The sequence below is a fragment of the Dasypus novemcinctus genome, chromosome 18, assembly GCF_030445035.2.
Source record: "Dasypus novemcinctus isolate mDasNov1 chromosome 18, mDasNov1.1.hap2, whole genome shotgun sequence".
In the NCBI taxonomy this organism is placed as follows: domain Eukaryota; kingdom Metazoa; phylum Chordata; class Mammalia; order Cingulata; family Dasypodidae; genus Dasypus; species Dasypus novemcinctus.
The window spans coordinates 76,146,966-76,268,861 of NC_080690.1; the positions used below are offsets into that span (position 1 = coordinate 76,146,966).

Consider the following 121,896-nt stretch of genomic DNA (forward strand, 5'->3'; position numbering starts at 1 on the left):
GTCTTCAGGACTCATCCATGTTATCATGTATGTCCCAATTTCATTTTTTCTTACTGCAGCATAGTATTCCATCATATGTATATACCATATTTTGTTTATCCATTAATTGGTGGATGGACACTTGGGTTGTTTCCATCTTTTGACATTGTAAATAATGCCACTATGAACATTGGTGTGCAGATGTCTGTTTGTGTCAGTTTTTATTTCTTCTGGATATAGTCCTAGTAGAGGAATTGCTGGATCATATGGCAGTTCTATATTTAACTTCCTAAAGAACCACCAAACTGTCTTCCACAGAGGCTGCACCATTTTACACTCCCACCGACAGTGAAGGAGTGTTCCTATTTCTCCACATCCTCTCCTGCACTTACTGTTGTCTGTTTTTTTAAATAATGGCCATTCTATGTGGTGTTAGATGATATCTCTTTGTAGTTTTAATTTGCATTTCCCTAATAGCAAGTGATATGGAGCATTTTTAAAATTTTTAAAACTTATTGAAGTATATCACTCATACATAAACATACATAAACAATAAATGTATAATAATAGTTGTGAACTTACAAAACAAACATATATAACATCATATAGGACTCTCATAACTCATCCTACCACCAATAACTTGCATTGTTGTTAAACCTTTTTAACTAATGAATAAAGAACATTGTCAAAATATTACTACTAAACAAAGTATTTTTCCCAACCAATCTAATTATCTTTATATCATTTATATATGAACATACATAAATAATTAAGTGTATAGTAGAAGTTGTGAACTTACAAAGCAAACACGCATAACATCATACAGGGATCCCATACATCAAGCCTCCAGCAACACCTTGCATTGTCATGAGATGTTTGTTACAAATTATGAAAGAATATTGTCAAAATCTTGCAACTAATCATAGTCCTTATCTTATATTTGGTGTGCTTTTCCCCCAACCCACCCTACTATTATTTTTCAAATATATTTTTTATGACAGAAGTTGTAAACTTATAAAACAATCATGTGCATTGGCAGAATTCTCAAGCAACACTCCTCCATCAACACACCACAATGTGGTATGTCATTTGTTACAGATAAAATAATATCATCTGATTGTTACCATGTCCATAGTGTACATTTGGCTCATATTTTCCATAATGCGTCACTATGATGTATTAACACAGTACATCTTTCACATAGATGCAAGAATATTATATTATTACTACTAACCACAATCCATAGGTCACTCCAGCTGTATTTTTCCCATGCTTCTCCACATTCCCAACACCCTGCAGTGGTGATATACATTTGCTCTAGCTAACAAAGGACACTCTTGCATCTGTACCATCAGTCACAATGTCATCTACCTCTTGGTTTACTGTGCTATCCGGTTCCTAGGTTATTCTCTAGCATTCTGTCACTTGGCATTTACATAACTAGAATACCATTTTCAGTCACATCCCCACTAGCTATTACTCACTGTGTGTTACCATCCAATCTATACATATCCACACTTATAGAGTAAAGCTAAGTAAAACTTCTACATGCATTAAACATCAGTAGTCCACTCAGTCCTTCCCTTATCTCCTTTAAGAATCCACCACCTACCACCAGGTCCTGAAGATATTTTCCTACAATTTCTTCTAGAAGTTTTATGGTTCTTGCTTTTATTTTTAGTTTTTTTTTTTTTATCCATTTTGAGTTAATTTTTGGATAAGGTGTGAGATAGAGGTCCTCTTTCCTTCTTTCAGCTTTGGATATCCAATTCTTTCAGCACCAGTTGTTGAATGGATTGTCCTGCCTGAGCTGTGTGAGTTTGACAGGCTAGTCAAAAATCACTTGACCATACCTATGAGGTTCTGTTTCTAAACCATCAATTTGGTTCCATTGGTCTATGTGTCTGTCTTTAGGCCAGTACCATGCTGTTTTTTACCAATATAAGTAGGTATTATGATTCAAAGTCTGGAGATGAGGGTTCACTCTTTCTTTTTATGATGTTTCTGGCTATTCAGGACACCTTACCCTTCAAAATAAATTTAACGATTGTGTTTTAAATTTTTTCTTTAATGGTAGTGGAATTTTTAATTGGATTGCATTAAACCTGTATATCAATTTGAGTAGAATTGACATCTTAATGATATTCAGTCTTCCAATCCATGAGCATGGAATGTTCTTCCAGTTATTTAGGGCTTTTTTGATTTGCTTTAACATCGAGTTGCAGTTTTCTGAATACAAGTGCTTTACATCATTGGTTAAGTTTATTCCTATTTGAGTTTCATTTGTCATATTTTATTTTCACCACTCTTTTGACACTTTTAGTTACTTTTATTGATATAATCTTCATTTCCAGACTCTCTTCCAGGTCCCTCTCTTCTGTCTTTTCAATTCAGGCTCTAGCACACCCTTTTGTATTTCTTGAAAACCTGCTCTCTTGCTTAGAATTTCTCTCAGTTTCTGTTTATCTGTGAATATTCTAATTTCACCCTTATTCTTGAAAGTCAGTCTTGCTGGATACAAGATTCTTGGGTGAAAGTTTTTCTCTTGTAGTATCTTAAATATATCAGACCACTGTCTTCTTGCCTCCACGGTTTCTGGTGAGAAATCAGCACTTAATCTTATTGAATATAACTTATATGTTATGTATTGCTTTTCTCTTGCTGCTCTCAGAATTCTCTCTTTGTCTTTGGCATTTGACATTCTGATGAGTATGTGTCTTGGAGTTGGTCTATTTAAATTTTTTCAGATGGGAGTATTGTTGTGCTTCTTGGACATAGATATTTATGTCCTTCAATAGGGTTGGGAAATTTTTTACCATTATTTCTTCAAATATTCCTTCTGCCCCTTTTCCCTTCTCTTCTCCTTCTGGGACACCCATGACACATATGTTTGCACACCTTTTGCTGTCATTTAGTTCCCTGAGAACTTGTTCAATTTTTTCCATTCTTTTCTTCATCTGTTCTTTCGTATGTTCACTTTCAGAGCCATTTCTTCAAGCTCACCAATCCTTTCTACTGCCTCCTCAAATCTGCTATTATATGATTCCAATGTTTTTAAAATTTCATTTATTGCACCTTTCATTCCCATAAGATCTGCTATTTTTCTATGTATGTTTCCAAATTCTTCTCTGTGCTCATGCAATATCTTCTTAATATCCTTAATCTCTTTAGTCGTCTCATTGAATTTATTAAGATTTGTTTGAACATCTATTATTAGTTGTCTCAACTTCTTTTTGTCATCTGGAGGCTTATCTTGTTCCTTTAACTGGGCCATAGCTTCGTGTTTCTTGATGTGGATTGTAATTTTTGGTTGATATCTTCGCATCTGGCTTGCTAGAACATATTTTCTGGGTGCAGTTTTTCTCTTTAGTTTAGGGCTTCCTATCCTTTCTCCCTTGCTGGTTGTGCAGTAGGAGCCAAGCATGTAGTTAGTGCTGTAAGCTGTGGAGGCTCAAGCTGCCCTCATCGTGCCAGGGACCAATGAAGCTTCTTCCAACTTTCTCCTTTGCCAAGGGTAGGGACAGAGTCACAGCTGTGTAGAATAATCCAAGTGCAGGCCTAGACTGTAGTTGCCCATGGAGACTGATGAAGTTTCACATCATTTTCTTCCTTACCTGGGGCAGGGATGGAGCTGCAGGTCTGGGCAGCAATCTATGCAGTGCAGGTCCAAGATGACCACAGTTGTCCTGGTAGACTTCTGATTTTCAGTCTATGCCAGCCAAAGTTACCTGCAGTTACCTGTATAGGCTGGTGCAGGGCTCCTCAGCCTCCTCCCTCCAGGGACAGGGCTGAAGCCTAGGCTAGGGCTGCAGGTTGACCTGCGTGAAATAAATTGGTTCCCGCCAACACTGAGAGCCTCAGTCAGCCCGGCTTCCCTTCAGGCTGGGGGTGGAGTCAGAATGGTGGCTACTGGCCTCTTTCTGATTTGGGCTGGTTCACACCCCAGGTGTTACCAGGATTATAGCTTAGCCATCTGAGTCTACCAATCAGTAGCTGAAATTGGCAACCAACCATCTCCTCCTCCCCTGTTTCTGGGAAATGGAGCTTCCAATTCCAGCCACAGAATAGCTCCTGGGGCAGCTGGTGCTGCCAGAGTAGGATAATCACCAGCCTCCATGGCTTGGCCAGTAATTTCCCAGAGGCTGGCTCAGGTCCCCATAGCTTCCTTCCTCTGGAGGTGGCACTGGGGCCTAAGCTGAAACTGTGATATGATCTGGATGAAAAGAAGCTGGTCCCCACCAGCACTGGGATTTTCAGTCCAACCTACTTCCCCTCATGCCAGCCATGGAGTTCAAGTGGCAGCTTCCAGCCTCTTTCTGACATGGACAGGTTCAAACTTCAGCTGTTCGCAGGATTATACTGTAGCCCACTGAATTTACTCATCAGTAGCTGAAATTGGTGCCCAACCATGTCTTCCTCCCCTGTATCGGGGAAGTGGAGCTTTCAATTCCAGTCATGAAACAGCTCCCGAGGCAGTTTGTGCCTACAGGGGAGGATGGGCACTGGCCTCTGGGGTGTGGGGCACTCTATGCATGACTCTTCTCTGCAGATGGGCAGTCTCCTCCTCCACTCTTTTAAGGGTGTTGCAAGATGCTCCTCTGGTCTCCTAGAGCCCCCAAGCAGGTGTTTCAGCTAGCTCCAGAGAGCTCTGGGTGTTTGCTAACTGCCCTGTAGCAGGAACTGTCTCTAGGAGCTCCTTACTCCACCGCCATCTTGCTGGTTTTCCTGGAGCATTTTTTCCTTTGCTTTTTGACCATTTGTATTTACTCTTTGGAGAAATGTCTATTTAAATCTTTTGCCCATTTTTTAATTGGATTGCTTGCTCCTTTATTATAGAGTTGTATCATCTCTTTATAAAGATTGGGAATCAAAACCTTATTGGATAAGTGATTTTCAAATATTTTCTCCCATCGACTGGACTGCCTTTTCACCTTCTTGATGAAGGCCTTTGAATCACAGAAATGTTTAAGTTTGAGGGGGTCCCATTTATCCATGTTTTCTTTCATTGCTTGTGCCTTTGATGTAAGGTTTAAGAATCCACCACCTACCACCATGTCTTAAAGATGTTTTCCTACATTTTCTTTTAGGAGCTTTATTGTACTTCCTTTTATATTTAAGTCTTTGATCCATTTTGAGTTAATTTTTGTATAAGTTATGAGATGGAGTCTTCTTTCTTTCTTTTGGCTATGGATATCTAGTTCTTCCTCGTAAAGTTTTAGTAACAGGGAAAACTGTGTTGTGGGTGGAGGTATATGGGAACTCTGTACTTCCTGCATGATTTTTCTGTAAACCTACAAGTTCTCTAATAGATATAAATATATAGTGATAATTATCAAAATTATTTTTATGTGCTACATTGACATCCACCTTACATTGGCTGAGCTATTTGCCTGAACACTGACCCTTGACCCAGTTAATAACCAGCTTTGCACCCCTGGGGCCTAGAAGGCCCAGAGCCCAAACGCACATCTGTGCCCACCACCCACACCACCCACACCCCTCACCTGGAACCCACAGCTGCTGCCAAAACATTAACTCAACACCCCCACCACCCTCAGATGGCCAGTCCCTTTCCCTTTGATCCTGCATTTGCTTTAAACTAACCAGTCCTTGACTTGTGTGGGAAACCTACTAATCTGCACCCCTGGGCCACAATACAGGCACAAGCTCATGGGTGCCTCTCCCTCAGCTTGTTTCCTCCCCCACCAGCTTTTTGAGTCCCCCAAGGCAATCACAATTTCTGTTAGCCCCTCCTTCCCTCCTGTAGAAGTTTGATATGGTTTTGAATTCCAAAAATAGATATTGAATTATGTTTGTAATCTAATCTGTACCTGGGCATGATTGAGTTATGATTAGGGCATACATATAAATATGTGGGGACTCACATATAAAAGGCATGGCCAAGAACAGAGTTGAGGGCTTTTAATGTTGGAGTTTTGATGTTGGAGTTTGATGCTGAAGTCTTAAGCTGGAGCCCTGGGGAGAGAGACAAAGCCATTTGCCTGATAGTCTACAGCTGACCTTATGGAGAGAGGCAAAGCTTAAAGAGCCTCATAGTCTACAGCTGATCTTGTGGAAAAAACAGAGGAGCTGAGCCCAGAGGAACCCAGGAAGCATGACCCTCGCAGACATCAGCAGCCATTTTGCTCCAATATGTGAAAACAGACTTTGGTAAGGAAAGTAACTTATGCTTTATGGCCTGGTGTCTGTAAGCTCCTACCCCAAATAAATACCCTTTTTAAAAACCATCCCATGGTATTTTGCATAAGCACCCCTTTGGCTGCCTGATACAGAATTTGGTACCAAGGAGTGGGAAAGTGCTTTTGCAATTACTGAAATGCTGCAATGGTTTTATAAAGGGGTAAGGGATATTTTTGGGAGGAATTGTGAAATGCTTAATGAAAAAGACCTAGATTGCTTTGAAGAGACTGTTGGTAGCAATATGGATCCTAAAGAGACTTTTTATGATGCCTTGGAAGTAAATGATGAAACTATTATTGGAAACTGGAGAAAAGGTGATCAGTGTTTTAAAGTTGCAGAGAACTTAGCAAGATTAACTCCTGGTGTTTTATGCAAGGCAGAATTTGAAAATGGTGAGCCTGGGCATTTAGCTGAAGAAATTTCCAAAGTAAATTTGGAGAATGCAGCTTGGCTTCTGCTTGCGGCTTTTAGCAAAATACTAGATGAGAGAGATATGCTGAGGACTGAACCGTTAGGCACAAAGAAAACAGAAACTGATTCTAGAAATTCCAAGCCTCTGGAAATCAAACTCCGAGGTGAAAGTGCTGCATTTGAGGACTTAACTAAACTTGGAACTGGTAAGTGAAGATTGAAGATGCAATTATCTAGGAAAGACTTGTGGATAGTTTTACTGTCTGGGCTTGGACCCCTGCTTCCTGCATGCTAAACCAACAGACTTTTGGAGAGAGCTGTATGAACAAAACCACTGTCAGCCTGGAATAAAAGGACATGGAAAGGAGAGACTGAAGGAGAAACAGCTTAAGAGGAAAACCATGGAAGCTGAGATCTAGAATTAAGTCTTCACCTTGAGCCAAGAGAGGAACCCCACCCATGTGTACAGAGAGGGTGAGTTTGCCCCAGCAGTTGAAGAGGGTGGAAGTTCCTCTCCAATGTTCTGGGAGAGTTTTGTTGCTCCAGGGTCAAGAGAGGGTAGAGCACATTCTCCAAGGATTAGGGCAGTTAAGGTCAGCACCCTACAGGTCTGAGAGGGGTGGACCTGTCCCCCAAAGGTTAGGGAAGGCCAGGTGGTCAACTCGTTGCTCTGAGAGAGTTGAGCCTGTATGCCAATGGTTAGGGAAGGCCAGGTGGTCAACTCATTATATCTGAGAGAGTTGAGCCTGTATGCCAAAGGTCAGGGAGAATGTTGTCTTCATATCACTGTACTAGGGGGGTTAATATTCTAACCCAGATTGAGTAAGGTTTGGCAATTACCCCAACACTCTTGAAGGCAGAGGTCTGGAGCTTGGTTGACACCCAAATGCTTGATGAGGGTGAAACCAAGAAAATGGCCATTGAGCAAGACTGTGGAAATGATGGGTCCCCATATGACCCCAAGGAGAAGAAACCATCATCTTAAGAATGATTCTCAGACTGAAATCAAATGGAGGATGCCCTGCAGGTTTACTGAACTGTAGAGGACCCATGATTCATGTTTCCCTCCCAATTTCTCCTTATTGTAATGAAAACATTTATCCTATGCCTGTCCATTTGTGTATTGGAAACAGATAAATTGTTTTGTAATTTTCAGAGGTCTATAGCAGACAGGACTTTGCCCCAAGACAAACTATATTTCTTTAAATTGATTGTGATAGGATTTAGTACTTGCATTGTAAGTGATTTAAGGGTTGTTGTTTTTTTTTTCTGAATGTTGTAATGTCTTTTTGGAATTCAGGGGGTGGAGTGTAGCAGTTTGATATGGTTATGAATTCCAAAAATAGATATTGGATTATGTTTGTAATCTGACTGTACCTGGTCATGCTTGAGTTGTGATTAGGGAACCAAGGGGTGGGGATTCACAGACAAAAGGCATGGCCAAGAACAGAGCTGAGGGCTTTTAATGTTGGAGTTTTGATGTTGGAGTTTGATGCTGAAGTCTTAAGCTGGATTCCCAGGAAGAGAGACAAAGCCGTTCGCTTGATAGTCTACAGGTGACCTTGTGGAGAGAGGCAAAGCCTAGAGAGCCTCATAGTCTACAGCTGACCTTGTGGAAAAAATAGGGGAGCTGAGCCCAGAGGAACCCAGGAAGCCTGAACCCTTGCAGACATTAGCAGCCATCTTGTGCCAACATGTGAAAATAGACTTTGGTGAGTGAAGTAATGTATGCTTTATGGCCTGCTATCTGTAAGCTCCTACCCCAAATAAATACCCTTTATACAAACTAACCCATTTCTGGTATTTTGCATCAGAACTCCTTTTGCTGACTAATACACCTACCTCTCTCTTTCTGGAACTATGAGTAACAACACTATGCTTTCCCATGCATGGTGGCCTTAGTTTCCCATTGTGTCACACCTGACCTCCACCCAGATCAAAATTTAAAATCCTACCTAAGGGAAATGGACTTGACTCAACCAATAGAGCATCCATCTACCATATGGAAGGTCCAGGGTTCAAACCCAGAGCCTCCTGACCCATGTGGTGAGCTGGCCCATGTGCAGTGCTGCAGTGTACAAAGAGTGCCATGCCATATAGGGGTGTCCCCATGTAGGGGTGCCTCATGAACATGAAGTTTGCCCCACAAGGAGAGCTGCCCACATGAAAAACATGCGGCTTGGCCAGGAGTGGTGCCTCACACATGGAGAGCAGATGCAACAAGATGATGCAACAAAAAAGAGATGCGTTTTCCCAGTGCCACTAGATAATGCAAATGGATGCAGAAGACAACACAGTGAATGGACACAGAAAGCAGACAATGGGGGGGGGCGGGGAAGGGGAGAGAAATTTTTTTTAAAAATCTTTTTTAAAAATCCTACTCCAATTTGAAATATATAAAAAACCAATTCAAAAAAGTATAAAGAATCTCTGTGAAATCATGCTATCCAACAAAAGCATGAAGCACTCTTTTGCTGCAAAGAGTATGTTCTTGTCAGTAACTTTAACCTGGAGGTATTTTTTACTGTCCTTCTGTATAAATCCTTTCCCCCCATTCAGATCTGTTTAACTTTCCCTTTTTATATGCTTCTAAATTTAGAAATTCTTCCCTCATCTATAAGTTCGATAAATAGCTTTTCCTGTCATCTAGTCTATGGTTTATTTTTTACTTTCATTTATTTAAGCTGTGTTGCATTTATTTTGGGCTACAGTATAGAGATAAATTGAAAAGCATCTGAGAATCTGTCCCTTTTCCATATATTAATAATTTTGTATGTTATAAAGGAAGAATCACAGATAAACGGGGTGAAGAGGATTATTTGTGCAGTGTTCCCAGATTGATGGGTTAAATTTGGGGTGGGGGGTACTTTTCATTTCTATATTCTTCTCCATGTCTCTTACTTTGTCTTTTCCTTTCAATCTGTAACAGTCCCTTTAGTATCTCTTGTAAATCTGGTCTTTTGGTAACATCCTCTCATAGTTTTTGTTTGTCTGTGATGACTTTAAGCTCACCCTCAATTTTGAAGGAGCGTTTTGCTGGATAAGGAATTCTTGGCTGGCAGTTTTTCTCATTCATTACCATAAATATATCATAAATTCTCATCTCCAGGCTTTCTGATGATCTCCATGAAGATGGTCTGGAACTGTATGTAAAACAGAGGTCAGCGGTCATTTTGCTTTACCTTGTGGCAACATGCTGAGTCAAAATTACCTGACTTTGGTGAGAAAGCATTATCTGACAGTGCCTCAGTTTGGACTTGTCACAGTCTTGGAATTGTAAGGTTTTACCCCAAATCCCCTTTATAGAGACCATTCCATTCTGGTACCTTGGATTAGCACTCCTTTGGCAAGCTAAAACATATACAACAAGTAAACTCATGGAGATAGGATCTAGACTATAGGCTACTGGAAGATAGGTGAGCATTGAAAGGGGAGAGTTAATGTTAAATGTATATAAATTTTGAATAAGTTGATTTTAAGTATTTGGAAATGGATAGAGATGATGGTAACACATTATAATGAATATAAATAACTCCACTGACTTATAGGCATGATTGTGGCTGAAAACTGTAGTCTAGGGACATAAATATCAATAGAATAAAAACTAGAGGATAAACTTTGGACTGTATAATATAGTGAACTCACTGGTGGATGATAAATGTGATTAATAGTACAAATACAAGGAAGTTTTTCCATGCACTTAAACAAATGTTTGTCACTATTACAAAGTCTTGATAATATGGGGATATATGTGGACAACAAGCAATGTAACTTATGGAGCATAGTTAGCATTAATACTATAATATTTTTTCATCAATTGCAGCAAAGATAATTGTATTAGTCTCATGTTGATACAAAATACCAGAAATCTGTTGACTTTCATAAAGGGTATTTATTTGGAGTAGAAGCTTACAGTTACCAGACCATAAAGCATAATTTACTTCCCTCACCAAACTCTGTTACTACTTGTTAGAGCAAAATGGCTGCTGACATCTGCAAAGCTTCAGGCTTCCTGGGTTTTTCTCTTCCCAGGGCTCTATTTCTCTCCATGTTCAGCTGCTCTGCTCTATCCAGAAGGCCAGCTGTAGACTATCAGGCAAATGGTTAATCTCTCTTCCGGTGGCCTCTGCCATGTCTAATGGAGCCCTCTCTCCTTCCTTACATATCTGCTTCTCTGTTGTTTACTTCCTGGGCTCTAGGACCAAAACCCCAAACTCTGTTCTCTGCCGTGTCTTTTCTCTGTGCATCCCTGCCCATCAAGGGGGTGTGGACTCAATGTCTTACTGACAGGGCCCAGTCAAAGCCTTAATCATTATTTAATCAAGTAAAAGTGAAACCTCTGAATCCAATGTAAACTAATATTCCCAGAGGAACAGACCAGTTTACAAACATAATCCAATCTATTTTTGGAATTCATAAACAATATCAAACTGCTACACCCTGCAAAGGCTTTTTCACTGGAAGGATTAAAGTGTTACAAAGGAAGAGGCAGGGAAATAGGAATAACCAGGAACCTTTTAATTCTAATTGATGGCATAGGAGGAGAGGTTTGGTAAATGACCTAGATCGTGATTCCTCATTCACTCCCCTCATTACGAACAACCGAGGCTAGGACCAAATAATTGGCTCACATGTTAATTAAGACGTTAACAATCTTACCTGCCACATCAATGGTCACCCAAGGCCTCCTGGTTGATGGTTAACATGTTGCATCAGGCCCCTTCTCTCTGCTCCTGGGGCAAGGCCCCAGTGGTCTGCCTGCTGAGGCAGCTTGGGGCCAGGCTCCTGCTGACATGGAGCCTAGATTCAGGTAAACTTGAGGTGGTGGTGCCTTTAACCATGGTGGCTAAAAGGTGAGCCTGTCCCGGACCTGTGCCTGCCCCTCCTTATCTTCTCCATCTTGGTGGCATGGTCTCAATTGTTGAAAACTAAGAAAGTTGCTTCTAAAAGGGAGTTAATAGAAATTTGGGGGCCTGGGGAAAGTTTCTGCAGCTTTCTATAAATATCTGAGGCAGACTGGAGTTCCTAGGAAAATCTGACCTTCTCTAGAGTTAGGATCTACCAAGAGGGTATTTTTATTGCCTCTGCCAGCTTTCTTTGAAATAAGTCTGGGTTTCTAGGTTCTGCCTCTGAATAACTTCCCTGAGTCTATTTAAAATTGACTGGTTTTGTAGTGCATTTCCTCAGCCCTTTACAGAGACATGGCCATGTGGTCTCCAGCCCTCAGACCTATCTGCCCTCTCCTTCTATCTTATCCAGGTTTACCTGGAAATCAGGGTCCAATACAGAGCACACTCTCAGCCACACTGCAGCACATGGTGTGACAGGAAAAGATTAGCCTCTTTCTTTTTAGACTGTCCATAGGCAGGTTCTCCCAATTAGAAGCCATCCATTATCTTAGGGGAGGATAAATGCATTCATCAGTGTGAGTGATATCCTACCACTAGACCTGGTCGAACAATTGCTAGCTGAGCTTGCATCCTGGAGGTCAGGAGTCCTGCTCACTGTCCCCACACTCCAGGGTTTGGAAGACTCATGCTTCTGGGCATCCCATAGCCTTAGATGTCTTGGGAGACTTCTGTATCTGGTTCCCAGACCTTAGTTCCCAAACTGGGCTTTCCTGCTAGGAAAGGGACTGACTAGGGACCTTTCTTTTGCTTACTTTGCAGAGATCTTAGGAGACAGCCATAAACAAGCTCATCTATGGCTACTCCCAGGGTCCAAATTCTGCAATTAAACCCAGTATTAAAAGACAATTAAGAAGAAGAGACTGATTTGCCTCTTACAGGCAAACAGCCTATGGGGTCCCTGAGGTAATGAATTAAGAGGAACTTCAGGGCTTCCCAGGGGCTGAGTAAGGAAGGAAACTCCCATCCCAGGGTAAGAATCTTGGGGCCTCACTAATAAAACAAAAAAGGTCACAGACAAGCTTTAATTAAAACTCATCAGTCTCTGGTGGGGGATGGAGAGTGCCACTTGCCTCTCTATCTCCTGGTTTGGCTTGCCAAATAATGTTACCGGATGGCTCTGGTTTCTGGACTTTTAGGTTCTTGCCTTATGGGACATGAAAGAATTTAAGGACATACCATAGAGTAGGCAAAGAAGTAAAGAGTTTATTAAGAAACAAGGGGATGAGAAAAATACACAGTCCATGCCAAGGTATGGTGTTCTGCATGGTGACTTGTGCACATGGGACCCCAGGTGGGGGTTTTTAAAGTCTGCTTGCTGTTCTGATTAGCTGCCTCACCTGTCATTTCTCAGGAGGCCAATGGCAAAGGCTTTTGAGGATATCTGGGCTTTCCTTCTCATTCCTAATGAGAACCTTATGGCTGGGATCTTGCAGAATCTTTCTGGCAGCCTTCTTCTCAGGAGGTTTCCAGGTGGGGTCTCATGGCCATGTTCTGTCAACCATGTTGTCTGCTGGGCTACCTGCCTACCCCTTGAGATCTGATATTGATATTAATTGAGCTTATTCCAAAAGGCCCAGTTTGATGATTCTAAGCTCCATCCTTAAATCCGTTCTGTAAACTCAGAGAAATGACTTCTTCTTATTCTATTCAACTTCCTTCCTCAAATTGAGATATCTGTCTGCCGGGGACCTGGTGGTCTTGCCTGGGTATTCTGCCTAGGACATCACAAGGCTCAACTCAAGGTGCCAGCTGAGTTAGGTCTATTTTCAAGCCTCTGGAGGACAACCCACTTACAGGATCACTTCAGTTGGTGGCAGAAATCATTTTTCTTCTCACTGATTGAATGTGGTCCCCTACTCCCAATATTGAAGATCAACAGTAGCTAGTCAAATCTCTAACTTTCACTTCTGCCACATCTTTCTGACTTCTTTAGAAGCCTGTGTGATTACAGTGAACCCATCTGGCTAATCCAGAATAATCTCCCTACCTTAAAATCAGTGATTAGTGACCCAAGGATATATGGAAATTTCCTTTTGCCATGTAATACAACATAACCCTGTGGGAAACAAGAGGTTGTAGCTCTGCTTATGATATATAAGACCACTTAAGTTTTTGCCCTGAAAATACATTTTTTTTAGGAGGTACTGGGGATTGAACCCAGGACTTCATACAAAGGAAGCAGAGTTCAACCACTGAGCTACATTTGCTGCCCAATAAGCATTGGTTTTTCCATTTGTCTGCTTTTAGGAGATACTGGAGATTGAATCTGGGACCTAGTTCATGGGAAGCAGGTGCTCAAACACTTGAGCTACATCTTGCTCAAAATATATTTTTAAAAAATTGTCAGAGTGTCTTCAGGGCTATGACTATTGTTTTCTTTTTGTGATGGTTTCCTCTGAAAAAGAAGCAAGAAAAAAATCTTTGAAATTTTTCACTGTTTTGTTATGTGTTATTTTCTTATTATAATGCATGTATTATACTTCAATACCACAATAAAGAAAAATATTTTTGTCATGTCAGTCTTAGGCATAAACCATCTTCAGTACATAAGAACAGTATTGGAAGGGAATGGTCTGGCACCTCTTTCCAACATTGAGTGCTTGTTGCCAATACACTGTCCTGCCAGACCTTTCATGGTCATATCTAATACCTGGTATACTGAAAGAAGAGAGAAAATGGTGTGGAGTGTTGTTCACCCATAATCCTCCCTGCATTCCTCAAATCTGCTTTCAATTTAAGTGCTTATCAGAGGGATTTTATATTTATTTATTTCTCTCCCCTTCTCGCCCCCCCCCAGTTGTCTGCTCTCTGTGTCCATTCGCTGTGGGTTCTTCTGTGACCGCTTCTATCCTTATCAGCAGCACCAGGAATCTGTATTTCTTTTTGTTGAGTCATCTTGCTGTGTCAGGTCTCCATGTGTGCAGCACCATTCTTGGGCAGGCTGCACTTTCTTTCAGCTGGGCAGCTCTCCTTATGGGGTGCACTCCTTGCATGTGGGGCTCCCCTATGTGGGAGATACCCTGGCATGGCACAACACTCCTTGCACACATCAGCAGCGCACATGGGCCAGCTCCACATGGGTCAAGGAGGCCCAGGGTTTGAACCATGGACCTCCCATGTGGTAGGCAGATGCCCTATCCATTGGGCCAAGTCTGCTTCCCCAGAGGTATTTTAGATAAGCAAAACTTTTGCTTTATGAGCTCTAACTATAAACTATCCATGACTAAATTATGAGTGAACTGTAAATAAGTAAATTAATAAATGGAGGAATGACTTAGTGGCATCCAATCTACCCTCTGTAATCTTCATCAATCCCCAACCCAACCCTGCCCATTTCCATTCACCTCTTGATTCACTTCTCTCTTTCTGCTGGGACCTCCATGCCTCCAGACATGTGAATTTAGCTATCCACTAGACATCCACCTTTCCCTGCATCACCACCCAGCCCTTCTAGACCTACATTGCTCCCTATCTCCATCTTGCTCGCTTTTTGACTTCCATCCTTCTGTGACTATTAGTCCAGGGAACTTGGCCTAAGCCCCCTTGCCTTCCATCACTCCTTCACTTTTTATTCTCCATGCCACCCTTTCCCCTTCCCATAAGTGTGTGTGAATGTTTCTGTATGTGGAGTGTTCATGAGTGTGCATGTGAAAAAGTGTGTATGTGAGTGTGTGTCAAGTTTAATGTAGGAAAGAAACATTATGAAAGAGTGAAAAGACAGCCATAAGACATCCAAGATGGCAGAGTAGAGAATGGTTGGCTGCGCTCCTCCTATGGAAACTGTGGGAAGGATAAGGAATAAATGCAACCAAGTGTCAAAGAGGACCCTTACAACAAAACAAAATAAAATAAAATAAAATAAAATAAAACACTGGAATTAGAAAGAGAAGCTAACCAACTGAATAAGCCCATCAAGATAAACAGATGCCTAGGCACCAACAAAAAATTACAAACCATACAAATAAATAGGAATATATGGCCCAGTCTATGAACAAACTAAAAATCAGAAGGAGACTCAGAACATGGAACAACTTATCAAAGATGTCCAAACAAATATCATGAATCAACTTAATGAAGTGAAGGAAGCAACAAAGAATATTAAAAAGACACTGGGAGGGAAGCAAACTTGGCCTAGTGATTAGGCACCCGTCTACCACATGGGAGGTCCATGGTTCAAATTCTGGGCCTCCTTGACCCACATGGAGCTGGCCCATGCACAGTACTGATGTGCACAAGAAGTGCTGTACCATGCAGGAGTGCCCCCTGTGTACGGGAACCCCACGCACAAGGAGTGTGCCCCATAAAGAGAGCCGCCCAGCACGAAAGAAGTGCAGCCTGCCCAGGAATGGTGCCACACACACGGAGAGCTGACACAGCAAGATGACGCAACAAAAAGAGACACAGATTCCCATGCTGCTGACAACAGCAGACACAGACAAAGAAGAACATGCAGCAAATGGACAGAGAGAACAGACAACTGGGGCAGGGGGGTGGTGAAGGGGAGAGAAATAAATAAAATAAATCTTTAAAAAAATAACCAATCTGATGCTGATGAAGGGCACAATGCAAGAAATAAAAAATATGCTGGAAGCACATAATAGCAGATTTGAACAGACAGTGGAAAGAATTAGTGACATTGAATATAGAACATCTAAACACACAGCAGAACAGATAGATAAAAAGATAGAAAAGATCAGCAGAGACTCAGGGAATTGAATGATAACACAAAATGCACAATCATATGCATTATAGGTATCTCAGAGAAAAGGGAAAGAGCCATAAGGAGTGCTGGAGGAAATAATAGAAAATTTCCCAACTCTTTTGAGAGACAATGCAGTCCAAACAGTATAAATCCTAACAGGCCTACCCTGAGACATATACTTATCAAATTGCCAAACCTGCAAGACAGAAAATTCTGAAAGCAGCAAGAGAAAAGAAAGCCATTACATATAAGGGAAGCTTGAAAAGATTAAGGGCTTGTTTCTCATCTGAAACCATGGAGGCAAGAAAGCAATGGTAGGATATAGTTAAGGTGCCAAAAACAACAACAACAACAACAAAAAAAAAAACTGCCAACCAATATTTCTGATCCAGCAAAGCTAGCATTTAAAAATGAGGGAGAGTTCAAAATGTTCACAGACAAATATAAATTATAAGAGTTGTCAACAAGAGACTTGACCTTCAAGAAATACTAAAGGGAGTGCTGCAGGTTGAAAGGAAAAACAGGAGAAAGAGTGTTGGAGGAAAGTGTAGAAAGGAATATTATTAATAAGAATAACTAAAAGGATAAAAAGAAATAAAAACAAAATATGACATATATAAAACTAAAGAAAAAAAATGACTAATGTAAGTACTGCCTTGACAGTAATGACATTGAATGTTAATGGATTAAACTCTCTAATCAAAAGATACAGATTGGCAGACTGGATAAGAATATATGACCCATCCATGTGCTGTCTACAAAAAACTCACCTTACACACAGGAATGCAAGGAGGTTTCAAGGGAAAGCTTGGAAAACAATTTTACATGCAAACAATAACCAAAAAAGGGCAGGAGTAGCTATCTAATATTGGACAAAATAAACTTTAAATGCAAAACTATTGTAAGAGACAAAGAAGGACACTATATATTAATAAAAGGGGTAATCTATCAAGAAGAAAGAACAATCAAATATATTTATGCACCTAAGCTGGTACATAAGTACATCAGGGGAAGTGGATTTGCCTCAACAGACAGAGCATCTATCTACCACATCAAAGGTCCAGGGTTCAAACCCAGGGCCTCCAACCCATGTGGTGAGCTGGCCCATGCATAGTGCTGATGAGCACAAGGAGTGCCATGCCATGCAGAGGTGTCCCCCACATAGTGGAGCCCCATGCACAAGAAGTGCACCCCATAAGGAGAGCTGCCCTGCGCAAAAAAAAAAAAAAAAAATGCAGCCTGCCCAGGAGTGGCACTGCACATACTGAGAGCTGATGCAGCAAGATGACACAACAAAAAAGAGACACAGATTCCTGGTGCCACCAAGAATACAAGAGGACATAGACGAGCACACAGTGAATGGATACAGAGAGAGCAGACAACTGAGGGGGGAGGGGCCAGGGGAGAGAAATTTTTAAAAATAAAAATAAAAAGTACATCAGGCAAGCAATGGGAAAACTCAGGGGGAGAAATAGATGCCTCTAGAATTAGGGTGGGGGACTTTAATATACCATTGTCACCAGTAGACAGAACATCACAACAGTGGGTTAATAAAGAAACAGAGACCTTGAATAATATGTAAGATGATCTAGACCAAAAATATATACACAGAACATCACACCCTGGGGTAGTTTGAGATTATTTATGAATTCCCAAAAGATAGATTATGTTTGTAAATCATAAGTTACAAGCATATGAACAGAGTTGAGGATTCTTAATGTGGGAGTTTTGATATCCATACCATTAATCAATTTAATGAGGTGAAGGAAGCACTGGGTTTGATACCTTTTGAGTGTATTACATTCAGCCAAGATGTCTTTGATTAAATTATATTAAGATTAGAGCTTTGTTTCAACCACATCAGTAGATTGTAACAGCTCCTGCCTCCTTGGTGGACTACGTAAATGGGCATTCACTCAAGGAGAACACAGGAGCAGATACATGAGAAAAAAGAGGGGGCTCCATAGACAGGGAAGTGGTCCTTGGAAGAAAGATGAGCTTTTTGTCTGAAATTTTATAGCTGACCTTATGAAGAGTATAGAGCAGCTGAGTCCTGGAAGAAATGAGCCCCAGGAAGAGAGAGGAGATGTGTGCCAGCCTATAGCTGAGATTGGAAGAAGCTGAATCCACAGAGCCTTAAGAGTGAAGAGGGAATCTGAACCCTAGCTGACCTTGCCTGCCATCTTTCTTCAACATGTGACAACAGTAAGGAAGTAACACTGAGTTGGACTCTAGGGCCTTGTAACTGTAAGCTTTCACCACAAATAAATACCCTTCATAAAAGCCAAAAAATTTCTGGTATTTGCATCAGTACCTCTTTGGCTGACTAAAATGCACCCTGTATTAGTCAGTCAAAGGGGTGCTGATGCAAAATACAAGAAATGGCTGGATTTTATAAAGGGTATTTATTTGGGGTAGGAGCTTACAGATACCAGGTCATAAAGCATAAGTTACTTCCCTTACCAAAGTTTATTTTCATGTGTTGGAGCAAGATGGCTGCTGAAGGCTGTGAGGGTTCAGGCTTCCTGGGTTCCTTCATTCCAGGGTCTTTCTTTTCTCTGGGTTCAGGGTTCCTCTCTTCCCAGGGCTTGCTTCTTTCTGGGCTTAGTGTTTCTCTCTTCCAGGGGCTTGCTTCTCTTTCCTTGTGAACTTACTTCCTGGGGCTCCAGTTTAAGAATTCAGCATCAAACTCCAACATCAAAACCCCTCAACCCTGTTCTTTGCCATGACTTTGATCTGTGGGTCCCCACCCATGAAGGGATGGGGACTCAACACCCTAATCATAACTCAATCATGCCCAGGTACAGATCAGATTACAAACATAACCCAGTATTTCTTTTTGAAATTCATCAATAATATCGAACTGCTACACTCCACCCCCTGAATTCCAAAAAGACATTACAACATTCAGAAAAAAAACCTTAAATCACTTACAATGCAAGTACTAAATCCTATCACAATCAATTTAAAGAAATACAGTTTGTCTTGGGGCAAAGTCCTGTCTGCTATATGCCTCTGAAAATTACAATACAATTTATCTGTTTCCAATACACAAATGAACAGGCATAGGATAAACATTTTCATTACAATAAGGAGAAATTGGGAGGGAAACATGAATCACGGGTCCTCACAGTTCAGTAAACCTGCAGGGCATCCTCCATTCTATTTCAGTCTGAGAGACATTCTTAAGGTGATGGTTTCTTCTCCTTGGGGTCATATGGGGACCCATCATTTCCACAGTCTTGCTCAATGGCCATTTTCTTGGTTCCACCTTCATCAAGCATCTGGGTGTTGACCAAGCTCCAGACCTCTCCCTCCAAGAGTGTTAGGGTGATTGCCACATCTCACCTAAATTTTGGGTTAGAGTTTTTTTTTTTAAGATTTATTTATTTATTCATTTCTCTCCCCTTCTTCCCCCATCCCCCCCCCCCGTTGTCTGTTCTCTGTGTCTATTTGCTGCATCGTCTTCTTTTGTCTGCTTCTGTTGTTGTCACCGGCACGGGAATCTGTGTTTCTTTTTGTTGTGTCATCTTGTGTCAGCTCAACTTGTGGGCAGCACCATTCTTAGGCAGGCTCCATGTGGAGCTGGCCCACATGCAGTGCTTATGCATGCAAGGAGTGCTCTGCCACGCAGGGGTGTCCCACGTGCAAGGAGTGCACCCCATAAGGAGAGCTGCCCAGCACGAAAGAAAGTGCAGCCTGCCCAGGAATGGTGCCACACATGGAGAGCTGACACAACAAGATGATGCAACAAAAAGAAACACAGATTACTGTGCCCCTGACAACAACAGAAGCGGACAAAGAAGACGCAGCAAATAGACACAGAGAACAGACAACCAGGGGTGGGGGGGAGGGAAGGGGAGAGAAATAAATAAATAAATAAATAAATAAATAAATAAATAAATAAATTTTTTAAAAAAAGCAAGTGGAAAGAAGGAAATAAAGGAGCACAACTAAATGAAATTGAGAATAAAATGACACTAGATAAAACCAACAAAACCAAAAGCTGGTTCTTTGAGAAGATTAATAAAATTGACAAACCCTTAGCTTGACTAACAATTAAAAAAAGATAGAAAATGCCAATAAATAAAATAAAAAACAAGAGAAGGGATATCAACACTTATCCCACATAAATAAATTGTATCATAAGAGGATGCTTGGAAAAAATGTATGCCAACAAGTTGTGTAACTTAAATGAAATGGATGACTTTCTAGAAATACACAAGCAATATACATTAATGAATGAAGAAATTGATGAACTCAACAAACCAAGCACAAGTAACAAGATTGAATCAGCCACCAAAAACCTCCTTACAAGAAAGAGTCCAGGACCAATGGCTTCCTGGGTGAATTCTACCAATCATTCCAAAAGAACAAATGACAATCCTGCTTAAACTCTTCCAAGTAATAAAATTGGAGGAAACATAATTCATTCTATGATGCCAACATCACCCTATTACCAAAGCTACATAAAGATGCCACAAGAAAACTACAGACTAATCTCTCTAATGATATTAGATGTTAAAATAATCAAAAAATACTTGCTAATCATATTCAACAACACATCAGACAAATTAAACACCTTAATCAGGTGGGTTTTGATCCCTGGTAAGCAAGGATGGTTCAACATAAGAAAATCAACCAATGTAATATATCACATTAACAGAATGAAAGAAAAAAAAATCACACAAACATCTCTATTGGTGCAGAATAAGTATTTGACAAGATACAGCATCTTTTCTTTATAAAAACACTTTGAAAGATAGGAATAGAAGAAAATTTCCTCACTACAATCAAGGGTATGAAAAACGCAAGCTAACGTCATACTCAATGGTGAAATGTTAAAGGCTTACCCTATAAGATATGGCACAAGGTAAGGATACCTACTGTCACTGCTCTTATTTAACATTGTATTAGAAATACTTGCCTGAATGCTTAGGCAAGAAAAAGAAGTAAAAGACATCTAAATTGGAAAGGGAGAATTAAAACTTTCAATATTTGCAGATGATATGATCCTATATGTATAAAGTCCAAAAAAAAACTACAACAAAGTTTCTAGTGCTGCTAAATGAGTTCAGCAAAGTGACAGGATATAAGATCAACATACAAAAATCGGTAGTATTTCTGTACACTTATAATGACCAATGTGAGGAGGAAATCAAGAAAATATTCCATTTACAATAGCAACTAAAATAATCAAATATCTAGGAATAAACTAAAGATGTAAAGGACCTGTACACAGAAAACTATGCAATATTGTTAAGGGAAATCAAAGAAAACCTAAATAAATGTGAGAGTATTTCATGTTCATAGATTGGAAGACTAAACATCTTTAAGATGTCCATCCTACCCAAATTGACTTACAGATTTAATACAATCTCAATAAAAATTACAATAGCAGTTTTTACTGAACTGGAAAAGCCAATTATGAAATTTATTTGGAAGGGAAGGGGGCCTCAAATAGCCAAACACATATTTTAAAAGACAAAGAAAATTGGAGGCATCATGCTACCAGATAGAAAACATACTGCAAAGTCACTGTATTATGATTCTCTAGGAAAACAGAATCAACAAGAGCTATCTGTCAATAATATGTGATTTTATATAAGAATCTTTCATGTGACTGTGGGGATGCACAAGTACAGGTTCCACAGGCAAACTACAACCAGGGGCTCCAATGAAACTCCAATGAAGGTTCTTGATGAGATCTGGGAGACATTGGCTGACCAAAGATGAGCTGGGAAATCACTTCCCCTTTTAAGGCATTCGACTGACTGGATAAAGCATCACTCATTGCTGATGGCAATCTCCCTAACTGATGTAATTGTAATCAGCTATCTATGATTTACTAATGCAGTAAAGTCAATGGTGACTAAAGTCCATAAATGCACTTGTATTACAGTTAGCCCAGTGCTTGCTTAACCAAACAACTGGGCACAATTACCTGGCCAAGTTGACACTACAGCCTTTTCAACTCAGCAACCATACACATTACCTTAAATGATACATAGTCTCTAAGTAAAGGCAATAACAGACATGCATATATATATATATATATATGCATATATATATATTTCTGCCTAACAACATTCAACTCTCCTGCATACAACCAGAAATGCATTAATTCCGTACAGAATAGGGTACAAGTTCTTGGTTAATATTCACTCTCAAACTTGACATCCTCAAATATTATGACATGAAACTGGTACAACTTGTTATATGATAAGGGGAAAGTTTGGAGAAGAACACAAAGAAATTAATTTTGTGTGCATATACAATCATCATCTTAATGAAATAAGGAAGAAAGTTTCTTGACCATTACAGTCCTGGTTTCTGTAACTAGTCACGTAGTCAAAGTTCATGTTTATCACTATCTTCTTCCACTAGCTGTTCCATGTTTCCAATATCTACTTTTAGAATTCATAACCATATCAAACTGCTACACCTGGTTATGGGAGAAAGAGCACCATAGAGTGGACACTGATTTAGAGCACACACAGCCTCCTGGAGAACATTGCCCCAGCCCTGCAAGGTATTGCCATGTATTTGACACCATAATTGAGACTTCAAAAGGCCATTCCACCATTCTATCAATCCTGCTGCTTCAGAGTGATGGGGAACATGGCAAGATCAGTGAATTCCATGGGCATGTGCCCATTCCCACACATTATTTGCTGTGAAATGAGTTTCTTGATTGGAAGCAATGCTATGTGGAATGCCATGGTGGTAGATAAGACCTTCAGTAAGTCCACGGATGGTAGTTTCGGAAGAAGCATTGCATGCAGGAAATGCAAACCCATACCCAGAGTATGTGTCTATTCCAGTTAAAACAAATCACTGCCACTTCCATGGTGGAAGAGGTCCAATGTATTCAACCTGCCACCAGGTAGCAGGCTAGTCACCTGAAGGAATGGTGCCATATCAGGGGTTGAGTGTGGGTCTCTGCTGCTGGCAGATTGGGCACTCAGCAGTGGCTGTAGCCAAGTCAACCATGTTAAAGGGAAGTCTGTGTTGCTGAGCCCATGCATGACCTCCATCCCTACCTCCATGGCCACTTGTTCATGAGCCCACTGGGCAATGACAGGCATGGCTGGGGAAAGGGGTTGAGCATTAGCCACAGAGCAGGTCATCTTATCCACTTGATTATTAAAATCTTCCTTAGCTGAAGTCACCCTCTGGTAAGCATTCACGTGGGACACAAATATTTTCATGTTTTTTGCCACTCAGAAAGGTCTATCTACACATCTCTTCCCCAGACTGCTTTGTCACCAATTTTCCAAAAATGTTCCTTCCAACTTCCTGACCATACAGCCAAACCACTGGCAACAGCCTGTGAATCAATGCACAAACACACCTCTGGCCATTTCTTCTTCCAAGCAAAATGAACAACTAGGTGCACTGATTGAAGTTCTGCCCACTGGGAGGATTTGCCCTCACCACTGTCCTTCAGGGATATCCCATAAAGGGGTTACAGTGCTGCAGCTTTCCAGTTTTGGGTGGTACCTGTGTATCATGCAGAACCATCTGTAAACCAGGCCTGAGTTTTCTCTTCCTCAGTCAACTGATCTTAAGAGACTCCCCAAGAGGCCAAAGTTGTGGGCTGGGAAAGAGAATGTAACATGACAGGGTGGTGACCATGGGCATTTGAGCTACTCTATGTAACTTACTTATGCCTTCAGGACCTGCTTGAACCCTTTCTCATATATACCACTTCCACTTTATTATGAAGTGCTGCTGTGCATGCCCAACTTTATGGTTTGGTGGGTCAGAAAATACCCAGCTCATGATAGGCAACTCAGGTCTCATGGTAACTTGATGGCCATGGTTAAGCATTCAGTCTCTACTAAGGCCCGGTAGCAGGCAAGAAGCTGTTTCTCAAAGGGGAATAGTTATCTGCAGAGATTGGCAGGGCTTTGCTCCAAAATCCTTAGGGTCTGCATTGTGATTCTCCTATAGAGGCCTGCCAAAGGTTCCAGACAACATCTCTATTTGCCATGGAAACTTTGAGCACCATTGGATCTGCTGGATCATATAGCCCAAGTAGTAGTGCAGCTTGCACAGCAGCCTGGACCTGATACAGAATCTCTTCTTGTTCCAGTTCCCAATCAAAACTAGCAGCTTTTCTGGTCACTCGGTGAATGGGCCAGAGCACCACATTCAAATGATGAATGTGTTGTCTCCAAAATCCAAAGAGACCAACTAAGCATTTTGCCTCTTTTTTTGGTCATAGGAGGGTGCAACAGCTTATCCTTCACTCTAGAAGAGATATCTTGACATGCCCCATACCACTGGACACCTAGAAATTTCATTGAGGTGAAAGGTCCTTGTATTTTAGTTGGATTTATCTCCCATACTCTCTCATGCAAATGCCCTACTAATAAGTCTAGAGTCTTTGCTACTTCTTATTCACTAGGTCCTATCAACATGATATCATCAGTAAAATGGACCAGTGTGATGTCTTATGGGAGGGAGAGACAATCATGATCTCTGCAGACAATATTATGACATAGGGCTGGAGAGTTGAGATACCCCTGAAGCAGGACAGTGAAGGTACACCCCTGGCCTTGCCACCTGAAAGCAAACTGTTTCTGGTGGTCCTTACTAATGACAATGAGAAAAAAGCATTTGTCAGATCAATAACTGCATACCAGGTATCAGGGGATGTGTTGATTTGCTCAAGCAATGATACCACATCTGGGACAGCAGCTGCAGTTGGAGTCACCACCTCGTTAAGTTTATCTACTGTCATCTTCCAAGATCCATCTGTTTTCTGCACAGGCCAAATAGGAGAGTTGAACGGGGTATGGTGAGAATCACCACCCCTGCATCCTTAGGATCCTTAAAGGTGGCACTAATCTCTGCAATCCCTCTAGGAAGCTGATATTGCTTTTGATTTACCATTTTGCTAGTAAGTAAGTAGAGACTATTTACTGTAGTCCATGTACTATAGGGACTATAGTTACTGTAGGGACGGTTCTAGTGGCTTCCACTTGGCCTTTCCTACCATAATAGCCCTCACTCTACAAGTCAGGGATCCAGTGTGGGGATTCTGCTGGTTACTGAGTATATCTACGCCCATTACATATTCTGAAACTGGGGAAATAACCACAGAATGGGTCTCGGGGCCACAGGACCCATCATAAGATGGACATGAGCTAAAACTCCATCAATCATCTCACCTCCATAAGCATCTACTCTGAATGGTGGACCACAGTGATGTTTTGGGTCTCCTGGAATTAATGTCACTTCTGAGCCAGTGTCTGATAATCCCCAAAATGTCTGATCATTTCCTTTCCCCCAGTGCACAGCTACTCTGGTAAAAGGCCATAGATCTCCCTGGGGAAATATGGGAGGAAGATGAACAGTATAAACTTTGGGCGGTGTAACAGGATCCTTCCCCAAGGAGACCCGACCTTCCCCTCACTCAAGGGGCTCTGAGTCTGTAAACTGTTCCAAGTCTGGGAATTGATTAAGGGGCTGTGATTCTCTGTGTCTGTAATTTGAGTTAGGGATTTGTTCACTTGACCTAGAACTCTTCTGTTTATAAAGATCCAGAAGTAATCTAGTAGACTCCCATCTATTTCACTTCTAGGTACCCCATGATGTATTATCCAATGCCATAACTCTACATGACTCAGACTATTTTGAGTGTTTTTTGAATCTGCCTTTCATTGTGGTAGCTACGCCCACCTTGACTTTGGCGATTAACTGCTGATACTTGACTTTTACCAGACTAACATCCAATCGTTCCCATAATGTTTAAGATTCTAATTCCATTACAGCCCTCCCTACAGTAATATCTGGACTACAGAGAAGAGCAACCACAGAGCTCTTCAGGGAGGATGGAATTAGTCTTACAAATGTATTCCTCATAGTCCTGGTTAAAGGTGTGTCCTCTGAACACTCCCGGGGTGGGTGGACAGCTCTCAAATTCTCAAATGGTAAATCCATTCTAGCATTCCAATCTCCCTAAGCCTTTGAATTCCCTCTTCTACTGTATACCAGGGCAAATTGGACATCTCAACCTCAGACATGCTAGGCCATCTTTTGGTCCATATTTCAGTCAGCCACCAAAATCAACTGTCAGAGTCCTTTCTAGCCCCTCAAGCTACAGCATTGAATCCAGAATTTCTGCTTAGTAGGCCCATATCAATAAATTCAGCCTGATCTAACTTCATATTCCTTCCACCACTATCCAATACCCTTAGTATCCATTCCTACACATATTCCCCTGATTTCTGTCTATATAACTTGGAAAACTCATGCAGTTCTTTCTGAGTATACTTTACTTCCTCATGGGTCACACTTTGTATTTCACCTTTAGGGGCTTATTGTGATTTTAGTCTAGTCATAAGTCTTGAAGACAAGAGAGGTGGTGGGGTGGGTAGGGGGAAGGATTAGAAATGCCTTGCAAGCTACTGACCTTGGGGCATTCCCTTGCATTTTCTTCTGGTGAGAGAGCATTAATCTCTTCAGGCAGGGGTTGGAAGGCAGCTTCCTCAGGGCAGCCTGAAGGCTCAGCAGTGCATGATGAAGTTTGGCTGTTACATGCCTTGGGTTGGAAGGAGTTCCAGACTCCCTGGGGGAGGCTGGAGGCTGGATAATATAAGGCTGAAAAACTGTGGTCTGGACAGGGCAGGCCATCACAGGCTTATCTGGTAAAGTCTCAGCAGAATTCAGGGTTCCAATGTCACCACCAATATTATCATCATCCCATATGTCTCCATCCAAATTCTCTGGAATCCACTCTTTTCCAATCAATGCTTTCACTTTAACTGCAGAATCCCTGTGGGGTTGAGATTTTAGTTTCCTTTGTAACTCTGCTACTCAAACAATGAGAGTCTGAGTTTGGTTCCCAGATATTTTGTGCCTGTGGCTACAAGAGACAAGATTTTCTTTCAGAGTACACATAGAAACTTTTGCATCATTCATGCAGTGTTTATGTTTCAAATTTGAAGCCTTTAACTCATCTCTTTCTTTTGTAACAGTATCTGCCAATTCTAATTCCAGAGTATCTAGGAGGAGACAGCCAACATCGTTATACCGTTTGGCTCCACAAAACTCTTTTAAGGTGTTGAAAACATTCTCACCCAGATCCTTGCTTCTTATAAGCGTGCAAGTAGAGGAATCCAGTGATGATATTTTGTGTATCTCGATTGCCAACTCACACCATGGACTGTTAACAGCCTCTTTGTATTGGAAAGGCAGTCATCAGTACCCTTGAGTCCAATTAGAGTAGAGAGCCAATTGCAAACCGCCAGAACCATCTCAGATACCCCATGTTTAAGACTCTGTTCCTGAAGAACCACTCCTGGTACCAAGCTGTATTAGTCAGTGTTCTCTAAGGAAACACAATCAACAAGAGATATCTGTCAATAGTTTGTGATTTTATAAGAGTCTCTCATGTGACCATGGGGATGCACAAGTCAAGGTTCCACAGGCTGGCTGCAGACAGTGGCTTCAATGAAAGTCCAGGGAAGGTTCTTGATGAGTCCTGGGAGATGCTGGCTGTCCAAAGGTAAATGAGAAATTCTCACTCAATGCCCTTTTAAGGCATTCAGCTGATTGGGTAAAGCATCACTCATTGCTGATGGCAATCTTCCTGATTGATGTAATTGTAATCAGCTATCTATGATTTACCACTGCAGTATAGTTAATGGTGACTAAAGTCCATAAATGCCTTTGTATTACAGTTAGCCCAGGGTTTGCTTGACCAAACAACTGGGCACAATTACCTGGCTGAGTTGGCACAATAGCCTAACCATCACAGCTACACTGGTCAAAACTGCATGGTATTGGTAGAAAAATAGATATATTGACCTATGGAACAGAATTGAGAGTTCTACTATAGATCCTCACATATATTGTCAACTGATATTCAACAAGGCCACCAAGCCCACTCACCTGGGACAGAGGGCCTCTTTAACAAATGGTGTGGGGAGAGCTGGATATCCATATTCAAAAGAATAAGAGAGGTGGTGCAACAAAAATGAGACACAGATTCTGGGTGCCACTGACAAGAAAAATATTGAGAGGATTGCCATCTCATGCCCTATACAAAAACAAACTCGAAATGTATCAAAGACATAAATATAAAAGCCAAGAGAATAAACCTACTAAAAGATAATGTAGGAAGCATCTATAAGATGAGATCTTATAGCAGGAAATGGTTTCATAAACTTTACACCCAAAGCATGAGCAAGGAAATAAAAACTAGATAAATGAGGTCTCCTAAAATTTTAAAACTTTTGCATTTCAGAAGATTTTGCCATGAAAGTAAAAAGGCAGCCTACTCAATGGGAACAAATACTTGGGAATCATCTAGCCAATAAATGCCTAATATCCAGCACATATAAAGAAATCTTATACCTCAAAAATAAAAAGACAACCTATTTTACAAATGGGCAGGAGGAAAAGGAATGCTCATCCACTGCTAGTAAGAATGTAGAATGGTGCAGCCATTGTGGAGGATGGTTTTGCAGTTTCTCAGGAAGCCAATTATATAATTGCTACACAATCCAGCAATCCCACTGCTGAGTAGATACCCAGAAGAATTGAAAGCAGGGACACAAACTGATATATGCACACCAATATTCATAGCTGCATTATTCACTACTCCAATAGTTGAAAGCAACCCAAGTGTCCATCAACAGATGAATAGATAAGTAAAATGTGGTATATACATACAATGGAATATTACTCAGCTTAAGAAGGAGAAAGTATTGTCATACATGGCAACATGGATGAATCTTGAGGATCTTATGCTGAGTGAAATAAGTCAGTCACTAAAGGACACATATTGCATGACCTCACTGAGGTATGGTCTAAGCATATTGGGCAGCCTCACAGAGATAGGGTCTGGAAGATAGGTTATCAGGAGACAGAAAGGGAGTAGACTGTAATGAGTTGATGCTAATTTGGGTTAAATCTCTTATAAAGTGGGAGGGGGTGGTTTGACAGTGGATGGGGTGATGGTGATGCAGGGATGTGAATGGGGTTCATGGTGGTGAACATGAGGGTGAGCAGTGTGAGGAAGATTGGTTTGGGCTATCCATGGAACTGGGGAGAGGGCTGAAGAAAGGACAAGTGAACTCTGGGGATTTGTAGGTCTTTGAAGCTACAATGGTGAGAATGTTCTTTTGGCAAATAAGGCAAAAGGGGGCCACTGGTGCAGCATGTTAATGATGAGGGGCTATATGGGAAAGGGTGCACCTGAGGCATGCTTCTATGGAATATGAATATGTTCATCTTATCATAGGGTGTCATATCTAGTGGATGGAGACCCACACAATAAACAAGAAAACATTAAACTTCCATCCTGGGAAGTCCTGCTATATTCTCAAATAGAGGGACAAGAATCTCTGAAGTGTACAGGCAGTGCCTAATAAAAGAAAACAGACCAGCATGTCAAGCCCTCAATATTAGTTCATGTAAATGAATGTTTTTCTTGAAAAATTGAAACTTAGTAGTCTCCATAGGTTCTGAGGGGTTGAGGAGGGAAGAATAGGTGGAACATAGAGCATTTTAAAGACATTGGAATTGTTAGGCATGATTTTGCAATGACGAATACAAGTCATTATACATTTTGTCAAAACCTATAAAAGTGCATGGTGGGAATTGCAAACCATAATGTAAACCATTGACCATGGCTAGCAGCAATGCTTTGATATTTGTTCATCAATTTAACAAGTGTACCATAGTCATGTAAGATGTTATTAGTAGGGGAAATGTGAGATGGGGAGGAGATAAAGTACATAGGAATCTCTTTATTTATTTATATGCATATGACAGAAGTGACGGTACAGCTCAGTATTCTAATGATTAGGAAAGGACTTTGCATTGGGTAGAAAAGCTTCTCAGGAAAGCACAGCATCTGGTGAGATATATCACCTTTGCTGTTAGTCCCTCACATGTCAGACCTCAGCATTTTCTCCTCCCCTCCATGTATCTCCCTATCTGCCTCCAGGGATCATGGAGAAGCAGCAGCTTCTCCCAAACACTCTAAGGGGCTCTTTAGAGACTCACTAGAAACATTTGTTGCCTCCCTACCCACCACACACTGGCCATCAGGAGCCACACTGAGCCCACAGTCCTGGCAGCAGGAAGGAGTTGGGTGAAATTTTTCTATTTCAGTCTGAGAGACAAAATCTGTAAGACAAGGAGGCACATTGGGAGTCTCCCTTAAGTACCCATGTTGGAAAAAGCAATTCTTCTGGGTACTAATCAGGTCCAGTGCCAAAGCCACCCAGCAAGAAGGAATCTTTCCTGAAGCCTGGACTGAGCTGGTAAAGAGCAATGGGGTCCCAGAACTGACACCAATCCCTGATGGCTCCTAATGGGATCTAATGAATTCTTCACTGATGATGATTGTTATTTATAATCCACATCATAAAGAAATCTGATTTTTAAAGAGGTTAGGGTCTGTAGTTCCAAAATCAATATGCTATTCAGCCTAGATACAATTTTTCAGGATTACTAGAGGTTTGTATAAAGTCTCTGTGCTTATGATAAGGAATAGGGCAGAGGAAATCTACAGGAGTCATCTAATCCTGTGCAGAAAGTGTGTTCCAATAGCAATTGCCTGAGTGGAAATGTTTTCTCTAACTCTGGGTATATTGTGACAGTTACTGTCTGTATTGAAAAAAATCCGTGGTCTGTTGATTATGGCGGGATTGTTGACTCTCTTAAAGTTAGGAAAGCAATACTTAAGGGAAAGTTCATGTGTTTTTTTTTAAAAGGCTAATTTTTTATTTATTTCTCTCCCCTTCCCTGCCCTCCCAGTTGTCTGCTCTCTGTGTCCATTTGCTGTGTGTTCTTCTGTGTCTGCTTGTATTCTTGTCAGTGGCACTGGCAATCTGTATCTCTTTTTGTTCCATCATCTTGCTGCATCGGCTCTCCGTGTGTGTGGTGCCAACCTGGGCAGGCTGTACTTTTTTGCACTGGGTGGCTCTCCTTACAGGGCTCAATCCTTGCGCATGGGGTTCCCCTACACAGGGGACATCCCTGCATGGCAGGGCACTCCTTGTGCACATCAGCACTGAGCATGGGTCAGCTCATCACACAGGTCAGGAGGCCCTGGGTTTGAACCCTGGACCTCCCATGTGGTAGGCAGACGCTCTATCTGTTGGGCCAGATCTGCTTCCCGAAAGTTTATGTTTTAATTCTGGCTTTCAGATAGCAGCTGTCATATTCATATGTATCTTGGTTTGAAACATATTCTATTATCAATCCAAAAATCTATTAGTCCAGTTTATAAAATGCACAAGATATCAAAGCTTACAAATTCCATTTTCCACTTGTGTTTTCTACTTTAAGATCTTCATAAATCTTGCCTCATTGCTAGTAGATTCACTTAATTCAGGTTCTAATAAATAGATAAGTATATGAACTTTACAATATGCTCACTGTCACCACTGTTATTCAATATTACGCTGTAAGTTCTCTAGCCAGAGCAATTACACAAGAAAAAAAATTATACAAGAAAAATAAAAGTCATCCAAATAGGAAAAGAGGAAGTAAATCTCTCACTATTCATGGGTGACAGGATCCTATATATGGAAAATTCTGAAATGTCTGTGACTAAGCTATTTGAGCTAATAAACAAGTTCAGTAATGTAGTAGTTTACAAGGCAAAAATCAGTAATGTTTCTGTACACTAGTATTAAACACTCTCTGAGGGGGAAATCAAGGGAAAAAATTTCATTATTATATGGGTATGACAGTGGTGGAAAGGGAAAGTTTAAGGTAATGCATATTCCTAAAAGGAAAGTTTAAAAATCTAACATGGGACTGTATAGCATAGTAAAAGCTCATATGAAACTCGAATATAGGCAACGTTGCATATATAAGACTTTTTTCTTTGAAACTGAACAAATGTTATATATGTTAATGTTACAAGAAGTTAATATCAGGAAAAAGCAAAGCAAAATATGCTAAGTGAAAGAAATCAGACATAAAGTACTACATACTGTATAATTCAATTTATATAAAACATTTTATAATTCAATTTAAATTAAATGTAAATATAAATACATTTATAGAGATGGAATTTTATTAGTGGTATGTAGGGCTGGGGAAGGAGAGAGGGATTGAGAGATGACTGCTAAGGGTTATTGAGGGTTTTTTTTGAATAACGAAATTATTCTAAAATTTTTTATGGTGATTAATGAGCAACACTGTGATTATACTAAAAGTCCTTGACTGTAAACATTGGATAGATTATATGCTATATGAATATATCTCAACATTGATATAGTACCTTCACTGCAATTGAAGAAAAAATATTACAGTATTAATATTAACTATAGTCCATAAGTTACATTAGCTGTTTTCTGCATATATTCCCATATTATTAAAAAAATTGTAATAGTGACAAACATTTGTTCAAGTACACGGAAGGAACAACCTTGTATCTGTACTATTTATCACATTTATAATCAACCACTGAGCTCACTATATTATACAGTACCAAGTTTATACTCTAGTTTTCATTCTGTTGACATTTATGTCCTTAGACTACACTTTTCAGCCACAATCACATCTATTAATCAGTGGAGTTAATTTTATTCACTATAACATGTTACCATTATTTCTATCCATTTCCAAACACTTACAATCAAACTTCTTCAAAATTTACATATGTTTAGCACTAGCTTCCTCTTTTCAACCCTCATTCTATTTCCCAGTAACCTGTAGTCTAGATCCTATGTTTATGAGTTTACTCATTGTATCCATTTTAGTTTGCCAAAGGGGTGCCAATGCAAGGCACCAGAAATGAGATGCCTTTTATAATGGGGATTTATTTGGAGTAAAACCTTAGACAGTTTCAAGGCTGCACCAAGTCTAAACTGAGGCACCATCATTGATGCTTTCTCACCAAAGTCAGGTACTGTTAACCTGGCATCTTGCCACATGGTAAAGAAAAATGACCACTGACGCCCTTTATATATACAGCTCCAAACCACCACACCATCTTGAGGAGATCATCAGAAACCATGGAGGTGAGAAGTTAGTGGTATAATATATTTATGGTACTGTATGAAAAAAACTGCCAGCCAAGAATTCTTTATTTGGCAAAACTGTCTTTCAAAACTGAGGGTGAATTTTAGTCACCACAGCAAAGAAAACAAAACAAAACAAAACAAAAAAAACAACTGAGAGAGTATGTTATGAAGTGACCAGATTTACAAGAGATACTAAAGGGAGTGCTACAGCCTGAAAGGAAAAGTCAAAGGCAAGAGACCTGGAGAAGAGAGTAGAAATGAAGAGTGCCCCCTGCCCCATATTTATCCCATCAATCCAGAAACACTGCATGAATAACCCTCTTCCATCCCATCCATCTGTGATTCTTCCTTTATAATATACAATATTATAAGGAAGAGGGACAGTTTTTCAGGTGCTTTTCAATTTCACTCTATTCTGTAGCCCAACATAAATGCAATGCAGCTTAAACAGATGAAAATAAAAAACAAACCAGAAGGAAGTAGATTTGGCTCAATGGATAGAGCATCCACCTACCACATGGGAGGTCCAAAGTTCAAACCCAGGGTCTCCTGACTCATGTGATGAGCTGGTCCATGTGAACTGCTGATGCATGCAAGGAGTGCTATTTCACACAAGGGTATCCCCTGCATATGGGAGTCCCATGCACAAGGAGTGTGTCCCATAAGGAGACCTGCCCAGTGTGAATAAAGTGCAGCCTGCTCAGGGTGGTGCCGCACACACAGAGAGCTGATGCAGCAAGATGATGGAACAAAAAGAGACACAGATTGCCAGTGCTGCTGACAAGAATACAAGTGGACACAGAAGAGGAGACAACTGGAGCTGGGGGTAGGGGGGTGGGGAAGGGGAAATAAATAAATAAAAATAAATCTTTAAACAAACAAACAAACAAAACCAAAGCAGAGTGAAACTATATGGCAAAAAAAATCTATTTATCAAACTTCCAAATGAGGGAGTAATTTCTAAATTTAGAAGCAACAGAAAATATAAAAAGGGAAAGTTAAACAGATCTGAATGGGAGAAAAAGATTTATATAGGGCAGTAACAAACACATCTAGTTTAAAGTTGCTGACAAGAACATACTTTTTGCAGCAAAAGAATGATTCGTGTTTTTGATGGATAGCATGATTTCACAAAGATTCTTTATACTTTATTGAATTGGTTTTATATATATTTCCAATTGGCTTAGCAGGATTTTAAATTTCAGTCTGGGTGGCGGTCAGGTGTGACACAATTGGAGACTGTGGCCATCATCCATGGGAAAACGTAGTGTTGTTAAAGATTCCAGAAAGAGGGCAGAAGGGCAGGAGGGTCTGAAAGAAAGTGTCATTGGCTTGAGGGGCTCAGCCAGCTATTGGGGAGCAGATGAGCTGAGGTAGAGGGACCCATGAGCTTGTGCCTGTATTGTGGCCCATGGGTGAAGATGAGTAGATTTTCCACACAAGTCAAGGACTAGTTAATTTAAAGCAAATGCAGGGTCAAAGGGAAAGGTACTGTGGGTCTGAGGGTGGTGGGGGTGTTGACTTAATCTTTGGCAGCAGCTGTGGGTTCCAGGTTAGCAGTGTGGGTGGTATGTGTGGTAGCTGAAAGTGTGGGTTTGGGTTCTGGGGAGTCTAGGCCCCAGGGGTGCAATGCTGTTTATTAACTGGGCCAAGGGTCAGTGTTGAGGCAAATGGCTCAGCCAAAATAAGATGAATGCCAAGATAGCACACAAAAATGACTTGACAGTATGACTATATATTTATATCTATTAGAGAACTTCTAGGTTTATGGAAAAATCATGCAGGAAGTACAGAGTTCCCACTTAGCTCCACCCAAAGCACACAGTTTTTCCTATTATAAAACTTTGCATTAGGGTGGTACCTTTGTTACAATTCATTAAACAATATTCTTATTATACCATTTACTATATTCCATAGTTTACCTTAGTATACACTATTCATGCTGTACAGTTATAGTGTATTTTAAATTTTTGATTCATGTAAATTATATACAACCTAAAATTTCTTAACCATTTTCAAATATACAATTTAGTGCTGCTAATTATCTTCATAATGTTGAGTACCATCACTACTGACTGTTACCAGGGAGCAGCCCACAGGGAAGCTCAGAATCAATTAAATACTAATTCCATATTCTGTATGCCCACCCAGGCCCCAGGTAAAAGGTACTCTAATTTGTGGCTCTATGAATTTGCACATCCTAATTACTTTATATTAGTGAGATCCTACAGTTTTTGCCCTTTTGTGTTGGCCTTATTTCACTCACATGGTGTCTTCAATTATCATTCATATTTTTACATATATCAGAACTTTATTCCTTTTCATTGTGAAATAATATTCCATTGTATGGCTAGACCCCATTTTGTTTATCCATTCTTCTGTTGATGGACACTTGGGTTGGTTTGATCTCTTTGTAACTGTGATGAATGCTTCTGTAAATATTGGTGTACAATGAATTTTAAAAAATCAATTTTATTGATACATATTAATAAAATATACAATTTATCCAAAGTGTGCAAACAATAGCATTTGGTATAATCACATAATTGTGCATTCATCACTTCAATCTTATCACAGCATTTTCATTATTTAAATAATAGCAATAATAAACAGAAACAGACAAACAAGAAAATTCTTCATTTCTTAATCTCTCGTGTTTCCCCTGCTGTACATAGCTGCTATTTCTGGCTATTTTTGCACAATCTTTTTTTTTTTTATTAAAGCAGTTTTATTGAGATAATTTCACAGGCCATACAATCTATCCCAAATATATAATCAATGGCTATTAGAATCATCACAATGTTGTTCACTCATCATCACAAAAATTTTTAGAACACTTTCATTACTCCAAAAACTCCACACCCCTTAGGAGTCACCTCTCAATAAAGAACATATAAGATGATTTTTCTTTGAAGCTGAACAAATGTATGTTAATACTACAACATATTAATATCCGACAAAAAAAATTCTACGTATTGTATGATTCTATTTATATAAATGTAAATCTAATTCAATTCATAAAGATAAATTAGTGGTTAGGTAGGACTGATACAGTATTGAGAGGTATTGAGAAGTGAGTTTTGTCTCTCCCCTTCCCCCCATGGCTCCCTCCTCTGTGTGACTGCAGTTTCCGCTCATTGTTTACTCCTTATGTAAGGTGGTCTTCAGGCTGCACCAAGGTAAACCTGCGACCTCCCATGTAGGAGGCAGGTTGAGCCACCAATTGTTTGCACCTCCCAACTGGGTGAGCCACATCTGCTCCCCTGAATTTTGTTTTAATTATAAAGCCACTATTTACTTACTGTAAAAGTCCAAACGAAGTAAAAGCAAAACGGGATAAAAAATGAAAGGTTTTTACTTGACCCCGGATACCGCCAAGATAAGCAATGTTGTAACTTGATGCCTATTCTTCTAGAGCTGCTTCCATCCTTATACAAACATAGATATGCACACATAGGTCCATATAAACATATTCCTTCATGACAAACATTAATATTTCCTTTCTTTCCACTGGTCCTAGGAGCCTGCCATTTCAAGTTCGCTTAAGGACCGAGGGCAAACGGGCAGACCCGGGACTTGATGTACCTAGACCAAGGGGGAAAAAAAAAAAAAAAAAAAAACCAAACACGCAGGTGGGCGTGGCATAGCGCAGCCAATCACGGCGGGGCGGCCCCTATAATTAGGCCGAAGCGCCCCGCCCGGGACATCTCCGCCCCGGCCTGTGACGGAGCTGATGGTGGTGTGACCCAACTGGACTGAGACAACATGGCCGCGGCCAACGGCAACGCTGCGCTGTGCCCCGCGGCTGTGCCCCGCAACCGGGATGTGCAGGTCGGAAGCTACAGAGGGCCCGGGAAGACGGCGAGGGGCCGGGCGGCCTGAGCGGCCCGCGGAGTGGACGCTGGGCGTTGGTCGGGTGCGGAGGAAGGGGTGGCGGCCAATCAGCGTTCAGTTCCCATCCTTCCGGGTCACCGGACTCGATGAAACGACCCTCTGGATTGGGCGTTAGCGCAACAGCGGGCGGGGCCGAGGGCGAGCCTGGAAGGTCCCGGGCCTGCAGAATGGGCGCGGAAACCCTGGGGCTGAACGGCCGGTGCCGGGGTGGGGCGGGGTCTCCAGGCTCGGCGGAGGCCCCCCAGTTGTCCCTGGCGGGGCAGGGGGACGAGTGCGTGGCTGCGCGTGGGGAGGAGCCGCCGGCCTCGCGGCACCTGGCGCCTTTGCTCCTCCTGGGTTCGGCCGCGGGGCCGCCGCGCTGTGGGGAAACCCCCGGCCTGGGCCGCCTTCGCCATTCCTGCCCTTCTCTCCAGGTGCGGCGCAGGCCCCCAAGAGGAGGAGGCGCAGAAACAACACCCCCAGGGGGGAACCAGCCAGTGTTGGGGCAAAGTGCAGTGTTAACTTCCTGGAAATCGCCAGATTTTTACCGGCGGGCGTGGGTGGGAGGAAAAGGCCCGTGAGGATAGCAAGGGATGAGTGAGGGATCTGTTGATGTTGCAGTTAGGGCTGTTTATTTCCATAGAGATGGGTGAGGGATTTATTGAGGTCCCCATCAGGACAAGCTAACTGAGAATGTTTTCTTTTGCCATAATTAGGCCACCTGGCTGCTATAAGGACCAGGAGAGAGGAGGAGGGAGATAAGGAGCTCCCCAGTTAGGAGCCCTCAGGTGCCTGGTAGCCTGGTGAGAGGGAGAGGGGAGAAGATCAGGAGTGAGATTGCTAGTTACAATGGTCAGTGCCTGAAGTTTCCCTTCCATTTGTAGTTGTCTCCCACCTCCGTGCAGCTGGAGTTTTTCCTCTGCAGTCCTAGAGCTGCAAGATAGTCAGGACCCAGGAGGGAGCCGGGAAGAGCCCAAGGAGTGAACTGGCAGCTTGTCAAGAGAAAGGAAGATGGTCTTAGTCAGCTCCTACACTTGGCTCTTTGACTTCTTGCTGATAGACATGGGCAAGCTAGCTAAGCCTTGGGTTCCTTTCCTGTCAAATGGGCACACCTGGAGTCCTCTCACACGGCAGGATCAAATACAGCTAGCTTCTGAGACCCAGCAGGAGGACGGAGACTCACCCTGAGTCACCCTGATGTAGTCCAGTCAAAAGCAATCTCAAGTGATCTAAAGGAAATCTAGTGTCATCAACAAGTATCACCCCAGCAGGAATAGGTTAGTTTACGTACATAATTTTTCTTTTGGAATTCAATGGGAGGGGAGGCCTTGCTGAAGTGACGTTTGAGCAAGGTCCCTGGAGGCAAGGAAGGGAGTCATGAGGCTCTTTGGGCAGAAGGCACAGCAGGTAGAGAGGGGACGGGGAGGGGCCATTTCAGCAGGGACAGCCTCTCGGTGGGTAGGAGCCTTCCAGGGAGAGGAGCTGGACATGTAAGGGCAGGGTTCTCAACCCCATGGGGTGATTTTGCCCCACTGGGAACATTGGGCAATGTCTGGAGACCTTCTTATTTGTCACAAGTGGGGCTGGGGGTGCTACTGGCATCTAGTGGGTAGCAGGCAGGGATGCTGCTCAACATCCTACTATGCCCATGAGGGCCCCCAGAGCAAAGAGAGACCCCGCCCAAGGGGTCATAGTGCTGGGGCTGCCGGCACATTCTAACGGGAAAGCCCTGAGGCAAGAGGGAGCTTGGTACCTTTGGTCACTGAATTTTATCTATTTTTCTTTTTTATTAACTTTTTTTTTCACTTGACATTTCAAAAAAAATTGTTTATTTAGCATTTTTATTGAGATATATTCACATACTATACAATCTAGCCAAAGTGTATACTCAGTGGTTTTTAGTATCATCACGTTATTGTGCATTCATCACCACAAAAAATTTTAGAACAGTTTCATTGCTCTGTCAAGAAAAATTCCACACCCCTTAGCATTCCTTCCCACTAATTTAATTTTATCTTTATAAATTGATTTATATTTATATTTTATATAAATGGACTTATAATGTATAGTACTTGGGCCTGGTGTCCTTCACTTCGCATAATGTGGGGTTTTTTTGTCTGATATTAACATGTTGTATTCATACACTACATCTAAATTTACTCAGATGCTTGATTTCTCTCTCTTAAGGTTTTAGTGGCAAGAGGTGGGTGTCTACTCTTGTTCTTTGATTCTTGGTTCAGCCTGTTCAGGGTCTTTAGGATTGTGCCTGTTAGTTGCTCAAATCTGGGCCTGGACCCAGTAACAGGTTGCTGTCCGGCTTCCTAGGGCCTTGGGGAGGGAGGTTGTAAAGGCCTGAAAAAGCTTCTCTTTATTACTTTTACTATCCTCACAGACACTTCCCTTGTGAGCCGGCAGATGGTGCTCCTTGGCAGCCCTCATTCAAAGCCTGGTTGGAGACTGTTCACTGCTACAGGGAACAGATCGTGATAGAGGGTCCTGCCTGGAGGCTAAGAGCCTCATAATTCAGACTTTCTCAGAGGCAGTTCTCCAACCTTTGCTGGCCACCCCCTCCCTTTTTCCCCAGGTAGGAAATAGTCCCATTCCCCTCTGCATTGTCAACAACCAGTCCCAGGCAGTTGAGAGGGAGATTGAGAGGGCTGGATCTCTTTAGCCCCTTGCTGGCTCCCAGGGCAGACAATGGTATGGCCCCACTTGGCCTGGAAGGGCTCCTGGGACACAACAGACCAGATTTGTGGATCAAAAGCTGAGTCACCCTTAGGTTGTGTCCCTTCTTCTCCCTTTTCCTGGGGAGGTGGATCCCTGAGACCTCCTTTGTCTGTAGCCAGTCTAGATGCTGAGAATTCAAAAGTCTTTATAGTGTGGGAGAGGGTGCTGGCAGCAGCTGTTGTGGCTTTTTTCTTTCCTTTTAGGAGGTACCGGGAATTGGACCCAGGACCTTGTACATGGAAAGCAGGCAGTCAGCCCCTGAGCTACATCCAGTCCCCAGCGGCTGTGGTTGGTTTTTTTTTAATCCCCCCTCCCCCCACCTCGCTCCTTAGGCTTGCTGTCTGCTCTCTGGGTCCATTCGCTGCATTCTTCTGTATCAGCTTTGTCTTTTCTTCTCCTCTTCCCTTTAGGAGGCACTGGGAACGGAACCTGGCACCTTCTGATGTGGGACAGAGGCACTCAATAGCTTGAGCCACCTCAGCTCCCTGGTTTGTCGTTTCTTTCATTGTCTTTTTTCTCTGTGTCTTTCTTTTGTTACATCATTCTGTTGTCTTTCTTTTGTTACATCATTCTGTTGTGTCAGCTTTCCGCACGGGCCAGCTTCCCTTCACCAGGAGGCCCCAAGAACTGAACCCAGGACCACCATATGGTAGATGGTAGTCCAATCGCTTGAACCAGTCAGCTGTGGCTTTTCATTCACAGCTTTGTCTTCCCATCTTTTCCTTTACCTCTCCTCTGGGTGGTGTCCAGCCTTCCCCTGGTGTCCCAAACATTAGAAGGTTTTTTTCTAGGCCATTTCTGACTGTCTCCTAGATATTTTTCTGGGAGAGAAGTGAGTCTTGTGTCTTTCTAGTCCACCATCTTCCTTTACTTTTTTATCTTATCATTCTGTAGTTCAGTAGTCTGACACACAGCTTGCAAGGCTACAATCAAGGTGTCGGCAGGACCGTATTCCTTTCTGGAAGCTCTAGGGGAGAACCTGTTCCTTGCCTTTTCCATCTTCTAGAGGCTTTCTGCATTCCTCAGCTTTCTCCATCTACAGAGCCAGTGACATTCCAGCTCTCTCATATTTCTTCCGTAGCCGCTTCTCCCTCTGACTATAGCCAGGAAATTGTCTCTAGATTTAAGGATCCGTGTGATCCAGTCCTCCCAGATAATCTCTTCTCAGAGTTCTCACCCATGGTCAGTCACATCTTCACTGTCCCTTTTGCTTTGTAATGAGCATAATCAGTGGTTCCAGGGATTGGCTGCAGGACACCTGGGGGGTGGGGTGGCATTAGTCTACCTCCCTCAGTCACTGTGGTTGGAAGGTGAAGATTGAAGGGAAAGGGGTGGGAGCTAGAGGAAGGGAGCCATGTGTTTTGTTTTTTTTTTTACTTTGTCAATTAATTTAGCTTTCTTTTTTTTTTGTTTTGCTGCTTCTAATTTTGCTACACTGAAGTCAGTGAAGGTAAATTGTCCATTCAATAAGTATTGATATCTTTGCAGTACTGGGTGCTGATCTCTGTGACTAGGTTGCAGCAGTAAACAAACCATGCAAAAATCTTTACCTTGGTGGAGCTCATGTTCTCATGGAGGCAGATGAGACAAATCCAACGTAAAGGAAGGTAGATGGTGTCAAGTGCCATGGAGAGGAAGGAAGAAAAGGAGGAGAAGGGGAGGCCCAGGGAGTGGGTTACAGTTTTAGGTAGAATGAACAGGGAAGCCTTATGAAAAGGTGGCATTTGGGCAGAGAAGTGGGGGGAGGGAGCAGGCCCCTTGTATTCCAGGCAGAGGAACCCATTGCAGAGGTCCTGATGCCAGAACATGCAGCCTGTGGTCAGACAAGAGCAGGAGGGCCCGGGTGGTATAGCCAGGAAATGAGCTGTGGATGTTAGGAGATGAGAGTGAAGAAGCATCTGAGGGCAGATCCTGGAAGAACCTTGTGAGCCATTACTTGAACCTGAGCTTGGCAAAGAGACACACAAGGTCTCTAGGTCTGGTTTTGTAAAGAAATCATTTTCTTATGGCCTCTGGCAGTGTTTGTACTACAACATCAGAGTAAAGTTGACTAGTTTCAACAACAGTGGATTGGCCTTCAAAACCTAAAATATTTACTGTTTGGTACTTTACAGGAAACCAGCTGCCAGTCTCTGACTTAACCATCTCTGTAAAATGTCATCCTCCCCACCAGCACCCACTTCTAACCACATCTGTGTGGAGCTTTCTAGAACTGCACCATCATCACTGTAGCCACTTTGCCATATGTGCCTACTGAGCACTTGAAATGTGGCCAGTCTGAATTGAGATGTGCTGAGAGTGTAAAGGTCACCCCAGATTTCTAAGACTTGGTACAAAAGAATGAATGAAAAATAGTTAAAACATTTTATACTGATTACATACTGAAATGATCAATTTTTATATGTATTTGGATTAAATAGTTTACACATTAAAATCAATTTCACCTGATTCTTTTTAACACAAATAAAAGTTTTTAAAGTATACATGCAGCTCACATGTGGCCTTAATTGTTTCCCTTGGATAGTGTTGATTCTTAATGGTCTCGATTTTTGTGTTTCATTTTTCTTTTTAACATTGGTTGTATTCATAGGGGTTGGGGAAGCAGTGAAATAAGAGAGAAAAACCAGGGAGAGAGATGCTGCGGGTGCTGCAGGTGTGGGGACCCCCTCGAACTCCTCACTCTTGGCCTCATTGACCCCACCTCTGGGCCCACTTCTTCATCATCCTTCCCAGGCGTCCAGATTGTGGACTTCCGGGAATGCCCCTTGTCCTGGGTCTTGCCCCCGTCCCGGGGCCTGCTTGGCCTGCATCAGCCGCGTCTGTGGGCCCAGGTCTTGGCAGTGGCTGTGGTATGGCCCAGGGTGTATTCTGTCGGCTGCCCCATGGTGCAGCTGGGGGGCCGGTAGTTGACCCCACCCATGCCAACTGTGGGACACCGTTCACAGGCTTGATGGCGCACTGGGTCTCTTGGCGATGGTGGCGTTCAGATCCTCGACTCAGCACAATGGGGTCACCCTGGACCACATGACTGGAGGGTTCAGAGTAGGCAGTGGTTAGGGGGACACAGGCTGCCATAGACGGTGCATGCCGGGTAGGGTCCAGTTGTTCTGGAGCTCTGTCAGGGAGTGCAGGAGGCGGTGTTGGCGGCACATGTGGCTGAGGGGCCGGCTGGGGGAGGAGAAGTGGGCGCTGCAGTTCCAGACGGTGAGGTCTTACAGGCGGCCTTTGTCTACCCTGAAGGCTGTGTGAGTGCTCCAGGGTGATAGAGAATGGGCGTGGGCTTTCAATTTTATTTGAACGCCAAACCTTTTGTTCTGCAATTTGATATTTTCACTTACTATTTGTTCCAGATCTTTCCATGCTTGTAGCTGTAGATGTGGGCTTGTAAGGAATTGGAGCATTTCTGCAAACATCAGAGAAGGAGACTAAGGATGGCATCGTGTCCTTATCTATGGGTGTCCCAAGGACAGAGCACCAGATTCTGATGTAGGTGCCAGAGACACAGCAGGGAGCAAAAAAGCACAGCAGCTGCCCTGGTGGTGCTTACGTTCTAGTAGAGGAGGCGACCATGGCCTATAGTGATGGGGCCTATAGTGATGGCAGGGGGGATAGGGGCTGACAGGACAAAGGACAAAGGAGGCAGGAGCAGGGGCTGGAGCAAGCCCAGGGCTACTGCTTTTGACAGGGTGGCTGGGGAAGGCTTCCCTGAAGAGGTGCCCTTGAGCTGGCGCTGGAGTGAAATGAGGGAGTGGAGGATTGGGGAGAGCAATGAGGGGGGAGAGCGGCTGGCAGGGGATCAGCTGGGTCAGGGCTCTAGGGGGGAACAGCCAGGAGACCAGTGGGGGGAGCAGGGTGGGAGGCAGAGGCTGGGCCAGGCAGCCGAGCTAATTTAGGAGCCCCAGCATCCCCAGGCCTCATCCCAGGTGCCTGGGGTCTAGGGAAACTCTGGGCTTAGGGTGTCCCGCTCCTCTCGCTCCCTCCCTTCTGGGAAGAGGCTGCCAGGAGGCCCCTGAGCCACTCCCCCTGGGGCCTTTCCTTCCACTCACAAGTCACTTCATTCTGGCCTCTGCCCTGGGAGCCAAGCAGAGAAGGGCAGGCGGAGTTGGACTCCAGGTCTCAGTGCTCGCTTAGGCGACGTCTTTACCTCTCAGCCTCCATCTGTTCCGTGATGAAAAGGGGAGAGGTGCACTCACCTCTAGGACCGGGAGGTTCCCGTGAGGTCCTCGGGAAATGCTTAGCTCAAGACCTTCATGCTCATCAGCCAGGGGTCTTGGTTTCCTGGGGCTGCCCCAAGGCATGACCACAAACTGGGCGGCTCAGAGGAACAGAAATTTGTTCTCGTGGTTCTGGAGGCCACAAGCCCGAGATCGAGGTGTCAGCCCAACTTCCTGGGTTTAGCTCTGGCTCTGCCATTTATGAACGGTTTGATCTGAGCCCTGCATGCTTTGTGGCTCAATTGTCTCCTCTTGAATGTAGAATTTGATCTTCCTGTAATAAATTTTTACATCATTATAGGAATTAACTTAAGTAAAGCATTTAGAGGAATGCTTAGAACATGATATCTGTTGCAAATCTGATGGTCATTGCTTTTGCTGTATCCTAAACAGTATTTAGATTCTGACCTTTCTAAACAGCTTAGACTTTATCATCCTTAAAGACACCACTCCTGTTCTAACTCATCTAAAAATTGACTGCACTTGCTCTGTACAACATCATATCTTGCATTAGCATATAGAGGACCCTGTGTTGAATTTTTTCAATTGTGTGTTTCTTTTATTCACAAAACCTTGAAATCCATTTTGATTTTTTTGTGTATTTTATATCCCTTGATGGAAAAGTATGCTAAAACAAAATAAGCAATATATGGTTTGCTGAATATTATTTCATGTGGATCTGTCAAAACACTCATCAGTAGAGTTGATCCCTAAAACATCCCCTTTCCTTTTGTGGGAGGATGAGAATTCTCCCCATGGCCACTTGGTGAAATGTGTTTTTCATTTCAGGGACTGTTGACATTCCGGGATGTGGCCATAGAGTTCTCTCAAGAGGAATGGGAATGCCTGGACCCTGAGCAGAGGTCCTTGTACAAGGACGTGATGATGGAGAACTACAGGAACCTGATCTCCCTGGGTGAGCATAACTTCCTTCCAGAAGTCAGAATGTGCCCTTGGGTATCTTTGTATTTTTTCTTGTGAATCACTTGGGATCCTCAACCTTGCCTAAATGAGATTAAGTTGTGTGCATTCTAGAAATGAAAAGCATCATACTCTAGTAGCTGGCCTTTAACCACACACGTCATGCTATATTAGTTATAAGGGCTTGAGTAAGCACAAAATCTTATGCCAAACATTTTTCTTTCAGCTTTATTGAGCTACAGTTCACTCACCTAAAATGTATACTTCAGTGGTTTTTAGTACATTTTGAGATATTTGCATCCTCTCAAAATGAAAACCCTTATCTATCAGCTATCACCCTGCTATTCCCCCATCCCCTCCTGCCCTAAGCAACCAGTACTGTATTTTCTGTCTCTGTATTATCATAATTGGGACCTTTCTTATGAATAGATTCATATGATATATAGTCTTTCATCACTGGCTTCTTTCTTTATCTTCATATTTTCAAGTTTCACCCATGTTGTAGCATGTACCATTGCATCATTCCTCTTTATCACTGAATAGAATTCCATTGTATAAATATACCACCCTCCGTACATTCATTGTTTGAAGGACATTTGAGTGGTTCCAATTGTTTGGTTATAATGAATAATGCTGCTATTAAATTTTCTATTCAGTATTTTTGTGTGTGTATATATATAAGAGTGGAATTGCTGGGTTGTATGGTTAACTCTTTGTTTAATTGTTTGAAGGAGTGCTAGACTGTTTTGCAAAGTGTTGCACCATTTTACATTCCCACCAGCAGTGTGTGAGGGTGCCTGTCTTAGTTTCCTGACTGCTAAAACAAATAGCATACAATGGGTTGGCAGAACAATAGGAATTTAATGCTTCATGGTTTCAGAGGGTAGAAAGCTGCTTCCTCCCAGGATTGGAATCTTAAGGCTGACCAGCAATCTTTGGGTTCCTTGGCTTTTCTGTCACATGGCGATGCACCTGCAATGCCGTCTCCTTTCTCCTCCAGGTTCTTTAGACATCTGGCTTCTTTTCATGGCCTTTTGTCTTTATAAAGGACTTCATTAATCTCTTGTTAAGCCCAGCTTGGTTCAGTTGGGCCACACCTTAACTGAAGTAACATCTTCAAGTGATCCAATTTATAATTGATCCACACCCACCAGAATCTGGACCAGGATCAAGAACAAGTCCAAATTGGGGTACACAATTCAATCTACCACAGTTCCAATTTCTCCAATTTCTCATTACCACTTACTGCTTGGCTTTTTGATTCTAGCCATCCTGTTGGGTGTGAAGTGCTGTCTTATTGTAGTTTTCATTTGCACTTACTTGAAGTTGAATGATGGTGAACATCTTTTCATTTGCTTATTGACCCCTTGTATATCTTGGAGAAGTGTCTATTCAGTTCCTTTGCCTACCTTTTAATTAGATTGTATGTTTTTCTGTTATTCAGTTGAGAGAGTTCTTTGTGTATTCTAGATATAAGTCCCTCATCAGATATATGATGTACAGATTTTTCCTCCCATTCTGTGAATTGTCTTTTCACTTTCTTGATAGTGTCCTTTTGAAGAAGAAAAGTTTTTATTTATTTTAAACAAACACTCTACAACCACCAAACATTCAGTCTTCCTCAATCCCCTGGTAACATATAAATGTACTTCTGACTGAAAATTTACTGTTTCTAAACATCTCTTATAGGTGTCCTATGGGTCTCGCTTATTGTGCTGATCATAAGATATTCAAGATTCCAGCGCATCCTAGAATTGATTCTTTTTTTTTTTTTGAAGATTTATTTTATTTTCCCCCCTTCTCCTCTCCCCCTTCCCCCTCCCTCCCGTTTTTGCTATCTGTATCCATTCGCTGTGTGATCTTCTGTATCTATTTCTCTTTTGGTCTTCTCTTCTCATTTTTTTCTCCTTTAGGATTCACCGGGATCTGATCCTGGGGACCTCTGGTGTGGAGAGAAGTTCCCTGTCAGCTGTGCCTCCTCAGTTCCTGGTTTCTGGTTTCTACTGTGCTTCACCTTTACTCTCCCCTTCATCTCTCTTTTGTTGTGTCATCCTCTTGCTGTGTGACTCACTTGCGTGGGCACTGGCTCACCGCGTGGGCAGTCAGCTCGGCACGTGGGCACTGGTTTGCCACGTGGGCACTGGCTCACCACACAGGCACACTTTTTTCTTCATTTTCACCAGGAGGCCCTGGGGATCAAACCCAGGTCCTCCCATATGGTAGGTGGAAGCCCTATCACTTGAACTACATTCGCTTCACTCATTCTTTCTTATGGCTGTGTAATATCCCATTGTGTGTATATAGAACATTTTTTCTATCCATTCATCTGTTGATGGGTACGTGAGTTCTTTCTACCTTTTGGCTATTTTGAATAATGCTGCTATAAAAATTGGTGTATTAGTAACTGTATGAGATCCTGTTTTCACTTTCATTTGCATATATATCTAGAAGCAGAATTGGTGGGTCATTGCTAATTTTGCATTTAATTTTTTGAAACACTACCATATTGCTTTCCACAGTAACTGTACCAATTTACATTCCCAGCGACAATGCACTGAAGTACCAAATATCTGTGTCCTCTCCAGTACTACTTTTTGTTTTCTGTTTTTTGTTTTTTGTTTTTTTTAATAACATCTCTCATTCTACGTTTGCTGTGATATCTCATTTGTGACTCTGGTTTGTAGTTCCCTAATAAAAACTTAGGTTGAGCAAAAGTATTTCATTTTCATGAAGTCATGTTTACCTTTATTTCCTCTTTTGTTTGTTAAATTGATGCCATACCAAGAATCCATTCTGAGTCCCAAATCATGAAAATTTACTCCTGTTTTCTTCTGATAATTTTATAGCCTCTAAAAATATTTAGGTCCTTTTTCCACTTTCAGTTAAGTTTTGTAAATGGTGTGAGGATAGTGTCCAAATTCATTCTTTCGCATGTGGCTATCTAGATGTCCCGCTACCACATGAAGAAACTACTCTTTACCCCAGTGAATGGTCTTGGCAACTTCTTACAATGAGTTGATCTAGGTCTATGGTTTTGTTATTGGGTTCTCAATTCTATTATATTCATTTATATATATATATATATATATATATATATACTATGCCAAGCATACTGTTTTGATTTCTATAGATTTGTCATAAGTCAATTTTTCTTTTATTAGAGAAGATGCAGACTTAAAGAACAATCATGCATAAAATACAGAATTCCCATATTCTACCTAGTTGTTAACACCTTGCTTTTGTGTGGAACATTGGTTACAATTTGACCTCTTCGAGTGTCTTCTTATGTACCTAGACCTGGACACATGTGACCTTCTAGATTCCCAGGAATATGTAGGAGCCTTTCAAAACCCTTATTCCCCAAAACATCTAAGTCTCTAGTGTATTCATTATTTCTCTTTTTTACCTCAATAGTAATCCCTTGCTCCAGATGTCAGCAGCTAATACATGTGCCTTGTAAATTTAAGTCCTGAGCAGTTCTCCCTGCCCCCCCCCCAACTACTGCCACCACCACCATAAACCCACGGCCCTACTGATACTGCTTCTCCTATGGTAGAATTCTGAATTAGGCAAAATAAAGGCAAGCTCTTTGAGCTATTCCTTCAGGAAGACACCAGCCATCAGACAGGTTAAAAAGACCCCCAATTCTTTAAAAGAAAGTTTATGTGCTCCCTGGTACTTGGCACTTCTCTGGGAATGTGGGCTGGTGCCTTCAAGTCCCCTGCCGATTAGGGGAGCATGGGTTGTATACAGGTAAATTAAATCACTTCAGATCTCTCCTACTGAGACTCAGCCGCCTTTTTCTTAACTGTTCACTAACTGCTCTATACCTTGGGTTAGATTCCCAAGTTGTGATAAAATTGATTCTTCCATATTTTGTTAGTTAATTTTCTATATTTGTGATGGGATGCACTTTTTTTTTAGGATTTATTTATTTCTAACTCCCCCCCCCCCCACCTTGTTTTCTGTTCAGTGTCTGCTCTGTGTCCATTCACTGTGTGTTCCTTGATGTCTGCTTGTCTTCTCTTTAGGTGGCTCCGGGAAACAATCCTGGGACCTTCTGGAGTGGGAGAGAAGTATTCAGTCTCTTGTGCACCTGGTCTGCTGCATCTCTTATTGTCTTTCCTCTGTGTCTCTTTGTGTTGCATCATGTTGCTGCTCCAGTTCTTCTCTACATGGGCCAGTACTCCATGCAGGCCAGTCCACATGGGCCAGCACTCTTTGTGGGCCAATTTGCCACATGGTCCAGGTTGCCTTTTACTAGGAGGCCCCAGGAATTGAACCCTGGACCTCCTGTATGGTAGATAGGAGCTCAGTCACTTGAGGCACATCCACTTCCCGAGATGCACTTTTAAGAATTGCCTACCCTGCTATTTTCTTTGATCATGCCCTTCACAGTTTTTAAACTCAATAATTGTATTCATCAAAGATTGGTATGTCAGCAGGCAGTGAGTTGCAACGTATTTTCAATTCTTATATTTTTTGCTTCTTCTGGAAAATAAATCCTTTATTTTGCTTCCAATGACAAACACCTTAGAATTCCACAATATTATAATTGTGATTATTTATTATTTTTCTATTGTCTTTAGCTCTGGCTCTTACTGTTTTGCTTACGAGTTTTTATTATGACTTAGATATGTTGGATTTCCAGAATATATTGTGTAATACATTGTAAGGCACTAACTGTTAATGTTGTAAAATGCTTATACTGCATCGATAAAGTTATATTTATAACAGCTATTCAGAAAAATATTTTGTTATTCTTCCCGTGGTTTTTATTAGATTATACCTGACTTTCCTATTCACATTTTAGTTTTGCAACCCTGAACTACCATTTCTTTGTTTCTCATTACTAATTTTTTGTGTATTATTTAACATTGCATTACATAATGCTGTGCATTAGTATTTATTTCTGTACAGAAATTATGTGGTAAATATGCACTAATAAAATATGTTATCTTTCTCCAAATATCAACCACCCATATGTTTTCTGCAAATTGGTGTGTGCTTTGAGAGGACAGTGGACAAATAGTCCTTATTTCAGGACATTTGTAAGTTTATATATTATGAGTGGTCATAGAGTATTTGAAACCAGGCTTATCTTAAAATAATTTGAATAACATGTGTATTAGTTAGCTAAAGGAGTGCTGATGCAAAGTACCAGAACTCTGTTGGCTTTTATAAAGAATATTTATTTGGGGTAGAAGCTTACAGTCACAAGGCCCTAAAGAGTCCATTCGAAGGTACCAGAAGAGATACTTTCTCACCCAAAGTCATTTGCCACATATTGAAGCAAGATGGTGGGTGATGTGTATGAGGGTTCAGCCTTCCATCTTCCTGTTAAGGCTGCATGGTCCCAGCGTCTTCTGATCTCAGCTGTAGGCTAGCATAAAGCTCTTCTCTCTCCGCGGGGCTTGTTTCTTCTGGGCTCAGCAGCTCTGTTCTCTTCACAAGGTTAGGTATAGACTCTTGGGATCATCTCTCCTCCTTTGGCTTCAGTCATGTCTATGGAGGTGTCTTTTGTCCTCTGTCCTGTCTTTTTCAGTGTGAGTGCCTGAACACCAAGAGGGTGAGGCTCAGCGCCCTACTGACATGGTCGAACCAAGGCCCTAATCTTAGGTAAATCAAGTAAATCAAACCTTTGACTATAATAAAATCAAAGGGTGTCATGCCCAGAGGAACAGACCAGTTTACAAACATAATCAATTATTTTTTTGGAATTCATAAATACTATGAATCTGTCTCAATATGTAAACAAACTTTATTGATGGATCCTGGTCTCTGTGTACTTCAACATTTGAAAACCATGATTGAGAAATTTCTTTATTTGCTACATGTATCAATTTTGGTGTAATATGTTTTCTAATGTAAAATATTTCAACTCTAGTTAATAGGAAGCCAATGGTCTTTTCTGTCTTTCAGCTGTCTCTCCGAAATGTGAGATTAAGGAATTATTACCAGAAGAGGACATTAATATTGGAGAATTATGCCAGCCAGTATTAATGAAAAGGCATGAAAGACTTAGCATTGATGATTTTGACTTCAGGGAAATCTGGAGAGAGATGCATGATTTGGAGTGTCTCCAAGAATATGGCAAAAGAAAATGCAAAGGAGTGCTTATGGCTGCAAGCAAAAATCTCACTTGTATAAAAAATCAACAACACATTAAATCCTACAGTAATTTCCCTTTAACAGAGGTTCTGGTTAGAAAAAATTGTCATTATTTCAAAGATGAGAAGTCAATTTTAAAGAGGACAGGCTATGTAGGGAGCAATTATGTCAAATGTTTTGAAAATACACTTGGATTTCAGTCACATCTGACTGAAATGCAGAAATTACCTACTGAAGAGAAAATGTATGAATGTAATGAAGTGGAAAAGTCTATGAACAATTATTTTTTGGTTTCACCACTTCAAAGATTTCCTCCTAGTGTCAAAACAAACATGTGCAATAAATATGGGGAGGTTTTCATGCATTGTTCATTGCTTGCACAACAGGAGAAAACGCCCATTACAGACAAACACTACAAATGTAATGAATGTGGGAAGGATTTTAGCCAGTACTCCATGCTTGCTAGTCATCATAGAATTCATTCTGAGCTGAGACTTTATAAATGTAATAACTGTGGCAAAACCTTCAACCAGTTCTCAAACCTCACAAGACATCAAAGAATCCATACTAGAGATAAGCCACATAAATGTAATGTATGTGGCAAGGCATATAGTAAAAATTCATACCTCGTAAGTCATTGGAGAATTCATACTGGAGAGAAACCTTACAAATGTAATGAATGTGGTAAAGCTTTTACCAGACGTTCATACCTTTCAGATCACAAAAAAATTCATAATGGAGTGAAACCTTACAAATGTAATGAATGTGGTAAGGCTTTTACCAGGCGTTCATACCTTTCAAATCATGAGAGGATTCATACTGGAGAGAAGCCATACAAATGTGTTGGATGTGGCAAGGCTTTTACGCGATATTCTGGTCTTATGATCCATCGAAGAATTCACACTGGAGAGAAACCTTACAAATGTAATGAATGTGGCAAAGCATTTACGCAATTCTCACACCTCACTAAGCATCAGAATACACATCCTGGAGAGAAAATGCACAAATGTAATTTGTGTGGCAAGACTTATAACCATGATTCAAGCCTTCTGGAACATCAAAAAATTCATATTGGAGAAAAATCAGGCAAATATAATGAATTTTCAGAACTTTGGTGTCCTGAAAAGATTAATACTGGAGAGAAACCTTATAAATGTAATGTATGTAGTAAGGCTTTTACCAGACGTTCATACCTTTTGGATCATGAGAGAATTCATTCTGGAGAGAAACCTTACCAATGTAGTGAATGCGGTAAAGCTTTTACCAAATCTTCATCCCTTTCAGATCACAAGAGAATTCATACTGGGGAAAAACCTTACAAATGTAATGAATGTGGCAAAGCTTTTATCAAACGTTCTTACCTTTTGGTTCATGAGAGAATCCATACTGGTGAGAAACCTTACAAATGTAATGAATGTGGTAAAGCTTTTACCAAACGTTCGTACCTTTGGGATCACAAGAAAATTCATACTGGAGAGAAACCATACAAGTGTGTTGCATGTGGCAAGGCCTTTAGGCAATGGTCTGGTCTTATGATCCACCGAAGAATTCACACTGGAGAGAAACCTTACAAGTGTAATGAATGTAGCAAGGCCTTTGCACGATGCTCTGCTTTCAAGATCCACCAAAGAATTCACACTGGAGAGAAACCTTACAAATGTAATGAATGTGGCAAAGCGTTTAACCAGTTCACACACCTCTCTAACCATCAGAATACACATGCTGGAGAAAAAACACACAAATGAAATATGTGTGTGACGGCTTTAATCTACAGTTCAATCCTTGTGAAACATCAGAGAATTCATCCTAGAGAAAAACCACATAAATATAATGAATGTAGTAAGATTTCTCTGAAATGTTCAGACTTTTGGCATCATGAGGAATTCATACCAGAGTGAAATCTTACAAATGTAGTGCTTGTGCTAAAGCCTTTACCAGACATTCATACTTTTGGGTAATGAGAATTCAAAATGGTGAGAAACCTTAAAAATATAATGAATGTCACAAAACCTTTAAAATAGGTCTCAAGTCCCATGAAAATCAAAGAATCCATACCAGAGAGAAACCATATAAATGTAATGTATGTGGCCAAGCCTATACTCAAAATTTAAACCTTGCAAGTCCTTGTAGCAATCATATGGGAGAGAAACCATACTAATGTTATGAATGTGATAATGTTTTTACCATATATTCTGAATTGTGAGAGAATTCTTATTGAAGAGAAACCATAGAAATGAATTGGATGTGGCAAGGCCTTTAGGCAATATCTGGCCTCAAGATCCAATGAAATTCACACTGGAGAGAAACCTTACAAATGTAATGAATGTGGCAAAGCATTTAAGCAGTTCTCTTGCCTCTCTAGTCATAACAATACACATCCTGGTGAGAAGCCACACAAATGTGATATGTAAGGAATGGCTTTTATCCATAGTGCAAGCCTTGTAAAACAATTCATACTGGAGAAACAGTATGTGGCAGGGTTTTATGAAATTTTCAGACCTTTGGTGTCATAGAGTTCACACCAGATACCTTACAAATGTAATGAATATGGTCAAGTTTTTAACAAGTGTTCATACCTTTGAGGTCACAAGAGAATTCATACCTTAAAGAAACCATAAAAATATAATAACTGTTGTAAAGGTTTTGCTAAATATTTGCACCTTTTGGATCATGAAGGAATTCATACTGGAGAAACCATACAAATATAATGAATGTGGTAAATCTTTAAAGTTCCTACCTTTTGGGTCATGCAGGAATTAATATGGTAGAGAAACCAATCATGTGTTGGATGTGGTAAGTTCATGAAGCAATACTCTGGCCTCAAGATCCTCTGAAGAATTCACACTGGAGAGAAACATTACAATGTAATGAATGTTGCAAAGCCTTTTAAGCAGTTGTCACACCTCTTAAGTATCAGTATACACTTTCTGGAGAAAAGTCACACCAATGTATGTGGCAAAGCTTTTATCTGTGCTTCAAGCCTTGTGAAACATTAAAGAATTCATACTGGAGAAATGCCACACAAATGTAGTGAATGTGGTAAGCCTTTTATCAGAAGATCAAACCTTGAGGAACATCAGATAACTCTTACTGGGGAGAAACCATACAAATGTAATGAGTATGGCAAAACTTTTACTGTGTGTTCAAGACTTAATAAACATAAGAGAATCCATACTGAATAGAAACCTTACATATGAAATAAATGTGGTAAAGCCTAAACCCAATTAGCACACCTGAAGACACCACAATACATACTGAACAGAAACATTGTGAATCTAATATACATAACAATGTTTTTATACAATGCTCTAGCCTTGGGGGGGGGGGTGGTCCTCAGGGAGTTCATAGTAGATAGGAAGTGTACAAATGTAATCAATGTGGCAGATCATTTACCTGGTGTTCACTCCTTAATGTCAAATCTATACAGGAGAGAAAGTATATGAAGGTAACATGTGGCAAGGCCGTTAGTCAAAGTAAGATGAACCTTAAAGTTCATCTGAGTATTCACACTGGAGCAAAATCTTAACAAATGTAATGAACATGGCAAAGCCTTTAAACAGTCTTCATGCCTCCCTAGACATCAGAATATACATCCTGGAGAGAAATCACACTAATGTAATGTGTGCAATAAAGTTTTTATCAAACATTCACACCTTTGCCGTCATGAAAGAAATCATAGAGAAAGCATTGTATGCATGTGGCAAGGCCTTTAGGTAGCCCTGTGACTTGAGGTTTCACCAACATATTTCTACCAGTGAGAAACCATAGAAATGTAGTTAGTGTGGTAAATCACATGATCACTTCTCAGAAAGGACTATCCATCAGAAATTTCCTGCTACAGAGAACCGGTCTGTAGTTCTCCAGTATTATTAACCAACCTTGGATGTTAATTTTTCTACACAGTAATTAAAAATCAGAAATTTTTAAAACACAAAAGGTGTCAAGCAAGGAGGACTGGGGAAAGGAAAATTGTCCTTGTTTTATGAAAAATTATTCTATTTGAGGTTTCTTGAAAAGGCTGTATTGCTATTGGTGACTTTGATCCAGAGGCTTGGAAACTTGATGTTATGCCTTCATCACAGCCCTTTAATGTGTCATCATGAAGGTCTGCAGGAAGAGAGCAGTAAGATACATTAGTGGGACTCATATCTCAGTGTACCTGGAAGAACATGGGTACTGAATCCTAACATGCAATATTGTGTGAATGTGAATAATGAATAAGATCATGGGGAGTGGTAGAGAAAATAAGTAAAAGTGTGGTCTAAGTTATCATAATGTGTTTAGGGTCCTCTTCTACAGATTTGGTAGTACCACAGAGGGCCACTGGATTATTGGAAAGGATTCCTCTACCACCTGACTATGAAACAGAGCAAGCCAGCACTTTGAGATTGAGATTTTCACAGGAGCAGAATGGTAAGTTATTAGAGACTGCATATACGATGCAAAGAACAAGGGAAATGAGGGTCACCCTTTTGAAATGAAATACCTGTTATGTAGGAAGGATTAATCAAGAATTAGTTTTAATGTTGGTAACTGGAAAGAAGTTAATACTGTGTGCACATGTAGGATATGCACACTACTCTGCATATGTTTGTTACCATTTTAAATTGAATATATGATCTCATGCTTCAAGCAATAAAATAATTTTTTAATAGTGTTTCCTTCTATCATCTCAAGCCTTTCCCACCTATTGCTGTACTTCATAACAAACATCAACAATACACCAATAGGCTCCCAAGCTTTAAGCTGCTGTCAAATCAAACAGCATACGATTTGGGGAATATACCTTCATAGTTTGCACTTGAGTTATTCTCTCCACTCTTTCCCTTGGCTATTAATGTGACTGCAATTTAAAAATCTAGCATTGCAATTTCAGACTACCCTGCCAAAACCTGCTTTATTATTCATATGCATGTGCCATGATTGTATTTCTACATGCCCATTTTGTGCCTTAGTAAAGTCCATGGCTTGCATTGGCCTTAACTACATGAGGTAAAAATATATTAATCATATGAAAATATTTGAAAATAAAGGAAAATTTCAGGAATAAAGAAAAAGCAACACCATATTTTTCCTGCTTGGAGCCCTCATTAAATAATGCTAACGGGTCCCTGTTCATGTATTTCTCCTTTTGAATAAGCATACACAATAAAGGGCAGGTTTTTCTTATAGATAATCATGGATTTTATTTATTTTCCCCTCCCCCTTCTTTGTGCTTCCTGTTTGCTTGTCTCTTTCTTTTTTTCCCCTTTACGCAGCAGCGGGACAAAACTTGGGACTTCCTGTGTGGGAGGGAGGCACCTAATTGCTTGAGCCTCCATCACTGCTGATAATCACGGAATTTTATATTCACCTCCAAAGTAGTTTTAGTTGATTTGTACCTCTAAACATCTCACCAAACATAAATTTGATTACAAAAATTTGATTTGGATATTGAGACTGATCATTCCATATGCAAAAGTGTTTGAGAATGTTTTATTAAATAAGTCTTTTCTGGAGAGAGTAGAGCAGATTTCCCAAGCTATTCCAAAAATGACTTCAGAAGTCAGGGTATACATGGTGTTTAGTGCCTGGGGTGAGTGTGCCTATATGTGGTTTGAGGTTCTCTGCTTACCTAGATGTTGAGTAGAAATGGAGGAGGTAGACTTAAAAATCTCTCAGAAATAAAAAAATAAAAGGGGAGTCAAGCTTTCTAATACAAGACTGAATATTTATTGTTCAAACTTCTGGCTCCATTCTTGGGAAAGACCAGTTTTCCTCTTGCTTATAACTTCCTATGTATCCTTTCCTGATGCATAGCTAGGACACTTTGTTCAGTGCAGTGAAAGTGTGTGTGAAATTAAGAACATCTTTATTTCATGAAAGAACCAGAATGATGTAAAATGTTATACTAACATCAGCAGTATGTAATTCCAGAACATTTTTCTCACCCCAGAAAGAAACCCTGTTCCCATTAACTGTCATTCTCAATCCCTCACCCCCACCCCACACTCTTGGCAACATATAATCTACTCCCTGCCTCCTTAGATTTAACTATTTTTGATGTTTTATATGAATGTGCTCATACAATATGGAGCTAGTATGTGCCTTCTTTCACCTATGATAATCTTTTCAGTGTTTATCTGTGTTGTAGCTTTAATCAGTATTCCATTCCTTTTTGTGGCTACATAATAAAAATTCATTATTATTAATGTTGTCAATGTTTTTATCCATCCATTGCCAGACATTTGGATTCTTTCTCTTTTCCTCTTTTGAATAATGCTGCTACAAATGTTCACTTGCAAGTTTTTGTGGGGTATATCTTCACTTCTCTTGGCTGTATTTGTAATTAGGTCATATATTGACTGTTTTGTGTATCTATTTGAAGAATAGACTGGTTAACAAAGCAGCTACACCATTGTACATTCCCACCAGCAATGATCGAAGGTTCCAATTTCTCCACGTGTCAACACTAATTGTTGTCTGTTTTCTTATTACTGTTTTTATTTTTATTATTTTGAAGTCCTAATAGGTGATATCATTGTGGTTTGCATTTGTATTCCCTACCACAAATAATATTGAGCATCTTTTCATGTGCTTGCTGGTCATTTATAAATCTTTTTAGAGAAATGTGTATTCAAATCCATTGCCCATTTTTAGATTGGCTTGCCTTTTTATGGTGTTTTATGAGCTCTTTATGTTGTCTGAAAATTAGAATTTTAGCAGATAAATGATTTGCAAATATTTTCTAATTCTGTGAATTATCCTTTCACTTTCTTGAAGTGTCCTTTGAAGCACAAAAGTTTCTAATTTTGCTGACAATCTATTTTTTCTTTGCTTGCTTGTAGTTTTGGTTTCATATCTATGAAACTATCACCCATCCCAATGTTTTCTTCTAAGATTTTTATAGTTGTACCTCTTGCAGGTAGGTCTTTGATCCTTTTGCAGGTTTTTGTTTTGTTTTGTTTTGTTTTTTTTGTATATGTGTGAGAAGGAGGTCCACCGTCATTCTTTTTTTTTTTTTTAAGGTTTAATTTTTATTTCTCTCCCCTTCTCCCCTCCCCCCATTGTCTGTTCTCTGTGTTCTTTTTTGTTGCATCATCTTGCTACGTCAGCTCTCCGTATGTGTGGTGCCACTCCTGGGCAGGCTGCACTTTTTTCATGTGGGGTGGCTCTCCTTATGGGGCATGCTCCTTGTGCGTGGGGCTCCCCTATGTGGGGGACACCCCTTGCAAGCGCTCCTTGCATGCATCAGCACTGCACATGGGCCAGCTCACCACATGGGCCAGGAGGCCCTGGGCTTGAACCCTGGACCTCCCATGTGGTAGGCAGATGCTCTATCAATGGAGCCAAATCTGTTTCCCCACTTTCATTCTTTTGCATGCCATTATCCAGCTCTCCCAGCTATTATTCTTGGGTCAGGAATAATGTGTATACAGTAACTTTGAGTATAAGAATTATATAAATTTAGGCAGGAATTTAAGAGGAATATGAGCAGCAAAATGTATGGAACACTGCAGCTGATGGCACACATAAATAATATTAACTTCATCCTGAATCTGCACAGTGTGGGTAACAACCAGAGCTCAAGGAGATGTCTGAGATATTACTGCCTTGGCTGCTTTGACTGTGAGGTGAAAGTATAGTATCACTTATCATGTCTATTTAGTTCCTTTAGATGTGATTACAGTTCCACTGCACAGCTTACTTTTGGTATATTTTCCCCCTATACCACCCTAATATTTACATTATGTAGTAGTAGTGTATATTTGTTATACTTCATGAAAGAATGTTCATATATTTGTATTATTAACCACAGTCCATCATCCACCACAATCCTAACCCCATTTTGTTCACTGTATTGTACAGTCCCATGTATTATGCAGTCTATCCAAAGTGTACACTCAGTGATGCTCTAATCACAGAATTGTTCTGTCATCGTAACAATTTTAGAATGTTTTCACTACTCCTAAAAGAAAAATCCCATCTCCCCTTATACTCACCTGTTGTTGACCCTTAGTACTGATGTAATACCTTTGTTGCAATTGATGAAAAAATATTACAGTATAAATGTTAACTATAATTTATAATTATCCTCATATCAACACTTTAATAATAGTGACATACATTTTTCAAGTTCATGGAAAAACATCTTAGTATTTGTACTATTAATCACATTCACCATCTACCACTGAGTTCACAATATTAACAGTGCCAAGTTTATCCTCTGGTTTCTATTCTATTGACATTTATGACCCTAGACTACCCCTTTCAGTCACAATGACATCTATAAAGCATTGTTAATTATATTCACTATGTGTTACCACCACCTCTATCCATCTCCAAACATTTACAATCAAGCTTATCCAAAGTTCTACATACTTTAAGCATTAGCTTCCCCTTCCCAACCCTCTTTCCATCTCCCAGTACCCAGGAGTCTAGATTCTAACTCCATGAGTTTACTCATTATATCTGTTTCAGTTTGCCAGAGGAGTGCCAATGCAAGGTACCAGAAATGGGATGGCTTTTATAATGGGGATTTATTCAGGGTAAAACCTTACTGTTCCAAGGTTGTGACAAATCCAAACTGAGGTAACGTCAGTGATTCTTTCCCTGTAAAGTCAGTCACTGTTGATCTGGCTTGTTGTAAAGCAAGACGGCCATTGATCTCTGCTAAGGTTTCACCCTTCCCCTCTGGGCTGTCTCCCCTTGAGAAGCTCCATAGGCCCAAACTGTTGGAGCTTCATGCTTAAGTGATCCTGTAGTCCTCTCCCTTACATGGCTGGATCAAACATGTTGGCTTCCTTTTCCTGTGTATGTCTAAGTGTCTATCTGTGTTTCCATTTATATCAGACACAGCAAGGGGGTGGAGTCTCAACCTGAACATTGCCTCATTGACATAATGCAATCAAAAGCCCCCAATTTTTTTTTTTATTTAATCCCCCCCCCCCCCCCCCGGTTGTCTGTTCTCTGTGTCTATTTTGCTGCGTCTTGTCTTGTTTCTTTGACCGCTTCTGTTATCATCAGCGGCACGGAAAGTGTGGGCGGCGCCATTCCTGGGCAGGCTGCTCTTTCCTTCGGACTGGGCGGCTCTCCTTACTGGTGCACTCCTTGCGCGTGGGGCTCCCCTACGCATGGGACACCCCTGCTTGGCAGGGCACTCCTTGCGCTCATCAGCACTGCGCATGGGCCAGCTCCACACGGGTCAAGGGGGCCTGGGGTTTGAACCGCGGACCTCCCATGTGGTAGACGGACGCCCTAACCACTGGGCCAAGTCCGTTTCCCCAAAAGCCCTAAATTGATCTTATCAAGTAATCTGATCAAAGGCCTCTCAACTGAATTGAATGCAATCGGCGTATCACGCAGAGGAATAAATTAGTTTACAAGCTCAGCTCTCTCTTTGGGATTCTTACGATTATTTCTAACTGCCACAGTATCTTATATCCTTAGAGAGATGGTAGTTATTTACATGAAATATGTTATGAAGGTAGACTAGCATATTTAAAATATTTTCATATGGAAAGGGTCAGAACTAACTGGGTGACCTGAAGAAGAGTGAAAAACTTTGTTTTAGCTGATTTTCAAAAGACATCCCATGAAATCTTTTTGGTTCTGATGATTTAATGGTCCATATGACAGTAACACATATGGAAAATGATATTTATCAGCATGAACAGGGTCCCATACAAAATGACTGAGGATCCAATGTACTTGGGATCTTTTATTTTAAACCTTTTTCAGCTGGAGTTCCTCGGATTGATGATGATAGCCTGGAAAATATTCAAGAGGTAAGAGGTATCAATGGACAAATCCCTGTCACACTGTGAACATCAAACATAGAAAACAAGAAATTTAATGAACTTTCTCAAAACAGTGTTTTGACTATTCATCCCTGGTGTAAAATTTCCTAGGACCAAAAATTAAAGATTTGTGAAGCTGCATTCTGCAGATTAATTAACAATTCTAGTCATTTTGGAACTATTCCAAATAAATTTTATATATTTTTCTAATATGATATACTTCTCTGGTATTTTATATAATTATATTTAGACTTCAGATCAGTAGCCTCCCTTTTCTTTAGTGATTAGAAGAAGAGCAAACCAAAAGCAAAGCTTGTGGAAGGAAAGAATTCGTAAAGATTAAAGCCACAATAAGTTCAATAGAGAATAGACACAAGAGTCAACAAAACCAAAAATTGTTTCTTTGAAAATCAACACACACCTGTACACAGTTCCTAGACCAGGAGACTGAATATTATCAGGACTGCAGAAGTTTCTTCCTGCCCCTGTTGTCACTACCTCTCATGAATAAACACTAGTCTAATATTTAAGAGAATATATCCCCTTTTCCTGTTTGGGACCTAACATAAATGGAGTCATACAGCATGAACTCTTATATATAGCTTTTCCCCCATGCCATATATTTTTCATGAATGTATCTGTACTGTTGCATGTAATTGTTGACATTGATTAGCATTGCTATTAGGATTCCATTGTGTGAATATCTGTCAAGTGAATCACTTGATGATGGGCCATTGGGTGGTTTTCAGTTAGAGCTATTATGAGTAGGATTGTTACATGAAGACATTTCTATTGGGTATATACATAGGAGTTTTGGGACATAGGTTTATATCTGTTCAACTTAAGAAGATACTACCAAACTGATTTCCAAAATGTCTGTACAAATGTTCACACTCACTGAGCAGTGTATGAGATTTCTGGTTCATCCACATCTTCGCTTTAACTTGATATTTCATGTCATTTTTCATTTTAGTATAGTTTTCTGGTTGTTGTGTGATGGTTTTATTTGTATTTCTTGGTTATTAAGGATCCTGAGCATTTTCACATGTTTATTATCTGTTGAATAACCTCTTTGAATGTATTCTCTATTTGTTGGCATGTGTTCTCCTTGTTTATTCTATTGTGTAGCTTATCTTTTTTATTAGTTTGATAAATTCTTGATGCTGGATATAAAACTTCTCTTTCTTCCTCTCCATCTCTTTTGATGAGAATTAAATCATTTTAACATAATCTCATATATCATTGCACCTGAATGGTTAATGGTTTTGTCCAGATTAAGAAATACTCTCTTGGGAGCCAACACAGCTCAAGTGATTGAGTGCTTGCTACCCATGTACAAGTTCTGGGTTCAATCCCTGGTACCTCCTAAAAAAGCAAACAAATGAAAAAACCAACTCTCATTGAAAAGTGAATGTGGCTCAAGTGATTGAGTGCCTCCTTTCCACATGGGAGGTCCCAAGTTTGGTTCCCAGGGCCTCCTAACAAAACAAAACAAAAAACGATGAGAGTTTATCTGTAGTAGGACTTCCCTATGAGAAATGCTAAAACTGTTTCCTGAGGTGAATTGAAGGGATTTTGCCCAGTTCCTATGTCAGATTCATCAGAGTGGTTGACAGTGTGGTGTACTCATGAGAAAATTTGACCAAAGCAAATACAAGTGAAAAAATGCAAGTGGATATTATTGGGAGACAATCCTTATGTTTCTCATGTATGTACATGTTTCATGAGCAAAGGTACTGACAGCTTTTGGTCTGCACTGTCTTCTCATGAATATTTGTGTAAAAAACTATTGTGGAAGATAGGAATAGTGTCACCCACTGGAGCATAGGACAGATTTAATTGCAGTATGTACATGAAAACAAAGATGTTGCCCTTGGGGCAGAGGGTGTCACAGGTTTGCTAGCATTGCCCCTTAAAATACAGGGTTTTCCTATGCTCTGTTTCCTCAACTGTGACACCATCCCACTGCCTGTCCAGCATCCACCTGACCTGTCTGCACCACCCCTATTGCAACTGGGGTCAAGGGAAACTGAGGCAACCCGGATTTTCATGCTGCTTGAGGTGCTATGACTCATGGAGTTGATATACAGGCAGATAGCATGAGATTGGAATGGCAAATGATTTTACTACCCATCTTGATTGGCTTTAGCTACCATATTATCCAGGGAATTATAGAGAAGAAATGGAAGTTAAGTGATGTAAGCTGACATACCAACAATCCTTTGCAGTGGTGATTTTAAAAAAGCCCTGCCCCAACCTGAGAGGAAGAACTGTAACAGTTCAAGCTGACACCTGCGAGGCCTGCTGACATTCACCAGATGGTTACAACCCTACATCCACATCCTGCTCGCTGATTAATAAACTGGGCCTCAATGACACCCTGCCCAAAGAGACCTCATAGCCGCCATAGCCCACGCAGCTCACAGAACACACATACTAACTATAAATCCTGTCCCTTTTATCTCTTCCCATTCCCCTACAACCTCTCCTTTGTCTCAAGCAGACATATAAGCTGCTTCCCCAGCTCACCCCTTCAAACAGAAACTTCTTTTTGGTGCTGTTCCTGCATTAAATGCAATGTTAACTCAATAAACTTCCACTGCACTCCTTTTAAAGTCTGTTTGTTTTATTTTAGCATTACAATAGATAATAGATCGATAGATATGGATGATGATTGCACTGGATGACAGATAAACATAAAGATGAATACTGTTGTTGCCCCAATGTAATTGAACAAATAATTTAGGTTCCCATTTTTATTCACTCTCAAAGTTTTAAAATTCATCTCCAACTTGGATATCAGTATGTCTCTGCTGCTTTTCTGCACTGTCCTTTGTTCACTACCTCTACCACCATCCCGCTCTAACCCTCGGAGGGGGGATGTTTTCCAGAAGACCCCTCCAGTCCAGTTCTGGTTAAAGATTGCCAGTTACGGAAACCTATTTGTAATTTAGAGGGCAGAAGTCATTCATCACAGGAGACCCTGGTGATCAAATGAAGACTTCCGCTATCCCCACCAGCTTATCCTCAGCCAAAATGCCAGAAGCAGTACCTTCTCAGACATCGCCTTGGGTGCTGGCTTTACTACACTGCAGATTCAGGATGAAGTTAACAATACTATTTGTGTCATCCATCAGCTGCATTCTTCCATATATTTCACTGCTCATACTCCTTCCAAATTCCTGCCTGAATTTATATAATTCTTTCCTTTTTTTCACACCTGCCCTGCTATATAATTTGTAAACTCTAAGTTCCTGTATGACATATTCATGACCTCAGAATAACTGGGAACAGCTGAATATTGGCATACAAAAGAATGAAAGTGGACCTCTAATTCATACTGAAGCAGGCTAGTAAGATAGGGAATCAGTAGATGGATCTGGAACCTGGCAGAAAGTCCACGTGGACATCAGTAACGCCCAAGATGGCTGCTGGAGGAACCCACCCCCAAGATTCTGCTATCCAGAACAAAGACTTCTGGATGCAAGGAAAAGCCCCAGATGTTCCCTAGGGACTTTATCATTGGGCCCTCATAGGCAGTTGATGGGTGGGGTAATCAAAACAGAGAACAGCTGAAATCCCTCCCCTGCTATCAGGAAAGGGGTGGAATAATAAAGAGTTTAAAAAGCATACTGCAAGGCCTGAGCACTCTCTCACCCTGCTCTCTTGCCTCTGGACCCATTTCTGCACTCTGTGCCCGGTTCTTGTCATTTTTCCTCTACCACGTGGCCACTCAAGTAAATCTGGGTATTTATAATCTATAATGGGGAATTGTAGCTTGTAAATCAGCCCTCGTTATCCCTTTTCACCCCCTTCCTCTCTACCTGGGCCCCCTGCTCTGTTATTTTCTCTCATTTCTCTTCCATCCCTATTTGAATAAAGTACTGACGTAACTCACCTGGCATGCTCTTGAAATTCATTTCTGCAGCATAGCCAAGAACCTAAATAAAATCTGGTAACAATACCACATACAAAAAGGTAACTCAGAAAGGTTCCAAGACCTAACTGTAAGAGGTAAAACTACAAAAATCTTAAAAGAAAACCTAGGTGTAAATCTTCAAGACATTGGGGTTAGGTGATAAGTTTTGTAGAGATGATACCCAAACTACAATGAACCAAAGAAAAAATAGATAGTGTCAGTAAAATTAGAAACTTGAGCTTCAAAGACACTATTGAGAAATTCAAGGACAATCCACAGTATTTGCAAATCATATATCTGCTGAAGTTATAAAATACAGAATATATGAAGAGCTCCTCTTACAAAGCAGCAGCAAAAAGATAAGCCATTTTACAGGGAAAGGCTAGAGGAATTGAGGGGTGACTGCTAAGGGGTGGGATGGGGTTTTCTTTTTGGAGTAATGAAAATGCTCTAATATTCATTGTGGTGATGAATGCCTAAGTCTGTGAACTTACCAAAGCCATTAAATGTACACTTTACATTAATTGTATGGTAGTGAATTTATCTCATTAAAATTAGGAAAAGAAACAAAACCTCAGCTAATTAAAAAATGCAAAGTGGGGGCGTTCCTCCAGTCAGAGGAGCCGGGTCTAAGCTGCCGGCGGGGTCTTCCGGCCTCACGGCCTGGCCTGGGGCTGGCGGGGCCCTGGGGCGCGCCGGCGCCTGGGAGCGGGCAGCGGGGGAGCGCGGCGAGGCCTCCAGTCCTGTCCCCCACGGGCCCCGCCTGTCCCCCTGGGGAGGCCGTGCGCTGCCTGCTCGGCTCGAGTTGCTCCAGCACCGCTCTGCGGCCTCCAGCGCTGCCTCACCGTCAGGCCCATGGGCCGCGGTGCGCCTGCGCAGCTCTGCTAGCCCTGAGCGCGCCGGCGGCCAGAGCAGCGCCCCGCAGAACAAGTCAGAGGGACGGCGCCGACCACAAACTGACCGGCGGCCACGTGCTGTCCAGCCGCAAGACGGCCTACCTGCTCCAAACCGCCGTGCCCAGCGTGCACCTAAATCCTGAGGAACACGTGGAGGCAACGGATCGGAAGTCATCTTCTAGTATAATGTTCCTGAGGAGATCCTGAAGGACACAACTGCCCCTAAGAGTGTTACTGTCTGCACACTCACTTGATGGGACACGGGAATATACAGAGGACCTTCCCCAACATGTCACTACTACGGTGTGTGTCGCTGTAAAGGGCACACCTGTGCGAGGAGCCATCTATAAGCTGTTTTCTGAGTCTACAGCATGGGCGACGTAGATGGTGGTTCAAATGTGAAAGCTCGCACTTCTTACAAGGAGAAAACCCCGCAGGTCTTCCTGTCGCTCCCATTCACGGATGGTCAAATAGGTTGCTCTTCAGACATTTGGAAACCAGACTACAACTGTTCTGGCTGGTGGTGCAGGTTGTAAAGTTTTAGTGCTCTTGGATGTGCTTGAGAAGAGTTAAGAAAAAGCTGATCTCTGTAACCATGTGACATACATCAAGAAGTGGAATGGTTGTGCTGGCATTGCCATCTTGAAAGTCCTTAGAGGGCATATGACCACCTGAATGGTGAAGAAATCAGCTATGGGCATATGACCACCCTGAGTGGTGAAGAAATCAGCTACACCAGTTCTGACGGCATCAAAAGACTCTTGCGAGCTGCAGAATGAGCCACTAGGTTCTGGTCAGAAAACTCCCAGATCTAGAGAAGATGAGATATAAATAAGCACATTACTGGTTACAGGGTACAAACTTTCAGAGCTGAAAATGTCCACCTGAAACACTGGAGCTTTAAAGGGTGGGTAGAGACAATGCACTGTTAAGATTATCCCAAACTGTTTTGAGTATTTATGAAACATTAGAAACTTATTTTCCCTGTAATAGGATACAAGATCAGAGACAATGGGTTACTTTCTACTTCTGATATTGTCTTTATTTTTTAACACCATTTTCATACAGTTGTCATATGCATAGGGTACATATATATATTTGTGAATTAAAATCTATAGCTGGGTCTACATATGAGTTACCATTTTCACACAACCTCATGAGTCTTCACTAATCCTTAACACTTTCAGCTAGTACTGGGCTGAAGAAAGGATTGGCTTTGTGTAGATATTTAATGTAACTTTAAAGTTAAATCTCATTGAAAATAAAGTGATAGGGGATTTCTACCCCTAATTTGGATGGAAATCACTGGAATCCACACAGCCATTAATATGCAACAAATGGTCCATTTATCTGTTACTGAATGTTTCTTATGAATTAAGAGAAAAAGCTTAAATTGACTTTTTCCTTTGAAATTTTAATGACAGTTCACCAGCTAGTAGGTAATATAGACAGATGATGGTTTGAATTGTGATAGCAATTTCTTGTTTATGGTTTTGTTTTAATTTGTTCCCTTCCCCCATAGCTCCTTTTTCTGCTTGTTTGTATTTGCTGTCTGCTCTGTGCTCATTGTGTGCTCAGTACATCTGCTCACTGTGTCTGCTCACTTTGCCCACTTGCCCTCTTTAGGAGTCACTGGGAATTGAACCCAGGAATTCCTGTGTAGGAGATGGATACCCAACCGCTTGACCCACACCTGCTCCCTGCTCATTGTGTTTCCTCATTGCATCAGTTGTTGTTTGCTCATCTTCATTAGGAGGCACTGGGAACCAAACCCAGGACTCCCATATGGGAGGCAGGTGCCCAACTATTTGAGCCACATCCTCTCCCAGCCCTAAGATTTTGGCACCATTTCTCATTAGAGATGATATGCTATGAGGGAATATAAAATGATTAATGATTCTCTTAGTAATCAAAAGTTATTTGGCATTACATGGATTGAACAAGCTTTCCCAATTTTCAAAACCACAAAATTTAATTTTAACTTTTAGTTCTTGCAAAAAAAGAAAAGAAAAATTTGAAAATTGTAGTTCCTTAAAAAAATCTCAAAAATTCATGATTAAGAATGCATTACACAGCACCTGTACCTCTGGGGTAGCACTGGGGTTGGCTCCATGACCAAGATCTATAGGGAACATCAGAGAAATGATGTCATACCCAGCCACTTCAGCCAAGGTTCTAAGAGTGTGGCCCATCTGGTCCTCCAAGCCCTGGAGGAGCTGAAAATGGTGGAAAAGGACAAAGACGGTGGTTGCAAACTGACACCTCAGGGATAGAGAGATTGGATAGGAAACATTAGAACAAATGATGCTGGGTTAATAAATTGCCTCATTCATTTAAAAAAATGTGTTACATGGTGCGTGGATGTAGGTCAGTGGTTCAGCAGCTGCTCTGCATGTTTGAAGTCCCAGGTTCAATCTCATACCTCCTAAAAGAAAAAAAAAAAAAAAAAAAAGATGCATTATGGTTACTTTTACCATTTATAAATGGATCTAATCTTTTTTAAAAAAGTATAAATATTTGAACAGATGTTTCTCCAAAAACATACAAACGAGCACATAAAAAGATGCTCATTATCATTAATCACTAGAAAATACAAATATAAACCACAGTGAAATAACCTATTTTCAATAATAAAATAAAAAACAATCAGTAATGACAAGTATGTGCAGAAATTGGAAACGTCATATGTTGCTAATGAGAATGTAAAATGGTGCATCTGCTTTAGTATTCAGTCTGGCAGTTCCTCAAACAGATAAACATAAGAGGCGCCATAAGACCAAGCTATATGACTCCTACAAATATAACCAAAGGAAATGAAAGCATACCCAAAAAACTTGCAAGTGAATGTTCATAGCAGGATTATTCATAATAGCAAAAAAGGGGAAAGAATCCAAATGTTCAGCAATGGATGGATAAAAAAGATGTTCAGTTAATGAATTATTATTTAGACACAAAAAGGAATGGAGTACTGATAAATGCTGTAAAATGGATGAACCCTGAAAAGATTATCCTAAGTGAAAGAAGGGACACACAATACCTTGATATGGTATGACTACATTCAAATGAAACATCGATAATAGTTAAATCCATGAAGAGAGAGATTAAATGTTGCCAAACACTGGGAGTGGGGGTGAGGGACTGGGAGGGATTGCTAATGGTAACAGGGTTTCTTTTTGGGGTGAGAAAAATGTTCTGAAATTACATAGTGCTGATGGTAGCATAACATTTTACATCATTTCAGCTCTATTCTGAAAAAAAAATGTTCATATTTAGAGAGGACCTTTTTGTCTTCATTGTCATAGGTGCATGTTCATATCACACAAGTATCAAAATAATCCCTTGATTTCTGAATCTACTAAATTTTTCACTGCAGTTAATACAAGAAATATATGTGTATATATATAAAGAATTTTGGTAGATGTCATGTAACACACCTTTATCACGAATTGAGATTTTGTTTGAAAAATTATCTTCTAGTAAAATTATTGTATCATATTTATTGCCAAATACTTCAACACATTTAGTTTTATAAAGTTAGTGTAAAAATACCTTAGGACATTTATGTAAACAACATAAGTACTTGCTCCACATTGAACAAAGGATCCTAGCTATGCATCAGGAAAGGGTAGTTAGGAAAAAAAATCCCATTTTTTTTTTGGTGCTGATTTTTGCTTTTTAAGACTCCCTTCTCCATTTCTGCCCCACTTCTAGGTAAGCTGATAGCCTCAAGGGCTCCCTCCTTTGGATTTCAAATAACAAAGCTTGCATAGGTACACTTACACTGGGCCCAGGCACTGAGCACCATAATCAGCCCAAGCCAGTCTTTCCCTGATCTCTGAAACCATTTTTGGAAGTTTGGGAAGCCTGCTCTGCTCTCTCAAGAGATTATTTTTAAAAGATACATAAATCACACAAAATAGACTTATTTAACAAATATTCTCAAACACTTGTGAATGTGGAATTATCCGTTTCAATATCAAATAAAAATTTTGGAACCAAATTTACATTTGGTGAGATGGTTAAAAGTACAAATCAACTAAAACTCTTTTGGGGGTGAATATATGAAGTTCTATGATTATCTACAAACAAAACAAAATAAAAAACCAAACATTTCCCCTTTATTGTGTATGTTTATTCATAAGGAGAAATTCATGAACAGGGAATTTTGGCATTAATGACGGCTCCAAGCAGAAAAATGTGGCTTTAACTTCATTGCTGAAATTTTCTTTTATTTCCTAATATTTTCATATACTTAATATATTTTCTACTCATGTTAAGGCCAATGCAAGCCATGGATTTACTAAGGCACAAAATAGGCATGTGGAAATACAACCATAAGACATATATGAATAATAAAGGTTTTGGTAGGGCTGTCTGAAACTGCAGTGCTAGGTTTTTAAATTGCAGTGACATTAATACCCAAGGGAAAGAGCGCAGAGAGTATAACTCAAGTGCAAACTATGAAAATATATTCCCCAAACAGTAAGTTGTTTGATCCTACACTGGCTTCAAGCTTGGGAGCCTATTGGTGTATTCTTAATGTTTGTTACAAAGTATGGCAATGAGGTGGGGAAGGTTTCAGTTGATAGAAAAGATTCATTCAAAGTTATTAAAAAGGATTTTATTACTTGAAACATGAGAACTATCATACATTCTATACAAAATGGTGCCAAACACATGCAGAGCAGTGTGCAAATCCTATACATGCACACTGTATTGTTTCTCTCCACTTACCAAGATTAGAAATAATATTTAAATTAATCTTTGATATATAACAGCTATTTCAAAGGAGAGGGTGACCCTTATTTCCCATTATCTCCATGACATATACAGACTCCAATAACTTATTATTCTGCTCCTGTAAAAAATCTCACTCTCAAAAGTGCTGGCCTGCTGTTTCATGGTCAGGTGGAAAAGGAAATCCTTTCTGAAAATCCAGTGGCCCTCTGTGCTACCACTAAATCTGTAGAAGAGGACCTTGAACACATTATGGTAACTTAGACCAGTTTTACATACATTCTTTGCCACTCTCCATGTTCTTATTCATTATTCACTTTCACACAATATTCCATCTTAGGATTCAGAACCCATGTTCTTCCAGGTGACAGAGATAAATGAAACCCACTACTGTATCTTACTGTTCTCTTCCTGCAGACCTTCGTGGTGACACATAAAAGGTCTGTATTGAAAGCATAACATTAATTTCTCACCCTATGGTTGAAAGTCATCAATAACAACACAGCCTTTTCAAAAAATCTCAAATAGAATAAAAACGTTACAAAAACCAAAGAAATTTTTCCTTTCCCCAACCCTCTTAGCTTCATTGGCAACTCTCATATCATGTTTTAAAAGATTTTGACTTTTAATTACCATCTAGAATTTAACATCTGAGGTTAATATTGGAGAAGGACTATAGACTGGGTTTTCTATAGCAGGAATTTCCTGATGGATAGCCCATTGTGAGAAGTGGTCATGTGATTTACACACTGTTTCTGACACTTCTCACTGGTGTGACTATGTTGGTGAATCCTGAAATCAAATGACCACCTACAGGCCTTGCCACATATATTTATATGCTTTCTCCATAATATGATTTATAATGGCAAGGGTGTGAACGTCTGATAAACGCTTCAAAGCACACGTTACTTCAGTGTGATTTCTCTCCAGGATGTATATTCTGATGTCTAGTGAGGCTTGAGGACCGCTTAAAGGCTTTGCCACATTCATTACATTTGTAAGGTTTTTCTCCAGTGTGAATTCTCAGATGAATTGTAAGATTTGAATTTTGACTAAAAGCCTTGCCACACACATCACATTTATACGGTTTCTCTCCCGTATGGATTCTTTGATGTCGAGTAAGGAGTGAATACCAGTTAAATGATTTGCCACATTGATTACACTTGTACACTTCCTCTCTACTATGAATTCTCTGATGATCCTCAAGGCTAGCGCTTTGTATAAAAACATTGTTATGTATATTAGACTCACAATATTTATTTTCAGTATGTATTTTGTGATGTCTATTTAGGTGTGCCAATTGGGTGTAGGCTTTACCACATTCATTACATTTGTAAGGTTTCTCTCCAGTATGAATCCTCTTATGTTTATTAAGGCTTGAACGCACAGTAAAAGCTTTGCCACACTCAATACATTTGTAAGGTTTCTCCCCAGTATGAGTTCTCTGATGTTCCACAAGGTTTGATCTTCTGATAAAAGCCTTACCACATTCATTACATTCATGTGGCATTTCTCCAGTGTGAATTCTTTGATGTTTCACAAGGCTTGAGGTATGAATAAAAGCCTTGTCACACACATTACATGTGTGTTGCTTTTCCCCAGAATGTGTATTCTGATGCTTAGAGAGATGTGAGAACTGTTTAAAGGCTTTGCCACATTCATTACATTTGTAAGGTTTCTCTCCCGTGTGAATTCTTCGGTGGCTCTTGAGGCCAGACCATCGCCTGAAGGCCTTGCCACATTCATTACACTTGTATGGTTTCTCTCCAGTGTGAATTCTTCGGTGGATCCTGAGGCCAGACCATTGCCTAAAGGCCTTGCCACATCCAACACATCTGTATGGTTTCTCTCCAGTATGAATTCTCTTGTGATCCCAAAGGTATGAACGTTTGGTAAAGGCTTTACCACATTCAATACATTTGTAAGGTTTCTCTCCAGTATGAATTCTCTCATGACCCGAAAGATAGGAACGTTTGGTAAAGGCTTTACCACATTCATTACATTTGTAAGGTTTCACTCCAGTGTGAATTCTCTCATGATCCCAAAGGTATGAACGTTTGGTAAAAGCTTTACCACATACATTACATTTATAAGGTTTCTCTCCAGTATGAACTCTCTGATGACACCATAGGTCTGAACACTTCAAAAAAGCCTTACCACATTCATTACATTTGTATGGTTTTTCCCCAGTATGATTTCTTTGATGTTTAACAAGGCTTGAACTATGGACAAAAGCCTTGTCACACATATTACATTTGTGTGGTTTTTCTCCAGCATGTGTATTCTGATGGTTAGAGAGATGTGAGAACTGGTTAAAAGCTTTGCCACATTCATTACATTTGTAAGGTTTCTCTCCAGTGTGAATTCTTTGGTGGATCTTGAGGCCAGAACAACGCCCAAAGGCTTTGCCACATTCATTACACTTGTAAGGTTTCTCTCCAGTGTGAATTCTTCGGTGGATCATAAGGCCAGACCATTGCCTAAAGGCCTTGCCACAACCAACACATTTGTATGGTTTCTCTCCAGTATGAATTCTCTTGTGATCCCAAAGGTGTGAATGTTTGGTAAAAGCTTTACCACATTCATTACATTTGTAAGGTTTCTCACCAGTATGGATTCTCTCATGACCCAAAAGGTAAGAACGTTTGGTAAAAGCTTTACCACATTCATTACATTTGTAAGGTTTCTCTCCGGTATGAATTCTCTTGTGATCCCAAAGATATGAACGTTTGGTAAAAGCTTTATCACATTCGTTACATTTGTAAGGTTTCTCTCCAGTATGAATTCTCTCGTGATCTAATAGATATGAACGTCTGGTAAAAGCCTTACTACATTCATTACATTTATAAGGTTTCTCTCCAATAAGATCCCTCTCATGACACCAAAGTTCTGAAAATTCATTATATTTGCCTTTTTCTCCAGTATGAATTTTCTGATGTTCCAGAAGGCTTGAACCATGGTTATAAGCCTTGCCACACACAATACATTTGTGTGGCTTCTCCCCAGGATGTGTATTCTGATGCTTAGTGAGGTGTGAGAATTGTGTAAATGCTTTGCCACATTCATTACACTTATATGGTTTCTCTCCAGTGTGAATTCTTCGATGGATCATAAGACCAGAACATCGCCTAAAAGCCTTGCCACATCCAACACATTTGTATGGTTTCTCTCCAGTATGAATCCTCTCATGATCTGAAAGGTATGAACGTTTAGTAAAAGCTTTACCACATTCATTACATTTGTAAGGTTTCACTCCATTATGAATTCTCTTATGATCCCAAAGGTATGAACGTTTGGTAAAAGCTTTACCACATTCATTACATTTGTAAGGTTTTTCTCCAGTATGAATTCTCCAATGACTTGCAAGGTGTGAATTTTGACTATAGGCTTTGCCACATACATTACATTTATATGGCTTTTCTCTTGTATGGATTCTTTGATGTCTTGTGAGGTTTGAGAACTGGTTGAAGGTCTTGCCACATTTGTTACATTTATACGGTCTCAGCTCAGAATGAATTTTAAGATGATTAGCAAGGGTTGAGTACTGGCTAAAGTCCTTCCCACATTCATTACATTTGTAATGTTTGTCTGTAATGGGAGTTTTCTCCTGTTGTGGAAGTAATGAATAATGCATGAAAACCTCCCCATATTTATTGCACATGTTTGTTTTGACACTAGGAGGAAATCTTTGAAGTGGTGAAACCAAAAAATAATCATTATAAGACTTTTCCATTAAATCACATTCATACATTTTCCCTTCAGTTGGAAATTTCTGTATTTCAGTCAGATGTGACTGAAATCCAAGTGTATTTTCAAAACATTTGGCATACTTATTCCCTATGTAGTCTATACTGTTTTTTAGCTTCAATGTATTCCTTAAAATTGAATTCTCGTGTTTGAAATATTGATTTGAATTTTTCCTAACAAAAACACTCTCCTTCAGAGGGAAATTACTGCAGAATTTGATATGTTGTTGATTTTCTGTACAAGTGAGATTTTTGTTATGGGACAAAAGCATTTCTTTGCATTTTCTTTTGCCATATTCTTGTATACTCTCAAGTTCATGCATATTTGTCCAAAATTCCCTGAAGTCAAAATCATCAATGCCATGGCTTTCATGTCTTTCCAAAAACACTGGTTGGCATAATTCTCCTGTATTAATGTCCTCTTCTGGTAATAATTCCTTGACCACACATTTTGGAGAGATATCTGAAAGACAAACCATAGGCTTCTTATTAACTAGAGTTGGAAGTTTAGTATTTTATATTAGAAAACAATATTACAATAAAAATATAGTGAGTAGAATTAAAAAACTTCTCAAACTTGGTCTTCAAATGTTTAAGTACAAAGAAAGACCAGGATTGTAAGTCATGATTACTGTAATTCAAATTATTTTAAGGGAAGCCTAGTTTCAAATACACTCTGACCACTCATAGTATATAAACTTACAAATGTCGTGAAACAAGGACTATTGTCTACTGTTATCTCAAAGCACACACCAATTTGCAGACAACATATGGATAGCTGATATTTGTAGACAGAGAAGATATTAGTGCTTATTTACTGCATAATTTCTGTACAGAAATAAATACTAACGTATAGCACTATGCAATGTAATGTCAAATAACACAAAAAATTTAGTAATGAATTAACATAAATGGTGATTCAGAGTTGCAGAACTGAAATGTGAATAGGAAAGTCAGGAAGAACTTAATAAAAAGCAATGGAAGAATAACAAAATGTTTTTATGAATAGCTGTTACAAAAATAACTTTTATCAATGCAGTATAAGCATTTTACAACATTAACAGTTAGTACCACAGAACATATTCCACAATAAATACTGGAAATCCAACATGTATAAGCCCTAATAAAATCTGATAAGTAAAACATTAATAACCAGAGCTAAATACAGTAGAAAAATAATAAGTAACCACAACTATACTAAATTACAGTCCACTGAATTCTAAGGTATTCTTCACTGGCAACCAAATAAAGGTCTTACTTTCAGAAGGAGCACAAAATATGAGAACTGAACATATGCTGTGACTCATTGACTGCTGAAATACCAATCTTGGATGAAAATAAACTATTATAAAGGTTAAGAACTGAGAAGGGTGAGATCGAAGAAAATAGCACGGTAGGCAATTCTTAACGTGCATCCCATCACAAATACAGCAAATTGACAAAATCTCCAAGAATCAATTGTTTTACAACTCTGGAATCTAACCCAATGTATAAAGTAGTTAGTGAACAGTTAAGAAAAAGGCAGCTGAGTCTCAGTAGGAGAGATATGAAGTGATTTAATTTACCTGTCTACAACCCATGCTCCCTGAATCAGCAGTGGCCTTGAAGACAGCAGCCCCCATTCCCAGAGAAGTGCTGAGTACCAGGGAGCAGATAAACTTTCTTCTCTAAGAATGGGGGATTATTTTTAACCTGTCTGATGACTGGTGGCTCCCTGAAGGAATAGCTCAAAGAGTTTGCTTTTATTTTGCCTAAATCAGAATTCTCCCACAGAAGAAACAGTATCAATAGGGGGGTGGGATTAGGGTGGTGGTGGCAGTAGTTGGAGGGAAGATAGAGGGGGTGCAGTAATTGTTGAGGACTTCAATTTAAAGGCACATGTATTAGCTGCTGACATCTGGAGCAAGGGATTATTGAGGCAAACAAGAGAAATACTGAGTAGTCTGGGGAGTTAGATGCTTTGGGGAATAAGGGATTTGAAAGGCTCCTACATATTCCTGGGAATCTTGAAGGTCCTATGTGTGCCCAGGTCTAGGTAAATACTGAGAAAACACTAGAAGAGGCCAAAAGTCTCACCTCTGGCCAACATTCAGGCTCTGCACAGGCAGGAAGTAAAAACTAAAGCACAGTTTTAAAGGTTACATCTGAGTGTTAAAGGCATTCTTCAATGCAAAAATCGCATCTGTAAAGCATGGGAGATTTGTTGATGCTCCTTATGTTTGAGGAACTATCCTCCAAATTGTTAACTGACAACTCAGCTAACCACACAGAGATGTCAGTGGCCACACAAAGCAAACAATACAGACTTTACAAAATTAGTTCAGAAAAGTTACCAAACAACAAGAATCACAACAAGAAGCAACAACAAACACTGGTAAGTGGAGGGTGTGGGGGTGCGATCTGATTTCCAGAGGTGCCACATTATAATATTGAAAATGTCCAGTTGAAAAAAAAAAACAATATTATTAAGATGTCTATCCTATCAAAACTGATCTACAGATTCAATGCAATCCCAATAAAATTCAACACAGCATTCTTTAATGAACTAGAAAAGCTAACTATGAAATTTATTTGGAAAGGAAAGAGGCCCGGAATAGTCAAAGATATATTGAAAAAGAAAAATGAAACTGGAGGAATCACATTACCAGACTTCAAAACATACATAAAGCTACAGTAGTGAAAACGGCATGGTATTGGCACAAGGATAGACACACTGACCAATGGAACCGAATTGAGAGTTCTGATATAGATCCTCATATATACAGTCATCTGATATTCAACAAGGCCACCAAGCCCACTCAACTGGGAGAGAATGGCCTCTTCAACAAATGGTATCTAGGGAATTGGATATCAATATGCAAAAGAAGGAAAGAGGATTACCATCTCACACCTTATACAAAAATCAACTCAAGATCGATCAAAAACCTAAATGTAAGAGTCAAGACCATAAAGACCTTGAAAAACAATGTAGGGAAGCATCTATAGGACCTTGTAATAGGAAATGGCTTCATGAACTTCATACCCAAAACACGAGCAGCAAAAGAACAAATAGATAAATGGGACATCCTCAAAATTAAAGCCTTTGCACCTCAAAGGAGTTTGTCATGAAAGTGACAATGGGAGAAAATATTTGGTAACCATATATCTAATAGGAGACTTATATCCTGCCTATATAAAGAACTCCTATATATTGAAAATAAAAAGACAAACAACCCATTTAAAAAATGGGAAAAAGATTTGAACAGACGCTTCTCCAAAGAAGAAATACAAATGGCTAAAAAGCACATGAAAAAATGCTCCAAATCTCTAGCTATTAGGGAAATGCAAATCAAAACTACAATGAGATACCATCTTACTCCTATTAGATTGGCAGGGGAGGAACTCTGGTGTGGGGTGTTATTGCTGGGGGGGCATATGGGTGTGGGGGGGGGCGTTCTCCAGGGCATGTATATAGGGAATATAAATATGTTAGGATATATGTGGGGTATTTTTATAGTAGTTACAGTTACAAACGTCAACTGAGGGAGTGCTGAGCTCCTACCTAGGGAAGCTCTATCACATTCCCCAATAGAAGAACAATCTCCCGATTGCAACAGCAAAGATCAACAAGGATGGTCCAATAATGAGCCCTTGATACTGATGACTATGCTTAAGAGCCTGTGTGCCTGAAATATGAACTAGGTTTACAGCTGTAGGATGCCTAAGAGTTACCTCTTGAGAGCCTCCATGTTGCTCAAATGTGGCCACTCTCTAAGCCAAACTCAGTAGGTAAATGCATTACCTTCCTCCCAATGTGGGACATGACTCCTGGGGATGAGCCTCCCTAGTGCCGAGGAATTACTACCAATCACTAACTGGAGAAGCAACTAGAAAGAGACCTCGAATAAAAGAGACCTCGAATAAAAGGGTCAACTCAGACCAGCAGAATATCTCAGCCTACATGTTGGATCAAGTGTTAAAAACTGCTCTTTGGCCTTCAATAAAAGGTGGAAATGGCAAAGACATATGAATTGATATGGCTAAGAGTCTTCCAAAAAGAGTCAGGAGGTCATCAGAGGGGTCATGCTTAGGCACACCTCAGCAGGACCCCAGAAGAAGCAAAAGTAGATACAACCCTAGATACTGGTTCTCCTGAAGGAGATCCATAGGGTATATAGTCATGGCAGATGGATTTGAAGCTCTGTGCCATGTCAGAGGGCCCCACCTTGGAATTTGTGCTCCTGAGTATAATGGAGCTGGACTCAGATGTGACTTTTCTACACATGCCTCTTCTGTCACTTTTACTGAACCTGTGGTTGGTGCTAGGGATGGTCCATACTCAGGAGACTTGAATCTCTGGACTGCCCATGTGCCAGGTGGGCCCTGAGCCTCAGCAGAGTGGCAACTCCTAATCTCTGGTTTGTTGGTCTTACCCAGGTGAGCTAACAGGGAGGTGAAGATGGTCAACCACCACACCAGGGAATCAAGAGTGCCTACAACTGTAAGCAGAGGAATTGCATCCATCATCCATGTGGAATCTAAGCCCCCTCTTGATCTAGAGGTGGAGGGGACATCACCATCCCAGGGTACACAGAATGGAGAAATAAAATATGGACTAGAGTGGATTTACTAATATTCTACTATAAAACTGTGATGAGTAATAGAAGAAATTTTAGCATCTAAGTGGAGAAAGTGGCCACAGTATTTGCTGAGGGCAGGAAGAGGGTAGAAGAGATGTGGTGTGGGGGCATTTTTGGGATTTTGACCCACTGAATGTACTGGGAGAGAGTGCGAACTACAGGGTAAACTATTATCTCTGTAGTGCAGCAGTGCACCAAAATGTGTTCGAGTGCGATGAGTGTGCTGCAATGATGAGGGAGGTTTTGGTGTGGAAGGAGTAGGGTATACAGGAACCTATTATATTTTTTAGTGCAACTTTTTTTGTGTGACGTATATATCTTTAAAAAAATACAATTTACAAAAATGATGTGGTGGGGGTGGGGAGTGGGTAATATGGGAACCTCTTATCTTACTTGTTTAAGTTTTTTAATGTAACATTCCTTGTGATCTATTAATTTTAATTTAAAAAATTTAAAAAATAAAAATAATTAGCTATACCAAAAAAAAAAAAAAGCTATGTTGATTATGGATAATGAAGTCCTTGGATAGTTATGTTATCAGAAGGCTAATAAAAACAAAGAATAACTTGTGTATTTGTAGTGACCTAGAAACAAAGCCTTCCTGTGAGAACTGCTGAATGTACTGTTTGTACATTATAGAGTACTTACAAGTACTCTGTGCGGGTCGCAACAAGTGGTGCCCGAACAGGGACCTGAGGCAAAGGAAAATTGTAAGGAGTCTGAATATATCAGGAGACAGGATCCTATCCTTAGGTTGTCAGCTGCAGCAAAACTGGTTGAAGGGATAGATGCATTGGCCATGGTCCGTAGTTTAGAGGTAAGTTCGGGACCATTCATCAGGTGTTAAGCATGGGGAATTGCAACTCTTCTCAGCACAAATTTTTATGTTCAAATGTTGAAGGCATTGTTGTCTGACAAAGGTTCTAAGGTAACCACCCAACAGTTAGAACAATTTTTAGATTTTGTTCAATAGATTTGTCCTTGGTTTCCAGAGGATGGAACTGTTAATGAGAAAACTTGGCAAAAGGTGGGACAAAAATTAAGAGACCATTATACTATGGAGGGCCTGAGCAATATTCCAGTAATTACCTTCATGTTGTGGGCTTTAATTTGTGATTCACTAAATCATTTGTGAAAGCGAAAGAGGCGCTGCCTTTTGGCTCTTCTAGCTACCATGGTGCATGGTAATGCATCTGGTAAACCCAGATACTAACAAGAAAGGTGAGAAAGATAACAGCGAGTCTTTCTTTGAAGGATCAACCGGTATTGCAAAAAGTCACCCATCGGTCAACAATGCCTTCCCCCTACTGTGGGTTCTCCTCCCCCAGTGTCTCCTGTAGCTGTTGCCCCCATGTTCTATCTCCTTTATAGGCTGGTCATTGGTCACGAGTCCGTCCGGATGCAGGGCCAAGGTGTTTCTGAATTTACTTTTTTTCTGTCATAGAATGCCCTGATCCCAATAATCCTGGCCAATATGTACATCTGCTTGAACCCATTCCTTTTAAGTTGTTAAAAGAATTGAAATCTGCTTGTAGCACATATGGGCCCACTGCCCCATTCATTTTCTCCTTAATAGAATCCATAAGTCGAAATCCTCTTTGTCACAAAGATTGCATGGTTTTAGCTAACGCTTGATGGGAGGCCACTATTTGTTATGGAAAAGTAATTGGTTTAAAGAATGCAGTGCTCAGGCAGAACATAATTGGGCTCACTATATTGCTATTACTTTGGATGTGCTTACAGGCACTGGAGCCTATGAGCCTTTGCAAAAAGTCCAACGTCCCACACAGGCAAAAGTGCTAAATAAAGTCCTTGTTGGTGAAATCAGGCTTGCAAGAAAACTCTCCATTAAAGTGTTAACTAAGATGAGGAAATTATTCTGGCAGCAACTCTGCAAACCCCCTGCTGTCCATATGATAATGTTGCTGTGGGCTAGTGAGGGTTAATAGAATTAAGCCGCTGGAAGAGGAGTAAAACATAGCAACACTGGTGTTCTGTTTTGTTTCCATGATGATTCTGATTGGGCCTATTTAGCCAAGTTAATAAAATTCGTACAAAACTTTTATCAAGGTGTTAAAAGAAAGTTTTGGTTTTAAATTAATAGCTTACTCCTGAACTTCATCTCAGTGTAGTCTTAAAGAATAGTAATCCACAAAATGTGTGTTAACTGTCTGTCTAAACTGCTAAATAAAAAGCTTAATTACATTTATGCTGCTCAAGTTATTTTTTTTTAAGATTTATTTATTTATCTCCCCATCCCCCCACCCCAGTTGTCTGTTCTCTGTGTCTATTTGCTACGTCTTCTTTGTCTGCTTCTGATGTTGTCAGCAGCACAGGAATCTGTGTTTCTTTTTGTTGTGTCAACTTGTGTCAATTCTCCGTGTGTGCGGCACCATTCCTGCGCAGGCTGCACTTTCTTTTGCACTGGGCGGCTCTCCTTATGGGGCACACTCCTTGCGCGTGGGGCTCCCCTACGCGGGGGACACCCCTGTGTGGCTTGGCACTCTTTGCATGCATCAGCACTGCGCATGGGCCAGCTCCACATGGGTCAAGGAGGCCCAGGGTTTGAACTGCGGACCTCCTATGTGGTAGACAGATGCCCTAACCACTGGGCCAAGTCTGCCGCCTCAAGTTATCTTAACTGGTTGCTGATAACTAATAAAAGTGTTTCCAAAAACAAGCTTGCATGTTCCAGGCAACATGGATTCCAAAAGAAATTTTAAGAACAGTAAAATCTAAGATATAAAATGGAGACCTTAAAAACAACTAAACCAAAAGGGTAAGAATTATGAGTCAAATTGTAAACTCTATATTTCTATTGGTGTGTTGCATGTGTTTTGTGTTTGTCTGTTTGTTCCATGTCAGTGTATATTTTGATACCTCCAGATGGTAATATAAGTTAATAAATAAAAATTTCTAAAAAATCTCTATTCAAATGGCCAAAAATAAATAAGCACTTATATTAATACATAAGTTTAAATGTTAAAGATCTCTCTTCTACAATAAAAATTGTAAGTCCTGATTAATGAAATTACTATAAGTCTCTTCATAAAAAATAGTTCTTGCCTAAACTGAAATGAAGAGTTTTTCTTCACAGGATAAAACGAAGGATGTAAAATTTAAATGAATATTTATAAAGGTAAAAGTTTGTGGGAGTGCTGACTGAAATTTAATAAGTTTATTGAAAAAAGTGTGTTTTAACCTAAAATAAGATGGATAGTTTTCATGAAATCAAAATGGAAATATGCAGGACAAGACTTGAATTCATTTGACAAGTTGTCGAAGGTATTGTGATAACTTTAAGTAAGGGAATGTGTTCTGTGAAGGTGAAATTTGTCTTAAAATAAAATAATTACAGTCTATATGGTTATAAATAATTATAGGAAGTTTGTGGAAGCACTGTTTAATTTAAAGTGTTTAAATGACTAATTCCAAAAAGTCATTATTAAACAAAACCTGAATTAGTAATAAAAGGTAATTTTATAACAGGAAAACTTGTCGGCAGCCAGCTCCCTGCCAACTAGTTTCTAAAAGACTGTTTCTAGTATTGTATGCTTTAAGTATTTAAAGTTAAGAAAAGTTCATTATTTTAACAAGTTTGTTTAGTGTTGATGGTAATTCTATGTTGTAAGAAGTTTGCTTGGAAACAGTTTCCAAAATTGTTTTGCTAACTTATATATGTAGGATGTATAGAATGTGTTTTTATTATTAAGAAAACAAAAAATAATTTTGTCCTAAAATAAAATGATTGGTTATTAAGAAAGAGTAAAATGTGGGACAAAACCCAAATAAATACAGAAAGTGCAAAGGTTTGTGGAAAAAGAAGTTTTATGGTTAAAGTTAAATTAAATTTGATGAGTCTATCTATCTATAAAGTTTTAAAAGGTTTCGTATCAAGTGGTACACTAATGCAAAGTTAAAATTTTGTTCTTCCTCAAAGTTTCTCAGGTCATTGATCTGTTTTAGTAAAAGTCTGTGAGGAGTTTTTATCCTGAGTAATCAATATACAAAGAGGATCTGTTTTATCAAAATAGCTTCTTGTGCTTTAACTTTATCATTTCCTTGGTGTTCTAAGAAGAAAAAAGTCTTATTGCTTTTAAAGGGAAATAATGTTCAAACCTTTCTCAAAAAGTATCTTTTTATTTCAAACTAGTTACAAAAGATTTGTTCTTTTACCTTGAAAGAAAAATTAAAGTAATGAAACAGTTGAGTTCATGTGATATAAGTTGAATGGAAGGTGTTTAAAAGTGTTATAAAAGTAAAAGGATTCTTTAACCCTCTGTTAATTAAAGTTGTATGAATAAAAGGTTCACATGAATACTTAAGAGTGTATAAATTTGTTGGTGAGCTTGCTGGCAAACAACATGCAGCCAGAATGGCTGCTAAGCATACACAATGGCTATCACAAAAGGCACCTTCCTTCTTCCTGACCAGCTTCCCGCCAGAGAAGCCCAAGTGCGCCAACTTCAAAACTACCTCATCCCATCAAGTAGCTGCTTCATATTATCCCACTCCCCTTAGCCCATCTGTAATTGACACATCACCTCAAGCCCCCAACCCTGCCTACATAAGCTGTGCCCCTTCCCCAATAAACCAGACCTGCGCCACGAGCCTGCGTCTCCGGGGTGGTTACTGTGTGTTTAACCTGGCTGTGTGTTACCGGGGCCCCGTCGTCACTCACAACCCGTTCAAGAAGTTCGCCTCACTGAGGCGAAAGCTGTCTAGCTAATGGCCCCAGGGGAACAGCGACATAAATTTACCAATATTTCAGCATAATATTAAGGAAAAGTACAGTATGGTTAATTATGGTTTTAATTATTATAAAAAAGTATGTCACAGAAACAGCCTCTTATCATAAAGTAACAACACTGTAGTATGCAGCAGTCTCAATTACTGCTAGTTTGTTGCAAGAAATTAATATCCAACTGTGTCACTATCACTTTGTTTTAAAACTTGCTAAGACTTTCTTTAGTATCTTCTTAAACAAGTCAAGCCAGCCTGCATTCCCCTATCTGTGAAAAACCCAACAATGGACTTTTGTAGTGCTTCCCCAAAGCTGTGTGCATAGCCCAACCATATGTCTTGGCATGGTGATAAAAAATGTGGCTGTATAGAAAAAAATCTGTGGCTGAAACCTTACTGGTAACATTATGTTAACCAGTAATCCTTTTTCCAAAATTAAAAGAAACATCAGAAATAATAGTATCTTATCTTTAAAGCTTAAAATAGGCAGACAATGAGAACAGGCTGCAAACTCCCTGTTGCTCTATCAAATTCTTAAATGTTTGGTTGGGTAAAACCAACTCTGCTGTAATTAATAAAGTACAAGTTTTCTCATTTTAATAGAGTTTGCAATATTGTTAAAATACTAAAAATCTTTCATCCCTCATTTAGCTAGAATATTAAAACCATTGTATGTACTAATTGGGAAAGGTCCTTCATGGAAGTAGGAAAACCTCCAGCAAGCTGCGTTAAATAGTATTAAAAGGGAGGGAAAAGGTGGACATTAACTTAGCCTGTGAATTGGATGTGGCCAGCACGAATATTGGCGTTGGGTGGGGTTTGTGGCAAAGGCAAAATTCTAAACAAGTACCCCTTGGCTTTTAATCATAATTCTGGAAAGAGGTCAAAATTACAATGTAAAAAAGCAATGTGTGTAGCATAGGAGGCCCTGCTGAAAGTGAAAGGCTTAACCCAATAGTGTCTGGTCACTCTGAAGACTGCCATACCTATCCAGCCATGGACTGCAAATACTAAAAGAAACATAGAAATGATAGATTATTATAAATCACCCTCAGATCTATGGAAAAACATCCGGGATACCTGCTAGTAGTAACAGGTAACTGTCTGTCCTGTCCCTGTCCACTCCTCTAACATCACTTTTCAGGACTATTGAGGCAGATGCTTTTGTAAAAATCTAGAGCCATACCACTGAAACTTTAAACGCTGAGTGGCTCCACCAGTTCATGACTATCACCTGTGAGTGTCCTTTATGCTCATTCCAAGGACTGTGATATTGGGCCCCTCCTACTCTTGGGAGGGATGAGGTATGCTTTTCACTGCTACAGACACTGCATCAGAACACTTATAACAAAACAGCTACTATTTTCTGGTATATAACTGGCGTTCCATACAATCCCCAAGGATAGGCTATCATTAAACATGCCAATAACATTCTTAAAACTTTGCTTAATAAAACAAAAAGGGGAAGAAGTGTGGGAAAAGCTAACAAGCCCATAGCACCACATGATGGCTGTTCACTCTTAATGGCAATGTGGTTATGTTCATAACATCACTGGACTCCAAAAGGAAGTGTATACCTGGGCACAGAGTGTTGATCATAAGCACATGCATGTCCATCTTAAGTCTGCCAGAGGTTTTGTCAGCCATGTTTTCACCAGCCCAGAATGAGTACTCCAAAAAGACCTTTGGCAACTGGTCACTGCCACGTATCATATTAACTTCACAAATACTGGAACTGCAAGCTTAAGGTATAAGTCTGCCTATGAACTTCAGGCCTGTGTGCCCTCCCCATACACTATCAAAGCAGGAACTGTTAACATTTCCAAGGTAGAAGGATATTATTACATTTATCGTTTGCACTGTAATTTAACTGTGTTACCACTGCTAATTGGGATGATGATCTCTTAATAGTCCATCAGCCTACTTTTGTTATGCTTCCCACACGCTTAAACACCCCCTGGTATAGTGACACCTGAAAGAGAGTACTGCAAATTATTCAACAGCAATTAGCCCCTGACACACACACACACCCTCAACCCTTAGGTTTAATTGTGGCCAGCATTATCACACTTACAACAGTCATTGCATCCTCCCTTACTGCCGGACTTGTGCTTTCTCAAAATACTCAAATGGCACATTTTGTTAATTCCTTAGCACATAATACTTCCGTAGGTCTTCAAGACCAGGAAAATACTGATCACAAGTTGGAACAAAAACTAAATGTTTTAGAAGAAACTGTAATCTCCTTGGGTAATCAACTTGATGCTTTACAGTATCGAATGCATTTACAGTGTCATCCTCATATGTTTTTGTTTGTGCTACTCCCATATTATTCAATGATACAAAGTGGAATTGGATTGCTGTCCACCTTCATTTACAAGGGATTTGGGATCATGAAAATATTAGTATAGAGTTGTGGAGCCTCCATGATGAAATCCTAACCCTTCAATTGGCTCATCTCACTACCTTAAATCCTGAAGCTATTGCTAACAGTATGTTAAACAGTTTGCATAATTTTGCCCTTGGGACCTCCTACATAACTACTTTTGGTATTTGTTAGCCCTGGCCAGTTTTTTGGTGCCTACTGCCTATAATTCGTGCACATTTACAATGGCAAATACAGTGCATACAAACTAAAAGACCTTATGGCATAGTAACATGTAAACAGTCCCTGTGAAAAGGAGCTGCCTGGAACAAATTTACTGTCCTCACTGGTAGTCAATGATGGGTAAAAGCCTCAGAGGAGGCCAACCTAAGACAGGCACAGTCATAGCAGGCAGCCTTTTTAACAAAAAAGGGGAGCGCTGCAAAGCAAGACTCCCAGAGCCCTGCAAAGCAGGCTCCAAGTTCACAGGAAGAATGTGGATAAAAAAGAGAGCACATCTGGAGAGACTGGAGATAAAGAAGGAGGCACCCCCGTGCAAAGTTATGTGTTGATCAAAGCTATGTTGATTATGGATAATGAAGTCCAGGAAAACTGTGTTATCAGAAGGCTATTAAAAACAAAGAATAACTTGTGTATTTGTAGTGACCTAGAAACAAAGCCTTCCTGTGAGAACTGCTGAATGTTCTGTTTGTACTTGGGGTATAAAATAAACTGTGTAATCAGGATGGGTGTGTATGGTAGCTGTTGCACTCCTGCAGCTACTCACAGCCCACCTGATCGCTGCTTTTTTGTGTCTTTCATTTCTCCATCCCCTCAACTCGCCCTCCTCCGGACTGTGTAGACCCTGTTCAATTGCGACTGCACTGTGCGGGTTACAACAGAAATTTGGCAGCTGAAATGTACAATAGCTGAAATGAAAAATACATTATATGAGGTCAATAGGAGATTTGAAAGGGCAGAAGTAATTAATGAACTTCACAATAGGTGACTGGAGATTATGCAATCTGGTGATCTGAAAGAAATAATGGCTCTTAGGAGACCAGTGAGACACTGCCCAGTGTCTTAACATACACATAATGAATGAATTCAGCAAAACTGCATGGTACTATACCAACATGCAAAAATCAGTTGTGATTCTATATACCAGTGATGTGCAAACTGAAAAGGAAACTAAGAAAACAATTCCATTTATAATAACAAGGAAAAAAATACTGAAAAATAAATTTGACCAAGTTGGGAAAAGAGTCATACACTGGCAAGCACAAAAATTATTGAAAAAATTAAAGAAGCCCTAACTAAATGGAAAGACTGACAGAAATAATATTGTAAAGATGATAATATTTCCCAAATTGATCTACAACTCCAGTGCAATCTTTATCAAAATCTAAAAGGAGGCATTTTCAGGACCTGGAATTGTCCTGGCTGGTACTGCGGGGACAGTTACTGGACATTGTGTGTCCTCCCATGGCCCACTGGGTGGACTGGGGGATAGTGTAACCTTAAATGTGGAACATTGACCATGTGATGCAGCAGTGCTCAGAAATGTGTTCACCGAGTGCAGTGAGTGTCCCATGACATCGGAGGAGGTTGTTGTGGGAGGAGTGGGCTGAGGAGGGTGGGGGGGGCATATGGGGACCTCATATTTTTTTAATGTAACATTAAAAAATAAAGACCAAAAAAAAAAGTTGAGAGCAAATAAAAAAATCTAAAAGGAATTTTTTGAGGAAATGGAAAAGTTGATCCTAAAATTAATTTCGAATTACAATTACATCTTCAATAATAAAGTTGGAGAACTTGACAAAGCTACAGAAATAAAAATAGCATGCTAGGCCTAAGTATAGATACAAAGATTAATAGAACAGAATTGAGAATCCAAAAATAAACCCATACACCTAAGTCAATTCCTTTTGAGACGTCGTCAAGACCATCCAATGGGGCAAAGTATAGTTTATTCAAGTGGTAGTGGGACACCTAGATATCCACATATAAAACAATGAATCTGTACACTATCCTCAACACCATTTACAAATCTTAAAGTAGATAAAGGACCTAAATATTATTAGAAGCTATAGAATTATTAGAAGAAAACAGGAGTAAATTTTCATGATTTGGGATTGGCAATGGATTCTTAGGTATGGCATGAATTTGACAAAAGAGGAAAACAAGGTAAATATAACTTCATGAAAATGAAACACTTTTGCTCAACAGAAAATTTCATTAGGCAACTATAAACCAAAGTCACAATGATATATCATGGCAAACAAAGATGGATGTTATTTAAAAAAAAAAAAACAACAACAACAGAAAACAAAGTTCTGGAAAGGAATGGAGAAATTGGAACTTTAGTGTGTTCTTGTTAGGAATTGTAAAATGGTGCAGCCACTGTGGAAAGCAATATGGTAGTTCCTCAAAAAATTAAATACAGAATTACCAATGACCCAGCAATTCTACTTCCACATATATACCCAAACAAAAATGAAAACAGGGACTCACATAGATACTTGTACACAAATGTTTATAGCAGCATTATTCAAAATAGCCAAAGGTGGAAAGAACGCTCATGTCCATTAACAGATGAATGTATAAACAAAATGTGCTACATACACACAATGGGACATTAGAGAATCATAAAGAAGAATGAGTTCTAGAATGTGCTGAAATCATCAATACATTATGCTCAGCAAAATAACAAAGATACATAAGGACAAATACTAAATAATGTCACCTATAAGAGATGTGTAGAAACAGTAAATTTTTAGTCAGAAGTAGATTATAGGTTACCAGGGGATGCGGGCAGAGTGAAAGTATATGTTTGGTGGCTATGGAGTGTTTGTTTAAAATAAATAGTTTTCTTCTTCAAAGGACACCATCAAGAAAGTGAAAAGACAATTCACAGAATGACAATCTGTAAATCATATATCTGATGGTGGACTTATTTCTAGAATATACAAATGACTCTTTCAACTGAGTAACAGAAATTCAAACAATCCAATTAAAAGGTAAGTATATTAGTCAGTCAAAGGGCTGCTCATGCAAAATACCAGAAACTGGTTGGTTTTTATAAGGAGTAGGCGCGTACAGATACCAGGCCATAAAGCACAAGTTACTTCCCTCACCAAAGTCTATTTTCATTTGTTGGAGCAAGACGGTTGCCAAAGTCTGCAGGGGTTCAGGCTTCCTGGGTTCCTCCCTTCTAGGGTCTTGCTTCTCTCTGATTTCAAGGTTCTTTTCTTCCTGGGGGCTTGCTTCTCTTTCCTCTGTGTGTTTACTTCCCAGGATGCCAGCCTAAGACTTCATCAAATTCCAACATCAAAACTCCAACATTAAAAACCCTCAACTCTGTCCTTTGCAATGCCTTTTATCTGTATGACCCCACCCACTAGGGGGTGTGAACTCAATGCCCTAATGACGTGGCTCAATCAAAGCCCCAATCATAACTCAATCACACCCAGGTACAGACCTGATCACAAACATAATCCAGTATCTATTTTTGGAATTCATAACCATATCAAACTGCTATAGTAGGCAAACAAACAAAAAGCAAAAAACAAAGAAAAAAGGTAAGAAAAGGAATTGAATAGATACTTCTCAAAAAAAAAGACATACAAATGGTCAATAAGCAAATGAAAGATGTTTATCATCATTTGACTTCACCCAAGTACAAATTAAAACTACAGTAAGATAGCACTTCACACCCACTAAGATGGCTAGAATCAAAAAGCCAGGCAATAATAAGTGGTAGTGAGGAATTGGAGAAATTGGAACTGTGGTGGATTGAATTGTATACCGCAGCTTGGACCCGTTCTTATCTTGGTCCAGTTTCTAGTGGTTGTGGATCCATTGTAAATTGGATTGCTTGGAGATGTTACTTCAGTTAAAGTTTGGCCCAACTGAACCAGTCTGGGCTTTCATCAAGATTTTTGGAGTCCATTATAAAGACAAAAGGCCATAGAGAGAGGCCAGACGTCAAAAGAACCTACAGGACAATGGAGATGGCATTGCTACATGCATTGCCATGTGAAAGAAAAGCTAAGAACCTAAAGATTGCTGGTCAGGCATAAGATTTGAAGCCTGAGAGGAAGCAGCCTTCTAGGCTCTGAAACCATAAGGCATTAAATTCCTGTTGTTCTGCCAACTCATTGTATGCTATTTGTTTTAGCAGCCAGAAAACCAAAATAGACACCCTCACACACTGCTGGTGGGAATGTAAAACGGTGTAGCCAATTTGGAAAAACAGTCTAGCATTCCTTCAAACAATTAAACATAGAGTTATTATATAGCCCAGCAATTTCACTCCTACATATATTCCCAACAGAAATGAAAACATTGGTCCACACAAAAAAATTGAAAAGTTTATGGCAGCATTATTCATTATAACCCAACAGCTGGAAACTACTCCAATGTCCATCAAATAATGAATGTATAAACAGTGGTATATCTATACAGTGGAATCCTATTCGGTGATAAAAAGGAATGATGCAGTGATACGTGTTACAACACGGGTGAAACTTGAAAAGATGATGCTAAAGAAAGAAACAAGTGTTAATCCTCTATATCATATGAATCCATTCATAAGAAATGTCCCAAATATGGTAATATGGAGACAGAAAGTAGATTAGTGGAAGATTAGGGCTGGGGGGATTAGGGGAATAGGAAGTTGATAACTGAAGGGTAAAGGATGTCTTTTTTAGGGGGTGGAAATATCTCTGAATATACATTTTAGAAGAAGGTATACACTGAAGTATACATTTTACATGAGTGAATTGTATGTGAACAGCTCAATAAAGCTGTTAAGAAAAATGTTTGACATAAGATTTTGTGCTTACTCAGCCCTCCGAATCACCACTAATCTAGCATGACATGTGTGGCCAAAGTCTAGATGCTATAGTACAATACTTTTCATTTCTGAAATCAACCCAACTTAATCTCATTTAGGCAAGGCTGAGGATCCCAAGTAACTCACAAGGAAAAATATAAAGATACCCAAGGGTATCTCCTGACTTCTGGAAGGAAGTTATCCTTACCCAGGGAGACCAGGTTCCTGTAGTTCTCCATCATCACGTCCCTGTACAAGGACCTCTGCTCAGGGTCGAGGCATTCCCATTCCTCCTGGGAGAATTCTATGGCCACATCCTGGAATGTCAACAGTCCCTGAAAAGAAAACACATTTTTCACCAAGTGGCCATAGGGAGAGTTGTTACCCTCCCACAAAAGGAAAAGAGACATTTTAAGAATCAACTCAACTGGTATTAGTGTTTTGAAGATATGTAAAATCTAACATTGAGCAAGCCATATAGCCCTTAATTTGTTTCACTGTACTTTTCCATCAAAGGATATGAAATGTGCACTAAATCACCATGGATTTCAAATTTTTGTGGATGATAAAAGAAACATACAAGTTAAAAAAATTCAACACAGGGTCCACTATATGGAAGTGCAAGATATGATGTTGTACACACTAACTAAGTGACAGTCAATTTTTAGATGAGCTAGAACTGGAGTGGTGTCTTCAGGGATGACAAAGTCCAAGTCATTCAGAAAGGTCAGAAACTAAAAATTGTTTAGGATACTGCAAAAGCAATGACTAGTAGTGCTGCAACATATATTATGTTCTAAGCATTGCTCTAAATCTTACTTGATTTAACTCCTATAATGACATAAAAGTTTATTACAGAAAGATCAAATTCTACATTCGAGAGCAGACAACTAGGACACAAAGCATGTAGGGAATTTACCTCAGATCAGAGAGCTAATAAATGGCAAAGCTAGCACCTAAACCCAGGAAGTTACACTTTACAATTAAACCTAAAGAATCAGTTAAATAACACACACAGCACTAAAAGTATGCTGGTGGAGGGTTTCCTAACAGAAAAGAAACTAGAAACAAGACTAACAATGTGGAACAGGATAAACTATCATTATATACATGCATACACATGTGCAAACACAAAATGAGTTACTACCCTTACTACTGTTAACTCATGTGATAACGTAGAAAAGTCCATGGAAACCATTTAGGACATATTTTCAAATGTTAATGTAAATATTAAACTTATTTATGAAATCATAATGTGTCTTTTGTACACACAATGTGTTCCTGGGCATGCTCATACACAGACACACACACAATTTAATTGCAGTTAATTGCAATAAAATTAGTCATCTCTGAATGACAGATTTTCCTGGATGAATTTTCATGATCTATCATTTTATATGAATATGCATTTTAGAATTGTTGGTACATTGACCATGAATAAATTGTATTTAATTAAATCGAGGTTGTCAGCATTATTCTAGATAACTTAAGAAAAAAACAAACAATGCTGGAATCAGAATGTGATCCCATGCTCTGATGGCATCAATGTAATTGCTGATTTATAGTCATTTGCACCTAAAGCACCTGCTACATGAGAGTCCCTATGTGAATTTCATGATCTTCTTGAGATTATATAAGAATGACTTAAAGAACTTCTTTATATTAGATATTATGTGAGTTCATATTTTAAAACCTATTATAGAATAAAAACATCCTGACCACTGCCTCTGTTTCTAAAATTTCTACTCTATCCCAAACCATTAATATTTTGGAGCCAGAAACACAATGATTTATTTATTTAGCTTCAAATACATTACAAAATCAGGCAGAACAGATTTCTCCTTGGCATTTTTAAAATAGAATTTCCCAGTGTTCTGCACAATGAAATTCAGTTTCATTAATTCTGTTTTATGGAGAATTAACAGAGCAAACAGATGTGCAATCCTAAAGAAACCCTGCTGCGCACTTTCTCTCCCACCATGGGACCACCCTTCATGTGGGTGAGAAGGCTTCTCATGATAATCCCCTGAGTATGAATAAATGTTTTAAGCAGGAAACTTCAGAGTTATAGAAGATTAGCAAGTTTAAAAAATATTATTTCAGGAAGGAGAGCAAATCATCAACCAATAATATGACTTTTACCTGGGAAAGAGACATTTTGACACTTCTTAGGCAAGCTCTCCGGGCTTCTTTCTAGGCAAGATCAGTCTTGAGAAGTCAACCCTGAGTGTTGAAAACATGCTGTTTAATTATTAGATTCAACATGCCCCATTCCTGTACCACAACCACACATAGAGGAAGGACGCTCACCATGGGGGAAAAGATGGTCCTTTGCAAGAGGAGGGATTCAGAGACAACATAATCTTGCAAGGAAACCAGCAATGACTTTTCCACATTTTCATCAGAATGTCCTTCCCTCTTAGAGAAACCCATAAACTTTGCTGCAAGAGTGGGGATTTGGGATAGACAGAGAAATATATAAAACAATCATGATCTGATATCTAGAAAACCAACAAGAGTGCTTTCAATCAACTCTGCCACATGCAGCTGATAGATGTTTAAGATGTTTAAGATGACAACAGATAATTAGTCTACTGGATTTACAAAATGGGAGGTCTTTGGTTATCCTGACAAGGAATGTTTCAATAAAATGGTGGATGTGGAAGTGTAACTGGATCGGGTTCAAGTGACAACTGGAGGCAAGAACTGAAGCCAGAGAATATGAACAAATTGTTGGCATATTTTGCTTAAAAAACTGAAAATAGAGACAAGGGATTTAATAAATGGAAAGATGTAGTTAATTGATTATTTTTGTTTTGTTTTAAAGATACAAGAATGTAGTAAGTGAAGGAAAATGTACTTAATAAAAGGCTTTGGGTTTTCTTCCTTTATTAGAGAAGTTGTGTGTTTACAGAACAATCATGCACAAAATACAGTATTCCCATATACTACCATACCAACAACTTGCTTTGGTGTTAAAATTGATGCAAGCACATTTGATAATTGCACTATCAACTATAGTCCATGATTTAACTTAAGATTCACTGTTTATATATTGTAGTTCCATGACTTTTTTTCTTTTTGGAAGTGCCAGGAATTGAACCCAGGATCTTGTACATGGGAAGCAGGCACTCAACCACTAAGCTACATCTCCTCCCCCATGAATTATTTTAAAAAAAATTTTTTGTTACAGTATTATACAGCTTAACATTTCCCCTTATAATCATATTCGGATATATATTTCAGTACCGTTCATTGAGTCACAATGTTGTGCTACCATGAACATCATCCTTTACCAAAACATTTCCATCATTCCAAATAGGAACCCCATATATATATATATTTTTTCACAATTATAATGTTTTATTGTTAAAAACGAAAGATGGAGCAAATATAGTAAAATATTACAAGCATTTGTTGGTTGCATGGGTGTTACTTCTATTATTCTTTGCATCATTCTATCTATCTATCTATCTATCTATCTATCTATCTATCTATCTATCTATCTATCTATCTATCTATCTATCTAATGTTACATTAAAAAAATGAGCTCCCCATATACCCCCCCACCCCCCTCACCTCACTTCTCCCATAACCACAACCTCCTCCATCATCATGGGACATTCACTGCACTTGGTGAATACATCTCTGAGCACTGCTGCACTACATGGTCAATGGTCCACATTATAGTTTACACTCTTCCCCAGTCTACCCAGGGGGCCACAGGATGACATACAATGTAACTGTCCCTGCAGTACCACCCAGGACAACTCCAAGTCCTGAAAATGCTCCCACATCGCATCTATTCTTCCCACTCCCCACCCTCAGCACCTACCATGGCCACTTTCTCCATCACAATGCTACATTTACTTCCATTACTAATCACATTGGTTCCAGAACAGAGTATCAGTAAGTCCACTGTAATCCACACTCTATTCTTCCATTCTGTGGACCCTGGGATGGTTATGTCCGCTCCACTTCTGTATTGAGAGGGTGCTTAGATTCCACTTGGATATTGAATGCAATTCTCCTGTTTGCAGTTGTAGGCACTCTTGGCTTCCTGGTGTGGTAGTTGACCTTCTTCACCTCCCTGTTAACTTGCTGGGGTAAGTTCAATAAACCAGAGGGTAGGAGTTGCAAGTCTGTTGAGGCTCAGGGCCTGGCTATCACATAGATAGTCCAGAGATTCAGGTCCCCTGAGTACACACTAAACCCCAGCGCCAACCACAGGTCCGGTAAAAGTGACAGGAGAGGCTTGTGAATAAAGATCGCACCTGAGTCCCACTCCATCACACTCAGGAACACAAACTCCAAAGTAGGGCCAACTGACATTGCACTGAAGTCCATCTGCCATGACCATAGAACCTGTGGGTCTCTGTAGCCCTCAGAAGAACCAATACCTGGGGTTGTATCTACTTTATCTGTCTCTGGGACTCTGCTAAGGTGTGCATAAGGGCGACCCCTCTGATGACCTCCCGGCTCTTTTTTGGAGACTCACAGCAATATAAACTCATTTGTCCTTTCCATTTCCCCCTTCTATTCAAGATCAAAACGCATTTTTAACTCCTGATATTACATGTAGGCTGAGATATTCTGCTGGTCTGAGTTGACCTTTTTATTCAAGGTCGTTATCCAGCCACATCATCAGCTGGTACTTGGTAGTAATCCCTCCATGCCAGGGAGGCTCATACCCGGGAGTCATGTCCTATGCTGGGGGGAAGGCAATGCATTTACATGCTGAGTTTGGCTTTGAGACTGGCCACATTTGAGCAACAGGAACCCTATATATTTTAAGCCTTAACTTTCCATTTCCTATCCTCAGCCTGTGCCCTGGTAACCTATATTCTAGATTCTGACTCTAGGAGTTTAATTGTTTTCATCATTGAGATCATACAATATTTGTGCTTTTGTTTCTTGCTTATTTTACTCAACATGTTTTTCTCCAGGTTCAACCAGGTTGCTGCATATATGAGGAGTTCATTCCTTTTAATAGGTGAATAATATTCCACTGGAGGTATATACTACATTTTGTTTATCCATTAATTGGTTGAGGGATACTTGGGGTTTTCCCATCTTTTTACAACTGCATATAATGCTGCTATGAACACATCAATGTGCAAGTATCTGTTTAAGTCCCTAATTTCAACTCTTTTGGGTAACAGACATGCCAAACAATACAAGAGCATTTATAATTATCCAAATGGTTTCTTTAACCATAGGTCTTTATTTCATTATGCTGATTTGAGCCACTGTCTAGTGATTTCGGACTGCAGAACCCCATTTAGCATTGCTTGGGCAGGTTTAATGGTGATGAATCCCCTCGGCTTTTGTTTATCTGAGACTATCTTAATCTCTGGAGATAAAATTATTGGCTGGCACCTGTTTTCTTTCAGAACTTTAAGTATTCCAACCTACTGGCTTCTTGCCAGTAGGTTCTGATATGAAATCAGCCCTCATTCTAATTGGGATTCCATTGTATGCAGCACAATGCTTTCCTATTTGCTTCAGAACAGTCTCCTTGTCCTTTGAATTTGATGGTGTACTCAGTATATGAAGGGGTGTGTTTTTCTTTATGTTTATCCTGTTTAGTGGTCTTTGAGCTGCTTGGATGTACATTTTCAAGTCTTTGCCAAGTTTGGGAAGTTTTCTGTCATCATTTCTTTGACTTTCCTTCTGCCCCTTTCCCTCTTCATTCTCCTTCCGGTAGTTGCAAAATGTGAACTGTGGTGCATTTGACGGTGTCCCATATCTATCTTAAGCTATTTTTCACTTTTAATATTTCTTTTTTTTCCCCTTCTGATCCTTAGCCTTAATCATTTCAAGTTCACTGGTTCTTTCTTCTGCTAGCTCCAGTCTGCTCTTGAATCCCTCCTGGACATTTTCATTTCAATTGTGGCCTTCAACTTCAGTTCCTCTCTTTGGCTCCTGTTTAAAATTTCTGTCTCTTTATTTAGACTCTCACATTGCTCATTCACTGTTTTAATAATATTCTTTTGTTCTTTCTGTACTTTCCTTCATCTACCTTAACATTTTTAAGACAGTTATTTTTAAAAGATTTTGTTCAGTACATCCACATTCTCAACCTCTTACTGGTGTTTTCTGTACTTTATCCACTTCCTTTGGATATGCCATTATTTCCTGTTACTCTTGTACTCTTTTTTTTTTTTTAAAGGTTTTACATTTCTCCCTCCCCCCCATTCCCCCTGTTGTCTGCTCTCTGTGACCATTTGCTGTGTGTTATTCTGTGTCTGCCTGTATTCTCATTACGTGGCTCTGGGAACTGATCTGGGAACTTACAGAGTGGGAGAGAGGTAGTTACTCTCTTGTGCCACCTCAGCTCCCTGTTCTGCTATGTCTTCTTATTTTCTCTCCTCTGTGTCTCTTGTTGCATCATCTTGCTGCACCAGCTCTCCATGTTGGCCAGCACTTCTGAACAGGGTGGCTTTCCCACACTGGGTGGCATTCCCATGCAGGGTGGCACTCCTGCGTGGGGTGGCATTCCTGCATGGGCTGGCACTCTGCATGGGCCAGCTTGCCCTCACCAGGAGGCCCTGGGCATCAAACCCTGGACCTCCTATATGGTAGACAGGAGCCCCAATTGGTTGAGCTGCATCTGTTTCCCTTCTACTCTTTTGTTGAACATTGTACAGTTCAATATTTTAAAGTGTATATTCAGGGATTTATTCCCTGGCATATATGTTCCTTGGTTTTGTAAGTAGTTGATGGTAAGACAAAGGTTTTCTTCGGCTTCAGCCCTCCTATCAGGAAGGTGTGCCCAAGGCAATATCACTGTGCAGGCTTTTCTCTGACTTTCTGGGCCTCTCTGTCTTGTCCTGGGCTTTTGCTTGTCAGTTGTTTTGGAGTTCCTGTTAAAAGGAGATTGGTTGAACTTTTGTTTTCCACAGACCGACCACTCACTCCTCTGTGTTTGAAGCTGGAAAGACTTTGATTCAGACTGTAGGCCTATATAGTTTTTATACTACTTTCCTTGTCTCTATCTGCTTTTGCCTGGAATGCAAATTCTGGGGGGGGAGGGACACTCCTTGGAGGACTTTCTCAAGTCAGTTTTTTCTAGCCAAAACAGAGCCAGGGACCAATGGAAAAGAAGGAAACAGGCTCCAACATGTCCTATGGGGGGTGAACATGGTAAGAAGAGTGCCAAGAACTACTGACAGCTCCCCAAAACTGAGATTTCCAGGCCTGCCCAGCAATGTAGCCCTTTGGCTGACTGTCCCCCACAGCCCTGTAGAAGTGCTGAGTTTTCAAATCTCCACTACGTCCATCCCTGTCCAGGGGTGGCTTAAAGAATGACTGCTACTGCATTTGTTTGGGAAGGTTGAAACAATAGCTGCCATCAGAGCAGGAACCCCAGTAGTCTAAATTTTCAAAATCCATGATCAGTGATTGGCAGTAACCACTCATCATCTTGGGAAAAAAGACTTTTATGTTTCTATCTGTAACCAGAGAGCTAGCCAGGAACTGGAACCCAAGACAGACTGCTGTAGGAGTGGGCAAAGGGCACCAGCAGCTGCTGCAGGGAGAAAGCAATTTACTGTTCTTCACCATAGTTCATTATCTTCTTCCTCCTGCTCTTCCCTGGATGCTGAACAGCATTATTCTGGCCTCCTGAGTTTCAAAATAGTTGTTTCATAGAGTTCTTGTCTGTTTAATAGTTGCTTTGGTTGAAGGACTGAGTCCTGGAGCTCCCGACCTTGCCATCTTTTCCAGGAATCTCTCATAACTTGTCTTGGTTTTGTTTTAATTTAACATGTGGCAACACAACCATCTGTGTACGCTTACTGAAATAATCCCCTAGAGGCATACATTGACACAAGTGATGTCATCAACATTGTCACATAAGACATCCCCTGGAAAAATCTCCCCTAAGATTCTAATAAAAGGCCAAATCTCACTTAATTAAAACTCTGGCGTATGATTGAGACTGGATGAGGGCTCCACAAATACAGAATTGAAGAAAAAGAAAAATAATTTCTAAGAATAGGTAGGAAATTTCCATCTTGGACCAGCCAATTCAGACCACTCCATCTCATTCGGTCCCATGCAGCTTGGATGTCATGCCTGGGTCCCTCTTGTCACAGATGTAGCCTTATAGAGCTTGAGTTTATAACCCCAAGCATAGCCAGGGACAGGGACCCAAGCAGCAAGTTAAAACCCCAAACATATACAGGCACAGGGTCCCAAGTGTGCAGAGATTCAGGACGATACAAAATTTGCTGAGTCGAACTACATGCTGCATACAAAACATCCCCCAAGAGTTTAAAAAAAAAAAAAAAAAAAGAGAGAGAGAGAGAGAGACTGTGGCATAACTGTCGGAAAGCAGTGTGTGCACTTGATACAGTTTCTGTTGGCTGGACTACCTAAACACAAAACAGAGTTTTCTGAACTGACACACCTTTCTGGATTGACTCAATCTGGCTTCCCCTGTCAGGGAAGAAAATGGAGGCTGAAAATCCTCACAGAAAAAAAAAAAAAGGGAGGTGGGGGAGAGTTAACTGCTGTAAGACAGGATAGGTCAAGTAAAAAGGGAAAAGAAAACAGGGTACTGACTGAGGGAGAGAATTTAAACAAATCTCCAGGTGCTATGATTAAACAAATCATAGTAGCTGGGGAGAAAATGCTGCATAAAAGCAGACTAGACCAAGATTCCAGAGAAGTGACATAGGAAAGGAAGTGTTCTCTTGGTGATGAAACAACTGCAGAAAAAGTACATTTTTAAAAGTTGTACTGCAGATCCAGGGCAAGAATCAGATAAAGAAGAGCTGAGAAAATCTGAATAGTTAACTATGGGTACTTGAAAGATGAAGAATAAGTTGGACTAAGCATAAAAGAAGAGCTTAACACAAATCCAGTCAACAATAAAATCCTAGAAAACAGGGAGAAACTGACCTTTAGAATTAACTCATCAAAATAATCAGCTTCCCAGACACTAGCAAAATATCACAATTCATACTAAGAAATAGGAAGATATGGCTCACTCAAGGGAACAAATAAAAACTTCAGAGGAGTTGCAGAACATGGAATAACTAATTGAAGAATGTCAGACAAATCTCCAAAATCAGTTCAAGGAGAAGGAAAATATGGGTACAGAGTGAAAGGACAGGAAGAAGACAATGTGTGAGCATAAAGAATTTTAAAGTATACAAAGAAACAAACCAGAAACTATAAGGACGAAAAGCACAATAAAAGAGATTTAAAATAGGCTAGAGGCATATAACAGCAGATGAACAGGCAGAAGAAAGAATCAGTGATGTAGAAGACAGGACAATCAAAATTATAGAACAGATACAGAAAAGAGGAGAAAAAAAATTGAATAATATATCAGGGATTTGAGTGACATCATTACATACAGAAACATACATATTATGGGTGCCCCAGAGGAGAAGAGAAGGGAAAGGGGTCAAAAACAACAGTTGAGGAAATAAAGGCTAAAATTTCCCAACTCTTATGAAAGACATAAATACACATCTAAAAAATGCAACATACCCCAAATAGAATAAATCTAAATAGCTCTGTAAAAAGACATATACTAATCAGAATTCCAATTGCCAAAGATAAATAGAGAATTATGAAAGCAGCAGGAAAAAATTAATTTGACTTTAAATCAAGAGAGACAATGAAGGACACTACATATTAATTAAAGGGGCAATCCACCAAGAAAAAATAACAATTGTAAATATTCATACACCTAACCATGGTGCACCAAAATACATGAAGCAAACACTGGCATAACTAAAGGAAGAAACAGACACCTCTACAACAATAGTTGGAGATAGAACTCATCAATAGATAGAACATCTGGTCAGAAGATAAGAGAGAAGTTGAATTATATGATAAATGAGCTATACCTAACAGACATATATGAACACTGCAGCCCAGAACAACAGGATATAAATTCCCCTCAATTGCACATGGCTCATTCTCCAGGACAGACAACATGCTAAAATTCAAAACAAACTTAATAAAGTTAAAAGATGAAATTATACAAAAAATCCTCTATGACCATAATAGAATGATGCTGGGAATCAATAATAAGCAGAAAATTGGAAAATTCACAAATATATGGAAGCTAAATAACACACTCTTAATCAATAGGCCAAAGAATAAACTGTAATGGAAATCAGTAAATATCCTGAGATGAATGAAAATGAGAGCACAACACATTAAAACTCATGGGATGAGGTGAGGACAATGCTGAGAGGGAAATTTAGAGCCCTAAACACTTGTATTAAAAAAGAAAAAAGCTGAAATCAAAGACCTAACTGTACAACTGGAGGACCTAAAAAAGAAGAGCAAACTAAAACCAAAAAAGCACACGGAAAAAAATATCAAAGATTGAAGCAGAAATATATGAAATTGAGAAGAGAAAAGCATAAAAAGCATTACTAAAACCAATAGTTGGTTATTTGAAAAAGATCAATAAAACTGGCACACCCAGAACTAGACTTGACAAAAAAAGATAGGTATAAAGAAATAAACCCAGAAACAAAAAAGGGAAAATTACTACCGACTCAACAGATATAAAAAGGAACAGAAGAGGATACTATGAACACTGTATACCAACAAATTAGACAACCTAGTTGAAATGGACAAAAATCTTAGAAGTACACAAAAACCTTCATGGACTCTAGAAGAAATAGACAATCTCAACAGATAGTTACAATAAAGAGATGAATTAGTCATCAAAAACCACTCAACAAAGAAAAACCCAGGAACAGGTGACTTCACAGGTGAATTCTACCAATCATTCCAAGAAGAATTAATATCAATCCTCTTCAAATGCTTCCAAAATACTGAAGAGGGAACAATTACCTACCCCATTCTATGATGCCAACAGTACCTGGATTCCAAATTCAGATAAAGATACAAGAAAAGAAAATTACAGAACAATTTCTCTTATGAATATAGATATAAAAATCCACAGAAAAATACTTGCAAATTGAATACAAAAGCACATTAAAAGAATTATACACCATAATCAAGTGGGTTTTATACTAAGTATGCAATAGTGGTTCAATATAAAAAAAATCAATTTATCTAATATACATTAACAGAATGAAGGAAAAAAACACATATCATCTCAATTCATGCAGAAAAGGTATTTAAAATTCAGCATCCCTTCTTGATTAAAACACTTAGATAAACAGGAATAGAAGATAACTTCCTCAACATGATAAAGGGACTATATGAAAAAACCATAGTTACAATCATAATCAATGGTGAAAGACTGAAAGCTTTTCCACTAAGATCTGGAACAAGACAAGAATGCCCACTGTCATCATTGTTAATCACCATTATACTGGAAGTTCTAGGCAGAAAGAGAAATAAAAGTTACCTATATTGGAAAGGAAAAGTTAAAACTTTCACTATTTGAAGATGACATGATCCTATACATTGAAAGTCCCAAAATATCTACAACAAAGCTACAACAGCTAATAAATGAATTCAGCAAAGTGGTGGGGTAAAAGATCAACATGCAAAAATGAGTACTGTTTCCATACACCAGTAAAGAATAAGAAGAGGAGGAAATCAAGAAAAAAAATTCCAGAAGGCGGACTTGGCCCAGTGGTTAGGGCATCCGTCTACCACATGGGAGGTACACAGTTCAAACCCCAGGCCTCCTTGACCGGTGTGCAGCTGGCCCTCGCACAGTGCTGATGCGTGCAAGGAGTGTCATGCCATGCAGGGGTGTCCCCACTAAGGGGACCCCCACACGCAAGGAGTGCGCCCGGTAAGGAGAACCACCCAGCACGAAAGAACAGCCTGCCCAGGATGGTGCCGCACATATGGAGAACTACCGCAACAAGATTACGCAACTAAAAGAGACACAGATTCCCATACCGCTGACAACAACAGAAGCGGACAAAAAAGATGCAGCAAATGGACACAGAGAACAGACAACTGAGGGGGGGAAGGAGAGAGAAATAAATAAAAATAAATCTTAAAAAGAAAAAGAAAAAAATTCCATTTATAATAGCAACTAAAAGAATAAAATATCTTGGAATCCAAGTTTGGATATATGGTCCTCCTGAATAAAATATCTTGGATGAGTAAGGGACTGGCAAGGATGCAAAGGACTAATACACAGAAAACTACAAAACACTGCCAAAAGAAGTCAAAGAGGACCGAAATAAATCAAAGAGCATTTTATGTTTATGGGTTGGAAGACTAAATATCATTTAAGATATCAATTCTACCCAAAATGACTTATACAAGCAAAGTCATTCCAATCAAAATTCCAACAGCCTATTTGCTTTAAAGGAAAAGACAATTATAAATTTATTTGGAAGGCTAAGGGGCCTTGAATACCAAAAAATGTCTTGAAAAGGATAAATGAAGTTGGAGGACTCACACTTCCTGACTTTAAAGTTTATTACAAAGCTACAGTGGTCAAAACAGAATGGTACTGGCACAAGGACAGATATATAAACCAATGAAATTGAACTGAGAATTAAGAAATAGACTTTCACATTCACAGCTGTGGCAGTTTGGTATTGTTATATAATTTAAAAGTAGATATTGGATTGTGTTTATAAACTGGTCTGTTTCTCTTTTACATTATTAAATCAAAATTAGGGCTTTTATTTGCCCACATCACTAGGGCGACTTGGCTTGAATCCTTGCCTACAGCCAGCCTACAGCTGTGGGCTATATAAATACATGCTCAATCAAAGACAGGGGAGTAAATACACAAAGGAGAACACTGAAGCAGATATGCAGGAAGAGAGAGTGCTCCAAAGACACATCACGGGGAAGACAGATGAGCCTTATAGTCTACAGCTGACCTTCTGGCGAGAACAGAGCAGATGAGCCCGAAAAAAATGAGACCTGAGGAAAGAGACAAGCCTTATGGCAGCCTACAGCTGAAATTGGAGGAAGCTGGGACCATAGAGACTTAGAGGAAGGAGGAAGGGTGAACCCTTGTAGACACTGCCAGCCATCTTGTGTTAACACGTGGCAACTGACTTTGAGTGAGAAAGCACCTCTTATGGTACCTTGAGTTGGACTCTTTAGTGTCTGGTAACTGTTCTTTTACCCTAAATAAATACCCTTTATAAAAGCCAACTGAATTCTGGTCCTTTTCATCAGCACTCCTTTGGCTAATACAAGAGCCAATTGATTTTGACAAGGCTGCCAAGTACACTCAATTGGGAAAGAATAGTCTCTTCAATAAATGGTGCTAGGAGAACTGGATATCCATATGCTAAATAATTAAGGAACAGTTTACAAATATAATCTCTCTTTTGGAATTAATAAATAATATTAAACTCCACAGGAAGACCATATATCAAAACAGATCAAAGACTTCAACCTACTCAGTGGGAGAAAAATATTTGGTAACCACAAATCTGATAATATCCAGAATATATAAAGAAATCCTATAACTCAACAATAAAAAGACAAACAACCCAATTAAAAACTGGGCAAAAGACACGAATAGACATTTCTCCAAAGAGGATATACAAATGACCAAAATGCACATTAAAAAAGACACTCAACACTCTAACTATTAAGGGAATGTAAAATCAAAACCACAATGAGATACCATTTCATAACCACTGAAGAGTTACTATTTTAAAAAAGTAGAAAACGACAAATTTTGGAAAGGCTGTGGGGAAAATAGGAACAATCATTCATTGCTGGTGGGAATGCAAAATGGTACAGCTGTTGTGGAAGATAGTTTGGCAGTTCCTCAGAAAGCTAAGATTATAATTGCCACATGAACTGGCGATCCCACAACTAGGTATTTAACCAAAGTACTGAAAGCAGGGTCCCAAACAGATATTTACACACCAATGTTCATAAGGGCATTATTGACAATTGCCAAAAGATGGAAGCAATCAAAATGTCTAACAACTGATGAATGGATCAACAAAATGTGGTATATACATACAATGGAATATTATTCAGCATTAAAAAGGCATTAAGTCATCATACATATGACAACATGGAGTGAAATAAGTCAGACATAAAAGGGCTTATATGGGGAAACGGACTTGGCCCAGTGGTTAGGGCGTCCGTCTACCACATGGGAGGTCCACAGTTCACACCCTGGGCCTCCTTGACCTGTGTGGAGCTGGCCCATGCGCAGTGCTGATGCATGCAAGGAGTGCCGTGCCACGCAGGGGTGTCCCCCGCATAGGGGAGCCCTACACGCAAGGAGTGTGCCCCGTGAGGAGAGCCGCCCAGTGCGAAAGAAAGTGCAGCCTGCCTAAGAATGGCGCCGCCCACAGGGAGAGCTGACACAATAACAAGATGACACAACAAAAAGAGACACAGATTCCCGTGCGGCTGACAACAACAGAAGTGGACAAAGAAACAAGACGCAGCAAACAGACACAGAGAACAGACAACCGGGGTGGGGGGGAGGGAGAGGGGAGAGAAATAAATAAAATAAAAATTTAAAAAAAAAAGAATGAAAAAAAAAGGGCTTATATGATCTTACTGATATGAAATAATTAGAATAAGAAAAGTCATAGAGTTAGGATCCAGAATATTCTAGAATCTGGGCTGGGGGTAGAGAATGAGGAGTTAATGCTTAATTTGCACAGAATTTATACTTAGGTTGACTGTAAAGTTTTGGAAATGGATAGTGGTGATGGTAGTACAACACTGTGACTAAGAGCACTGAAGTATATATGTGAATGTGGTTAAAAGGGGAAATTTTAGGTCCCATGTGTTACTAGAGTGAAAATTAAAAGATAAAACATAAGACCGTACAACACAGTGAACCCTATGGGAAATAATGGACTACAATTTAATCGTACAAGTATAACATGTTCTTTCACGAATTATAACAAATGTATCACATTAATGCAAGGTGTTAATAAGAGTGGTATATGAGAGAAAATACACCTAATGGAACTCATAGACTATAGTAATAGTACAAGTTTAATATTCTTACATCAATTGTAACAAAGGTACCATATTAATGCAAAGTATCATCAATGGGGGTGTATAAGGGAACACTGAGTTTTTACACGATTTTTCTGTAAACCTATAACATATAATTTTAAAAAGTAATTTTTAAGTTGATGATGCAGTGGCAGAAGGATGAGTGTTCTCCTGAGACTTTGAGGAGGCTAGGGACTTGTGCACAACTCCAGGGTTGGCAGCAGCCAGGAGCAAGGCCAGATCATCCCCAGTAAACAGCTAAGCAGAGGACCCAGGTCTGAGGCAGGTGGGTGGCCCAGTTAGGGAAGATCTCTCCCATGGCTTCCATGGAGAAACAAGGTCTTTGACTGGGAGAAAAGTTTGGAAAGGAGGTAATCGATTTCTGAGGGGCTCTAGAGGAAAAGGTATAGAATACATGAGAAAGGGAATGGCAAGAGGAACTGGGCCAGGAATTTTAAGTGAGACCAGTGAATTTAGGATTATGTTTTCCTTCAACTGTGATCAGCCACATGAGGACAGGCACAGAGGAGGCAGAGTTGCATGGGATGATGATGTGAGGAAGAAGCAAGGAAGTTCCGGACATGTGAGAAAATGATTATATCAGTCTTAGGATGTGGGGGCCTTTGGGGCACCTTTTGACTGTAAGACTAGGAGTAACTGAAAGGAGTTTTCTCTATCATTCAAAAACAAGCTGGATAAACTCCGGCAGAATTTTCCAGTTTTTTATCATACTTTTATCCAATGTCATGACAGAATTACTCCCACACAGTAGAGGCTACAGGGGTACCTAGTGGAAAAATAACTGAGATGGTCAGTGACCCCGGTGAACCCTCTGGCACAGCCTTCACTTTAGGGGCTGATGTTCCCAGTTTTCCTATTGCGAAGAGAAAGTTTAACCAGAAACTCAGTGAGGTGACCATGTGGGATGGCAGTCTGGGTCTGAGCAGACCCACTTTGGCAGAAAAAGTCTAAATTCAGCAGAAAGAAGAGAAGCCTCCGGGCCATGTAGATCCGTAGATCCGTTAATGGAAAAGTTCCTGACAGAGAGAGAGAGACGGATGGAGGGATGGAGGAGGGAGAGAGATGGAAAGGAAGGGAGGGAGGAAGATCTGTTACCTCTGAATCTTATGATTCTGCCTTTATCCCAGCTGTTCTCATTATTTTGGAGGACTGGGACCAGTTTAAGATTCTAATTACAACCAGGCATCCTCTCCTGATAAACTGTGACACTCAATTTTACTAATCAATTCAGGGATTACTTTTCCTCTAGATTTCTCCTCCTTTTCTTTTCTGCTTTCTCTGCTTCAGTCTTTCACTCTAAGTCCACCCAATCCATCCCCTCTTTGCTCTGATTCGCCCTTACTCGCCTTTACTACCTAGATTTACAGGTTTTTTCCTCCTCCCTCAGCTGCTCCTTCACCCTCCCCCACTCCCCCAGCCCTTCACCCCGCCTTGCACATTCACAGGTAAGGACCAGACGTCCCCTGCCCAGGAAGAGCACTTCCCACTGGAGCACTGGGGATGTAAACAACCACGACAGGCGGCCAGTGGGACGCGACTTGAGCAGAGGAAACACGGAGTCACGGAACAGGTGCGGGTCACCTCCCCAGAGCCGGGGTGAGGGGCCTCCCCAAGGCGTGGGCTGGACCAGGGGGGCGACGGAGGCCCGGGGCGACGGCAGAGGACCCGAGGAAAGGGCGACTCAGGAGAGGGGTGTTGTCTGCAGGACCCCAGGCCAGAGGACGCGGCTCCCTGGGGCTTCGGGACGAGGCCGGGGGTCGGGTCGATCGCGAAGGGCGTGAGCGCATCTCCCGGGTGGGCGCTTTCCCCGAGCAGATGGCCGAAGGGTTGTGGGGGTTCAGTGAAGTTTAGGCAAGAAAACCGCGCGGCAGGCGGCGTCTACACGGCCAAAGGCTTAAAGTCCGGGGCCGGGGCCCGCCTCAGAGCGAGCTTAACCAGAGACGAACCAGGCACCTCAGACCCCTCAGCGCAGACACCGGCCTCGGAACGTCTCACGGCGGCGCCGGGACTCACCAGGTGCAGGGGCTCTAACGTTCGAGACGACCCGCAGACCCCGGTTGTGCAGAACGGGGACCTGCAGGGCCGCAAAACGCAGGTTGGAACGAGAGTTGGACACTCTCACACGCGAACACGCCACTCGCCCCGCGGCATCTGCTTCCAGGCCTGCAGGCGTCTGCGCGTGCGCGGGGTCGGAGCGGCCCAGGGGCGGGGCCAGAAGAACGTTGGGCGGCCCGGGAGGACGCGGCGCGGAGCCGCGGCCAAAGTGGGCGTAGGGAGTAGCAACGTCCCACTTTTAAGTGAGTGTTTCGAACAATCTCGGGTGAGAGCCCAGAGCACTTGGATACCCACAACAGGCCGCATGGTCAAAGCGGCTGAGGTGTACCTGCGCTGTTTGTGGGTGGGTGGAGCCTGCGTCCCGCGAGGAAGTCGGGGGCGACGCAACGTCGGAAGCTGGGACCTCGACTGTGGCTGGAGCCGGGAAGGCTGAGAGGTTTCTTCCAGGCCAACAGAACTTCTGGTCTGAGGGAGTGTTGGAGTTGTCTGCGCGGGTGAAGGAAACCAGGGTGTGAAATGCGAAACTGCCGGTGCTGCCAGTGCAGCCTGGTCTCGCCTCCCCTCATTTTTCCATCCCCCATTCCCCCCCCCCGGGCAGAGCAACCCAAGGCTCAGTTGAGAGAACAACTTTGGGCCTGATTTGGGCTGTGGGGGTGCAGGGGCTGAGAAGTTGCTTAGAAGAAAAACTTTTGTTTGCGTAGATATAAATTCATTTTTATTTCTTTACATCTGACATGTTTTTCTATTTCACAGCTCTTGAATTCAAATACTGTGGACATACTGGTTGGCATCCGTATTTTGCTTTAAGTCATTAATTACTAAATATATTTAGTAATTTTAAATTTATCTTTATTCTCAGTTATTTGGAACGGTATTTTAATGTGAAAATTATAGAGTTTATATATATTTTAATCTCAGAGTTTTACTCTAGTGCACTAAAGGAACAGCAGGGTGGTTATACAGTGCTTTCATTCAGTTTTGAAAATCTAAGGCACTTGCAAATTCTTAATACTTTTATTACCAGATTAGAACAGTAAGTATAGTAACCAATTTCTTAAGCAATGTCTTACAAATAAAAACACATTTTAAAGAGCTTTAAATGCATTCTTTTTTTTTAAACTTTATTTTGTACAATAAATAATTGAAAATATAAACAAAAAGAAAACAGTTGAATAAAAACATACATTTCTCATTTAAATGTACTGGATACCTATAATTTTTTTTTTTACTCATACAGTATGTTACACAGCATATTTGGTTCATAGTAATGCAATCATACAGTATTTGTCCTTTTGTTTCTGGCTTGCTTCACTCAACATAATGTCCTCCAGGTTTATCCATGTTGTCATATGTTTTACAATTTCATTTCTTCTTACAGCTGCATAATATTACATCATGTGAACAGACCAGTTTGTTTATTCATTCATCGGCTGATGGACACCTGGGTTGTTTCCAACTTTTGGCAATCGTGAATAATGTGGCTATGAACATTGCTGCGCAGATGTCTGTTGGTGTCACTGCTCTCAGTTCTTCTGGGTATATACCCAGTAGTGGTATTGCAGGGTCACATAGCAATTCTATATTTAACGTCTTAGGAACAGTCAAACAGTCCTCCACAGTGTCTGTACCATTCTGCATTCCCACCAACAGTGAATAAGTGTTCCTCTTTCTCCACATCCTCTTCAACACTTGTAGTTCTCTGTCTTTTTAATAGTGGACATTCTGATAGGTGTGAAATGATATCTCATTGTAGTTTCGTTTAAATGCATTCTTCACAAGTAACTGGTATATATATATTTTTTTTTTTTAATTTTTATTTTTTTGGTATATATTTTTATATCATATTCACTTATGTTTAAAAATTAAAGCAAGTAAATTACTCTGATGGAAATATGGGAAATGCCTCATTCATGCAATATACAGGGATAATACTCAGGTCAAAGGGGAAAAAAATCTCACTCATTTTTAAAACTTCATCCATAATCACCTATGCAATGGATGATGAAACTGATGACATTTCCCAGATGTGAGATATATATTTTCAGTTCATCAAAAGCACCTGACATCTATAGCTAATTTATAAATAGGTGGCATTTCAATAAAACCAAAATGAGCCCTATAAATTCCTAAAAGCAAAACCTCCCAATGGACTAGGTACTGTCAGTTATTAATGCAATGATTCAGAGGATTACAGTGTTTCCTTAAGGATTGCAGAGGTAATCATTTTATAACGATTTATATGTAATTCCATTTAAATTCTTTATCCAAGTATAACATAAAAAAACAGTGTTTCCAAAAGCAAAATGTGTGGAAATATTTAACAAATAAGGAGTCATTTTTAAAGTAACTGTTCAGATTCTACAGGCTACTCTTGGAAACAGGAACTTGCTGCATGGAATCTCTTCATTTGATGGCTTTTTCATTCACTTAACAGGATCAGTTCTTCTGCATGTTGTTCTAAGTGCTCACCAAAACACAGACCATGACATATGTGTAGTAAAAAAAAAAAAATGCTAGGAGGTAAGAAGCTAACTTGTACCATGCTTCTTTCTGACATTCATGATTCAAGGCACGGGGTAGTAAAGAGAATAACAACAAAGGATGACAGAACATTGCAGGATGGTCCAGTCTGCGGCACACACTGCACCGAGTGCTTCAATTGTATCTTCACAAGCCACCGCATGTGGCCGCACTCACCATGTGCCAGGCACTGTCACAGGCCCATGTTTAAGCTTCACATTAAGTCACATGACTACACCAATTTGCACATGAAGAATCCAAGGCAGGCAGACAGTGAGTGGCACACCAGGCACCTGGCAGGTGAGCTTCTTTCTAATAAGCATTAGCGACAGCTGTTAGGTAAAGTGCACAGCAGTGCTACAGAACATGGTGATCATCGCTTCTTCACTGATCAAAAAGCCATAACTTCTGTGAGGTTCAGAGCCTAGAGTCCCAGCTTCTAACTGTGGGAGCTGCGGCTCCATCGCAGCTCTCTGCTTCCACATCCCTTTCACCAACCCCTGCCGCCATCCTTCCAGATCATTCCCTCAGGGCAGGACTGCTCCTCTTCAAATCCTGCCTCTACCGCAGGGCCCAGTACAGGACACAGTTGTGATCTGTTAAGTACTCATTTAGCAGGAGCCACCCCCAGACAGCACCCACTCCCCCTGGGCCCAGAAGTCCATCTCCTACCTGTAAGGAAGGGCAGGAACTCACTGTGGGTCCTTTTGACACCGAGGGCCAAGGCAATGGTGAAGAGCTTCTTAATGCTGTTGAGGAGAAGCTGATGAGAACGAGAAGGGAGATCATGAGAAATCCCGGCAGGAGTGAGTCCCCACAGTCTGGGCAAACCTCACTAGGCAGGTGCAAAGCTGCCACCCAGTGACTTGGCCGATGCCTCCCAGATGGCACTGTGGCCCATGTCACCAAGCAGCAATGGTAGGAGTGGTGGCGGTAGCAGACACATCCTTCTGGTCCTAAGCAGCTAACTCAGTGGCACTTTCAGTTCCCACCTCCTGCCCCTCGCACCAGCGCCTCGAGCATCCTGTCTGCTGCCCTTTATGCCAGCAGCCCGTCCACAGCTCACACGAGGCTGAGCACTCACACGCATGAGCTCAGCTAATCCTCACGACCACCCTGAGGCCAGACTTATGATAAACCCCTTTTCCCAGAAGGACGAAAAGGCCAAGGGTCACAGAGCTGAGAGGGCTAAAGGGTAATAGAGAGGACCTATCCATGAGTCCTTAAAGGAAACTGGGCCTTTCCAGGTGGAACGAAGTTAGGATCTCGCGGTGAGATCATCCTAGAGCGAGGGTGGGCCCTAAACGCAGAGACAGTGTCCTCCTAAGATGCAGAAGAGAGAGACACAGATGGGACAGTCACATGACAGGAGAATGGATGACGCACCTGCCAGCCGGGGAGCACCAAGGAACCCCAGAGCTCTGGGGAAGGCAGGGCCCCCCGAGGAACCACCCTGCTGACACCTCGATCTTGGGCTTGTGGCCTCCAGAACCGCGAGAACAAATTTCTGTTCCTCTGAGCTGCCCGGTTTGTGGTCATGCCTTGCGGCAGCCCCAGAAAACCAAGACCCCTGGCTAAAGAGCATGAAGGTCTTGAGCTAAGCATTTCCCGAGGACCTCACGGGAGCCTCCCGGTCCTGGAGGTGAGCGCGCCTCTCCCCTTTTCATCACGGAGCAGACGGAGGCTGAGAGGTAAAGACATCGCCTAAGCGAGCACTGAGACCTGGAGTCCAACTCCGCCTGCCCTTCTCTGCCTGGCTCCCAGGGCAGAGGCCAGAATGAAGTGACTTGTGAGTGGAAGGAAAGGCCCCGGGGGTAGCGGCTCAGGGGCCTCCTGGCAGCCTCTTCCCAGAAGGGAGGGAATGAGAGGAGCGGGACACCCTAAGCCCAAGTTTCCCTGAACTCCAGGCATCTGGGATGAGGCCTGGGGCCACCGGGGCTCCTAAATTAGCTCCGCTGCCTGGCCCAGCCTCTGCCTCCCACCTTGCTCCCCCCACAGGCCTCCTGGCTGTTCCCCCCTAGGCCCTGACCCAGCTGTTCCCCTGCCAGCCGCTCTCCCACCTCCTTAGCTCCCTCATTCCTCTCCAGCCCCAGCTCAAGGGCACCTCTTCAGGGAAGCCTTCCTCAGCCACCCTGTCAAAAGCAGCAGCCCTGGGCTTGCTCTGGCCCCTGCTCCTGCCTCCTTTGTCCTTTCAGCCCCTATCCCTGCTGCCATCACTACAGGCCATGGTCGCCTCCCCTACTGGAAGCGCCACCAGGGCAGGTGCTGTGCTCTTTTGCTCCCTGCTGGGTCTCTGGCACCTACATCAGAATCTGGTGCATAAGAGGTGTTCAGAGAACGTTTGCTGAATGAATGGAGACCATAAGATTTCAAATCCCACTTTCTTCTAGTATCCTGGACTGTTTCCGTTAAAATTGGAAGGGTGGGCCCAGGGGAGCCATGCGCCCAAGCTCAACCTTAGCTGGCTCTCCAAATACAAGTGAATCAATCAGCACTTCTGAGGTGTGCAGAGCAAATCCAGACTCGCAGAACCTTAAGAAAAAAGCCGCTTGGCTGCTGAAAGCTGCTACCTTTATAGAACTACTATGCTTTCCAGTGATGACACATCATCCAACATTCAAAGGCTCTGTTAATAAAGCCAAGTATCCAATCTGAGAGGATCTCCTAAAAACTTTAAATATGCACAAAGCTGCCCTTTGTGTTTATCCTGCCCGAGTGCATGATGCTGTGAAAGCACTAAAGGCTGCAGGAGGTAATATCTCAGTAGTCTGTCCAGCTGGACAGACACATTTGAAAACACTATTAGAAGAGATCAGATTGGCTATTGAAGAGTTAGCTACAGAAACTGATGTGGAGATTAATAAGACCTTGTAGCTGACAGACCAGTGGGAAGCCCTGTATGATGAGATTCATCAGTTTCACAAGACCTGTGGGGAGGCTCATCTTAAAACCATCTTGGCAATAGGGGAACTTGAATGTCTTACTAATATCTACAAAGCCAGTAGCAATGATGGCAGGATCAGATTTTATTAAGATCTCTACTAGAAAAGAAACCATTAATGCCACCTTCCCGGTAGCCACAGTAATGTTATGGGCCATTAGAGATTTCTTCTGGAAAACTGGAAAAAAGATATGGTTTAAACCAGCCGGAGGCATCCGCTGTGCAAAAGACTACCTTGCTTGGCTCTCCCTTGTAAAGGAGGAGCTAGGGGATGAGTGGCTGAATCTGGAACTCTTCCAAATAGGAGCCAGTACTTTGCTTTCTGACATTGAGAGGCAGATTTGCCATCATGTGACTGGACAATATGCAGCTTATCATGATCTTCTGATGTCTTAAATCAGCCACTGATTCCAGAAAAAGTTCTTTACAACAATTTTTAATTAGCATTTTTCTCCATAATTGCTTCATTTATTTACTTTTAAAAAGAGGGGATAGGTGAATTACTTTTTCCCTTGAAACTGCCACTAAACTTAACTGAAACAATGAAAGAATAAAACAAACTAATCCACACATGGTGCTCATTTCAGGCACATCTGAATGGTCTTAGTTACTAGATGATTTCACTGCTAATTTTGTGAAGGTCTTTTCCTAAAAACTGAGTTAAATGTTAGTGACCTTTTTGACATCATCAAATTCTAAGGCGGAAAAATGCCCACAAAGCAGGCATGCTCTTAGAAGAAAATGCAGCATCCCCAAACTGCTGCCATGCTCTAATAACTCCGAGTCACTGATTCAGTGCTCCTTTCCCCTGCTTGAAAATTCTTTAATTTTTTGCAACAGATACGCTTCTCTTATGAATTGTTTTGCTACTGAAATTTATGGCATTGTTACATGAAACTCTGAATATCATTGAACTTTAAAAATAAAGTCCTTGTAGTTCTTTATTTAAAAAATAAAACTTCAAATTATAATAATAAATCTTAAAAAAAAAATACAAAGTATCTGGCTTAGAGATAGAAGTCAGCCACCCAGGGATGAGCCTCCCTGGCACTGAGGGATCACTACCAAGTACCAGCTGATGAGATAACTAGAAAATGACCTTGAATAAAAGGTTCAACTCGGACCAGCAGAATATCCCTGTCTACATATATTAACAGGAGTTAAAAATGCTTTTTGACCTAAATCAAGGGGGAAATGGAAAGGACAAATGAGTTTATATGGCTATGAGTCTCGAAAAAAGAGTCTGGAGGTTATCGCAAGGAATGCCCTTATGCACACCTGAGCAGAGTCTCAGAGACAGATAAAGTAGATACAACCCCAGGTATTGGTTCTTCTGAGGAATAAAGAGACCCACAGGTTTTATGGTCATGGCAGATGGAGTTCACTGCCATGTCAGTTGGCCCTTCTTTGGAGTTGGTGTTTCTGCATGATGGAGCTGGACTCAGATGTGATCTCTTTTCACAAGCCTTTCCTGTTACTTTACCAGAATTCTAGTTGGTGCTGGGGTTTAAGATATATCTAGGGGATCTGAATCTCTGGACTGACATATGATAGCCAGGCCCTGAGCCTCAACAGACTTCAGCTCCTACACTCTGGTTTATTTGACTTATCCCACTCAGCTAACATGGAGTTGAAGAAGGTCAACCACCACACCATGGAGCCAAGAGGGCCTACAACTGAAAGCAGGATTGCATCCAGTATCCATGTGGAATCTAAGCCCCCTCTTGACATAGATGTGGAATGTACACAAGCAATCCAAGGTCCACAGGATGGAGGAATACAGTAAGGATTAGAATGGACTTACTGATATTCTATTCATGAACTATTGTGGTTAGTAATCGAGAAAATGTGGCACTGGTGTGGAAAAAGTGGCCATGGTGGCTGCTGGGTGCGGGGAATGGGAGGAAGAGATGAGATGTGGAGGCATTTTTGGGACTTGGAATTGTCCTGGGTGGTGCTGCAGGGACAATCACTGGACATTATAGATCCTCCCATGGCCCACTGGATGGAACGTCGGAGAGTGTGGGCTATGATGTGGACCATTGACCATGAGGTGCAGCGATGCCCTCAGATGTACTCACCAGGTGCAATGGATGTGTCACGATGATGGGGGAGAGTGTTGCTGTGGGGGGAGTGGTGGGGTGGGGGCGGCGGGGGTGAATGGGGACCTCATATTTTTTTAATGTAATATTTTTTAAAAATGAATTAAAAAAAAAAAAAAGAAATAGAAGTCAGCAAGGCCTGCCTCACCCCAAACCCTCCTTTAACCTCAGGTCCTACATCCCAGGCTCCTCCCTCTGTTCTTGCCACAGGACTTTGACCCACTTCCTACCTTCCAGTGCTTCAGTCTCCTCATCTGGGACCTGGGGCTAAGCAGACCCTACTTCAAAGGTGTGGTGAGAAGTCAGAAGGCCCTAAAGCCTCTGGAGGGCACCCAGCACAGAGAAAGCACCCAGTAAAGGCCCGCGGTCACTAGCGCCTCTCCAACCCTCTGAGCTCCTGTGTCCTCTGTTCCGTGTTCTCAGGTCTGTGCTGGGAGCTGAGTCTTGGGGATGAAACAGACCCAAGCCCTGTCCTCTAGACTCCACAGAAAAGGACACAATGCCATCTCTCAATCTCCTTCTCTGCTGCTTGGGGAAATGCTCCAACTCCTTATAAGCCCAGATCTACAGCTACAAGCATGGAAAGATCTGGAAGAAAAAGTGAAAAAATCAAATTGCAGAAGAAAAGGCTGGGTGTTCAAATAAAAGTTAAAGCCCAAGCCCATTCTCTATCACCCTGGAGCACTCACACAGCCTTCAGGGTAGACAAAGGCTGCCTGTAGGACCTCACTGTCTGGAACTACAGCGCCCACTTCTCCTCCCCCAGCCGGCCCCTCAGTCACATGTGCCGCCAACACTGCCTCCTGCACTCCCTGACAGAGCTCCAGACCAACTGGACCCTACCCGGCATGCACCGTCTATGGCAGCCTGTGTCCCCCTAACCACTGCCTGCTCTGAACCCTCCGGTCACGTGGTCCAGGGTGACCCCACTGTGGTGAGTTGAGGATCTGAACGCCACCATCGCTACGAGACCCAGTGCACCATCCAGTCTGTGTCCCACAGTTGGCATGAGTGGGGTCAACTACCAGCCCCCCAGTTGCACCATGGGGCAGCCGGCAGAATACACCCTGGGCCATACCACAGCCACTGCCAAGACCTGGGACCACAGACACGGCTGATGCAGGCCAAGCAGGCCCCGGGACGGGGGCAAGACCCAGGACAAGGGGCATTCCCAGAGGTCCACAACCTGGACGCCTGGGAAGGATGATGAAGAAGTGGGCACAGAGGTGGGGTCAACGAGGCCAAGAGTGAGGAGTTTGAGGGGGTCCCCACACCTGCAGCACCCGCAGCTTCTCTCTCCTGGTTTTCATCTCTTAGTTCACTGCTTCCCCAACCCCTATGAATACAACCAATGTTAAAAAGAAAAATGAAACACAAAAATCGAGACCATGATTAAGAATCAACACTATCCAAGGGAAACACATGAGCCACATCTATAGATGAAATTGATTTTAATATATGCTATTTAACCCAATATATTTTTAAAATTATCATTTCAGTATGTAATCAGTATAAAACGTTTTTAGCTATTTTGCATTCATTCTGTTATACTAAGTCTTTGAAACCTGGGGTGGACTTTATACTTTAAGCACATTACAGTTCAGACTGGCCACATTTCAAGTGCTCAGTAGGCACATATGGCAAAGTGGTTACTGTGCTGGATGGTGCAGTTCTAGATAGCTCCACACAGATGTAGTTAGATGCGGGGGCTGGTGGGAAGGATGACATTTTACAAAGAGATGGTTATATCAGAGACTGACACCTGGTTTCCCATAAAGGACCAGACAGTAACTATTTTGGGTGTTGAGGGCCCGTCCACTGCTGCTGAAACTAGTCAACTCTACTCTGATGTTGTAGTACAAACACTGCCAGATGCGAATAAGAAAATGAATGGTTTCTTTACAAAACCAGACCTAGAGCCCTTGTGTGACTCTTTGCCAATCCCAGGTTGAAGTGATAGCTCACAAGGTCCTTCCAGGATTTGGCCATCAGATGCTTCTTCACCTTCATCTCCTAACATCCACAGATCACTTCCTGGCTCTACCACCAGGGCCCTCCTGCTCTTGCCAAGAATAAGCTCTTGCATATTCTGGCTTCAGCACCTCTGTGCTCTGCTCTTCTGTCTGGAATACAAGAAGCTTGCTCCCTCCCCTCACCTTTCTGCCCAAATGTCACCTTTTCACTAAGGCCTCCCCTGCTCATTCTACCTAAATCTGTAACCCACTCCCTGTTCCTCCCCTTCTCCTCCCTTTCATCCTTTCTCTCCATGGCACTTCTTACCATCTGCCTTCCTCTACATTGTATTTGTTTCTGGTCTGTCTCCAAGAGAAAGTGACCTACAAGGGATAGAGATTTTTGCCTGGTTTGTTCACTTCTGTAGCCTAATCATGCAGACCAAAACCCAGCACTGTACATAAATCAATACTGTTGAATGAGCAACTCACCTTCACTGACCTCACTGCAGCAAAATTAAAAGTAACAAAGGAATAAACAAAAAGATTTGACAAAGTAATAAAAGAAAACAAAAATTACCCTCTATCTCCTACCACTTTCCCCTCAGTCTCCACCTTCCAGCCACAGTGAATGTGGGAGGCCAAATAAACACACACCCCCAAACCCCAGATGTTTACAAGCCAATCCCTGGAACCACTAATTATGCTCCTTACAAAGAAATGGGGACTCTGCAGATGTGATCACGGGTCAGGACCTTGAGAGGAGATTATCTAGGAGGACCTGATCTAATTCATGGATCCTTAAAACCAGAAAACCTTCCCTGGCTTTGGTCAGAGGGAGAGATCAGCATGAAAGAAAAATCAGAGATGGAATGTCGAATGACGCTGGCTCTGTAGAGGGAGGAAGCTGAGGAACGCAGGAGCTGAGGAATGCAGAAAGCCTCTAGAACAAAAAGGCAAGGAACCGGTGGTTACCCCCTAGAGCTTCCTTCATTTTAGCCTGGCAAGCCATGTGTCACAGTTCTGAGCTATAGAATAAGATAATAAATTTCTGTTGTTTAAGACATTAAGTTTTGGACAATTTGTATCAGCAGCAACAGAAAAGAGTGACTGAAGGTACCAAGCATGCTCTTTTTCAGGGCTTTCCCCTTAGAATGTGCTGGCAGCCTCAGCTCCATGACTTCTTGGGATGGGTCACTCTTTGCTCTGGGGGCCCTCATGGGCACAGTAGGATGTAGAGCAGCATCCCTGCCTGCTACCCACTAGATGCCAATAGCACCTTCACCCCCACTTGTGACAACTAAAAAGATTTCCAGACATTGCCCAATGTCCCCACTGAGACAAAATCATCCTGGGTTGAGAACCCTGCCCTTACAAGCCCAGCTTCTCTCCCTGGAAGGCTTCTGCCACCAAGAGAGGCTGTCCCTGGTTGGCCTACTGAAGTGGCCCCTCCGCGTCCCCCTCTCCACTTGCTGTGGTCTCTGCCCAAAGAGCCTCATGGCTCCTTTCCTTGCCTCCCTGGGTCTTTGCTCAAATATCCTCCAACCCACCCCAGCCCTTAAAAGGCTGTTCTCCTTTGATTCTGCAAAATTGAGTTTTACTCTTCCCCCTGCTATAAAGCTAATGAATGAATAAAGCCATCCTTCCTGCTTAACCCTGTCCGGTGCCTTGTTCTTTTGACAAAGGGGAGCCTGTCTGACTCCAGAATCAGAGCCATTTACCCAGAACCTGGGACCTGGACCCAGTTTGGGCCTATTTCCCAGTGCATCCCCCTCGGTTTTGTAAACGGATAAACAGGACGAGAGGGAGGATGGGGGGGGGGGTGGCGGTGGGCTTTACTCACCACCCCCAACAATTACAACTGATTCTGACAGGGTCCTTAAAAGAGCAGACGCCGAGTTTTACTTGTATTGAAGCAATCAGTCCTCACAACCACCCACGAGGCCAGGAGGACTGTTATTAGCCCACATTTTATATTAAACAGAGGCTCAGAGCCGTGGAGTAACTCGCCCAAGGTCACACAGCCGTGGGCTGTGGCGCGGGGACGGGCACCAGGTCCACCAGGAAGCCCTCAGCCCGCTCAGGGCCCCCATCCCCTACAACCCACTCGGGAGGAAAAGGGGAGCCCGCTCAGGCAGCTGCCCACCCCCTGGGGGCCGGGGAGAGGATGGAGGGGGAAGGGGAGCTGCTACACCGCACTCCGCCCCGACACTGGCTGGTTCCCCCCTGGGGGTGTTGTTTCTGCGCCCCCTCCTCTTGGGGGCCTGCGCCGCACCTGGAGAGAAGGGCAGGAATGGCGAAGGCGGCCCAGGCCGGGGGTCTCCCCACAGCGCGGCGGCCCCGCGGCTGAATCCAGGAGCAAAGGCGACAGGTGCCGCGAGGCCGGCAGCCCCTCCCCACGCGGCCCCACGCCCAGGGCCACTGCCAGTCACACAGCCCCCGCCCCCACCACCTCGCCAACCCCACCCCGGCCCCGGCCTCCCAGTCCCCGGGCTTGCGCCAGCACTCGGCAGTCCCGGGACCCTCCGGGCTCCCCCTCGCCCCCGCCCTCCGCTGCGCCGACACCCAATCCGAGGCGCCCTCTCATAGGGTCCGGGGAGCAGGGAATACGAACTGGACGCTGATTGGCCAGCACCCCTTCCGCCACCACCGGCGAACCTCGAGCCACCTCCTCCAGGGCCGTCCGGACCCCCACGTCCCCCTCGCCGTCTTCTAGCCCCCTGTAGCTTCCTGACCTGCACATCCTCTTTGCGGAGCTCGTCTGACACCGCGATCGGGTAGAGCGAGTCGTCTCCGCCGGCCGCCGCCATCTTGGCCCCGCCCCGTAGGGTCACACTGCGGCCAACCCCGGGCTGAGGTGGGGGGGGGGCGTGCTGGGAGGGGAAAGGAGGGGCGGGCGAGGGGGCGCCCGGGCCACTTTAAGGTCATTGGCCCCGCTACGCCCCGCCCAGCCCGCGTTTCTTTGGTCCGGGCAAACCAAGTCCCGCCCACCACCTCTTTGTCGTTGGTCGAAGGGTCGAACTTGGGCTGGCTGGAGCCTAGACCTGCGGGAGGGAGACCAAGTATCCGGCAGCTTATCCGCCAAGTTTGTGCGGGAGGAGAACTGAGAGAGCCTTAGGGTTATTCCTGGGCAGGGGCGACATGGCGTTTCTGTGGTGACACCCAGGGCCCTCGTGGGTCTGCATCCCGCACCCCTTTAGCTCCGACTGCCCCCCGCCCTCCTCACCCCCCAGCAGTCCTGGCAAACTGGAGCCGCCTCAGCACGTCTGGCTTTTCCAAGTCGCACCTTCGTGGAGCGCAGCCCTGTTCACTGGTCAGATCTCCCGATAGGTCCCCCCCCTTCCCTGCCTCTGTCCTCCGGGCCTCCCTCTCACAAGTGTCCACACCCCCGCCTGGGGTCGTGATCCCGTAGGCGCCTGTCTCCTCCTCAGCGTGGGTGCAGGGCCGGGCCTGACCGGTGGTGTTCCCAGCCTCAGTCCACACAGCCCCCCACCCACAATCTAAGAACTACCTTGAGGGTGGTCCCTATAGGAAGGCCTGGACACCCCCGCCCCCTTTATCATGCCCACCTGGAGGGCTGGGCCCAGCTAGGAGCCCTGAACAGGTGTGAAGACCCCAGGCATCTTCAAACGCCCCCACCCACTCGGGTCAGGAAACGTCACCCCATAAAAGTGTGTGTGTGTGTGTGTAAGGGTTTTTCAGCCCCTGCCCTCAAATTCCCAGGCTTCCCCACCGGAGCCACAGAGTCCCCAGATCTCTTAGTTGGAGGGACCTGCTTTGATGTCAGACTGCTCAGGGTCTTGGGTTGAGGCTTTTTATCCTTTAGGTACCTAGGGCCTAGGAATTTTCAAAGGCCTATAAGACTTTAAAATAGACATGTGTTTGTGTGTGTGTGTGTGTGTGTATATATATATATATATATAGCATCAAAACAAGTATTTAAGAAATAGCCATACAACACAATATGGATATCAAATGATGGACCCTTAACTATAGTAAATAGCACTTCTTCCCAACAACTGTATCAGGTGGGTAAAGGACCATTATGATCTCGATTTTATGGGTGAGGAAACTGAGATATGAAAAGTTTGAGGAATTCATCCCAGGTTTTTGAACCTGGACAGTCTGACCCTGGTGAACAACTTGAATAAAATGAAAGCTTTATGTAATACAAAAATTATGTGAAATTAGCATGGGATTTGGCTTAGTTTTCAGTGTTTGAGCTACCTACACTAGGGATGAATAGGCAAAATAACGAGTTGTAAAATCACTTTAAAATAATTCTTTTAGGGAAGCAGACTTGGCCCAATGGATAGGGCATCCGCCTACCACATGGGAGGTCCACGGTTCAAACCCCAGGCCTCCTTGACCCATGTAGAGCTGGCCCATGCACAGTGCTGATGCACAAGGAGTACCATGCCATGCAGGGTTGTCCCCCGTGTAGCGGAGCCCCACGTGCAAGGAGTGCACCCCCTAAGGAGAGCCACCCAGTGGGAAAGAAAGTGCAGCCTGCCCAAGAATGACACCGCACACAGGGAGAGCTGACACAGCAAGATGTTGCAACAAAAAGAAACAGATTCCCGGTGCTGCTGATAATGGACATAGAGAGCAGACAACTGAGGGGGGTAGGGGGAAGGGGAGAGAAATAAAAAAATAAATCTTAATAATAATAATTCCTTTATGAGTGTGCCCCAAGTTG

General features: G+C 41.3%; 2 protein-coding genes and 2 pseudogenes across 12 annotated transcripts; 3 read left to right on the forward strand and 1 right to left on the reverse strand.

The window, feature by feature from the left end:
• Positions 1–36,874: 36,874 nt before the first annotated feature.
• LOC101428765 (zinc finger protein 83-like) lies at positions 36,875–57,243 on the forward strand. 2 transcript variants are annotated; one of them, XM_012520443.4, is made up of 3 exons: positions 36,875–37,037; positions 44,810–44,936; positions 50,864–57,243. In XM_012520443.4, exons 1-3 carry the CDS (start codon positions 36,972–36,974, stop codon positions 52,795–52,797), a joined length of 2,127 nt encoding a protein of 708 aa, XP_012375897.2. In that variant the 5' UTR covers positions 36,875–36,971; the 3' UTR covers positions 52,798–57,243. The 2 variants fall into 2 exon arrangements, with proteins under 2 accessions (XP_012375897.2, XP_071065529.1); XM_071209428.1 differs by lacking the exons at positions 36,875–37,037; positions 44,810–44,936 and adding an exon at positions 48,973–50,560.
• LOC131274175 (Golgi-resident adenosine 3',5'-bisphosphate 3'-phosphatase-like) lies at positions 55,327–66,551 on the forward strand (annotated as a pseudogene).
• Positions 66,552–70,245: 3,694 nt separating this feature from the next.
• LOC101429220 (zinc finger protein 665-like) lies at positions 70,246–120,161 on the reverse strand. 10 transcript variants are annotated; one of them, XM_058280734.2, is made up of 7 exons: positions 119,933–120,161; positions 110,875–110,965; positions 108,011–108,168; positions 93,004–93,134; positions 92,836–92,916; positions 90,902–91,028; positions 70,246–74,592 (listed from the first exon to the last, which is right to left on the reverse strand). In XM_058280734.2, the coding sequence occupies exons 5-7, from the start codon at positions 92,848–92,850 to the stop codon at positions 71,294–71,296; spliced, it is 3,441 nt and encodes a 1,146-aa protein (XP_058136717.1). In that variant the 5' UTR covers positions 92,851–92,916; positions 93,004–93,134; positions 108,011–108,168; positions 110,875–110,965; positions 119,933–120,161; the 3' UTR covers positions 70,246–71,293. The 10 variants fall into 10 exon arrangements, with proteins under 10 accessions (XP_058136717.1, XP_058136712.1, XP_058136716.1 ...); XM_058280729.2 differs by having other exon boundaries at positions 110,875–110,951; positions 119,933–120,045; XM_058280733.1 differs by lacking the exon at positions 93,004–93,134 and having other exon boundaries at positions 119,933–120,091.
• On the forward strand, positions 111,740–113,568 carry LOC101432737 (deoxyribose-phosphate aldolase pseudogene; annotated as a pseudogene).
• Positions 120,162–121,896: the final 1,735 nt, after the last annotated feature.

What these genes read in the sequence shown, in the direction of transcription:
- LOC101429220 (XM_058280734.2), bottom strand. An exon ending in CAGGAACCTGGTCTCCCTGG is followed by an intron (nt 74,593 to 90,901) that starts GTAAGGATAACT and finishes TTTGTCTTTCAG; the next exon opens with ATATCTCTCCAAAATGTGTG.
- LOC101428765 (XM_012520443.4), top strand. Translation starts at nt 36,972, where the DNA reads ATGGCCGCGGCCAACGGCAACGCTGCGCTGTGCCCCGCGGCTGTGCCC. An exon ending in CCCGCAACCGGGATGTGCAG is followed by an intron (nt 37,038 to 44,809) that starts GTCGGAAGCTAC and finishes TTTTCATTTCAG; the next exon opens with GGACTGTTGACATTCCGGGA. An exon ending in CAGGAACCTGATCTCCCTGG is followed by an intron (nt 44,937 to 50,863) that starts GTGAGCATAACT and finishes TCTGTCTTTCAG; the next exon opens with CTGTCTCTCCGAAATGTGAG.